Source organism: Neofelis nebulosa, chromosome 7 (genome assembly GCF_028018385.1).
Source record: "Neofelis nebulosa isolate mNeoNeb1 chromosome 7, mNeoNeb1.pri, whole genome shotgun sequence".
Taxonomy (NCBI): Eukaryota; Metazoa; Chordata; class Mammalia; order Carnivora; family Felidae; genus Neofelis; species Neofelis nebulosa.
In genome coordinates, this window is record NC_080788.1 from 24,365,390 (window position 1) to 24,506,022 (window position 140,633).

A 140,633-nucleotide genomic window follows, 5' to 3' on the forward strand; every position below is an offset into this window, starting at 1 on the left:
GTCTTTTATGTACAGCAGTCTATTTTAAGCTAATAACTTTAAATGTATACCAATGTGCCCCTAACACAACATATTACATTTTTGATGTCACAGCTGGCATCTTTTTTACATTGTCTATCCATCAACAAATTATTGTTATTATAGTTGTTTAATTGTTTCTTTTAATCTTTATTGTAGTTATAAGTGATTTACTCATTACTATTACAACCTTAGACTATTCTCAATTTATATTTTTATGTTTACTAGTAATTTTTATACTTTAATATGGTTTCTTATGATTAATTAATATCCTTTTTGTTTCAGCCTGAAGAACACCCTTGAACTTTTATTATAGGGCTGTTCTGGTGGTGATAAACTCTTTGATCTTTTGTTTGCCTGGAAGTTTCTTAATCTCTTTTAATTCTGAGGTCTGAGGAACTACTTTGCTGGGCAGAGTATTCTTGCTTTGGTTTTTTTTTGTTTGTTTGTTTTGTTTTGTTTTTTGTTTTTTTTTTTAAGCAGTTTGAATATATCCTTATTCTCTCTCTTGTCAGTAAGGTTTCTGTTGAAAGATTTATTGATAGTCTTATGGAGGTTGCCTTGTATGTAACAAGTTCCTTTCTCTTGCTGCTTTTAAGATTTTATTCCTAGTCTTTGAAAATGTAATTAGAATGTGTTTTTTTTATGAATCTTTTTGGGTTTCTTTTATGTAGTATTTTCTGGGATTTGTGGATCTGGATATCTGTTTCTTTCCCCATTTTAGGGAAGTTTTCAAGCATTATTTCTTTGAAAAAGCCTTCTGATCCTTGTTTCTATCTCTTCTTTTTCTGAGACATCTATAATGTGTATTATTGGTCGCATTGCTGGTGTTTCCTAAGTCCCTTAACTATCTTCACTTTTTCAATAATTTTCTACTCTGACCGGATAACTTACCGTTTCCTCAATTTTGCTAATTTTTCTTTCACTTGTTTTAGTCTACTTTTAGACCCTTCTATATGTAGTTTTTTAGTTTAGTTATTGTATTCTTTAGCTTTGTGAATTTAGTTTGCTACTTTTTTTGTTTACAGTTTTTGAGGTATACCTACATACAATGTTACATTAGTTTTAGATGTACAACAGAGTGATTTGACAATGCTGTACATTATGTAGTGCTTACTACAGGAAGTGTAGTTAACCATCTGTCACCATACAAAATTATTGCAAGATTATTGACTATATATTTCCTATGCTGTACTTTTACTAGTGACTTATTTTATAACTGAAGATTTGTACATCTTAATCTCTTTAACCTGTTTAGCTCATCCCCCCCAACCCTCTCCTCTGGCAATCATCAGTTCTCTGTATTTATGAGACTATTTTTGTCTATGTGTGTGGGGTGTGCGTATATGTGTGTTCATTTCTTTTGCTTTTTGGATCACACATATAAGTGAAATCATATGGTATTTTTCTTCCTTTGATTTATTTCACTTATCATAATAACCTCTAGGTACATCTATGTTGTTGTGAATGGCTAGATTTCATTCTTTTTTACAACTGAGTAACATTCTATTGTATATGCATGCCACATCATCGTTATCCATTAATCTGCTTGATACATTAAAGAAAAAAAAATTAGGGGCCTCTGGCTGGCTCAGTCAGTAGAGAGTGAGACTACCGATCTTAGGTTGTAGGTGCAAACCACACATTGGGTGTAGAGATTACTTAAGAATAAAATCTTGTAAAAATTTTTACTATCTCTGTTGAAATTTTCACTTTGTTTATGCATTGCTCTCCTGACCTTGGCGAATATGTCTGTGATCATTATTTTGAACTCTCTTATCAGATAAATAACTTACCTTTTAATTAGATTTGTTAACATTAATTAGATTTATTAGACAGAATAGTCTCTTCTAGATGAACCTCATTGATCAATTCAGCCTAAGTTCCTAGTTATCTTTCAAAGCTTTGTGATGTCTAAGCCTTCTTTGTGGCTCTCATTTGTTGTGGATGTAGCAAGACTCATTAGTGTCTGTACCAAAGGGGAGGATCACAATCAGCACCTAATTACAGGCTGATTAGAACCTTGCATCTTAGGCAGCAGGTGGGAAACTATATAATTAAACTCCTTCCAGAGGTTAACCTGTGATATGGACTTTTTTGTCTGTTCCCTTGGATGTGGGCCTGGATATATAGCCATTGGAGTGTGCTCCTAAACCATTAAAAACTACTTTGCTAAAGTCCGGTGGAACTTGTGAATGCAAGCCCTCTTGGCTGTTAGAGCCAGGTGATCTTGCGGCCTGTCCCTCAGGTGACTGCTACAAAAACTGGGGCACCAGATATCTGTAGAAAGTTCTTCCAGGGATATAATGGTAATTTGGTTTTATTATTGGAGTGGGATAAAGGGAGAAGGTGTGAGACATGTCCACCCACATCCTTGTCCTCTGTGAAAGATTTCAGCCAGATCCTAGATATTTGCCAGATTAGAAGCCTGGCCCTCAGGCAGCAACTTTTATAGTATTCAGATAAACCTCTTATGGGAAAGCTAGGGAAATGGGCAATTTTATTTTCTCCTTATGAACTGATCTCTGATGGGATAGCCTCTTAGAAATTGCTTATTTGTTTGCTACAGGCCTGTGGGACTTGTGAATTGAAGCCCTTTTAGCTATGGAGTCAGACTGACCCTTCCTCAGTTCACAGCTATGAAAGCTCACTAGACTAGTGAGAGGAGGCAGTGGTGTCTACTTCCCAGTCTGTGGGAAAGATGATGGCCAACCCCTAGAGCATACTAAATTAGATGACTGGCCTTTAGGCGGCAGCTTTCAAATAATGCAGGGAAGTCTTTTTTCAGAGAAAGACTGTGAGATGTGCAATTTTGCCTGTTCTCTCCTGGGCTGATTCCTGGATTGATAGCCCTGATGAATGCTTGCATGCCTGGTAAGAATTACTTCTTTGTTTGCTATACTCTTGTGAGGTTTTTGGATGCAAGCTTCCTTGGCTTTTAGAGCTAGGGGTTTTGTAAACCCAACCCTCTCTCTGGTGGGAGTCTTAAAAGTTGGGGTGCTAGATACAAGGTTCAAGCCCTTTGCTATTCAGGAAGAAGCTAGAAGTTGGGGGTTGCTTAATGATTGATTGTGTAGTGTTATCCTTGGGGTTTGTTTATGGTGACAGTGTGTCTCTGCCTGTACTACCTGTTTCCGTGTGGCGATTTTCTCATTTGTCCAATGTGTAGGAGTAGCTAGCTAGTTTCTAGATCTCTTTCAGAGGAAATTGCCCAATATATAGCTATACATTCAGTCTGTCCGAGAAAGGAGATAAGCTCAGGAGTCTCCCGAGTCACAATCTTGAGTGGTTCTCAATAGTTTGAATTGTGGTTCTCAGTCAACATTTTTGCCTTTGCTCTAACATTTTTTTCCAAATTCAAAGTAGTTTCTTCAATAGTATTTTTAATAACGCAAGTTTATTTGACCTTGGTAAAATGCCTTACTTTAATGACAGTGTAAAAATATTTACTTCTGCCAGATCTTTTCCTCAGGTGTGAAATCATTATTCAGGAGTTGTATTTTAGTTCTTTGTGGACTTAGTCTTTCATATAAGGATTGCTTAACTTTAAAACAGAACTAAATTAAGAACATATAATTGTGGAATATCAGAGAAAATGTCATTAGCTACACAAATACATATGTCCTTCACTGTTTTTTTTTCTTTAAAGATATTTTAGTTTATTGATTTCCAATTTTTATTATGGTTATTAAACATATTCTCTATTAGTTGAATGATTTTTGAGACTTGGTTTTTGGCCTAATATGTGGTTGATCTTGGTAAATATACCATAGAAAATTTGAACAAAAGTACAGTTGTTCTAAAATCCTTGGCTATAGTGTTTTATAAATGTCCATTAGGAGAGGGTTGGTGGTGTTCACATCTTCCATGACTGATATTTTATCTTGTACTATAAATTAATGAAAGAGTTGAAGTTAAATTCATCAGTTATGATTGTGAATTTATGTTCTACTTCATTTCTTTTGGTTTCATTTCACATAATTTTAAACTTTTATTAGTCACAAACATTCATGATTATTAATGTATTCCTTATAATTTGACCCTCTTATATTATAAAATGTCTCTATCTCTGGTAACATAGTCTTGAAATTTATCTGAAATCAATACAGCCACTCTAGCCTTCTTATGCTTCCTGTTTGTATGGAAATCTTATCTTTTTTTTTTTTTTAGCCTATATGTTTATATGTAAAGTTTTGTCATTTTAGATGGCATATAGTTGGTATATGTTTTAAGTTTTAGAAGTTGGATTAGTTATTAAATTTACATTTAATTTTTGAAACAATAGATTAATGTCTACCATTTTTATCATTTATTTTTAAGTCTGAACTCTCCTGCATTGTCTCTCTCCTGTTTGTTTTTGTTGTTGTTGTTGTTGTTGTTGTTGTTGTTCTGTTTCCTCTTTCCTGCGTTCTTTGGTTGTTTGAATTTCTTTTTCAGAATTCCATCTTCTTTTACCTTTTTAACTCTACCTCTTTATATATTTTAGGGGGTATTCTAATGATTAAGATATAGATATTTAATTGTTTGCAATATTTTGAGACTAAATCTTATATCACTTTACAAAACACAAGAATCTTGCAACCATATATGTCAATTTTCCTAGTCTCTGACCCTTTTTATGCCAGTTGTCAGATATCACATGTGCCATTAATCCTACAGCCAATGATAAAATTGTTCCAAGTAGGTATGTTTTTGAAAACATCATTTTCAAACAAAATTCAAAACATTTTCAAAACAAAAATTCTATTTATTTATTAACCAGTTCCAGTGGTCTTCTATCCTGAAGATCCATGTTGCCTGCTGTTATTATTATCTGCCTTCCCAATGAATTTTCTTTAGCACTAGCACTACTGGTGATAATTTTTCTGTTTTCTTCTATCTCATAGGTTTCTTCTATCTGAGAATGTCTTTATTTAGCATTAAAAATTTTTTTTAAGTTTGTTTAGTTTTGAGAGAGAGACAGTGAGCAGGGAGGGGCAGAGAGAGGGGGAAACACAGAATCTGAAGCAGGCTCCAGGCTCTGCGCTCTCAGCACAGAGCCCAATGCAGGGCTTGAACTCAAGAACTGGAAGATCATAACCTGAACCGAAGTCGGATGCTCAATTGACTGAACCACCCAGGTGCCCCTTTATTTAGCATTTTTAAAGCATTCTTTAGTGAGGTATATTGTTACTGAATATATAATTATCGTTTGACTTTTTTATCCCTAGAATTTTAAAGATAATATTAAAGATAATACTGCATATTTTTTAAATTTTTTATTTATTTGTTTTTTAACATTCACTTTTGAGAGAGAGAGACAGAGCATGTGTGGGGGAGGGGCAGAGAGAGAGTCCAGTTGCAGAATTGAAAGCAGGCTCCAGGCTCTGAGCTGTCAGCACAGAGCCCAACATGGGGCTCAAACCCATGAACTGTGAGGTCATGAACTGATCCAAAGTCAGACCCTTAACCAACTGAGCCACGCAGGCACCCCTGTTTTTTTTAATGTTTGTGTATTTTTGAGAGAGAGAAAGAGAGTGAGCATAGGTGGGGGAGGAGCAGACAGAGGAAGACACAGAATATGAAGCGGGGTCCAGGCTCTGAGCTTTCAGTATGGAGCCGGCCGATGGGCTCAAACTCACAAACTGTGAGATCATGACCTGAGCTGAAGTGAGATGCTTAACCAATGAGCCACCTAGGTGCCCGTTGCATTTTTTTTTCATTGAATATAACCACTTTCTTTGGATTGCAGAAACAAAACTTTGGCTAAGAAAGCAGGATTTGATACTTTAACAAAGGGTATTTCTGAAGAGCTCTTAACAGTTTTATTTGTCTTCCTCTCTTTCTCTTTCACAGTTTTGATAAAATGAGCTCCTTTGGCAGGGAATACACAACGTTTTATATAATATAATCATACCATGTTTTTAAATGACTGGTTTAGCTTTCATATTTCCAGTGAAAAAGTAAGAGAGTGTGTGGATGATTATGTTAAGGAGAAAAGCCAAGAGAAAATGATTAGGGTGAATTGATGACAGAAATATCATTTCATTTAACAAATTGGTAACCCTACCATTATGGTCAAAGAATAGAAATGTGGAATATTTTGTGTAGTATACACTGTTATTAACATTTTATGTGACTTCTCTTACTGTAGAATTAATCTTGAAATACCATCTTTTTATTGAAGATAAGTGGGACATAGGCATGTTACAACTTGTGAATTTGGGAAATATAAAATTTGATTTGAATGGCATTTTTTGTCACTTTGGCATGATTCCCACATGTCAACCCCATGACAATCATTCAAGAAAGTAAAGCTGTTGCAGTTTTTGCCATGCATACCATCAAAACATATGATTGTTCTATGATGTTATGAGAAATTTAGAAATAAAATTCCAGTGGACATGTAAGATAAATATTCCATGTTTTTGTGGAAACAAATGCTCAGTCTTGAGAAACACTATGATGTTGTTATGTCTTATGTTAATGATTCTTAAATTCTGCCCAATTCTACTTTTATCTCTCATCCATCTACCTATCGATTTATTTTCCATAATCTGTCTGTAGTATATCTCTTCCTATCAATAATCTATCATCCATCTTACTCCATCTTACTTGTTTACCTATCATCTATCTATGTATCTGCCTGTCTATATATCTTTTTTTTAATGTTTGTTTATTTTGAGAGAGGGACAGAGAGATAGTGTGAGTGGTGGAGGGGCAGAGAGAGAGGGAGACACAGAATCTAGGCTCTAAGTGGTCAGCACAGAGCCTGAACCAGGGATCTAACTCATGAACTGTGAGATGCTAACCTGAGCTGAAGTCAGACACTCAACCCACTGAGCCACCTGGGCACCACTGCCTGTCTATGTATCTAATGGCAGGATGGATATATAGTTATAAGAGGCAGAAGAACATAGAAATGGAGGACCAAGGGAGTTACTTTGCATGTGTGTGGACAGTGGTAACAGTGGTCTCTTTGGTGATGATGTATAGAAAGAGAAAGCAAAAAGAGAGCATGACTACTGAGGGCCATTGAGTCAGAGACCTACCCAGAAAGAATTCTGGCCTTATTACCATACTTGATTTCAGAAAACCAGAACAAAGCTTCCTCATCCTATAAGCTGGAAATGGGAAAATTTAAACTAAATATAATGACTTTGCTTTTCCAGCCTTCCTATACTTCCATATTTTAATAATCAAGTTTTAATTACTTGGAATTATTGCCTCAGTCTGTATTATACTAGACCATGAATTGGCAAATCTTTTCTGTAAAGGAGCAAATGACAGTTTTACTTTTTCAGGCTGTATAATCTCTGTTGCAATTAATCCATCCTGCTGTTGTAGTATGAAAGCAGACAAACACAGTGTGTAATTGAGTAAGTGTTGCTGTATTCCAGTAAAACTTTACAACAGCAGCCTATAGGCTTGAATTACCAATTCCTGAACTATAGCATTGGTTAAACAAGAACCTGAACAATGATCAGATTAACTCAGACACATAGTAAAAATATCTAAGAATTACTTCTCCATTTTATTTTCATTAAAATTATTTTCCCTCCTTTGCCGTATTTTCTTCACAAGAGAGTCCTATGAGTGCTACATTCCACCATAATCTAAACAATGTAAAACCCGCACTGTATAAAGAATTAGAGTGACATGAACTCCTTTCCTGTTATAACCAATAAATTATATTTCAAAATTGAATGTATTTCTCTCATATTCCATCTGTAAGGTTGCCAAGGAATTTGTGACCAAAATCTTGCCTGATTTCTTTTCTCCTTCAGCATAGTTTGAATCAAAATGGTATCTCTGAGCTTCCTTCATTGTATCCAGCCTCCTTATGCAATGACTTTAGTCTATTCTGATTTCATCTGAGCAGTTGTAATTGTTTCAGCATCCCAGAACAGGATTCATATATTCTAAATCTATTATTTAACCTAGTTTATAAAAACTTGAAATAGTCAACAGTACACGTTTTCCAAGTTTACTCTTGTTTTCTCATGTTAATTGCATGGAGGGTTTAGATGAGAAAAAGTCTCTAAAATCTGGTAACTTAAAATTACAGTTGGGCTATTTCTGTTTTTGAAGTCAAATAAAACATATATTTACTTAAAATTTATATGACCAATTTTGTGTTAATATTCTATGAAAGCCTCACTCAGATAAGCATCCCAGTACATAATTGGGATATAGATAGGAATAATTCAGAAAAGAAAAGCATTGTGAATGGCCAGGAGCATATAATATGCTCAACCATACCAATCTTTATAATATATATGAAGTAATTATAAATTATTATAAATATATAATAAAATTAAATGTATTTTTGCACATACACACCCATAATGCAATAAGTCAACAATTGTCTTTTTTCACCTATCAGATTAAAAGGTATATTTGTTAACCAACCATGGAAAATTTGGCAGTCCTGGTGTTTTATAATCTTTCCAGAAGACAGTGGAAAATAGATGGAAATTAGCACATTTTGACTTACAATTTTATTTTTAAAAATTTACCTAAGTGTTCAAAGATGTATGTAAACTCAAGGATAATCATTACAGCCTTAGTTGTACTTGTAAAATTGTTAGTAACCTGTTTATCTAAAGTCATGATTTTAAGTAAATTAATGTTGATACATTTATCCAACTTGTTTATATTCTATTCTATCTGGTAATGTATGTTTAAATTAATTGGTTTGAAAACCCAGGCTTTATATACCCATTATTGAGTACCAAGTATGTTTGAGGCAATAACATTGTATTTCATTCTTGTAAAATGATATACAAATGTGATTGTGCAGATATGGTCAATAAACCAATTTTATAGGAAGAATATTTTAAAATGTTGATAATGAGTTCTGGTCATTATTTTGCTATTTCATTTTTGTGTTTGTGTGTGTGCGTGTGTGTGATTTCAAATACACGTATTTCAATTACAAATAATATTTATTGAGTTGTTAGTGTAGGTACCAAATGCCAAGATAAATGCTTTCATGAACTATCTCAATTAATTCTAATAGTAATTGTACAGATATTTATTACTTTTTAAAAAATAAAATAGAAACAGTCTGTGCTAGAAACTGAGTCTGATTGTGTAAATAGGTTGTGTTTGATTATGTGATTCATACTATTACTTTCAACTTAAAAAAAAAAACCCACAACCCTATGGTATAACAGCCATTGGAAGATAATTAAAAATGCTTGTATTTTGCCTAACCCATTGAGTAAAACAATGTTTTGGGGAAGAATGCATATTTCTGAGGTTATATTCATTCTCCCTGTGTTTTTAAGGTCAGAGCCATAAGAATTTTCCAGTGCAATTCCTCATGCTAAAAAGTATAAGTATTGAGATATTGTAAGAATAGGAGAAAATTATGCCAAGATACTGGTTTGTGGAAAATTCCATGGTGTAAAGCTACAGACAATGATCTCTGGAAATATGGGGAGGCAGTGCTTAGGAGATGGGATACTGTCTTCCTCAGCAGAAACCACTTCATAGATAGAGCTCTGGGATCCCATGGGAGCACAGTTCAAAGTACAAACCAATGGCCAACAGGAGGAGTGTCACTAAATGGAAGAAACCACCTTTGGAAGAGATATACTGATAGGCAATATCCAAACATAAATACTGCAGATAGTAGGGGGAAAGCCAGTGAGGATCTCAGAGTGAAGACACAATCCCCAACTGATAGAAACTTAAATGTTATAATCTCATATTGGAATATTTTGTGTGTGTAATTTATGACCATATAGTCTGGATTCTAAACTATCTCCTTTGACTATATGTTTCATAATCAGTTCACTTTCCCCCAGTTATCTCCATTCATTCTAACCCTTTTCTAAAGTGCACACTTTGTGTTTTGCAAGTATAATTATCAACTCATAGCTAATAGGTAAAATGTTGGCCAAAATAGTAAAGAGAATTGTGACAAATTCTGCCTGACTATGCCACAACAGTGGCTAGATTATGTTTAGAAAAATTGGTTTATAGTTTCTAACTTTGCCTTTTTATCTTCTGGTATTTTGAGGGGAAATGGACTATTTAAGATACTCCCAGTTGGGGCTCTGGAACAGCGTGGAAACCGAAGGAGGAGTAGAAGTACAGAAGGAGAAAGCTTTCATAGATGGGTAAGGCTGCGTCTGTTGAAGAGGACTGCTGGACACAGCAGTGAGCCATCTCTGGTTTTGACTGATAAAATTCAGAGATGTGTGAACATGTAAAATCTCTTTAAGAATGAAAAGAACTGGTTAATAATAGTGATGTTTATAACATTAATCTGTGAATGAACGAGTGAATGAATGGATAAGTAGTGTAGAAACTGAAGTCCCATTAGACATAAAGTTGTAATAAATGTGGTAGAAGTGATATAAAATATTTGGGAATGATCATAATAATTGTTTCAACCAGGAAACATCAAAGGATGCTAAAATTTCTTGGAGAAAGTTTGAGGAGAAACAAGATACTTTTATAGATTGTTATTATCTCCTCCATGATATACTTATTATTTACAAAGAGAAGATAACTTAGTGGTAGAGAACCTGGTAGACACTACCTGAATTAAGTAAGAGATAAAAGATAATACCATCAGTGATGGAATCATCTGGCATCACTATAGGAAGCACCTAGAAGAACGTAGCCTTATTTCTGTAGTATCTCAGACAAAAGTGAATAAATGTGAATCAACTCTGGAGAACATATTAGATTCAGCTGGCATGACATTATACAAAACAAAAAACCCCTCCACAAAAACACTGGGATTTAGTCTTTAAACATAATATCTAGATTAAGTTAGACTAAATAGATATGAAAACTGAATACAATATTGATTCAGGATTTCTATAAAAGACATTAAAGGGAAAACTGGAAAAATTCTAAAAAAGTTCATAAACAGATTATAGTATTATATAAGGCAGATACTAATTACCAACTTTGATAACAATACTGTAGCTATGTAGTAGAAAATCCTTGTTTTGAAGAAATTAAAATGATTTAGGGGATAAAAGCGAATCATAGCTTGCAATGTATTTGGTTCAAATGCAGGTGCATACAGGTATTACTTAGCACAGTTCAGCCATGTTGATCAGGTATCAGATACCCATTCCTTTTTTATGGATGAGCAATATCCCATTGTATGGATATATCGGATTTTGCTTATCTATTTATCATTTAGTGGATATTTGCATTTCCCCTTTTTGTTTATTATGAACAACTTTGCTATGAACATTTGTATAGAGGCTTTTGTATATACGTATTTTTTTAAATTATTTTTTAGGGGTGAGAATATGGTAAATCTATGTTACTATTTTGAGGAACTGCCTGACCAGGACTTTTAATATCATATTTTTTGCATCTGTGCACAGTTAATATTCTGTTGAATATTGGTGGAAATTCTTATTGTAGACATAATTAAATTGAATAAGTGTGATATACACAGTTGAAGTCTATTTCCTCACACTTTGTTGATTCAATGGGTGTATATGTTTTTCATCGTTGCACATTTTTGCTTTTGTATTCTCAGGTTTAAATGTTATGGAATCAATGTAGGTTTGAATAAAAAGCATTTCCTTGCCTTATAACATTAAGATATAGAACAGGTATCTAGAAAAAAATGAATTAAATAATACTCAAAGATAGTAGGGATTGTTCAGAGGAGTAGTATTTTGCCACAGAAATTATACTGGTTTTCTTCATAATATTCATGTAGAACTGCAATGAAAAACTTCCTCTTGTGGGCTTCATCGTTGATGTGGTGCATCAACCAAGTGGTTCAGTATGTTTTAGGGTTATTTTATGTTACATTATGTATGTTTTTTAGTGTGATTTCATGAATGACTTCAGGGTCTATCCTTTCTCACAAGCATCAAGTGAAAAGTGTCCTTTTGAATGATAATGCTTGGATTGTACATTCATACATTGTGAAAAATCTGAAGAAAATGAAAAACAAAGTCACTGTTGGTGAAGGGTACACTGTTTCTTTTTTAAACAAACGAGGGTGGTCTTCTACTTACTATTTTAGAGCTAGCCTGCAATTTTGATGAGTTTGAATTATACCACTCTTGTATGTATTAAACATTTAATCTATGAATATCTTGTTCATTGGTTAAATGGTGTTCCTGTGCATATGTGCCTGCTAATAAATATACAGGTTTAATACACAGGAGTGTGCAGTGGGTATTATGAACACTAGTCCCAGTGTTCTGTCCCAGACTGTTTTCAAGTTTATATTTGTACTTGTTATGTAATTTATTTTTATTTTACCTACATTAAATTTCATTTTTTGTCATGTGCAGTTATATGGGTTGTGACAAATTAATAGTATATAAAACACCATAATTTTGATATGGAGGGGTTCCATTGCCCCTAAAATCCTCTTTGTCGACACTCTGTAGTCAACCCTCATTTGACTCCATAATCTCTTACAACACTGTTTTTATAGTTTTGCCTTTAACAAAATGTCACTCAAGTAGAATCAAACAGGGACACCTCGGTGGCCTAGTTGGTTAAGCATCTGACTTCAGTTCAGGTCATGATCTTGGGATCTGTGAGTTCAAGCCCTGCATCAGGCTCTGTGCTAACAGCTCAGAGCCTGGAGCCTGCTTCGGATTCTGTGTATCCCTCTCTGACCCTACCCTGCTCTTGCCTCTGTCTATGTCTTTCCCTCAAAAGTAAATAAACATTAAAAAATGTTTTTAAGTAAATGGAATGAAATGTTGTATAGCCTCTGAAGTCCAGCTCCTGTTCCTAACACTTGAGTTCCCCAGTTCACTTGAATTTATCCTTCAAAGACCTCTGCTAGCCTCTCCATGAATTCCCAGGATTGCATTCTCTGTTAATAAGGATCAGCCATGCTTATTCCATATTAGTCCTCTTATGTCTTGCCTTTATGATGTTCTTTTCCATTTGTTTTTTATAATTTCCATTATCTTATGAAATTTTCCATCTGTTATTTTTATTCTTACCATTGTTTCATCAGTTTTTGTGTTGTTTGTAATAGATTTTCAAAGTTCTTATCTATTACTTCCCAAATATAAGGCTCACAACACCCTTGTCATGTGCTCTTCATTTTACCCACCAAAGAGCATTTTCATCAAGTCTTTATTTGGTAGAATATAATTTTAGAATTTCTCAAAGAGAAAATTGCTGTGGCACTAATTTCCATAGTAGACAGGATTGTTGACTATTTACAGAGTGAATAATTCAAAGAGGAAATAAGTGAAGAAATGAGATGGCAAAGATGGCAAAGGACCAAGCAGCTGTGATTTATGTGGCAAGTGTTAGAAGTGTGGGGATGCATTATGGTGATCACTACAGAATCGATGAATTTCATGTATTTTATGATCTTATCTATATTATTTGTGGTGTTTTGCTGCAGGTCAAAGACTGGAACAACTTACCATACTTCATGGAAAAGAGATGAACAGCTATTCTGATGCTTTTGAAATCACACAGGATTTGTGGCCAGTGATGTCAGAAATTTGGGATTCTAGGCTCATTATTTCAGAGGCCCAAGGTAGAATATTTTTATAATAGGCTTCTCCCCCACAAGTGCCTAGTTTCTTAAATATTCATTATTATTAATTTCCCTCATTAAGCAAAAAAAATCTCTTTGAAGTAACCTGAATAATCTCAGGGAATCATTGATATATATGCAAATTATCTTGTAGAGATAATTAAATGTGCCAAAATATTTATTTATCTTTTTATTATTGGAAAATCAAGAGTATTTTCCAAATGTTTCTACTCATATTCTACTATAATCACACCTTTTTTGCTACCACATTTGTAAATACTTCCCCATTACTCCTTGAAATTTCAGTTGACAATTTTATTTTCCCAATAGATTTTATGTAATTTTATTAGAAAAGTCATATGCTTTTTTTGCCCTGTGTACATTAGAGTTCAATTATTTAGATACTAAATAAACTATCCATTACACATTTACTTTATAATTCAGTAGATAAGACTGAAGAAAATAAGCCTGGCTATGGAAATGCTTATTTGTTTGGGAGGATGTTTGTCTGGATCAATGATGAGCACAATTGTCTGAGGATGCTGAGGGACTCATTCCAGATGTCAATCTGAGGTCCAGATGAGTGGCCCTCTAATAGGACAAATAAGACTCTCAGAGCCTGGCTGTATTTGATGATCCTAAGTGACAACACAATACCACTGTGAGCATGCCTTTTATTTCTTTTGGTGCAGGGCATTAGCCTTCTATCTCATGAAGCAGTATGAAACTTTAGATATACTGTATGACCCAAAACTTGCTTCATTTTGTTCACTTTGAATGGAGAGTTGTACGTAGGTATTAGTATATAGGAAATATGTTCTTAAGTAATAAATGAGGAAACAAAAGAAAGGTTGAATTAAGAGGTCAAGCAACTGTGACGAGTACTGAAAGTTTCACTAGTGTTGGCTGAACAAAGGGAACACTGCATACCTATATTAAATATTGACAATGGAATCAATTTTAGTGTTTGTTATTTTTCACTGTAGAAATTTTTCAGAGACTGTGTCTTTGCTTTTCTTTCTGTCATGTTTTTCTGAGTTAGACGGGGTGGAATGAAGTCCTCCACTTCTAAGAAGAGCAGTGAGTAACTATACCAGCTTTCTTTAAATTCATATGTCATGTGATCTGTGCCATACCCTAAGGTCTCTGTGTTCATCTTTTCAATGACTTTCTGGAGAATATTTTCATTATGTGTCCTTTTATTTGGTGAGTGTATCCACCCTCATTTCCAAATTGTAAATTTTACTTTATCAGATTTTTGTGTGGATTAACAAAATGAAGAACTTTGGAAAATTGTTTAGTTGTTTTGTTTTGTATTGCAGTGAAATACTATTTTATGAATTAAGGTATGCTTGGAAGTTCCCTTAAAAATTACGATGGTTTTGTAATGTTGATCCCATGATTAAGATTATCATAGTCAGATCATTTTGGTCAGATTTATAAGATCATTATGGATCATTATTGCTACTTTTTTCATCATTGAGATTTTACATTAATTAGATATTTTTGATGTGGACAATTATATGCTAGATTTTATGAGCTCTTTCTAAGGCCTTCATTTAATTGATAAATACCCAAACACAATAAAGTTTTTCTAAAACACAAAACAGTTCAATTTTCCATATAATATTTGTCTCATAAAAGATATTAGGTTGAATTAATCAGGTGGATAGATAATGAAATTTCATATATTAAATTATTAATCATTATTTTCTGTTAAATTTGAAACATCCGTCAATAAGGGAAATAGTCTGTATCTTCCTTGGCATGATTACATAGAAGGTTTTATGTTACCTTGAGGTTGGTGTTCATACTTTGGGAATAGGTAAATGGTTTTTTTCTTGATAAAGTTCTTGTCATACATTGTTTCAATGATAAATTGTTTTTGTGTTCTCTTTATGCTTATATATGTGTTTATGTATGTATGTATTTTAATGTGTGTATTTATTTCTCCAGAATCTAGCAAGACAATTCAAATGAACTCAATGAATAAAATAGCCATGAACACTAATAATTGTAACATCAGAAAATAAAAAAGCCCTACCAGATACTGAAATGGACTCTAAAACTTCCATTATTAAAAAAAAAAATTGAGAAAAAAATTGAGAATGAATGTAAATGAAAGGAATACTAGCACATAATTTGGTCTAATAAATATGATCCTACAAATACTCACTTTTATATTTTACTATCTGTATATTTATATAATACTTACATTAATGTATGTTTGCAGTGCATAGCTGCTATCTCCAAGTACCGAAGTATATCAACATATAATATTTATGCTGTTAAGGGTAGGTATTAAAAGTGTACTACCCAATGTGTTTTTTTCTAAGTACTTTCTTCCAAGACTGGGAACAAGACAACAATGTCCTCTCCCATCACTTCTATTTATATTGTTCTGTACAGTAATGACCATGCAACAGGGCAAGAAATGTAAATAAAGGCATAAAGATCACAAAGTAAGAAACAAAGATTTCTTTGCAGACAACTCAATTACTTATGTTAGAAAATCCCAAAGAGCCTACAATAACACTCCCAGAACTGAAAACTTAGTTTAGCAAGTTTGCAAGATACAAGGCCAATATACAAAAGTCAATTATATTACTATATAATAGCAACAAACAATTGAACTTTGAGATAAATCCCATTTATAATAGCACAAAAAATGAGGGACTTCTGTAATGCAATAAAATATGTACAGTATCTTTGCAAAACACTGATCAAGTTATCAAAGAAGACCTAAATAAAAGTAGAGATATATTCTGTTTATGGGTCAGAAGTTTCAAAATAGTGAAACTGTCAGTTACCCCAATTGCATTTGTAGATTCAGTATAATCCAAATAAAAAATATTGCAATTTCTTTGTAGATATCAACAAGGTCATTCTAAAATTAATGTCAAAGGTAAAACAACTATAATAGCAAAAGATATTCTGAAAAACTTATAAAGTCAGAGACTTTACACTATGTTATTTTAAGGCTTACTATAAAACTATAGTAAAAATTAACACATAGGGCAAAGAAGATAATATCTGTTAAAGATAGTCATGGAGAAAGATACCTGGGTGGTTTCTGGAATGCTGGTAGTGTTTGTTTCTGGATATGTTTATTGATTACCTGCTGTTTTTGGAAGATGCAAATTTATTGATTTCTATAGTTCAATGCATGCACTTTGCTGTATCTATATTATACTTCAATTGAAAGTTTGAAATATTAAATAAAACTAGTCTAAATATTGGTTAATACACTTCTAGGAATATTGTCCTATAGACTGATGATTGATTTTCTTAGGGTGTGTCAAGAGTCTCTTTGGGGCACCTGGCTGGCTCGGTCACTAGAGTTTACTACTCTTGATTTTTGGGGTTGTGAGTTCAAGCCCCACATTGGGCATAGAGCTAACTTTTAAAAAAAGAGTGTTATCTCTTTAACACAGGCATTTCAGCAAATAATATCAGGTAGTATTTTTTATTCACATTTTTTATATAATTGAGTATTTTTTCATGTGTTTATTTACATATCCATTTTTCTCTTATGATAATGTGCTTAGGTATTCAGAAGTCTTAATATTGAAGGTATTTTATTCTTGTTACTTTTGACATCAAAATCTTTTTAAGTTATTATAAATTGTTTTTTTTTTATTTTGGTGTATATTTCTTTGAATTTTAACATGTGTGGATTTTTGTATTGATGACCAAAATCAGTATACAGAACTGTTGTGTATTTTGTCCTTTAACTCCCCAAATTTCCTTAACCCTTTACAGTTATATCCTACTCCTGGTATACACTAATTAATTTTCTCTATTCCTATGGTTTTGTCTTTTGGGAATGTTAGATAAATGAAATCATACCTAATGTAACTTTTAGGATATTTCACTAAGCATCATTCCCCTGAGATACATTGAAGCTATAGTTTGAATCAATAGTCTCTTTTTTATTGTAGAACAATATTCCATTCTGTGGATGTACACCATTTATTTATCCATTCGTCCATTGAATGGCATTCGTGTTGTTTCCAGTTTGGGTCTATTATGAGTAAAACTGCTATGAAAATTCATCTATAGGTTTCTCTGCAAACCTAAGTTGTTTTCAGTAGCAGGGATCAGCAAACTTTTTCTTGAAGTGTCAGATAATACACTGTCTAGATTTCAGGTCCATACAGTCCCTGTCGCAGAGTACACATCTCAGTTACTGCAGCTTAAATTAATGAGTGTGGCTGTGTTCCCATGAAACTTTACTTACAAAAGTGGCAGTTGGCCATTGGGACATATTTTGCCAACCCTTGCTATACAGTAAATATTCATTATTGAGTTTTGCTATATTGTGTGGTGAGTATGTTTAATTTAATAGAAACTGCCTAAATATTTTCCTAAGTTTTGGGATCATTTTATATTCCTGACAGAAATGCATAGGACATCCTGTTGCTCTGCATCTTTATGAGCACTTGGTACAGTCAATATGTTTTACTTTAGCCATTTAAAAATTTTTTAATATTTACTTATTTTTGAAAGAGAGAGTGCAAGTGAGGGGAGGGGCAGAGGCAGAGGGAGAGGGAGAGACAGAATCTGAAGCAGGATGTGCTGATGGCTCAGAGCCTGATGTGGGGCCCAAACCCATGAACTGTGAGATCATGACCTGAGTGGAATTCAGATGCTTACCTGACTGAACCACCCAGGCACCCCTTACTTTAGCCATTTTAAAATGTGTGTGCATAATCTAACCAGAAAATTAACAAGAAACCAGTGACTTTGAATGACACACTGGACAAGATGTACTTAACAGATACAAGAAAATGCAAGAAAAGCATTTGACAACATACAGCATCCATTCTTGATAATCACCCTCAACAAAGTAGGGATAGAGTGAAGGTACCTCAACATCATAAAGGCCATATATGAGAGACCCACAGCTAATATCATCCTCGGGAAAAAATAAGAGCTTTTCCCCTACAGTCAACTTATCCTAAGAAACAGATTCTTACACATTCTTTTCCAGTGCACATGGAACATTCTCCACAATAGATCACACACTGGGTCACAAATCAGCCCTCAACCAGTACAAAGAGATCAAGATCATTCTGTGCATATTTTCAGACCACAACACTATGACACTGGAAGTCAGCCACAAGAAAAAAAATTGGAAAGACCACAAATACATGGAGGCTAGGGGCTAAAATGGCTCAGTCATTTAAGTGCCTGACTCTTGATTTTGCTCCAGTCATGAACTAGTGATTTTTGGGACCAAGCCCTATGTTGGGCTCTGTGCCGACAGTGTGGAGACTGCTTGGGATTGTCTGTCTCTTCCCTATGCAACCCCCCCACCTCTCAAAATAAATAAATAAATAACATAACATAACATAAAATAACATAAAAAATAGCATCCTACTAAAGAATGAATGGGTCAATCAGGAAATTAAAGAAGCAATTAAAAAAAGTACATGGAAGCAAATAAAAATGAAAACATGGCTGTCCAGAATCTTTGGAATGCAGCAAAGGCAGTCCTAAAAGGAAAGTATATTGCAATACAGGCCTACCTCAAGAAGGAAGAAAAGTATCAAATACACAATCTAACTTTATACCTAAAAGATCTAGAAAGGAACAGCAAATATAGCTTAAAGGCAGCCAAAGAAGTGAAATAATAAAGATTAGAGCAGAAATAAAAGATACAGAAACAAACAAACAAAAAACAGTAGAACAGATCAATGAAACTAAAAGCTGGTTCTATGAAGAATTAATAAAATTGATAAACCCCTTGCCAGAATTTTCAAAAAGGAAAGAGAAAGGACCCGAATACATAACATCACAAATGAAAGGGGAGATATTATAACAAATACCACAGAAATACAAATGATCATAAGGGAATATTATAAAAAATTATATAAAATAAACTTTGGAAGGGCAATTTGGAAGAAATGGGAAAATTTCTAGAAAAATACAAACTACCAAAATTTAAACAGGAGAAATAGAAAATTGTAACAGACCCATAAACAGCAAATAAATTGAATCAGTAATCAAAAATCCCCCAATAGGGGCCCTTGGGTGGCTCGGTTGAGTATCGACTTTGGCTCAAGTCATGATCTCAGAGTTGTGAGTTTGAGCCCCACATCAGGCTTGCTGCTGTCAGTGCAGAGCCTGCTTCAGATCTTCTGTCTCCCTCTCTCTCGGCCCCTCCCCTGTTTGTATTCTTCTCTCTCAAAAATAAAATGTTAAAAAAAATCTCCTCATAAACAAAAGGCCAGGGCCCAATGAATTCCCAAGGCGGTTTTACCAGACATTCAAAGAAGTTGTAATACCTGGGACAAAACATAAGAGACTCTGAAATATGGAGAACAAACTGAGGGTCATTGGAGGGGTTGTGGGAGGGGGGATAGACTAAATGGGTAAGGGGCATTAAGGAATCTACTCCTTAAATCATTGTTGCACTATATGCTAATTAACTTGGATGTAAATTTAAAAAAATAAATTAATATAAAATAATGAATAGGTAATACCTTTCTTATATTGTTCCAAAAAATATAAATGGAAGAAAAACATCCAAAAGTCTTCTATGAAGTTAGCATTACCTTGATCCCAAAACCAAAGACCCCACTAAAAAGGAGAATTACAGGCCAATATCCCTGATGAAAATGGATGCAAAAATTCTCAACAAGATACTAGAAAATCAAATACAACAGTACATTAGAGGAATTATTCGCCACAGTGGGGTTTATTCCTGGGCTTTCAGGCCTGGTTCAATATTCACAAATCAATCAGTGTAATACACCACATTGATAAAATAATGGATAAGAACCCTATGGTCAGGAAAAAGGCAGGAATGTCCAGTCTCACCAGTACTATTTAACATAGTCCTGGAAGTCTTAGCCTCAGTACTCAAAAAGAAATAAAAGAGATGCACATTGGCAAGGAGGAAGTCAAACTTTCACTATTTGCAGATGATGTGATGCTCCATGTAGAAAACCCAAAAGGCTCCACCAAAAAAATTGATGGAACTAACACTTGAATTCAGCAAAGTCACAGGATATAGAATCAACATACAGAAATATGTTGAATTTTAGGGGCGCCTGGGTGGCTCAGTCGGTTAAGTGGCTGACTTCGGCTCAGGTCATGATCTTGTGGTCCGTGAGTTCGAGCCCCGCGTTGGGCTCTGTGCTGATAGCTCAGAGCCTGGAACCTGCTTCTGTTTCTGTGTCTCCCTCTCTCTCTGCCCCTTCCCCATTCACGCTCTGTCTCTCTCTGCCTTTCAAAAATGAATAAGTGTTAAAGAAAAAAAAAGAAATATGTTGAATTTTATACACAAATAATGAAGCAGCAGAAAAAGAAAAGAATCAATCCCAGTTACAATGACATCAAAACCCATAAGATACCTAAGAATAAACCTAACCAAAGAGGTAGAAGATCTGGACTTTGTATTTTTTAATTAATTAAATAATTAATTAATAGTGAGAGAAAGGAAGAGGCAGAGAGCGGGGGTTGGTGTGGGAAAGAATCCCAAGCAGACTCCACACTATCAGTGCAGAGTCTGATGTAGGGCCTGAACTCACGAACTGAGATTATGACCAGAGCCAAAGTCAAGAGTTGGATGCTCTACTGACTGAGCTACCCACACTCTCTGAAGATCAAGAAATGGAAAACATTCTGTGTTCATGGGTTGGAAGAACAATCATTTTTAAAATATCTATACTACCAAAAGCAATCTACACGTTTAATGCAATCCCTATTAAAATACCACCAACATTTTTTCACAGATCTAGAACAGATAATCCTAAAATTTGTATGGAATCACAAACACACACACACACACACACACACACACACACACAGCACAAATATCCCAAGCAATCCTGAAAAGGTAAAGAAAAGCTGGAGGCATCATGATTCCGGACTTCAAGCTATATTACAAAGCTGTAGTCATCAAGACAGTATGGTACTAGCACAAAAATAGACACATATACATCAATGGAACAGAATAGAAAACCCAGAAATGGACCCACAGCTATATTTTCAAGTAACCTTCAACAAAGCAGGAAAGAATATCCAATGGGAAAAAAGACAGTCTCTTCAAATGGTTTTGGGAAAACTGGACAGCAACAAGCAGAAGAATGAAACTGGACTGTTTTCTTATACCATACACAAAAATAAATTCGAGATGGGTGAAAGCTAAATGTGAGACCATAAAGCATGAAAATCAAGAGGAGAACATAGACACCAACGTCTTTGACCTCAGACATAGCAACTTCTTCCTAGACACATCACTAGATGCAACGGAGACAAAAGCAAAAATAAACTGTTGGGGCTTCATCAAGATTAAAAGTTTCTACACAGTGAAGGAAAAAAATCAACAAAAATAAAAGGCAGCCTACAGAATGGGACAGGACATTTGTAAATGACCTATCTGATAAAGGCTAGTATGCAAAATCTATAATGTGCTTATCAAACTCAGAACCTAAAAAACAAATAATCCAGTTAAGAAATGGGCAGAAGACATGAATAGACATTTTTCCAAAGAAGACATCCAGATGACTAACAGACAAATGAAAAGATGCTCATCAGGGAAATACAAATCAAAACCATAATGCAATACCACCTCACACATGTCAGAACGGCCACAATTAACCACACAAGAAACCACAGATGTTGGTGAGGATGAGGAGAAAGGGGAACCCTATCGCACTGTTGGTGGGAATGCAAACTGGTGCAGCCACTTTCAAACAGGGAGGTTCCTCAAAAAAAATAGAACCACCCTACAACATAGTAATTGCATTACTATTTACCCAAAGTATACAAAAGTACAGATTTAAAAGTGTACATACACTCTGATGTTTATAGCAGCATTTTCAACAATAGTCAAACTATGGTAAGAGCCCAAAGATGAATGAGTGTGTGTGTGTGTGTGTGTGTAAAATGGAATATTACTCTGCCATCAAAAAGAAAGAAATCTTGCCATTTGCAAAAATGTGGATGGAACTAGTATATTATGCAAGTTAAATAAGTCAGAGAAAGACAGGTATCACAGGATTTCACTTGTGATATTTAAGAAACAAAGCAGATAAACATTTGGGAGGTGAGGTGAAGAAAAAAGAGGGGTTAAGAAACTGCAAGAGACTCTTAGCAAACTGAGTGTTAATGGAGAGAAGTTGAGGAGGATGGGCCAGATGGGTGATGGGTATTAAGGAGGGCACTTATTATGCTGTTGTATGTAAGTGAGGAATTACTGAAATCTACTCCTGAAACCAGTACTTCAGTGCATGTTAACTAGAATTTAGATAATAATTTGAGAATAAAATAAAAATTAAAACTGTGTGCACCATTCTAATGAATAATGATATTGAACATTCATTTTGTGCTTCTCACCCATGTATCTTCTTTAAGTTTCAGTTTATATTTTTGCTCTTTTTCTAACAGGATTGTTATTTTCTTATGCTGAGATTAGAGAGTTTGCCATATACCATGAAAGTCTTTTGTGTTAGATACGTGATTTCTAAGTATTTTTTCATAGTCTGTGGCTTATTGTTTTCATCCTCTAACAGTGTATTTCTCACAGGAAAGGTTTATAATTTTGGTTGCATGTTTAATAGCTAACTCCAGGTCATAAGGATTTTCTCTTAGGATATCTCCTATAGTTTAGTGTTTCATAAAGATGTATAATTTAGACCTATATTCATTTTGAGTTGATTTTTCAGTGTTTATTTATTTGTGTGTGTGAGAGAGAGACAGAGTGCAAGTGGAGGAGGGACAGAGAGAGAGGGAGACACAGAATCTGAATCAGGCTCTAGGTTCTGAGCTGTCAGTATAGACCCTGATGTGGTGCTCAATCCCATGAACCTTGAAATCATGATTTGAGCCAAAGTTGGATGCTTAGCTTACCAAGCTACTCAGGTATGCCTATCTTGAGTTAATTTTTGTATATGGTGTGAGGATTAGTTTGAGGCTTTGTTTTGATTTTTTGTTTTTGTTTTGTCCTTGGTGTTGTATGATAATTATTCTAACACCATTTGCTGATAATCAAATTGAGTTCTTCTTGTATCTTTGTGAAAAAACAAATGGACATTTTATATGGATCCGTTTCTGAAATCTGTCCTATACATCTCTGTGCCTACTCCTTGATTAATGTATATTTATAATATTTTTTAACTATAGTTTGATTTCTCTAACATAATTCTTCCTTATCAAAAACTGCTTTGGTTATATATATATATATATATATATAGGCAAAGGTATAATAGGTATATATATATATATAAAGGTATAAAAAGTATATATATATATTATATATATATATATATATATATATTAAATCAGCCTATATCTACAAAAAAATCTGCTCTAATCTTAATAGCTATTGCATAAGATCTTTAGAAAACTGTGGGTATAATGAACAATTTTCCTATGTTGAATCTACCAGTCTATAAATATGATATCTCTTTTACATTTATTTAGGGCGTCTTTCATTTTTTTAAACTTGATTTCTTTATTTTGTGAAAGTAACAGAGCATGCACATGAGAAGGGAAAGAGGAAAGGGAGAGAGAGAATCCCAAGGATTTTTCTCCACGTGTAGAGTTGGCTCCTAGAGGGGCTTGATAGTCCTACTGGCTCAGTGGTGCGGCTCTGCCTGGCTCATGTCTCTGGAAGACTCTGAGGCCATAGTCTTATCTCTCAGAGCTTCCCAGCCTGCCTGGTTCAGTTAGCCAGGCAGCCCCAAATGTGCTCAGATTGATGATGCCTCCGTCAACACCATTCCGTGGAAAGCTGAACAAAAAGAGTGAGAACTCACTATAGTCATTCTCATCGAAATTGAGGTCCAGAATGTTATCTGCCCCAGGGAACATAAGCGTGAGGGACAGCAGCTTCCCCTGGGTCACACGCCTTCAACTACCAGCACCGAGGACCTCAGCATGGGAGAGCTTTCCTGAGGCCTCACGGTCCAGGAACTGTTTCCCCAGCTTACTGGGACATCCAGGGCTCGCAGGTCCTGAGGGGGATGGCCAGTGTCTTGGGTCGCATGGGGCAAATGGTCCCCGAGGCCTACTAGGATTTCAATGGCATGACTGATGCCAGCCCTGGGAGCCGAGGGCAGGGACCTGTGTGGGCCAGGATGGCACCTCGGGCATAGCTCATGGCCGAGAGTGTTGAGTTGCCAAGCATGGGAGCTTGCCTAGCCTTGTGGGGAACCCCAGCTCGAGCCAGATGAGATTCCTGGATGAGCGCCTTCCTTCGCTGGTGTATGTGGAGTGGCCCATGGCTCGGGGTGGTGGACCAAGGCATAAGTCTGGTTTGCAGCACGTGCCACCTTGGGAATAAACCCCGGTCCACACACAAGTCGGCAAGCAATGCCTGTGCTTTGGGCCCAGGGTGGAAGTCAAGATGCTGTGCTGACCATTGGACTGGACGGTAAAGGCACGGTCTGCAGAGGACTGCACCCTGGGTGATTCCATAGGCCTGCTCAGATCTAGTGTCTCATGGCATTCCCAGGTCAGTTGTGGGTTCCTGGGAAGGCTCAGGCCTCTTCTCAGGGGGTGAAGCATGTCTACCAGGGCTGGCCTCGGTGCACAGATTAGCCACTGCAGTCCCACTCCTGTGTGCACTCCTGGCCCTGGGGCTCCCAAGGAAGGGCACCCAGCGGCGGTGTTCATGCCTTTCAATGGGCCCTGGACGAAGAACTTATTGCCAGCCAGTCCTGCCATGGAGACCTTGTCTCTGTGGTCACAGAGCTGGGGAGGTGAAAGAGTTACTCTACGAGGTTCTGTCTATTGGACTTGACACAGTTGTTCCATGTCTGTTCTGGTGGGTTGGAGACTCCTCTGTGGTGGCCTCGCAGCCGGGCGGGGGCCTGAGAGCTACAAGGCCAGGCACAGTGCCATGGCAGCACATGGAGTTGGGAAGGGGTTGGCCTCCCTTTGTGACAGAGACGTCTTCTCTCACTGTGCCCTTGGCCTGTGGGGCTGCAGCCCTTGTGCTCACTGTGAGGGCCACACTGGTGTTCCTGGACCATGGGAAGGGGACATGTTGCCTGCAGCGGGCCGCATCCTTGCAAAGGCCAAAGCCTGTCTGCGGATGCCCATGCTGCAGCATTCTGTGGCCAACAGGGGAGTCCGTTGGGCAGAGGGTGCCAGAGGGTAATTCCATGTGGGCAGGAACACGCTCCCATGGACCGGGCAGCCCAGGGGATGCTCATTCCCTTGGAGGCCAGGGCCCTGGCACCCATTGGCTCTGGCCTTACCGACACGCTGGGCTAGAACACGGCTGTGGTTCAGTCGGGATTGTCACTGGTGTTTGGTGGGGGCAAGGCCCATGCCGCTCAGGTCATTCTGGCAAAGTGGAGAGGAGTGGGCACCTGTTGTCGTGTGGCCACCTCGGAGGGCTCTGCGTTGGCCTCTGCCCCATAGCCTGGAGGCCAGGGCGGCCAGCCTCCCTGCGGGCAGTTTTTGGGTTTTCCTTTGACCCCTGAGTTTCCATCCAGTGCTGGCGTCTAAGTTGCCAGGGTGGCCAGCTGTGGGAGTGGATGGGTGTCTGGGCCGGTGGGCGCTTCTTGGCCAGAGTGGCTTTGGGAGAGGGAAACCCTGCCCAACGTTAGTGGCCCAGAATTGTCCAAGGAGGCTCCGTGGTGTGCAAGGCCACCGGTCCTGTGCTGTTGCGTGGCGGGACTCCAGGGCCAGGATCTGCGCACCAGGTATGTCCATGGAGGGCCCCAGGCCTGCACGGCGGAGCAGCCACACACACCCCTAGCCCAACCTCCCAGCACACACTGACCCTCCACACACAAGAAGAGGCACACACTCCTGCTCCTACAGTCCCCTGTGCCCGCAGCTTCTTGCCTATTCGCAGGCAGCCCCAAGGGGCCGTGGGACAGGACAGGCAGAGAGGCACAAGGCTTGGTCATGGATTCCTTCTGCACTGTGTGGCGAGTGGAGGCCCTGGGTACCTTGCTCACTCCCACGGATGATTGTTCCCCTTTTCTCAGGTGCAGTGGACATGTCAGGCTTGCCATCGGCCAAGAGAAGAAGGCCTTCCTGGCCCCCGAGTGCCTGTGGTTGGCGGGACCACCAGAAGAAGTGTGCCCCACTATGGGCACCTTGCCGACAGGAGTGACCAGACGGTAAGCCTTCCCCAGTGTAAGCTTGTACCGTGGGCTTTAGGCTTTCACGGGCCTGCCCAAGAGGCCACCAGTGAAGGTTGCCAGGAGGGCGTGTGGGGTTTTGATGCCAGAGGGGCCTGCCCGTTCCTCTGGCTTAGTGGCATGGCTCTGCATGACCTGGACTGCTGGTGGACTCTGAGTCCCTCGGCTTGTCCCACTGAGCTACTCGGCCCACATGGGTCGGCTGTGCAGGTGGCCCCAAATGTGCTCGGATCGATGATGACTCCCTCAACAGCATTCCTTGGAAAGCTGAACAAAATGAGTGAGAACTCCCTACCGTCTTTTTCATCGAAACTGAGGTCCAGCACGTTGTCTGCCCCAGGGAAGGTAAGCGTCAGGAACAGCAGGCTTCCCCTTGGTCACACTCCTTCAAGCACCAGCACCCATGGCCTCTGCCTAGGAGAGCCTCGTGGGGGACTCATGGTCAGGGAGGCATTTACCACCTGAGCAAGGTTTCCAAGGCACAGAGGTCCTGAGGGCAATGACTGGTGTCTGGGGTCAGTGGGGCCTCTGCTCCCCAAGGCCTCGGACTCAAAGGCATGTCTGTGGCACCAGAACGGGGAGTCAAGGGCTGGAGACTGGGCCAGAACAGACCCTGGGGCATAAGCTCATGGAAGTGTGGGTTGAGAGGCCAAGCATGTCAAGCTTACCTGGTCCAACGGTGGGGGCGTGGAGCCCCAGCCTGAGGCAACGGTGATCCCTGGATGAGTCCTTTCTCTCACTGACATATATGGAGTGGGCTCCTGGCTTGGGCTGGTGGGCTAAGGCAGGAAGCCAGGCTGTGGCACCTGCCAGCTTGACATCCTTGGCCCTACCTGGCGACAAACAAGGCAGCAAGCAGTGCCAGCACTCCGTGCCCAGGGCGGAATACAAATTGCTGTGCTGGCCATTTGCCTGGATGGTAATGGTACAGTCCAGAGAGGGCTGCACCCTGGGAGACCGCACAGGCCTGCCCAGCTCAGGTGTCTTGTTGAGTTCCCAGGTCATTCATGGTTTCCGCGGAGGCGTCAGTCCTCCTATTGCAGAGGGCAACACGTGGCTCCCAGGGCCAGATTCAAAGTGCACAGGTGTGGCATGGCGTTCCCCTTCCTGCGGGCAATCCTGGCCCCTGGGTTCCCAAGGAAGGGCACCCATTGGTGGTGTTCCTTGGGCCTTTCAGTGGGGTCCTGGCCAAAGAAGCTACCCCGGCTGGGTGTGCCACGGAGACCTTGTCTGCTCGGCACAGAGCTGGTGAGGTGAAAGTGATACTCTGGGATATTCTGTCCCTTATTTGGCACAGTGTGTCTCACATCCTCTCGGGTGGGCCGCAGACCCCTCTGTGGTGGCCTGGCAGCCAGGCACTGGCCTGCTAGCTCTGAAGCCAGGCACTTTGCCTCAGCCCCATGGGCCACTTGGCAGTCGTCCGCCTCCCTTTGGGAAAGAGATGTGTTGCAGCCTAGGGCTCTTTGTGAGGGCCACGCAGGTGTTTCTGGGCTGTGGGAAGGGGCCACATCGCCTGCAGAGGGCCACATCCTTCCAAAGGCCAAATCCCATGGGAGGCTGCCCTTCCTGGAGTATCCTTCTGCTGATGGGGGCGTCCATTGGATGGAGGGCGCTGGAGGGACTTTCCATGCAGGTGGGGACACACTCCCGCGGACCAGGAAGCCCCGGGAATGCTCGTTCCCATGTGGGCCGGAGCCTGGGTGCCCACTGGCCCTGGCCTCACCAATACCTTGGGCAAGAAAGTGCCTGTGGTTCGGTCGGGTTTGGCACCTGATTTGGTGGGGGCTAGGCCCGTGTAGCCTAGACGCTGAGGGCATTCTGGCAGAGTGGAGAGGAGCGGGAAGCTCTTGTCGTGTGGCCACCTCAAGGGGCTCTGTGTTGGCTTCGGCCCTGTAGCCTGTGGGCCAGGGCAGCCAGCTTCCCTGTGGGCGGTTTTTCCATCCCGTGCTGGCGTCCATGGTCCACATTGACAGGGTGGCTAATGGCGGAAGAGGATGCGTGTCTGGACTGGTGGGTGCTGCTTGGCCAGAGTGGCTTTGGGAGAGGGAAACCCTGCCCAATATTAGTGGCCCAGAGGTGTCCAACATGGCTCCCTGGAGTGCAAGGCCACCGGTCCTGTGCCGTTGCCTGGCGGGGCACTGGGACTAGGATCTGTGCACCACAGGTGCTCTTGCAAGGCCCCAGGCCCTCACAGTAGAGCGGCCACACATGCCCCCTAGCCGAAACCCCCAGCACACACTGACACTCCATGCACAGGAACAGGCACACACTCCTGCTCTTACAGTCCCCTGTGCCTGTGGCTTCTTGCCCATCCGTGGGCAGCCCCAAAGGACCAAAGGACAGGACAGGCAGAGAGGCACAATGCTTGGTCATGGATTCATTCCATCCTGTGTGGTGAGGGGAGCCCCTGGGTACTTTGCTCACTCCCACGGGCGATTGTTCCTCTTTTCTCAGGTGCATTGGACAGGCCACGCTCGCTGTTGGTCGAGAGAAGGCCTCCCTGGCCCCCAAGTGCCTGTGATTGGCGGGACCACTGGAAAAGGTGTGCCCTGCTATGAGCATCTTACTGACAGGAGCGCCCAGACGGTAAGCTATCTCCAGTGTCAGCTGTGCTGCTGGCTTTAGACTTTGGGAACTTGTCGAAGAGACCGTTAATGAAGGTTGCCCCCAGGGCGTGTGGGGTTTTGATCCCAGAGAGGCCTGATCATTCCTCTGGCTCAGTGTCAAGGCTCTGCATGACCCGGGCGGTGGGCAGACCCTGAGTTCTTCGGCACACCAGGGTCAGCTGTGCAGGTGGCCCCGAATGTGCTCGGATCGATGATGACTCCCTCAACAGCATTCCTTGGAAAGCTGAACAAAATGAGTGAGAACTCCCTACCGTCTTTCTCATCAAAACTGAGGTCCAGCACGTTGTCTACCCCAGGGAAGGTAAGTGTCAGGGACAGCAGGCTTCCCCTTGGTCACACTCCTTCAAGCACCAGCACCCATGGCCTCCACCTGGGAGAGCCTTGCTGGGGGCTCATGGTCAGGGAGGCATGTACCACCTAAGCAGGGTTTCCAAGGCATGCAGGTCCTGAGGGCAATGGCTGGCGACTGGGGTCACGGGGACAGCTGGTCCCCAAGGCGTTGGACTTGAAAGGCGTGTCTGTGGCACCGGCCCAGGGTGTCGAGGGCTGGGTCCTGTGTGGGCCAGGATGGCCCCACGGCATAGCTCATGGCAGTGTGTGTTGAGAGGCCAAGCATGGCAAGTTTGGCAGGCCGTGGGGAGCGCGGGAGCCCCAGCCCGAGGCAGCAGCAATCCCTGGAGGAGTCCTTCTCTCACTGACGTACGTGGAGCGGCCCCTGGCTTGGGCTTCTGGGCCAAGGCAAGAGGCCAGGCTGTGGCACCTACCAGGTTGGGAACATCGGCCCTGCCAGGCGCCACACAAGGCAGCAAGCAGTGCCAGTGCTTCAGGCCCAGGGTGGAAATCAGGATGCCGTGCCGGCCAAAGGCCTGGACGGTAATGGCACGGTCCAAAGGGGACCACGCCCTGGGGGAGTGCCCGGGCCTGCTCAGCCCTGGTGTCTTGTTGCGTTCCCAGGTCAGTCATGGGTTACGTGGAGGCCTGCAGCCTCCTCTTGTGGATGGCAAAGCGTAGCTCCCAGGGCCAGCTTCAGGGTGCACTGGTGTGACACGGTGGTCTCCGTCCTGAGGGCCCTCCTGGCCGCTGGGCTCCGGAGGAAGGGCGCCCAGTGGTGATGTTCCTCAAGGATTTCAGCGGGGCCCTGGCCAAAGAAGCTACTCTGGCTGGGCCTGCCACGGAGACCTTGTCTCCTTGGCACCTTGCTGGTAAGGCAAAAGTGATACTCTTTGATGGTCTCTCCCTTGGAGTCGGGCAGAGTGTGTCTCAAGTCCTCTTGGGTGGGCCGCGGATTCCTCTGTGGTGGCCTGGCAGCCGGGCAGGCATGAGAGTTCTGAGGCCAGGTGTAGTACCTTGGCCCCATGGGCCGCTTGGAAAAGGTCAGCCTCCCCTTGGGAACGAGATGTGTTCTCCTCTCAGTGTGCCCCTGGGCTGTGGGGCTGCAGCCTAGCGCTCTTTGTGAGGGCCATGATGGTGTTCCTGGGCCGTGGGAAGGGGCCACGTCACCTGCAGAGGGCCACAGCCTTGCAAAGGCCAAAGCCTATGGGCAGCTGCCCTCCCTAGAGCATCCTGCCACTGACAGGAGCCTGTGTTGGGTGGAGGGCACCAGAGGGACTTTCTGTGCAATCACGAAACACTCCCCTGGACCGGGCAGCCCATGGGATGCTATTTCCCTTGTGCCTGGGACCCTGGTGCACACTGGACCTGGCCTCGCCGACACCCCAGGCGAGAAAGTGCCTGTGGTTTGGTCAGGATTGGCACCGGATTCAGTGGGGACAAGACCGGTGTAGCCTAGCCAATCAGGGCACACTGGCAGAGTGAAGAGAAGCGGGCAGCTGTTGTGTGGCCGTCTTGGAGGGCTCTGAGTTGGCTTCTGCCCCGTAGCCTGAGGACCAGGGCGGCCAGACTCTCTGCGGGTTGTTGTTGGGTTTTCCTTTGACTCCTGAGTTTCCTTCCCGTCCTGGCGTCCACGGTCCATGTTGACAGGGTGGCTAGTGGTGGGAGAGGATGCATGTCTGGGCCAGAGGGCTCTGCTTAGCCAGAGTGGCTTTGGGAGAGGGAAAACCTGCCCAATGTTAGTGGCCCAGAGGCGTCCAACATGGCTCCCTGGTGTGCAAGGCCACTGGGCCTGTGCCATTGCTTGGCAGGACGCCGGGGCCAGGATCTGCACACCAGGCATGCATGCCCTTGCAGGGACTCGGGCCTCCCAGTTCAGCAGCCCCATACACCCCCTAGCCCAGCCTCCCAGCACACATGACCCTCCATGCACACGAAGAGGCACATGCTCCTGCTCCCACAGTGCCCTGTGCCCGTGGCTTGTTGCCCGTCCGCAGGCAGCCCCAAGGGGCCGAGGGACAGGACAGGCAGACAGACTCAAGGCATAGTCACAGATTACTTCTGACCTGTGTGGTGAGCGGAGCCCCTGGATACCTTGCTCACACGCACAGGCGATTGCTCTCCTTTTCTCAGGTGCAGTGGACACACCAGGCTCACCATCGGCCGAGAGAAGAAGGCCTCCCTGATCCCCGAGTGCCTGTGGTTGGCAGGACTGCCAGAAGAGGTGTTGCCCGCAACGGGCACCTTGCTGACTGGAGCGAGAAGACGGTAAGCCATCTCCGTGTCAGTTGTGCTGCTGGCTTTAGGCTTTCGCAAGCCTGTCCAAAAGGCCACTAAGGAAGGTTGCTGGCAGGACGTGTGGGGTTTTGAACCCAGAAGGGCCTGTCCTTTAATGGCTCTGCACGTCCTGGGCCACGGGCAGACCCTGAGTCCTTCGGCTTGTCCCGCTGAGCCATCCGGCCCACCAGGGTCGGCTGTGCAGGTGGCCCCAAATGTGCTCGGATCGATGATGACTCCCTCAACAGCATTCCTTGGAAAGCTGAACAAAATGAGTGAGAACTCTCTACCGTCTTTCTCGTCGAAACTGAGGTCCAGCACGTTGTCTCCCCTAGGGAAGGTAAGCGTCAGGGACAGCAGGCTTCCCCTTGGTCACACTCCTTCAAGCACCAGCACCCACGGCCTCTGCCTAGGAGAGCCTCATGGGGGACTCATGGTCAGGGAAGCATTTACAACCTAAGCAGGATTTCCAAGGCATGCAGGTCCTGAGGGGAATGGCCGGCGACTGGGGTCACTGGAGCAGCTGGTCCCCAAGGCGTTGGACTTGAAAGGCGTGTCTGTGGCACCAGCCTGGGGTGTCGAGGGCTGGGACCTGTGTGGGCCAGGACGGCCCCACGGGCATAAGCTCGTGGCAGTGTGTGTTGAGAGGCCAAGCATGGCAAGCTTGCCTGGCCCATGGGTGGGTGTGCAGAGGCCCAGCCCGAGGCAGCAGTGATCCCTGGACGAGCCCTTTCTTTCCCTGACATTTGTGGAGCAGGCACCTACTCGGGCTGGTGGGCTAAAGCAGGAAGCCAGGCTGCGGTACCTGCCAGCATGGCATCCTCGCCCCTACCAGGTGACAAACAAGGTGGCAAACAGTGCCAGCACTTCGTGCCCAGGGCGGAATACAAGTTTCTGTGCTGGCCATTTGCCTGGATGGTAATGGCACAGTCCAGAGAGGGCTGTGCCCTGGGAGACCTCAATAGCCTGCTCAGCTCAAGTGTGTCATAGCGTTCCCAGGTCTTCCATGGGTTCTGCAGAGGCCTCAGGCCTCCTCTTGACGACGGCAAAGTGTGGCTCCCAGGGCTGGCTTCAGGGTGCACGGGTGTGGCACGGCGGTCCCCCTCTTGAGGGCCCTCCTGGCTTCTTGACTCCTGAGGAAGGTTATCCAGTGGTTGTGTTCCTCAGGGCTTTCAGCAGGGCTCTGGCCAAAGAAGCTACCCCGGCAGAGACCTTGTCTCCTTGGCACGGTACTGGTGAGGTGAAAGTGATATTCTCAGTTTCACTTGGACTCAGGCACAGTGTGTCTCACGTCCTCTCTGGTGGGCTGCAGACTACTCTGCGATGGCCTTGTGGTCAGGCACGAGCCTGCGAGGTCTGAGGGCAAGCCCAGTACCTCGGCCCCATGGGCTACTTGGAAGATATCTGCTTCCCTGTGGGAAGGAGTTGTATTCTCCTCTCATTGTGACCCTTTCCTGTGGGGCTACAGCCTAGCGCTCTGTGTGAGGGCCACGCTGGTGTTCCTGGCCTGTCGGAATGGGCCACGTCGCCTACAGAGGGCCACATCCTTGCAAAGGCCAAAGCCTGGGGGCAGCTGCCCTCCCTGGAGCATCCTGACACTGATGGGGGTGTCCGTTGGGAGAAGGGCGACGAAGGGACTTTCTGTGAAAACAGGAACACACTCTTGAGGACGGGCAGCCCAGGGGATGCTCGTTCCATTGCGGCCCAGGGCCCTGGTGCCCTCCGGCCCTGGACTTACTGACACCATGGGCAAGAAAGCACCCATGGTTCAGTCGGGTTTGGCACCATATTTGGTGCAGGTTAGGACCATGTAGCCTAGCCATTCAGGGCATTCTGGTAGAGTGGAGAAGAAATACACCTGTTGTCGTGTGGTTGCCTCGGAGGGCTCAGCTTTGGCTTCAGTGCCGAAGCTGCAGGCCAGGGTGGCCAGCCTAACTGTGGGTGGTTGTTAGGTTTTCCTTGGACCCCTGAGTTTCCCTTCTGTGCTGGGGTCCAAAGTCCACGTTGACAGGGTGGCCAGTGGTGGAAGAGGATGCATGTCCGGGCCAAGGGCACTGCTTGGCCAGAGTGGCTTTGGGAGAGGGAAACCCTAACCAACATTAGTGGCCCAGAGGCATCCAACGTGGCTCCCTGGTGTGCAGACCACCAGTCCTATGCCATTGTGTGGTGGGATGCCAGGGCCATGATCTGCGCACCAGATCGGCTCTTGGGGGGCCACAGGCCCAAACGGTGGAGCAACAACACATGCCTCCTAAACCAACCTCCCAGTGCACTCAGACACTCCATGCACATGAAGAGATACAAGCTCGTGCTCCTCCAGTCCCCTGAACCCAAAGCTTCTTGCCTATCTGCAGGCTGCCCCTAGGGACTGAGGGAAATAACAGGCAGAGAGGCGCAAGTCTTGGTAATGGATTCCTTCTGCCCTGTGTGTAGACTGGAAACCCTGGGTAACTTGCCCATGCCCACGGGCGATTGCTGCACTTTTCTCAGGTGCAGTCGACATGCCAAGCTCGCCACCGACTGAGAGAAGAAAGCGAACCTGGCCCCCAACTGCCCGTGGATAGCGTACTACCGGAAGAAGTGTGCCCCACTATATACAATTTCACAAAACGAGCACCGAGACGGTAAGACGTCTAAAGTGTCAGCTGTGCTACTGGCATTAGGCTTTCCAAAACACGCCTGAGAGGCAGCTAATGAAGGTGGCCGCAAGGGAAAGTAGGATTTGCAACTCAGGGGGGCCTGTCCGTTCCTCTGGCTCAGTGGCGTGGCTCTGCACAGCCCGGGCACCGGGAGGACCCTGAGTCCCTCGGCTTGCCCCGCTGAGCCACCCGGCCCGCCTGGGTCAGCCGGCCAGGCCGCCCAGAATGTGCTCGGATCGATGATGACTCCCTCAACAGCATTCCTTGGAAAAGCTGAACAAAATGAGTGAGAACTCCCTCCCGTCGTTCTCATCGAAACTGAGGTCCAGCACGTTGTCCGCCCCAGGGAAGGTAAGCGTCAGGGACAGCAGGCTTCCCATTGGTCACACTCCTGCAAGCAGCAGCACCCACGGCCTGCGCCTGGGAGAGGCTCACGGGGTGTCTCCGGGTCAGGGAGCCGTTTCCCCACCTTCGCAGGCTTTCCACGGCTCGCAGGCAATGAGCCTGAGGGCAATGAGCGGCATCTGAGGTCGAGTGGGGCAGCTGGTGCCCAAGGCCTAGGACTTCAAAGGCGTGTCTGTGGCACGGGCCCTGGGAGCCGGGGGCAGGGCCCTGGCTGGCAGGGCCTGCGGGCAGTGGCTGGCGACTGGGGTCGAGTGGGGCAGCTGGTCCCCCCCCGCCAAGGCCTAGGACTTCAACGGCGGGTCTTGTGGCACCGGCCCTTGGGAGTCGAGGGCTGGGGCCTGCGAGGGCCCGGAGGGCTGTGCGGGCCTAAGCGCGCGGCGCTGTGTGTTGAGGGGCCGGGCGAGGCAAGCCTGGCGGGCCGTGGGGGGCGCGGGAGCCCCAGCCCGAGGCGGCGGCCATCCCTGGACACGAGCCCTTTCTCTCACGGACATACGTGGAGCGGCCCCTGGCTCGGGCTTCTGGGCCAGGGCAAGAGGCCGGGCTGCGGCACCGGCCAGGTTGGAACCATCGGCCCTGCCCGGCGGCCACGCAAGGCGGCAAGTGGCGCCGGCGCTTCGGGCCCAGGGTGAAGTCGGGATGCCGTGCCGGCCGAAGGCCTGAACGGGAATGGCACGGTCCAGAGGGGACCGCGCCCTGGGGGAGTGCCCGGGCCTGCTCAGCCCTGGTGTCTCGTGGCGTCCCCGCGTCCGTCGTGGGTTACGCGGAGTCCTGCGGCCTCCTCCCGTGGATGGCAAAGTCAGTGGCTCCCAGGGCCGGCTTCAGGGCGCAGCGGTGTGGCACGGCGGTCCCCCTCCTCAGGGCCCTCCTGGCCGCTGGTCTCCGGAGGAAGGGCGCCCAGGGGTGGTGGCCTTTCAACAGGGGCTCTCAACAGGGCCCCGGCCAAAGAAGCTGCCCCCCAGCCCCCGCCCGGGCCTGCCACGGAGGCGTTGTCTCCTCGGGCACGGAGCTGGTGAGGCCAAAGTGACACCCCGGGAGGGACTGCCCCTTGCAGTCGGGCACGGTGTGCCTCCCGTCCCCTCGGGTGGGCCGCAGGTTCCTCTGCGGTGACCTGGCAGGCAGGCGCGGGCCTGCGAGCCCTGAGGCCAGGCGCGGTGCCTCGGCCCCGCGGGCCGCTTGGCAGAGGTCCGTCTCCCGTGGCGAGGGCGACGTGATCTCCTCTCGCTGTGGCCCTGGCCTGCGGGGCTGCAGCCCTTGTGTTCCCTGTGAGGGCCACGCGGGTGTTCCTGGGCCGTGGGCAGGGGCCACGTCGCCTGCCGCGGGCCGCATCCTTGCAAAGGTCAAAGCCTGTCTGCGGCTGCCCTCCCTGGAGCTTCCGGCCGTCGGCGGCCCGGTCCATTTGGCAGAGCTGGCGGGAGGGAATTTCCATGCAGGTGGGAACACACTCCCACGGAGCGGGCAGCCCAGGGAATGCTCGTTCCCTTGCGGGCCGGGGCCCTGGCGCCCCGTGGCCGTGGCCTCGCCGACTCCCTGGTAGGGAACGCGCACGCGGCCCGGTGGGCTTTGGCGCCGGCGTTAGTTGGGGGCCGGGCCCGTGCAGCCTAGCCGCCCCGGCCATTCTGGCGGAGTGGAGGGGTGGGGGCACCGTTTGTCCCGTGGCCGCCTGGGAGGGCGCTGCCTCGTCCTCTGCCCCGTAGCCTGCGGGCCAGGGCGGCCAGACCCCCTGGGGGCAGGTTTTGGGTTTTCCTGGGACCCCTGAGGTTCCATCCAGTGCTGGCTTCCGCGGTGCACGTGGAAAGGGTGTGCAGCGGCGGGAACGGATGCGTGTGGAGGTCGGTGGGCACCGCGTGGCCAGAGAGTGTTTTTGGAGGGGCAGAGCCTGGCCCGCGTTAGTGGGCCAGAGGCGTCCAGCGCGGCTCCCTGGTGTGCAAGGCCACCGGGCCTGTGCCAGTCGCCTGACGCGACGCCGGGGCCAGGACCTGCGCCCCAGGCACGCGTGCTCTTGCAGGGACCCAGGCCGCCCGGCTCAGCAGCCCCCTACAGCCCCTAGCCCAGCCTCCCAACACACATGACCCTCCGTGCGCACGAAGAGGCACGCGCTCCCGCTCCCACAGTGCCCTGCGCCCGTGGCTTGTTGCCCGTCCGCAGGCAGCCCCAGGGGGCCGAGGGACAGGACAGGCAGACGGACGCAAGGCGTGGTCGCGGATTCGTTCTGCCCGGCGTGGCGAGCGGAGCCCCTGGGTACCTTGGTGACGCCCGCGGGCGATTGCTCCCCCTTTCTCAGGTGCAGTGGCCACGCCAGGCTCGCGGTCGGCCGCGACACGAAGGCCTCCCTGGCCCCCGAGTGCCTGTGGTTTGCGGTACGGCCGGAAGAAGCGTGGCCCGGAACGGGCACCTTGCTGACGGGAGCGTCCAGACGGTAAGCCTTCCCTGGGTGTCAGCTCGTGCCCCTGGCTTTAGGCTTTCCCGGGGCTGCCCGAGAGGCCGCCAGTGCAGGTGGCCCGCTGGGCACGTGGGGTTTTGCTCCCAGAGGGGCCTGTCCGTTCCTCTGGCTCAGTGGCGTGGCTCTGCACGGCCCGGGCACCGGGAGGACCCTGAGTCCCTCGGCTTGCCCCGCTGAGCCACCCGGCCCGCCTGGGTCAGCCGGCCAGGCCGCCCAGAATGTGCTCGGATCGATGATGACTCCCTCAACAGCATTCCTTGGAAAAGCTGAACAAAATGAGTGAGAACTCCCTCCCGTCGTTCTCATCGAAACTGAGGTCCAGCACGTTGTCCGCCCCAGGGAAGGTAAGCGTCAGGGACAGCAGGCTTCCCATTGGTCACACTCCTGCAAGCAGCAGCACCCACGGCCTGCGCCTGGGAGAGGCTCGCGGGGTGTCTCCGGGTCAGGGAGCCGTTTCCCCACCTTCGCAGGCTTTCCACGGCTCGCAGGCAATGAGCCTGAGGGCAATGAGCGGCATCTGAGGGCGAGTGGGGCAGCTGGTGCCCAAGGCCTAGGACTTCAAAGGCGTGTCTGTGGCACGGGCCCTGGGAGCCGGGGGCAGGGCCCTGGCTGGCAGGGCCTGCGGGCAGTGGCTGGCGACTGGGGTCGAGTGGGGCAGCTGGTCCCCCCCCCCCCAAGGCCTAGGACTTCAACGGCGGGTCTTGTGGCACCGGCCCTTGGGAGTCGAGGGCTGGGGCCTGCGAGGGCCCGGAGGGCTGTGCGGGCCTAAGCGCGCGGCGCTGTGTGTTGAGGGGCCGGGCGAGGCAAGCCTGGCGGGCCGTGGGGGGCGCGGGAGCCCCAGCCCGAGGCGGCGGCCATCCCTGGACACGAGCCCTTTCTCTCACGGACGTACGTGGAGCGGCCCCTGGCTCGGGCTTCTGGGCCAGGGCAAGAGGCCGGGCTGCGGCACCGGCCAGGTTGGAACCATCGGCCCTGCCCGGCGGCCACGCAAGGCGGCAAGTGGCGCCGGCGCTTCGGGCCCAGGGTGAAGTCGGGATGCCGTGCCGGCCGAAGGCCTGAACGGGAATGGCACGGTCCAGAGGGGACCGCGCCCTGGGGGAGTGCCCGGGCCTGCTCAGCCCTGGTGTCTCGTGGCGTCCCCGCGTCCGTCGTGGGTTACGCGGAGTCCTGCGGCCTCCTCCCGTGGATGGCAAAGTCAGTGGCTCCCAGGGCCGGCTTCAGGGCGCAGCGGTGTGGCACGGCGGTCCCCCTCCTCAGGGCCCTCCTGGCCGCTGGTCTCCGGAGGAAGGGCGCCCAGGGGTGGTGGCCTTTCAACAGGGGCTCTCAACAGGGCCCCGGCCAAAGAAGCTGCCCCCCAGCCCCCGCCCGGGCCTGCCACGGAGGCGTTGTCTCCTCGGGCACGGAGCTGGTGAGGCCAAAGTGACACCCCGGGAGGGACTGCCCCTTGCAGTCGGGCACGGTGTGCCTCCCGTCCCCTCGGGTGGGCCGCAGGTTCCTCTGCGGTGACCTGGCAGGCAGGCGCGGGCCTGCGAGCCCTGAGGCCAGGCGCGGTGCCTCGGCCCCGCGGGCCGCTTGGCAGAGGTCCGTCTCCCGTGGCGAGGGCGACGTGATCTCCTCTCGCTGTGGCCCTGGCCTGCGGGGCTGCAGCCCTTGTGTTCCCTGTGAGGGCCACGCGGGTGTTCCTGGGCCGTGGGCAGGGGCCACGTCGCCTGCCGCGGGCCGCATCCTTGCAAAGGTCAAAGCCTGTCTGCGGCTGCCCTCCCTGGAGCTTCCGGCCGTCGGCGGCCCGGTCCATTTGGCAGAGCTGGCGGGAGGGAATTTCCATGCAGGTGGGAACACACTCCCACGGAGCGGGCAGCCCAGGGAATGCTCGTTCCCTTGCGGGCCGGGGCCCTGGCGCCCCGTGGCCGTGGCCTCGCCGACTCCCTGGTAGGGAACGCGCACGCGGCCCGGTGGGCTTTGGCGCCGGCGTTAGTTGGGGGCCGGGCCCGTGCAGCCTAGCCGCCCCGGCCATTCTGGCGGAGTGGAGGGGTGGGGGCACCGTTTGTCCCGTGGCCGCCTGGGAGGGCGCTGCCTCGTCCTCTGCCCCGTAGCCTGCGGGCCAGGGCGGCCAGACCCCCTGGGGGCAGGTTTTGGGTTTTCCTGGGACCCCTGAGGTTCCATCCAGTGCTGGCTTCCGCGGTGCACGTGGAAAGGGTGTGCAGCGGCGGGAACGGATGCGTGTGGAGGTCGGTGGGCACCGCGTGGCCAGAGAGTGTTTTTGGAGGGGCAGAGCCTGGCCCGCGTTAGTGGGCCAGAGGCGTCCAGCGCGGCTCCCTGGTGTGCAAGGCCACCGGGCCTGTGCCAGTCGCCTGACGCGACGCCGGGGCCAGGACCTGCGCCCCAGGCACGCGTGCTCTTGCAGGGACCCAGGCCGCCCGGCTCAGCAGCCCCCTACAGCCCCTAGCCCAGCCTCCCAACACACATGACCCTCCGTGCGCACGAAGAGGCACGCGCTCCCGCTCCCACAGTGCCCTGCGCCCGTGGCTTGTTGCCCGTCCGCAGGCAGCCCCAGGGGGCCGAGGGACAGGACAGGCAGACGGACGCAAGGCGTGGTCGCGGATTCGTTCTGCCCGGCGTGGCGAGCGGAGCCCCTGGGTACCTTGGTGACGCCCGCGGGCGATTGCTCCCCCTTTCTCAGGTGCAGTGGCCACGCCAGGCTCGCGGTCGGCCGCGACACGAAGGCCTCCCTGGCCCCCGAGTGCCTGTGGTTTGCGGTACGGCCGGAAGAAGCGTGGCCCGGAACGGGCACCTTGCTGACGGGAGCGTCCAGACGGTAAGCCTTCCCTGGGTGTCAGCTCGTGCCCCTGGCTTTAGGCTTTCCCGGGGCTGCCCGAGAGGCCGCCAGTGCAGGTGGCCCGCTGGGCACGTGGGGTTTTGCTCCCAGAGGGGCCTGTCCGTTCCTCTGGCTCAGTGGCGTGGCTCTGCACGGCCCGGGCACCGGGAGGACCCTGAGTCCCTCGGCTTGCCCCGCTGAGCCACCCGGCCCGCCTGGGTCAGCCGGCCAGGCCGCCCAGAATGTGCTCGGATCGATGATGACTCCCTCAACAGCATTCCTTGGAAAAGCTGAACAAAATGAGTGAGAACTCCCTCCCGTCGTTCTCATCGAAACTGAGGTCCAGCACGTTGTCCGCCCCAGGGAAGGTAAGCGTCAGGGACAGCAGGCTTCCCATTGGTCACACTCCTGCAAGCAGCAGCACCCACGGCCTGCGCCTGGGAGAGGCTCGCGGGGTGTCTCCGGGTCAGGGAGCCGTTTCCCCACCTTCGCAGGCTTTCCACGGCTCGCAGGCAATGAGCCTGAGGGCAATGAGCGGCATCTGAGGGCGAGTGGGGCAGCTGGTGCCCAAGGCCTAGGACTTCAAAGGCGTGTCTGTGGCACGGGCCCTGGGAGCCGGGGGCAGGGCCCTGGCTGGCAGGGCCTGCGGGCAGTGGCTGGCGACTGGGGTCGAGTGGGGCAGCTGGTCCCCCCCCCCCCAAGGCCTAGGACTTCAACGGCGGGTCTTGTGGCACCGGCCCTTGGGAGTCGAGGGCTGGGGCCTGCGAGGGCCCGGAGGGCTGTGCGGGCCTAAGCGCGCGGCGCTGTGTGTTGAGGGGCCGGGCGAGGCAAGCCTGGCGGGCCGTGGGGGGCGCGGGAGCCCCAGCCCGAGGCGGCGGCCATCCCTGGACACGAGCCCTTTCTCTCACGGACGTACGTGGAGCGGCCCCTGGCTCGGGCTTCTGGGCCAGGGCAAGAGGCCGGGCTGCGGCACCGGCCAGGTTGGAACCATCGGCCCTGCCCGGCGGCCACGCAAGGCGGCAAGTGGCGCCGGCGCTTCGGGCCCAGGGTGAAGTCGGGATGCCGTGCCGGCCGAAGGCCTGAACGGGAATGGCACGGTCCAGAGGGGACCGCGCCCTGGGGGAGTGCCCGGGCCTGCTCAGCCCTGGTGTCTCGTGGCGTCCCCGCGTCCGTCGTGGGTTACGCGGAGTCCTGCGGCCTCCTCCCGTGGATGGCAAAGTCAGTGGCTCCCAGGGCCGGCTTCAGGGCGCAGCGGTGTGGCACGGCGGTCCCCCTCCTCAGGGCCCTCCTGGCCGCTGGTCTCCGGAGGAAGGGCGCCCAGGGGTGGTGGCCTTTCAACAGGGGCTCTCAACAGGGCCCCGGCCAAAGAAGCTGCCCCCCAGCCCCCGCCCGGGCCTGCCACGGAGGCGTTGTCTCCTCGGGCACGGAGCTGGTGAGGCCAAAGTGACACCCCGGGAGGGACTGCCCCTTGCAGTCGGGCACGGTGTGCCTCCCGTCCCCTCGGGTGGGCCGCAGGTTCCTCTGCGGTGACCTGGCAGGCAGGCGCGGGCCTGCGAGCCCTGAGGCCAGGCGCGGTGCCTCGGCCCCGCGGGCCGCTTGGCAGAGGTCCGTCTCCCGTGGCGAGGGCGACGTGATCTCCTCTCGCTGTGGCCCTGGCCTGCGGGGCTGCAGCCCTTGTGTTCCCTGTGAGGGCCACGCGGGTGTTCCTGGGCCGTGGGCAGGGGCCACGTCGCCTGCCGCGGGCCGCATCCTTGCAAAGGTCAAAGCCTGTCTGCGGCTGCCCTCCCTGGAGCTTCCGGCCGTCGGCGGCCCGGTCCATTTGGCAGAGCTGGCGGGAGGGAATTTCCATGCAGGTGGGAACACACTCCCACGGAGCGGGCAGCCCAGGGAATGCTCGTTCCCTTGCGGGCCGGGGCCCTGGCGCCCCGTGGCCGTGGCCTCGCCGACTCCCTGGTAGGGAACGCGCACGCGGCCCGGTGGGCTTTGGCGCCGGCGTTAGTTGGGGGCCGGGCCCGTGCAGCCTAGCCGCCCCGGCCATTCTGGCGGAGTGGAGGGGTGGGGGCACCGTTTGTCCCGTGGCCGCCTGGGAGGGCGCTGCCTCGTCCTCTGCCCCGTAGCCTGCGGGCCAGGGCGGCCAGACCCCCTGGGGGCAGGTTTTGGGTTTTCCTGGGACCCCTGAGGTTCCATCCAGTGCTGGCTTCCGCGGTGCACGTGGAAAGGGTGTGCAGCGGCGGGAACGGATGCGTGTGGAGGTCGGTGGGCACCGCGTGGCCAGAGAGTGTTTTTGGAGGGGCAGAGCCTGGCCCGCGTTAGTGGGCCAGAGGCGTCCAGCGCGGCTCCCTGGTGTGCAAGGCCACCGGGCCTGTGCCAGTCGCCTGACGCGACGCCGGGGCCAGGACCTGCGCCCCAGGCACGCGTGCTCTTGCAGGGACCCAGGCCGCCCGGCTCAGCAGCCCCCTACAGCCCCTAGCCCAGCCTCCCAACACACATGACCCTCCGTGCGCACGAAGAGGCACGCGCTCCCGCTCCCACAGTGCCCTGCGCCCGTGGCTTGTTGCCCGTCCGCAGGCAGCCCCAGGGGGCCGAGGGACAGGACAGGCAGACGGACGCAAGGCGTGGTCGCGGATTCGTTCTGCCCGGCGTGGCGAGCGGAGCCCCTGGGTACCTTGGTGACGCCCGCGGGCGATTGCTCCCCCTTTCTCAGGTGCAGTGGCCACGCCAGGCTCGCGGTCGGCCGCGACACGAAGGCCTCCCTGGCCCCCGAGTGCCTGTGGTTTGCGGTACGGCCGGAAGAAGCGTGGCCCGGAACGGGCACCTTGCTGACGGGAGCGTCCAGACGGTAAGCCTTCCCTGGGTGTCAGCTCGTGCCCCTGGCTTTAGGCTTTCCCGGGGCTGCCCGAGAGGCCGCCAGTGCAGGTGGCCCGCTGGGCACGTGGGGTTTTGCTCCCAGAGGGGCCTGTCCGTTCCTCTGGCTCAGTGGCGTGGCTCTGCACGGCCCGGGCACCGGGAGGACCCTGAGTCCCTCGGCTTGCCCCGCTGAGCCACCCGGCCCGCCTGGGTCAGCCGGCCAGGCCGCCCAGAATGTGCTCGGATCGATGATGACTCCCTCAACAGCATTCCTTGGAAAAGCTGAACAAAATGAGTGAGAACTCCCTCCCGTCGTTCTCATCGAAACTGAGGTCCAGCACGTTGTCCGCCCCAGGGAAGGTAAGCGTCAGGGACAGCAGGCTTCCCATTGGTCACACTCCTGCAAGCAGCAGCACCCACGGCCTGCGCCTGGGAGAGGCTCGCGGGGTGTCTCCGGGTCAGGGAGCCGTTTCCCCACCTTCGCAGGCTTTCCACGGCTCGCAGGCAATGAGCCTGAGGGCAATGAGCGGCATCTGAGGGCGAGTGGGGCAGCTGGTGCCCAAGGCCTAGGACTTCAAAGGCGTGTCTGTGGCACGGGCCCTGGGAGCCGGGGGCAGGGCCCTGGCTGGCAGGGCCTGCGGGCAGTGGCTGGCGACTGGGGTCGAGTGGGGCAGCTGGTCCCCCCCCCCCCAAGGCCTAGGACTTCAACGGCGGGTCTTGTGGCACCGGCCCTTGGGAGTCGAGGGCTGGGGCCTGCGAGGGCCCGGAGGGCTGTGCGGGCCTAAGCGCGCGGCGCTGTGTGTTGAGGGGCCGGGCGAGGCAAGCCTGGCGGGCCGTGGGGGGCGCGGGAGCCCCAGCCCGAGGCGGCGGCCATCCCTGGACACGAGCCCTTTCTCTCACGGACGTACGTGGAGCGGCCCCTGGCTCGGGCTTCTGGGCCAGGGCAAGAGGCCGGGCTGCGGCACCGGCCAGGTTGGAACCATCGGCCCTGCCCGGCGGCCACGCAAGGCGGCAAGTGGCGCCGGCGCTTCGGGCCCAGGGTGAAGTCGGGATGCCGTGCCGGCCGAAGGCCTGAACGGGAATGGCACGGTCCAGAGGGGACCGCGCCCTGGGGGAGTGCCCGGGCCTGCTCAGCCCTGGTGTCTCGTGGCGTCCCCGCGTCCGTCGTGGGTTACGCGGAGTCCTGCGGCCTCCTCCCGTGGATGGCAAAGTCAGTGGCTCCCAGGGCCGGCTTCAGGGCGCAGCGGTGTGGCACGGCGGTCCCCCTCCTCAGGGCCCTCCTGGCCGCTGGTCTCCGGAGGAAGGGCGCCCAGGGGTGGTGGCCTTTCAACAGGGGCTCTCAACAGGGCCCCGGCCAAAGAAGCTGCCCCCCAGCCCCCGCCCGGGCCTGCCACGGAGGCGTTGTCTCCTCGGGCACGGAGCTGGTGAGGCCAAAGTGACACCCCGGGAGGGACTGCCCCTTGCAGTCGGGCACGGTGTGCCTCCCGTCCCCTCGGGTGGGCCGCAGGTTCCTCTGCGGTGACCTGGCAGGCAGGCGCGGGCCTGCGAGCCCTGAGGCCAGGCGCGGTGCCTCGGCCCCGCGGGCCGCTTGGCAGAGGTCCGTCTCCCGTGGCGAGGGCGACGTGATCTCCTCTCGCTGTGGCCCTGGCCTGCGGGGCTGCAGCCCTTGTGTTCCCTGTGAGGGCCACGCGGGTGTTCCTGGGCCGTGGGCAGGGGCCACGTCGCCTGCCGCGGGCCGCATCCTTGCAAAGGTCAAAGCCTGTCTGCGGCTGCCCTCCCTGGAGCTTCCGGCCGTCGGCGGCCCGGTCCATTTGGCAGAGCTGGCGGGAGGGAATTTCCATGCAGGTGGGAACACACTCCCACGGAGCGGGCAGCCCAGGGAATGCTCGTTCCCTTGCGGGCCGGGGCCCTGGCGCCCCGTGGCCGTGGCCTCGCCGACTCCCTGGTAGGGAACGCGCACGCGGCCCGGTGGGCTTTGGCGCCGGCGTTAGTTGGGGGCCGGGCCCGTGCAGCCTAGCCGCCCCGGCCATTCTGGCGGAGTGGAGGGGTGGGGGCACCGTTTGTCCCGTGGCCGCCTGGGAGGGCGCTGCCTCGTCCTCTGCCCCGTAGCCTGCGGGCCAGGGCGGCCAGACCCCCTGGGGGCAGGTTTTGGGTTTTCCTGGGACCCCTGAGGTTCCATCCAGTGCTGGCTTCCGCGGTGCACGTGGAAAGGGTGTGCAGCGGCGGGAACGGATGCGTGTGGAGGTCGGTGGGCACCGCGTGGCCAGAGAGTGTTTTTGGAGGGGCAGAGCCTGGCCCGCGTTAGTGGGCCAGAGGCGTCCAGCGCGGCTCCCTGGTGTGCAAGGCCACCGGGCCTGTGCCAGTCGCCTGACGCGACGCCGGGGCCAGGACCTGCGCCCCAGGCACGCGTGCTCTTGCAGGGACCCAGGCCGCCCGGCTCAGCAGCCCCCTACAGCCCCTAGCCCAGCCTCCCAACACACATGACCCTCCGTGCGCACGAAGAGGCACGCGCTCCCGCTCCCACAGTGCCCTGCGCCCGTGGCTTGTTGCCCGTCCGCAGGCAGCCCCAGGGGGCCGAGGGACAGGACAGGCAGACGGACGCAAGGCGTGGTCGCGGATTCGTTCTGCCCGGCGTGGCGAGCGGAGCCCCTGGGTACCTTGGTGACGCCCGCGGGCGATTGCTCCCCCTTTCTCAGGTGCAGTGGCCACGCCAGGCTCGCGGTCGGCCGCGACACGAAGGCCTCCCTGGCCCCCGAGTGCCTGTGGTTTGCGGTACGGCCGGAAGAAGCGTGGCCCGGAACGGGCACCTTGCTGACGGGAGCGTCCAGACGGTAAGCCTTCCCTGGGTGTCAGCTCGTGCCCCTGGCTTTAGGCTTTCCCGGGGCTGCCCGAGAGGCCGCCAGTGCAGGTGGCCCGCTGGGCACGTGGGGTTTTGCTCCCAGAGGGGCCTGTCCGTTCCTCTGGCTCAGTGGCGTGGCTCTGCACGGCCCGGGCACCGGGAGGACCCTGAGTCCCTCGGCTTGCCCCGCTGAGCCACCCGGCCCGCCTGGGTCAGCCGGCCAGGCCGCCCAGAATGTGCTCGGATCGATGATGACTCCCTCAACAGCATTCCTTGGAAAAGCTGAACAAAATGAGTGAGAACTCCCTCCCGTCGTTCTCATCGAAACTGAGGTCCAGCACGTTGTCCGCCCCAGGGAAGGTAAGCGTCAGGGACAGCAGGCTTCCCATTGGTCACACTCCTGCAAGCAGCAGCACCCACGGCCTGCGCCTGGGAGAGGCTCGCGGGGTGTCTCCGGGTCAGGGAGCCGTTTCCCCACCTTCGCAGGCTTTCCACGGCTCGCAGGCAATGAGCCTGAGGGCAATGAGCGGCATCTGAGGGCGAGTGGGGCAGCTGGTGCCCAAGGCCTAGGACTTCAAAGGCGTGTCTGTGGCACGGGCCCTGGGAGCCGGGGGCAGGGCCCTGGCTGGCAGGGCCTGCGGGCAGTGGCTGGCGACTGGGGTCGAGTGGGGCAGCTGGTCCCCCCCCCCCCAAGGCCTAGGACTTCAACGGCGGGTCTTGTGGCACCGGCCCTTGGGAGTCGAGGGCTGGGGCCTGCGAGGGCCCGGAGGGCTGTGCGGGCCTAAGCGCACGGCGCTGTGTGTTGAGGGGCCGGGCGAGGCAAGCCTGGCGGGCCGTGGGGGGCGCGGGAGCCCCAGCCCGAGGCGGCGGCCATCCCTGGACACGAGCCCTTTCTCTCACGGACGTACGTGGAGCGGCCCCTGGCTCGGGCTTCTGGGCCAGGGCAAGAGGCCGGGCTGCGGCACCGGCCAGGTTGGAACCATCGGCCCTGCCCGGCGGCCACGCAAGGCGGCAAGTGGCGCCGGCGCTTCGGGCCCAGGGTGAAGTCGGGATGCCGTGCCGGCCGAAGGCCTGAACGGGAATGGCACGGTCCAGAGGGGACCGCGCCCTGGGGGAGTGCCCGGGCCTGCTCAGCCCTGGTGTCTCGTGGCGTCCCCGCGTCCGTCGTGGGTTACGCGGAGTCCTGCGGCCTCCTCCCGTGGATGGCAAAGTCAGTGGCTCCCAGGGCCGGCTTCAGGGCGCAGCGGTGTGGCACGGCGGTCCCCCTCCTCAGGGCCCTCCTGGCCGCTGGTCTCCGGAGGAAGGGCGCCCAGGGGTGGTGGCCTTTCAACAGGGGCTCTCAACAGGGCCCCGGCCAAAGAAGCTGCCCCCCAGCCCCCGCCCGGGCCTGCCACGGAGGCGTTGTCTCCTCGGGCACGGAGCTGGTGAGGCCAAAGTGACACCCCGGGAGGGACTGCCCCTTGCAGTCGGGCACGGTGTGCCTCCCGTCCCCTCGGGTGGGCCGCAGGTTCCTCTGCGGTGACCTGGCAGGCAGGCGCGGGCCTGCGAGCCCTGAGGCCAGGCGCGGTGCCTCGGCCCCGCGGGCCGCTTGGCAGAGGTCCGTCTCCCGTGGCGAGGGCGACGTGATCTCCTCTCGCTGTGGCCCTGGCCTGCGGGGCTGCAGCCCTTGTGTTCCCTGTGAGGGCCACGCGGGTGTTCCTGGGCCGTGGGCAGGGGCCACGTCGCCTGCCGCGGGCCGCATCCTTGCAAAGGTCAAAGCCTGTCTGCGGCTGCCCTCCCTGGAGCTTCCGGCCGTCGGCGGCCCGGTCCATTTGGCAGAGCTGGCGGGAGGGAATTTCCATGCAGGTGGGAACACACTCCCACGGAGCGGGCAGCCCAGGGAATGCTCGTTCCCTTGCGGGCCGGGGCCCTGGCGCCCCGTGGCCGTGGCCTCGCCGACTCCCTGGTAGGGAACGCGCACGCGGCCCGGTGGGCTTTGGCGCCGGCGTTAGTTGGGGGCCGGGCCCGTGCAGCCTAGCCGCCCCGGCCATTCTGGCGGAGTGGAGGGGTGGGGGCACCGTTTGTCCCGTGGCCGCCTGGGAGGGCGCTGCCTCGTCCTCTGCCCCGTAGCCTGCGGGCCAGGGCGGCCAGACCCCCTGGGGGCAGGTTTTGGGTTTTCCTGGGACCCCTGAGGTTCCATCCAGTGCTGGCTTCCGCGGTGCACGTGGAAAGGGTGTGCAGCGGCGGGAACGGATGCGTGTGGAGGTCGGTGGGCACCGCGTGGCCAGAGAGTGTTTTTGGAGGGGCAGAGCCTGGCCCGCGTTAGTGGGCCAGAGGCGTCCAGCGCGGCTCCCTGGTGTGCAAGGCCACCGGGCCTGTGCCAGTCGCCTGACGCGACGCCGGGGCCAGGACCTGCGCCCCAGGCACGCGTGCTCTTGCAGGGACCCAGGCCGCCCGGCTCAGCAGCCCCCTACAGCCCCTAGCCCAGCCTCCCAACACACATGACCCTCCGTGCGCACGAAGAGGCACGCGCTCCCGCTCCCACAGTGCCCTGCGCCCGTGGCTTGTTGCCCGTCCGCAGGCAGCCCCAGGGGGCCGAGGGACAGGACAGGCAGACGGACGCAAGGCGTGGTCGCGGATTCGTTCTGCCCGGCGTGGCGAGCGGAGCCCCTGGGTACCTTGGTGACGCCCGCGGGCGATTGCTCCCCCTTTCTCAGGTGCAGTGGCCACGCCAGGCTCGCGGTCGGCCGCGACACGAAGGCCTCCCTGGCCCCCGAGTGCCTGTGGTTTGCGGTACGGCCGGAAGAAGCGTGGCCCGGAACGGGCACCTTGCTGACGGGAGCGTCCAGACGGTAAGCCTTCCCTGGGTGTCAGCTCGTGCCCCTGGCTTTAGGCTTTCCCGGGGCTGCCCGAGAGGCCGCCAGTGCAGGTGGCCCGCTGGGCACGTGGGGTTTTGCTCCCAGAGGGGCCTGTCCGTTCCTCTGGCTCAGTGGCGTGGCTCTGCACGGCCCGGGCACCGGGAGGACCCTGAGTCCCTCGGCTTGCCCCGCTGAGCCACCCGGCCCGCCTGGGTCAGCCGGCCAGGCCGCCCAGAATGTGCTCGGATCGATGATGACTCCCTCAACAGCATTCCTTGGAAAAGCTGAACAAAATGAGTGAGAACTCCCTCCCGTCGTTCTCATCGAAACTGAGGTCCAGCACGTTGTCCGCCCCAGGGAAGGTAAGCGTCAGGGACAGCAGGCTTCCCATTGGTCACACTCCTGCAAGCAGCAGCACCCACGGCCTGCGCCTGGGAGAGGCTCGCGGGGTGTCTCCGGGTCAGGGAGCCGTTTCCCCACCTTCGCAGGCTTTCCACGGCTCGCAGGCAATGAGCCTGAGGGCAATGAGCGGCATCTGAGGGCGAGTGGGGCAGCTGGTGCCCAAGGCCTAGGACTTCAAAGGCGTGTCTGTGGCACGGGCCCTGGGAGCCGGGGGCAGGGCCCTGGCTGGCAGGGCCTGCGGGCAGTGGCTGGCGACTGGGGTCGAGTGGGGCAGCTGGTCCCCCCCCCCCCAAGGCCTAGGACTTCAACGGCGGGTCTTGTGGCACCGGCCCTTGGGAGTCGAGGGCTGGGGCCTGCGAGGGCCCGGAGGGCTGTGCGGGCCTAAGCGCGCGGCGCTGTGTGTTGAGGGGCCGGGCGAGGCAAGCCTGGCGGGCCGTGGGGGGCGCGGGAGCCCCAGCCCGAGGCGGCGGCCATCCCTGGACACGAGCCCTTTCTCTCACGGACGTACGTGGAGCGGCCCCTGGCTCGGGCTTCTGGGCCAGGGCAAGAGGCCGGGCTGCGGCACCGGCCAGGTTGGAACCATCGGCCCTGCCCGGCGGCCACGCAAGGCGGCAAGTGGCGCCGGCGCTTCGGGCCCAGGGTGAAGTCGGGATGCCGTGCCGGCCGAAGGCCTGAACGGGAATGGCACGGTCCAGAGGGGACCGCGCCCTGGGGGAGTGCCCGGGCCTGCTCAGCCCTGGTGTCTCGTGGCGTCCCCGCGTCCGTCGTGGGTTACGCGGAGTCCTGCGGCCTCCTCCCGTGGATGGCAAAGTCAGTGGCTCCCAGGGCCGGCTTCAGGGCGCAGCGGTGTGGCACGGCGGTCCCCCTCCTCAGGGCCCTCCTGGCCGCTGGTCTCCGGAGGAAGGGCGCCCAGGGGTGGTGGCCTTTCAACAGGGGCTCTCAACAGGGCCCCGGCCAAAGAAGCTGCCCCCCAGCCCCCGCCCGGGCCTGCCACGGAGGCGTTGTCTCCTCGGGCACGGAGCTGGTGAGGCCAAAGTGACACCCCGGGAGGGACTGCCCCTTGCAGTCGGGCACGGTGTGCCTCCCGTCCCCTCGGGTGGGCCGCAGGTTCCTCTGCGGTGACCTGGCAGGCAGGCGCGGGCCTGCGAGCCCTGAGGCCAGGCGCGGTGCCTCGGCCCCGCGGGCCGCTTGGCAGAGGTCCGTCTCCCGTGGCGAGGGCGACGTGATCTCCTCTCGCTGTGGCCCTGGCCTGCGGGGCTGCAGCCCTTGTGTTCCCTGTGAGGGCCACGCGGGTGTTCCTGGGCCGTGGGCAGGGGCCACGTCGCCTGCCGCGGGCCGCATCCTTGCAAAGGTCAAAGCCTGTCTGCGGCTGCCCTCCCTGGAGCTTCCGGCCGTCGGCGGCCCGGTCCATTTGGCAGAGCTGGCGGGAGGGAATTTCCATGCAGGTGGGAACACACTCCCACGGAGCGGGCAGCCCAGGGAATGCTCGTTCCCTTGCGGGCCGGGGCCCTGGCGCCCCGTGGCCGTGGCCTCGCCGACTCCCTGGTAGGGAACGCGCACGCGGCCCGGTGGGCTTTGGCGCCGGCGTTAGTTGGGGGCCGGGCCCGTGCAGCCTAGCCGCCCCGGCCATTCTGGCGGAGTGGAGGGGTGGGGGCACCGTTTGTCCCGTGGCCGCCTGGGAGGGCGCTGCCTCGTCCTCTGCCCCGTAGCCTGCGGGCCAGGGCGGCCAGACCCCCTGGGGGCAGGTTTTGGGTTTTCCTGGGACCCCTGAGGTTCCATCCAGTGCTGGCTTCCGCGGTGCACGTGGAAAGGGTGTGCAGCGGCGGGAACGGATGCGTGTGGAGGTCGGTGGGCACCGCGTGGCCAGAGAGTGTTTTTGGAGGGGCAGAGCCTGGCCCGCGTTAGTGGGCCAGAGGCGTCCAGCGCGGCTCCCTGGTGTGCAAGGCCACCGGGCCTGTGCCAGTCGCCTGACGCGACGCCGGGGCCAGGACCTGCGCCCCAGGCACGCGTGCTCTTGCAGGGACCCAGGCCGCCCGGCTCAGCAGCCCCCTACAGCCCCTAGCCCAGCCTCCCAACACACATGACCCTCCGTGCGCACGAAGAGGCACGCGCTCCCGCTCCCACAGTGCCCTGCGCCCGTGGCTTGTTGCCCGTCCGCAGGCAGCCCCAGGGGGCCGAGGGACAGGACAGGCAGACGGACGCAAGGCGTGGTCGCGGATTCGTTCTGCCCGGCGTGGCGAGCGGAGCCCCTGGGTACCTTGGTGACGCCCGCGGGCGATTGCTCCCCCTTTCTCAGGTGCAGTGGCCACGCCAGGCTCGCGGTCGGCCGCGACACGAAGGCCTCCCTGGCCCCCGAGTGCCTGTGGTTTGCGGTACGGCCGGAAGAAGCGTGGCCCGGAACGGGCACCTTGCTGACGGGAGCGTCCAGACGGTAAGCCTTCCCTGGGTGTCAGCTCGTGCCCCTGGCTTTAGGCTTTCCCGGGGCTGCCCGAGAGGCCGCCAGTGCAGGTGGCCCGCTGGGCACGTGGGGTTTTGCTCCCAGAGGGGCCTGTCCGTTCCTCTGGCTCAGTGGCGTGGCTCTGCACGGCCCGGGCACCGGGAGGACCCTGAGTCCCTCGGCTTGCCCCGCTGAGCCACCCGGCCCGCCTGGGTCAGCCGGCCAGGCCGCCCAGAATGTGCTCGGATCGATGATGACTCCCTCAACAGCATTCCTTGGAAAAGCTGAACAAAATGAGTGAGAACTCCCTCCCGTCGTTCTCATCGAAACTGAGGTCCAGCACGTTGTCCGCCCCAGGGAAGGTAAGCGTCAGGGACAGCAGGCTTCCCATTGGTCACACTCCTGCAAGCAGCAGCACCCACGGCCTGCGCCTGGGAGAGGCTCGCGGGGTGTCTCCGGGTCAGGGAGCCGTTTCCCCACCTTCGCAGGCTTTCCACGGCTCGCAGGCAATGAGCCTGAGGGCAATGAGCGGCATCTGAGGGCGAGTGGGGCAGCTGGTGCCCAAGGCCTAGGACTTCAAAGGCGTGTCTGTGGCACGGGCCCTGGGAGCCGGGGGCAGGGCCCTGGCTGGCAGGGCCTGCGGGCAGTGGCTGGCGACTGGGGTCGAGTGGGGCAGCTGGTCCCCCCCCCCCCAAGGCCTAGGACTTCAACGGCGGGTCTTGTGGCACCGGCCCTTGGGAGTCGAGGGCTGGGGCCTGCGAGGGCCCGGAGGGCTGTGCGGGCCTAAGCGCGCGGCGCTGTGTGTTGAGGGGCCGGGCGAGGCAAGCCTGGCGGGCCGTGGGGGGCGCGGGAGCCCCAGCCCGAGGCGGCGGCCATCCCTGGACACGAGCCCTTTCTCTCACGGACGTACGTGGAGCGGCCCCTGGCTCGGGCTTCTGGGCCAGGGCAAGAGGCCGGGCTGCGGCACCGGCCAGGTTGGAACCATCGGCCCTGCCCGGCGGCCACGCAAGGCGGCAAGTGGCGCCGGCGCTTCGGGCCCAGGGTGAAGTCGGGATGCCGTGCCGGCCGAAGGCCTGAACGGGAATGGCACGGTCCAGAGGGGACCGCGCCCTGGGGGAGTGCCCGGGCCTGCTCAGCCCTGGTGTCTCGTGGCGTCCCCGCGTCCGTCGTGGGTTACGCGGAGTCCTGCGGCCTCCTCCCGTGGATGGCAAAGTCAGTGGCTCCCAGGGCCGGCTTCAGGGCGCAGCGGTGTGGCACGGCGGTCCCCCTCCTCAGGGCCCTCCTGGCCGCTGGTCTCCGGAGGAAGGGCGCCCAGGGGTGGTGGCCTTTCAACAGGGGCTCTCAACAGGGCCCCGGCCAAAGAAGCTGCCCCCCAGCCCCCGCCCGGGCCTGCCACGGAGGCGTTGTCTCCTCGGGCACGGAGCTGGTGAGGCCAAAGTGACACCCCGGGAGGGACTGCCCCTTGCAGTCGGGCACGGTGTGCCTCCCGTCCCCTCGGGTGGGCCGCAGGTTCCTCTGCGGTGACCTGGCAGGCAGGCGCGGGCCTGCGAGCCCTGAGGCCAGGCGCGGTGCCTCGGCCCCGCGGGCCGCTTGGCAGAGGTCCGTCTCCCGTGGCGAGGGCGACGTGATCTCCTCTCGCTGTGGCCCTGGCCTGCGGGGCTGCAGCCCTTGTGTTCCCTGTGAGGGCCACGCGGGTGTTCCTGGGCCGTGGGCAGGGGCCACGTCGCCTGCCGCGGGCCGCATCCTTGCAAAGGTCAAAGCCTGTCTGCGGCTGCCCTCCCTGGAGCTTCCGGCCGTCGGCGGCCCGGTCCATTTGGCAGAGCTGGCGGGAGGGAATTTCCATGCAGGTGGGAACACACTCCCACGGAGCGGGCAGCCCAGGGAATGCTCGTTCCCTTGCGGGCCGGGGCCCTGGCGCCCCGTGGCCGTGGCCTCGCCGACTCCCTGGTAGGGAACGCGCACGCGGCCCGGTGGGCTTTGGCGCCGGCGTTAGTTGGGGGCCGGGCCCGTGCAGCCTAGCCGCCCCGGCCATTCTGGCGGAGTGGAGGGGTGGGGGCACCGTTTGTCCCGTGGCCGCCTGGGAGGGCGCTGCCTCGTCCTCTGCCCCGTAGCCTGCGGGCCAGGGCGGCCAGACCCCCTGGGGGCAGGTTTTGGGTTTTCCTGGGACCCCTGAGGTTCCATCCAGTGCTGGCTTCCGCGGTGCACGTGGAAAGGGTGTGCAGCGGCGGGAACGGATGCGTGTGGAGGTCGGTGGGCACCGCGTGGCCAGAGAGTGTTTTTGGAGGGGCAGAGCCTGGCCCGCGTTAGTGGGCCAGAGGCGTCCAGCGCGGCTCCCTGGTGTGCAAGGCCACCGGGCCTGTGCCAGTCGCCTGACGCGACGCCGGGGCCAGGACCTGCGCCCCAGGCACGCGTGCTCTTGCAGGGACCCAGGCCGCCCGGCTCAGCAGCCCCCTACAGCCCCTAGCCCAGCCTCCCAACACACATGACCCTCCGTGCGCACGAAGAGGCACGCGCTCCCGCTCCCACAGTGCCCTGCGCCCGTGGCTTGTTGCCCGTCCGCAGGCAGCCCCAGGGGGCCGAGGGACAGGACAGGCAGACGGACGCAAGGCGTGGTCGCGGATTCGTTCTGCCCGGCGTGGCGAGCGGAGCCCCTGGGTACCTTGGTGACGCCCGCGGGCGATTGCTCCCCCTTTCTCAGGTGCAGTGGCCACGCCAGGCTCGCGGTCGGCCGCGACACGAAGGCCTCCCTGGCCCCCGAGTGCCTGTGGTTTGCGGTACGGCCGGAAGAAGCGTGGCCCGGAACGGGCACCTTGCTGACGGGAGCGTCCAGACGGTAAGCCTTCCCTGGGTGTCAGCTCGTGCCCCTGGCTTTAGGCTTTCCCGGGGCTGCCCGAGAGGCCGCCAGTGCAGGTGGCCCGCTGGGCACGTGGGGTTTTGCTCCCAGAGGGGCCTGTCCGTTCCTCTGGCTCAGTGGCGTGGCTCTGCACGGCCCGGGCACCGGGAGGACCCTGAGTCCCTCGGCTTGCCCCGCTGAGCCACCCGGCCCGCCTGGGTCAGCCGGCCAGGCCGCCCAGAATGTGCTCGGATCGATGATGACTCCCTCAACAGCATTCCTTGGAAAAGCTGAACAAAATGAGTGAGAACTCCCTCCCGTCGTTCTCATCGAAACTGAGGTCCAGCACGTTGTCCGCCCCAGGGAAGGTAAGCGTCAGGGACAGCAGGCTTCCCATTGGTCACACTCCTGCAAGCAGCAGCACCCACGGCCTGCGCCTGGGAGAGGCTCGCGGGGTGTCTCCGGGTCAGGGAGCCGTTTCCCCACCTTCGCAGGCTTTCCACGGCTCGCAGGCAATGAGCCTGAGGGCAATGAGCGGCATCTGAGGGCGAGTGGGGCAGCTGGTGCCCAAGGCCTAGGACTTCAAAGGCGTGTCTGTGGCACGGGCCCTGGGAGCCGGGGGCAGGGCCCTGGCTGGCAGGGCCTGCGGGCAGTGGCTGGCGACTGGGGTCGAGTGGGGCAGCTGGTCCCCCCCCCCCCAAGGCCTAGGACTTCAACGGCGGGTCTTGTGGCACCGGCCCTTGGGAGTCGAGGGCTGGGGCCTGCGAGGGCCCGGAGGGCTGTGCGGGCCTAAGCGCGCGGCGCTGTGTGTTGAGGGGCCGGGCGAGGCAAGCCTGGCGGGCCGTGGGGGGCGCGGGAGCCCCAGCCCGAGGCGGCGGCCATCCCTGGACACGAGCCCTTTCTCTCACGGACGTACGTGGAGCGGCCCCTGGCTCGGGCTTCTGGGCCAGGGCAAGAGGCCGGGCTGCGGCACCGGCCAGGTTGGAACCATCGGCCCTGCCCGGCGGCCACGCAAGGCGGCAAGTGGCGCCGGCGCTTCGGGCCCAGGGTGAAGTCGGGATGCCGTGCCGGCCGAAGGCCTGAACGGGAATGGCACGGTCCAGAGGGGACCGCGCCCTGGGGGAGTGCCCGGGCCTGCTCAGCCCTGGTGTCTCGTGGCGTCCCCGCGTCCGTCGTGGGTTACGCGGAGTCCTGCGGCCTCCTCCCGTGGATGGCAAAGTCAGTGGCTCCCAGGGCCGGCTTCAGGGCGCAGCGGTGTGGCACGGCGGTCCCCCTCCTCAGGGCCCTCCTGGCCGCTGGTCTCCGGAGGAAGGGCGCCCAGGGGTGGTGGCCTTTCAACAGGGGCTCTCAACAGGGCCCCGGCCAAAGAAGCTGCCCCCCAGCCCCCGCCCGGGCCTGCCACGGAGGCGTTGTCTCCTCGGGCACGGAGCTGGTGAGGCCAAAGTGACACCCCGGGAGGGACTGCCCCTTGCAGTCGGGCACGGTGTGCCTCCCGTCCCCTCGGGTGGGCCGCAGGTTCCTCTGCGGTGACCTGGCAGGCAGGCGCGGGCCTGCGAGCCCTGAGGCCAGGCGCGGTGCCTCGGCCCCGCGGGCCGCTTGGCAGAGGTCCGTCTCCCGTGGCGAGGGCGACGTGATCTCCTCTCGCTGTGGCCCTGGCCTGCGGGGCTGCAGCCCTTGTGTTCCCTGTGAGGGCCACGCGGGTGTTCCTGGGCCGTGGGCAGGGGCCACGTCGCCTGCCGCGGGCCGCATCCTTGCAAAGGTCAAAGCCTGTCTGCGGCTGCCCTCCCTGGAGCTTCCGGCCGTCGGCGGCCCGGTCCATTTGGCAGAGCTGGCGGGAGGGAATTTCCATGCAGGTGGGAACACACTCCCACGGAGCGGGCAGCCCAGGGAATGCTCGTTCCCTTGCGGGCCGGGGCCCTGGCGCCCCGTGGCCGTGGCCTCGCCGACTCCCTGGTAGGGAACGCGCACGCGGCCCGGTGGGCTTTGGCGCCGGCGTTAGTTGGGGGCCGGGCCCGTGCAGCCTAGCCGCCCCGGCCATTCTGGCGGAGTGGAGGGGTGGGGGCACCGTTTGTCCCGTGGCCGCCTGGGAGGGCGCTGCCTCGTCCTCTGCCCCGTAGCCTGCGGGCCAGGGCGGCCAGACCCCCTGGGGGCAGGTTTTGGGTTTTCCTGGGACCCCTGAGGTTCCATCCAGTGCTGGCTTCCGCGGTGCACGTGGAAAGGGTGTGCAGCGGCGGGAACGGATGCGTGTGGAGGTCGGTGGGCACCGCGTGGCCAGAGAGTGTTTTTGGAGGGGCAGAGCCTGGCCCGCGTTAGTGGGCCAGAGGCGTCCAGCGCGGCTCCCTGGTGTGCAAGGCCACCGGGCCTGTGCCAGTCGCCTGACGCGACGCCGGGGCCAGGACCTGCGCCCCAGGCACGCGTGCTCTTGCAGGGACCCAGGCCGCCCGGCTCAGCAGCCCCCTACAGCCCCTAGCCCAGCCTCCCAACACACATGACCCTCCGTGCGCACGAAGAGGCACGCGCTCCCGCTCCCACAGTGCCCTGCGCCCGTGGCTTGTTGCCCGTCCGCAGGCAGCCCCAGGGGGCCGAGGGACAGGACAGGCAGACGGACGCAAGGCGTGGTCGCGGATTCGTTCTGCCCGGCGTGGCGAGCGGAGCCCCTGGGTACCTTGGTGACGCCCGCGGGCGATTGCTCCCCCTTTCTCAGGTGCAGTGGCCACGCCAGGCTCGCGGTCGGCCGCGACACGAAGGCCTCCCTGGCCCCCGAGTGCCTGTGGTTTGCGGTACGGCCGGAAGAAGCGTGGCCCGGAACGGGCACCTTGCTGACGGGAGCGTCCAGACGGTAAGCCTTCCCTGGGTGTCAGCTCGTGCCCCTGGCTTTAGGCTTTCCCGGGGCTGCCCGAGAGGCCGCCAGTGCAGGTGGCCCGCTGGGCACGTGGGGTTTTGCTCCCAGAGGGGCCTGTCCGTTCCTCTGGCTCAGTGGCGTGGCTCTGCACGGCCCGGGCACCGGGAGGACCCTGAGTCCCTCGGCTTGCCCCGCTGAGCCACCCGGCCCGCCTGGGTCAGCCGGCCAGGCCGCCCAGAATGTGCTCGGATCGATGATGACTCCCTCAACAGCATTCCTTGGAAAAGCTGAACAAAATGAGTGAGAACTCCCTCCCGTCGTTCTCATCGAAACTGAGGTCCAGCACGTTGTCCGCCCCAGGGAAGGTAAGCGTCAGGGACAGCAGGCTTCCCATTGGTCACACTCCTGCAAGCAGCAGCACCCACGGCCTGCGCCTGGGAGAGGCTCGCGGGGTGTCTCCGGGTCAGGGAGCCGTTTCCCCACCTTCGCAGGCTTTCCACGGCTCGCAGGCAATGAGCCTGAGGGCAATGAGCGGCATCTGAGGGCGAGTGGGGCAGCTGGTGCCCAAGGCCTAGGACTTCAAAGGCGTGTCTGTGGCACGGGCCCTGGGAGCCGGGGGCAGGGCCCTGGCTGGCAGGGCCTGCGGGCAGTGGCTGGCGACTGGGGTCGAGTGGGGCAGCTGGTCCCCCCCCCCCCAAGGCCTAGGACTTCAACGGCGGGTCTTGTGGCACCGGCCCTTGGGAGTCGAGGGCTGGGGCCTGCGAGGGCCCGGAGGGCTGTGCGGGCCTAAGCGCGCGGCGCTGTGTGTTGAGGGGCCGGGCGAGGCAAGCCTGGCGGGCCGTGGGGGGCGCGGGAGCCCCAGCCCGAGGCGGCGGCCATCCCTGGACACGAGCCCTTTCTCTCACGGACGTACGTGGAGCGGCCCCTGGCTCGGGCTTCTGGGCCAGGGCAAGAGGCCGGGCTGCGGCACCGGCCAGGTTGGAACCATCGGCCCTGCCCGGCGGCCACGCAAGGCGGCAAGTGGCGCCGGCGCTTCGGGCCCAGGGTGAAGTCGGGATGCCGTGCCGGCCGAAGGCCTGAACGGGAATGGCACGGTCCAGAGGGGACCGCGCCCTGGGGGAGTGCCCGGGCCTGCTCAGCCCTGGTGTCTCGTGGCGTCCCCGCGTCCGTCGTGGGTTACGCGGAGTCCTGCGGCCTCCTCCCGTGGATGGCAAAGTCAGTGGCTCCCAGGGCCGGCTTCAGGGCGCAGCGGTGTGGCACGGCGGTCCCCCTCCTCAGGGCCCTCCTGGCCGCTGGTCTCCGGAGGAAGGGCGCCCAGGGGTGGTGGCCTTTCAACAGGGGCTCTCAACAGGGCCCCGGCCAAAGAAGCTGCCCCCCAGCCCCCGCCCGGGCCTGCCACGGAGGCGTTGTCTCCTCGGGCACGGAGCTGGTGAGGCCAAAGTGACACCCCGGGAGGGACTGCCCCTTGCAGTCGGGCACGGTGTGCCTCCCGTCCCCTCGGGTGGGCCGCAGGTTCCTCTGCGGTGACCTGGCAGGCAGGCGCGGGCCTGCGAGCCCTGAGGCCAGGCGCGGTGCCTCGGCCCCGCGGGCCGCTTGGCAGAGGTCCGTCTCCCGTGGCGAGGGCGACGTGATCTCCTCTCGCTGTGGCCCTGGCCTGCGGGGCTGCAGCCCTTGTGTTCCCTGTGAGGGCCACGCGGGTGTTCCTGGGCCGTGGGCAGGGGCCACGTCGCCTGCCGCGGGCCGCATCCTTGCAAAGGTCAAAGCCTGTCTGCGGCTGCCCTCCCTGGAGCTTCCGGCCGTCGGCGGCCCGGTCCATTTGGCAGAGCTGGCGGGAGGGAATTTCCATGCAGGTGGGAACACACTCCCACGGAGCGGGCAGCCCAGGGAATGCTCGTTCCCTTGCGGGCCGGGGCCCTGGCGCCCCGTGGCCGTGGCCTCGCCGACTCCCTGGTAGGGAACGCGCACGCGGCCCGGTGGGCTTTGGCGCCGGCGTTAGTTGGGGGCCGGGCCCGTGCAGCCTAGCCGCCCCGGCCATTCTGGCGGAGTGGAGGGGTGGGGGCACCGTTTGTCCCGTGGCCGCCTGGGAGGGCGCTGCCTCGTCCTCTGCCCCGTAGCCTGCGGGCCAGGGCGGCCAGACCCCCTGGGGGCAGGTTTTGGGTTTTCCTGGGACCCCTGAGGTTCCATCCAGTGCTGGCTTCCGCGGTGCACGTGGAAAGGGTGTGCAGCGGCGGGAACGGATGCGTGTGGAGGTCGGTGGGCACCGCGTGGCCAGAGAGTGTTTTTGGAGGGGCAGAGCCTGGCCCGCGTTAGTGGGCCAGAGGCGTCCAGCGCGGCTCCCTGGTGTGCAAGGCCACCGGGCCTGTGCCAGTCGCCTGACGCGACGCCGGGGCCAGGACCTGCGCCCCAGGCACGCGTGCTCTTGCAGGGACCCAGGCCGCCCGGCTCAGCAGCCCCCTACAGCCCCTAGCCCAGCCTCCCAACACACATGACCCTCCGTGCGCACGAAGAGGCACGCGCTCCCGCTCCCACAGTGCCCTGCGCCCGTGGCTTGTTGCCCGTCCGCAGGCAGCCCCAGGGGGCCGAGGGACAGGACAGGCAGACGGACGCAAGGCGTGGTCGCGGATTCGTTCTGCCCGGCGTGGCGAGCGGAGCCCCTGGGTACCTTGGTGACGCCCGCGGGCGATTGCTCCCCCTTTCTCAGGTGCAGTGGCCACGCCAGGCTCGCGGTCGGCCGCGACACGAAGGCCTCCCTGGCCCCCGAGTGCCTGTGGTTTGCGGTACGGCCGGAAGAAGCGTGGCCCGGAACGGGCACCTTGCTGACGGGAGCGTCCAGACGGTAAGCCTTCCCTGGGTGTCAGCTCGTGCCCCTGGCTTTAGGCTTTCCCGGGGCTGCCCGAGAGGCCGCCAGTGCAGGTGGCCCGCTGGGCACGTGGGGTTTTGCTCCCAGAGGGGCCTGTCCGTTCCTCTGGCTCAGTGGCGTGGCTCTGCACGGCCCGGGCACCGGGAGGACCCTGAGTCCCTCGGCTTGCCCCGCTGAGCCACCCGGCCCGCCTGGGTCAGCCGGCCAGGCCGCCCAGAATGTGCTCGGATCGATGATGACTCCCTCAACAGCATTCCTTGGAAAAGCTGAACAAAATGAGTGAGAACTCCCTCCCGTCGTTCTCATCGAAACTGAGGTCCAGCACGTTGTCCGCCCCAGGGAAGGTAAGCGTCAGGGACAGCAGGCTTCCCATTGGTCACACTCCTGCAAGCAGCAGCACCCACGGCCTGCGCCTGGGAGAGGCTCGCGGGGTGTCTCCGGGTCAGGGAGCCGTTTCCCCACCTTCGCAGGCTTTCCACGGCTCGCAGGCAATGAGCCTGAGGGCAATGAGCGGCATCTGAGGGCGAGTGGGGCAGCTGGTGCCCAAGGCCTAGGACTTCAAAGGCGTGTCTGTGGCACGGGCCCTGGGAGCCGGGGGCAGGGCCCTGGCTGGCAGGGCCTGCGGGCAGTGGCTGGCGACTGGGGTCGAGTGGGGCAGCTGGTCCCCCCCCCCCCAAGGCCTAGGACTTCAACGGCGGGTCTTGTGGCACCGGCCCTTGGGAGTCGAGGGCTGGGGCCTGCGAGGGCCCGGAGGGCTGTGCGGGCCTAAGCGCGCGGCGCTGTGTGTTGAGGGGCCGGGCGAGGCAAGCCTGGCGGGCCGTGGGGGGCGCGGGAGCCCCAGCCCGAGGCGGCGGCCATCCCTGGACACGAGCCCTTTCTCTCACGGACGTACGTGGAGCGGCCCCTGGCTCGGGCTTCTGGGCCAGGGCAAGAGGCCGGGCTGCGGCACCGGCCAGGTTGGAACCATCGGCCCTGCCCGGCGGCCACGCAAGGCGGCAAGTGGCGCCGGCGCTTCGGGCCCAGGGTGAAGTCGGGATGCCGTGCCGGCCGAAGGCCTGAACGGGAATGGCACGGTCCAGAGGGGACCGCGCCCTGGGGGAGTGCCCGGGCCTGCTCAGCCCTGGTGTCTCGTGGCGTCCCCGCGTCCGTCGTGGGTTACGCGGAGTCCTGCGGCCTCCTCCCGTGGATGGCAAAGTCAGTGGCTCCCAGGGCCGGCTTCAGGGCGCAGCGGTGTGGCACGGCGGTCCCCCTCCTCAGGGCCCTCCTGGCCGCTGGTCTCCGGAGGAAGGGCGCCCAGGGGTGGTGGCCTTTCAACAGGGGCTCTCAACAGGGCCCCGGCCAAAGAAGCTGCCCCCCAGCCCCCGCCCGGGCCTGCCACGGAGGCGTTGTCTCCTCGGGCACGGAGCTGGTGAGGCCAAAGTGACACCCCGGGAGGGACTGCCCCTTGCAGTCGGGCACGGTGTGCCTCCCGTCCCCTCGGGTGGGCCGCAGGTTCCTCTGCGGTGACCTGGCAGGCAGGCGCGGGCCTGCGAGCCCTGAGGCCAGGCGCGGTGCCTCGGCCCCGCGGGCCGCTTGGCAGAGGTCCGTCTCCCGTGGCGAGGGCGACGTGATCTCCTCTCGCTGTGGCCCTGGCCTGCGGGGCTGCAGCCCTTGTGTTCCCTGTGAGGGCCACGCGGGTGTTCCTGGGCCATGGGCAGGGGCCACGTCGCCTGCCGCGGGCCGCATCCTTGCAAAGGTCAAAGCCTGTCTGCGGCTGCCCTCCCTGGAGCTTCCGGCCGTCGGCGGCCCGGTCCATTTGGCAGAGCTGGCGGGAGGGAATTTCCATGCAGGTGGGAACACACTCCCACGGAGCGGGCAGCCCAGGGAATGCTCGTTCCCTTGCGGGCCGGGGCCCTGGCGCCCCGTGGCCGTGGCCTCGCCGACTCCCTGGTAGGGAACGCGCACGCGGCCCGGTGGGCTTTGGCGCCGGCGTTAGTTGGGGGCCGGGCCCGTGCAGCCTAGCCGCCCCGGCCATTCTGGCGGAGTGGAGGGGTGGGGGCACCGTTTGTCCCGTGGCCGCCTGGGAGGGCGCTGCCTCGTCCTCTGCCCCGTAGCCTGCGGGCCAGGGCGGCCAGACCCCCTGGGGGCAGGTTTTGGGTTTTCCTGGGACCCCTGAGGTTCCATCCAGTGCTGGCTTCCGCGGTGCACGTGGAAAGGGTGTGCAGCGGCGGGAACGGATGCGTGTGGAGGTCGGTGGGCACCGCGTGGCCAGAGAGTGTTTTTGGAGGGGCAGAGCCTGGCCCGCGTTAGTGGGCCAGAGGCGTCCAGCGCGGCTCCCTGGTGTGCAAGGCCACCGGGCCTGTGCCAGTCGCCTGACGCGACGCCGGGGCCAGGACCTGCGCCCCAGGCACGCGTGCTCTTGCAGGGACCCAGGCCGCCCGGCTCAGCAGCCCCCTACAGCCCCTAGCCCAGCCTCCCAACACACATGACCCTCCGTGCGCACGAAGAGGCACGCGCTCCCGCTCCCACAGTGCCCTGCGCCCGTGGCTTGTTGCCCGTCCGCAGGCAGCCCCAGGGGGCCGAGGGACAGGACAGGCAGACGGACGCAAGGCGTGGTCGCGGATTCGTTCTGCCCGGCGTGGCGAGCGGAGCCCCTGGGTACCTTGGTGACGCCCGCGGGCGATTGCTCCCCCTTTCTCAGGTGCAGTGGCCACGCCAGGCTCGCGGTCGGCCGCGACACGAAGGCCTCCCTGGCCCCCGAGTGCCTGTGGTTTGCGGTACGGCCGGAAGAAGCGTGGCCCGGAACGGGCACCTTGCTGACGGGAGCGTCCAGACGGTAAGCCTTCCCTGGGTGTCAGCTCGTGCCCCTGGCTTTAGGCTTTCCCGGGGCTGCCCGAGAGGCCGCCAGTGCAGGTGGCCCGCTGGGCACGTGGGGTTTTGCTCCCAGAGGGGCCTGTCCGTTCCTCTGGCTCAGTGGCGTGGCTCTGCACGGCCCGGGCACCGGGAGGACCCTGAGTCCCTCGGCTTGCCCCGCTGAGCCACCCGGCCCGCCTGGGTCAGCCGGCCAGGCCGCCCAGAATGTGCTCGGATCGATGATGACTCCCTCAACAGCATTCCTTGGAAAAGCTGAACAAAATGAGTGAGAACTCCCTCCCGTCGTTCTCATCGAAACTGAGGTCCAGCACGTTGTCCGCCCCAGGGAAGGTAAGCGTCAGGGACAGCAGGCTTCCCATTGGTCACACTCCTGCAAGCAGCAGCACCCACGGCCTGCGCCTGGGAGAGGCTCGCGGGGTGTCTCCGGGTCAGGGAGCCGTTTCCCCACCTTCGCAGGCTTTCCACGGCTCGCAGGCAATGAGCCTGAGGGCAATGAGCGGCATCTGAGGGCGAGTGGGGCAGCTGGTGCCCAAGGCCTAGGACTTCAAAGGCGTGTCTGTGGCACGGGCCCTGGGAGCCGGGGGCAGGGCCCTGGCTGGCAGGGCCTGCGGGCAGTGGCTGGCGACTGGGGTCGAGTGGGGCAGCTGGTCCCCCCCCCCCCAAGGCCTAGGACTTCAACGGCGGGTCTTGTGGCACCGGCCCTTGGGAGTCGAGGGCTGGGGCCTGCGAGGGCCCGGAGGGCTGTGCGGGCCTAAGCGCGCGGCGCTGTGTGTTGAGGGGCCGGGCGAGGCAAGCCTGGCGGGCCGTGGGGGGCGCGGGAGCCCCAGCCCGAGGCGGCGGCCATCCCTGGACACGAGCCCTTTCTCTCACGGACGTACGTGGAGCGGCCCCTGGCTCGGGCTTCTGGGCCAGGGCAAGAGGCCGGGCTGCGGCACCGGCCAGGTTGGAACCATCGGCCCTGCCCGGCGGCCACGCAAGGCGGCAAGTGGCGCCGGCGCTTCGGGCCCAGGGTGAAGTCGGGATGCCGTGCCGGCCGAAGGCCTGAACGGGAATGGCACGGTCCAGAGGGGACCGCGCCCTGGGGGAGTGCCCGGGCCTGCTCAGCCCTGGTGTCTCGTGGCGTCCCCGCGTCCGTCGTGGGTTACGCGGAGTCCTGCGGCCTCCTCCCGTGGATGGCAAAGTCAGTGGCTCCCAGGGCCGGCTTCAGGGCGCAGCGGTGTGGCACGGCGGTCCCCCTCCTCAGGGCCCTCCTGGCCGCTGGTCTCCGGAGGAAGGGCGCCCAGGGGTGGTGGCCTTTCAACAGGGGCTCTCAACAGGGCCCCGGCCAAAGAAGCTGCCCCCCAGCCCCCGCCCGGGCCTGCCACGGAGGCGTTGTCTCCTCGGGCACGGAGCTGGTGAGGCCAAAGTGACACCCCGGGAGGGACTGCCCCTTGCAGTCGGGCACGGTGTGCCTCCCGTCCCCTCGGGTGGGCCGCAGGTTCCTCTGCGGTGACCTGGCAGGCAGGCGCGGGCCTGCGAGCCCTGAGGCCAGGCGCGGTGCCTCGGCCCCGCGGGCCGCTTGGCAGAGGTCCGTCTCCCGTGGCGAGGGCGACGTGATCTCCTCTCGCTGTGGCCCTGGCCTGCGGGGCTGCAGCCCTTGTGTTCCCTGTGAGGGCCACGCGGGTGTTCCTGGGCCGTGGGCAGGGGCCACGTCGCCTGCCGCGGGCCGCATCCTTGCAAAGGTCAAAGCCTGTCTGCGGCTGCCCTCCCTGGAGCTTCCGGCCGTCGGCGGCCCGGTCCATTTGGCAGAGCTGGCGGGAGGGAATTTCCATGCAGGTGGGAACACACTCCCACGGAGCGGGCAGCCCAGGGAATGCTCGTTCCCTTGCGGGCCGGGGCCCTGGCGCCCCGTGGCCGTGGCCTCGCCGACTCCCTGGTAGGGAACGCGCACGCGGCCCGGTGGGCTTTGGCGCCGGCGTTAGTTGGGGGCCGGGCCCGTGCAGCCTAGCCGCCCCGGCCATTCTGGCGGAGTGGAGGGGTGGGGGCACCGTTTGTCCCGTGGCCGCCTGGGAGGGCGCTGCCTCGTCCTCTGCCCCGTAGCCTGCGGGCCAGGGCGGCCAGACCCCCTGGGGGCAGGTTTTGGGTTTTCCTGGGACCCCTGAGGTTCCATCCAGTGCTGGCTTCCGCGGTGCACGTGGAAAGGGTGTGCAGCGGCGGGAACGGATGCGTGTGGAGGTCGGTGGGCACCGCGTGGCCAGAGAGTGTTTTTGGAGGGGCAGAGCCTGGCCCGCGTTAGTGGGCCAGAGGCGTCCAGCGCGGCTCCCTGGTGTGCAAGGCCACCGGGCCTGTGCCAGTCGCCTGACGCGACGCCGGGGCCAGGACCTGCGCCCCAGGCACGCGTGCTCTTGCAGGGACCCAGGCCGCCCGGCTCAGCAGCCCCCTACAGCCCCTAGCCCAGCCTCCCAACACACATGACCCTCCGTGCGCACGAAGAGGCACGCGCTCCCGCTCCCACAGTGCCCTGCGCCCGTGGCTTGTTGCCCGTCCGCAGGCAGCCCCAGGGGGCCGAGGGACAGGACAGGCAGACGGACGCAAGGCGTGGTCGCGGATTCGTTCTGCCCGGCGTGGCGAGCGGAGCCCCTGGGTACCTTGGTGACGCCCGCGGGCGATTGCTCCCCCTTTCTCAGGTGCAGTGGCCACGCCAGGCTCGCGGTCGGCCGCGACACGAAGGCCTCCCTGGCCCCCGAGTGCCTGTGGTTTGCGGTACGGCCGGAAGAAGCGTGGCCCGGAACGGGCACCTTGCTGACGGGAGCGTCCAGACGGTAAGCCTTCCCTGGGTGTCAGCTCGTGCCCCTGGCTTTAGGCTTTCCCGGGGCTGCCCGAGAGGCCGCCAGTGCAGGTGGCCCGCTGGGCACGTGGGGTTTTGCTCCCAGAGGGGCCTGTCCGTTCCTCTGGCTCAGTGGCGTGGCTCTGCACGGCCCGGGCACCGGGAGGACCCTGAGTCCCTCGGCTTGCCCCGCTGAGCCACCCGGCCCGCCTGGGTCAGCCGGCCAGGCCGCCCAGAATGTGCTCGGATCGATGATGACTCCCTCAACAGCATTCCTTGGAAAAGCTGAACAAAATGAGTGAGAACTCCCTCCCGTCGTTCTCATCGAAACTGAGGTCCAGCACGTTGTCCGCCCCAGGGAAGGTAAGCGTCAGGGACAGCAGGCTTCCCATTGGTCACACTCCTGCAAGCAGCAGCACCCACGGCCTGCGCCTGGGAGAGGCTCGCGGGGTGTCTCCGGGTCAGGGAGCCGTTTCCCCACCTTCGCAGGCTTTCCACGGCTCGCAGGCAATGAGCCTGAGGGCAATGAGCGGCATCTGAGGGCGAGTGGGGCAGCTGGTGCCCAAGGCCTAGGACTTCAAAGGCGTGTCTGTGGCACGGGCCCTGGGAGCCGGGGGCAGGGCCCTGGCTGGCAGGGCCTGCGGGCAGTGGCTGGCGACTGGGGTCGAGTGGGGCAGCTGGTCCCCCCCCCCCCAAGGCCTAGGACTTCAACGGCGGGTCTTGTGGCACCGGCCCTTGGGAGTCGAGGGCTGGGGCCTGCGAGGGCCCGGAGGGCTGTGCGGGCCTAAGCGCGCGGCGCTGTGTGTTGAGGGGCCGGGCGAGGCAAGCCTGGCGGGCCGTGGGGGGCGCGGGAGCCCCAGCCCGAGGCGGCGGCCATCCCTGGACACGAGCCCTTTCTCTCACGGACGTACGTGGAGCGGCCCCTGGCTCGGGCTTCTGGGCCAGGGCAAGAGGCCGGGCTGCGGCACCGGCCAGGTTGGAACCATCGGCCCTGCCCGGCGGCCACGCAAGGCGGCAAGTGGCGCCGGCGCTTCGGGCCCAGGGTGAAGTCGGGATGCCGTGCCGGCCGAAGGCCTGAACGGGAATGGCACGGTCCAGAGGGGACCGCGCCCTGGGGGAGTGCCCGGGCCTGCTCAGCCCTGGTGTCTCGTGGCGTCCCCGCGTCCGTCGTGGGTTACGCGGAGTCCTGCGGCCTCCTCCCGTGGATGGCAAAGTCAGTGGCTCCCAGGGCCGGCTTCAGGGCGCAGCGGTGTGGCACGGCGGTCCCCCTCCTCAGGGCCCTCCTGGCCGCTGGTCTCCGGAGGAAGGGCGCCCAGGGGTGGTGGCCTTTCAACAGGGGCTCTCAACAGGGCCCCGGCCAAAGAAGCTGCCCCCCAGCCCCCGCCCGGGCCTGCCACGGAGGCGTTGTCTCCTCGGGCACGGAGCTGGTGAGGCCAAAGTGACACCCCGGGAGGGACTGCCCCTTGCAGTCGGGCACGGTGTGCCTCCCGTCCCCTCGGGTGGGCCGCAGGTTCCTCTGCGGTGACCTGGCAGGCAGGCGCGGGCCTGCGAGCCCTGAGGCCAGGCGCGGTGCCTCGGCCCCGCGGGCCGCTTGGCAGAGGTCCGTCTCCCGTGGCGAGGGCGACGTGATCTCCTCTCGCTGTGGCCCTGGCCTGCGGGGCTGCAGCCCTTGTGTTCCCTGTGAGGGCCACGCGGGTGTTCCTGGGCCGTGGGCAGGGGCCACGTCGCCTGCCGCGGGCCGCATCCTTGCAAAGGTCAAAGCCTGTCTGCGGCTGCCCTCCCTGGAGCTTCCGGCCGTCGGCGGCCCGGTCCATTTGGCAGAGCTGGCGGGAGGGAATTTCCATGCAGGTGGGAACACACTCCCACGGAGCGGGCAGCCCAGGGAATGCTCGTTCCCTTGCGGGCCGGGGCCCTGGCGCCCCGTGGCCGTGGCCTCGCCGACTCCCTGGTAGGGAACGCGCACGCGGCCCGGTGGGCTTTGGCGCCGGCGTTAGTTGGGGGCCGGGCCCGTGCAGCCTAGCCGCCCCGGCCATTCTGGCGGAGTGGAGGGGTGGGGGCACCGTTTGTCCCGTGGCCGCCTGGGAGGGCGCTGCCTCGTCCTCTGCCCCGTAGCCTGCGGGCCAGGGCGGCCAGACCCCCTGGGGGCAGGTTTTGGGTTTTCCTGGGACCCCTGAGGTTCCATCCAGTGCTGGCTTCCGCGGTGCACGTGGAAAGGGTGTGCAGCGGCGGGAACGGATGCGTGTGGAGGTCGGTGGGCACCGCGTGGCCAGAGAGTGTTTTTGGAGGGGCAGAGCCTGGCCCGCGTTAGTGGGCCAGAGGCGTCCAGCGCGGCTCCCTGGTGTGCAAGGCCACCGGGCCTGTGCCAGTCGCCTGACGCGACGCCGGGGCCAGGACCTGCGCCCCAGGCACGCGTGCTCTTGCAGGGACCCAGGCCGCCCGGCTCAGCAGCCCCCTACAGCCCCTAGCCCAGCCTCCCAACACACATGACCCTCCGTGCGCACGAAGAGGCACGCGCTCCCGCTCCCACAGTGCCCTGCGCCCGTGGCTTGTTGCCCGTCCGCAGGCAGCCCCAGGGGGCCGAGGGACAGGACAGGCAGACGGACGCAAGGCGTGGTCGCGGATTCGTTCTGCCCGGCGTGGCGAGCGGAGCCCCTGGGTACCTTGGTGACGCCCGCGGGCGATTGCTCCCCCTTTCTCAGGTGCAGTGGCCACGCCAGGCTCGCGGTCGGCCGCGACACGAAGGCCTCCCTGGCCCCCGAGTGCCTGTGGTTTGCGGTACGGCCGGAAGAAGCGTGGCCCGGAACGGGCACCTTGCTGACGGGAGCGTCCAGACGGTAAGCCTTCCCTGGGTGTCAGCTCGTGCCCCTGGCTTTAGGCTTTCCCGGGGCTGCCCGAGAGGCCGCCAGTGCAGGTGGCCCGCTGGGCACGTGGGGTTTTGCTCCCAGAGGGGCCTGTCCGTTCCTCTGGCTCAGTGGCGTGGCTCTGCACGGCCCGGGCACCGGGAGGACCCTGAGTCCCTCGGCTTGCCCCGCTGAGCCACCCGGCCCGCCTGGGTCAGCCGGCCAGGCCGCCCAGAATGTGCTCGGATCGATGATGACTCCCTCAACAGCATTCCTTGGAAAAGCTGAACAAAATGAGTGAGAACTCCCTCCCGTCGTTCTCATCGAAACTGAGGTCCAGCACGTTGTCCGCCCCAGGGAAGGTAAGCGTCAGGGACAGCAGGCTTCCCATTGGTCACACTCCTGCAAGCAGCAGCACCCACGGCCTGCGCCTGGGAGAGGCTCGCGGGGTGTCTCCGGGTCAGGGAGCCGTTTCCCCACCTTCGCAGGCTTTCCACGGCTCGCAGGCAATGAGCCTGAGGGCAATGAGCGGCATCTGAGGGCGAGTGGGGCAGCTGGTGCCCAAGGCCTAGGACTTCAAAGGCGTGTCTGTGGCACGGGCCCTGGGAGCCGGGGGCAGGGCCCTGGCTGGCAGGGCCTGCGGGCAGTGGCTGGCGACTGGGGTCGAGTGGGGCAGCTGGTCCCCCCCCCCCCAAGGCCTAGGACTTCAACGGCGGGTCTTGTGGCACCGGCCCTTGGGAGTCGAGGGCTGGGGCCTGCGAGGGCCCGGAGGGCTGTGCGGGCCTAAGCGCGCGGCGCTGTGTGTTGAGGGGCCGGGCGAGGCAAGCCTGGCGGGCCGTGGGGGGCGCGGGAGCCCCAGCCCGAGGCGGCGGCCATCCCTGGACACGAGCCCTTTCTCTCACGGACGTACGTGGAGCGGCCCCTGGCTCGGGCTTCTGGGCCAGGGCAAGAGGCCGGGCTGCGGCACCGGCCAGGTTGGAACCATCGGCCCTGCCCGGCGGCCACGCAAGGCGGCAAGTGGCGCCGGCGCTTCGGGCCCAGGGTGAAGTCGGGATGCCGTGCCGGCCGAAGGCCTGAACGGGAATGGCACGGTCCAGAGGGGACCGCGCCCTGGGGGAGTGCCCGGGCCTGCTCAGCCCTGGTGTCTCGTGGCGTCCCCGCGTCCGTCGTGGGTTACGCGGAGTCCTGCGGCCTCCTCCCGTGGATGGCAAAGTCAGTGGCTCCCAGGGCCGGCTTCAGGGCGCAGCGGTGTGGCACGGCGGTCCCCCTCCTCAGGGCCCTCCTGGCCGCTGGTCTCCGGAGGAAGGGCGCCCAGGGGTGGTGGCCTTTCAACAGGGGCTCTCAACAGGGCCCCGGCCAAAGAAGCTGCCCCCCAGCCCCCGCCCGGGCCTGCCACGGAGGCGTTGTCTCCTCGGGCACGGAGCTGGTGAGGCCAAAGTGACACCCCGGGAGGGACTGCCCCTTGCAGTCGGGCACGGTGTGCCTCCCGTCCCCTCGGGTGGGCCGCAGGTTCCTCTGCGGTGACCTGGCAGGCAGGCGCGGGCCTGCGAGCCCTGAGGCCAGGCGCGGTGCCTCGGCCCCGCGGGCCGCTTGGCAGAGGTCCGTCTCCCGTGGCGAGGGCGACGTGATCTCCTCTCGCTGTGGCCCTGGCCTGCGGGGCTGCAGCCCTTGTGTTCCCTGTGAGGGCCACGCGGGTGTTCCTGGGCCGTGGGCAGGGGCCACGTCGCCTGCCGCGGGCCGCATCCTTGCAAAGGTCAAAGCCTGTCTGCGGCTGCCCTCCCTGGAGCTTCCGGCCGTCGGCGGCCCGGTCCATTTGGCAGAGCTGGCGGGAGGGAATTTCCATGCAGGTGGGAACACACTCCCACGGAGCGGGCAGCCCAGGGAATGCTCGTTCCCTTGCGGGCCGGGGCCCTGGCGCCCCGTGGCCGTGGCCTCGCCGACTCCCTGGTAGGGAACGCGCACGCGGCCCGGTGGGCTTTGGCGCCGGCGTTAGTTGGGGGCCGGGCCCGTGCAGCCTAGCCGCCCCGGCCATTCTGGCGGAGTGGAGGGGTGGGGGCACCGTTTGTCCCGTGGCCGCCTGGGAGGGCGCTGCCTCGTCCTCTGCCCCGTAGCCTGCGGGCCAGGGCGGCCAGACCCCCTGGGGGCAGGTTTTGGGTTTTCCTGGGACCCCTGAGGTTCCATCCAGTGCTGGCTTCCGCGGTGCACGTGGAAAGGGTGTGCAGCGGCGGGAACGGATGCGTGTGGAGGTCGGTGGGCACCGCGTGGCCAGAGAGTGTTTTTGGAGGGGCAGAGCCTGGCCCGCGTTAGTGGGCCAGAGGCGTCCAGCGCGGCTCCCTGGTGTGCAAGGCCACCGGGCCTGTGCCAGTCGCCTGACGCGACGCCGGGGCCAGGACCTGCGCCCCAGGCACGCGTGCTCTTGCAGGGACCCAGGCCGCCCGGCTCAGCAGCCCCCTACAGCCCCTAGCCCAGCCTCCCAACACACATGACCCTCCGTGCGCACGAAGAGGCACGCGCTCCCGCTCCCACAGTGCCCTGCGCCCGTGGCTTGTTGCCCGTCCGCAGGCAGCCCCAGGGGGCCGAGGGACAGGACAGGCAGACGGACGCAAGGCGTGGTCGCGGATTCGTTCTGCCCGGCGTGGCGAGCGGAGCCCCTGGGTACCTTGGTGACGCCCGCGGGCGATTGCTCCCCCTTTCTCAGGTGCAGTGGCCACGCCAGGCTCGCGGTCGGCCGCGACACGAAGGCCTCCCTGGCCCCCGAGTGCCTGTGGTTTGCGGTACGGCCGGAAGAAGCGTGGCCCGGAACGGGCACCTTGCTGACGGGAGCGTCCAGACGGTAAGCCTTCCCTGGGTGTCAGCTCGTGCCCCTGGCTTTAGGCTTTCCCGGGGCTGCCCGAGAGGCCGCCAGTGCAGGTGGCCCGCTGGGCACGTGGGGTTTTGCTCCCAGAGGGGCCTGTCCGTTCCTCTGGCTCAGTGGCGTGGCTCTGCACGGCCCGGGCACCGGGAGGACCCTGAGTCCCTCGGCTTGCCCCGCTGAGCCACCCGGCCCGCCTGGGTCAGCCGGCCAGGCCGCCCAGAATGTGCTCGGATCGATGATGACTCCCTCAACAGCATTCCTTGGAAAAGCTGAACAAAATGAGTGAGAACTCCCTCCCGTCGTTCTCATCGAAACTGAGGTCCAGCACGTTGTCCGCCCCAGGGAAGGTAAGCGTCAGGGACAGCAGGCTTCCCATTGGTCACACTCCTGCAAGCAGCAGCACCCACGGCCTGCGCCTGGGAGAGGCTCGCGGGGTGTCTCCGGGTCAGGGAGCCGTTTCCCCACCTTCGCAGGCTTTCCACGGCTCGCAGGCAATGAGCCTGAGGGCAATGAGCGGCATCTGAGGGCGAGTGGGGCAGCTGGTGCCCAAGGCCTAGGACTTCAAAGGCGTGTCTGTGGCACGGGCCCTGGGAGCCGGGGGCAGGGCCCTGGCTGGCAGGGCCTGCGGGCAGTGGCTGGCGACTGGGGTCGAGTGGGGCAGCTGGTCCCCCCCCCCCCAAGGCCTAGGACTTCAACGGCGGGTCTTGTGGCACCGGCCCTTGGGAGTCGAGGGCTGGGGCCTGCGAGGGCCCGGAGGGCTGTGCGGGCCTAAGCGCGCGGCGCTGTGTGTTGAGGGGCCGGGCGAGGCAAGCCTGGCGGGCCGTGGGGGGCGCGGGAGCCCCAGCCCGAGGCGGCGGCCATCCCTGGACACGAGCCCTTTCTCTCACGGACGTACGTGGAGCGGCCCCTGGCTCGGGCTTCTGGGCCAGGGCAAGAGGCCGGGCTGCGGCACCGGCCAGGTTGGAACCATCGGCCCTGCCCGGCGGCCACGCAAGGCGGCAAGTGGCGCCGGCGCTTCGGGCCCAGGGTGAAGTCGGGATGCCGTGCCGGCCGAAGGCCTGAACGGGAATGGCACGGTCCAGAGGGGACCGCGCCCTGGGGGAGTGCCCGGGCCTGCTCAGCCCTGGTGTCTCGTGGCGTCCCCGCGTCCGTCGTGGGTTACGCGGAGTCCTGCGGCCTCCTCCCGTGGATGGCAAAGTCAGTGGCTCCCAGGGCCGGCTTCAGGGCGCAGCGGTGTGGCACGGCGGTCCCCCTCCTCAGGGCCCTCCTGGCCGCTGGTCTCCGGAGGAAGGGCGCCCAGGGGTGGTGGCCTTTCAACAGGGGCTCTCAACAGGGCCCCGGCCAAAGAAGCTGCCCCCCAGCCCCCGCCCGGGCCTGCCACGGAGGCGTTGTCTCCTCGGGCACGGAGCTGGTGAGGCCAAAGTGACACCCCGGGAGGGACTGCCCCTTGCAGTCGGGCACGGTGTGCCTCCCGTCCCCTCGGGTGGGCCGCAGGTTCCTCTGCGGTGACCTGGCAGGCAGGCGCGGGCCTGCGAGCCCTGAGGCCAGGCGCGGTGCCTCGGCCCCGCGGGCCGCTTGGCAGAGGTCCGTCTCCCGTGGCGAGGGCGACGTGATCTCCTCTCGCTGTGGCCCTGGCCTGCGGGGCTGCAGCCCTTGTGTTCCCTGTGAGGGCCACGCGGGTGTTCCTGGGCCGTGGGCAGGGGCCACGTCGCCTGCCGCGGGCCGCATCCTTGCAAAGGTCAAAGCCTGTCTGCGGCTGCCCTCCCTGGAGCTTCCGGCCGTCGGCGGCCCGGTCCATTTGGCAGAGCTGGCGGGAGGGAATTTCCATGCAGGTGGGAACACACTCCCACGGAGCGGGCAGCCCAGGGAATGCTCGTTCCCTTGCGGGCCGGGGCCCTGGCGCCCCGTGGCCGTGGCCTCGCCGACTCCCTGGTAGGGAACGCGCACGCGGCCCGGTGGGCTTTGGCGCCGGCGTTAGTTGGGGGCCGGGCCCGTGCAGCCTAGCCGCCCCGGCCATTCTGGCGGAGTGGAGGGGTGGGGGCACCGTTTGTCCCGTGGCCGCCTGGGAGGGCGCTGCCTCGTCCTCTGCCCCGTAGCCTGCGGGCCAGGGCGGCCAGACCCCCTGGGGGCAGGTTTTGGGTTTTCCTGGGACCCCTGAGGTTCCATCCAGTGCTGGCTTCCGCGGTGCACGTGGAAAGGGTGTGCAGCGGCGGGAACGGATGCGTGTGGAGGTCGGTGGGCACCGCGTGGCCAGAGAGTGTTTTTGGAGGGGCAGAGCCTGGCCCGCGTTAGTGGGCCAGAGGCGTCCAGCGCGGCTCCCTGGTGTGCAAGGCCACCGGGCCTGTGCCAGTCGCCTGACGCGACGCCGGGGCCAGGACCTGCGCCCCAGGCACGCGTGCTCTTGCAGGGACCCAGGCCGCCCGGCTCAGCAGCCCCCTACAGCCCCTAGCCCAGCCTCCCAACACACATGACCCTCCGTGCGCACGAAGAGGCACGCGCTCCCGCTCCCACAGTGCCCTGCGCCCGTGGCTTGTTGCCCGTCCGCAGGCAGCCCCAGGGGGCCGAGGGACAGGACAGGCAGACGGACGCAAGGCGTGGTCGCGGATTCGTTCTGCCCGGCGTGGCGAGCGGAGCCCCTGGGTACCTTGGTGACGCCCGCGGGCGATTGCTCCCCTTTCTCAGGTGCAGTGGCCACGCCAGGCTCGCGGTCGGCCGCGACACGAAGGCCTCCCTGGCCCCCGAGTGCCTGTGGTTTGCGGTACGGCCGGAAGAAGCGTGGCCCGAACGGGCACCTTGCTGACGGGAGCGTCCAGACGGTAAGCCTTCCCTGGGTGTCAGCTCGTGCCCCTGGCTTTAGGCTTTCCGGGGCTGCCCGAGAGGGCCGCCAGTGCAGGTGGCCCGCTGGGCACGTGGGTTTTGCTCCCAGAGGGGCCTGTCCGTTCCTCTGGCTCAGTGGCGTGGCTCTGCACGGCCCGGGCACCGGGAGGACCCTGAGTCCTCGGCTTGCCCCGCTGAGCCACCCGGCCCGCCTGGGTCAGCCGGCCAGGCCGCCCAGAATGTGCTCGGATCGATGATGACTCCCTCAACAGCATTCCTTGGAAAAGCTGAACAAAATGAGTGAGAACTCCTCCCGTCGTTCTCATCTCATCGAAACTGAGGTCCAGCACGTTGTCCGCCCCAGGGAAGGTAAGCGTCAGGGACAGCAGGCTTCCCATTGGTCACACTCCTGCAAGCAGCAGCACCCACGGCCTGCGCCTGGGAGAGGCTCGCGGGGTGTCTCCAGGTCAGGGAGCCGTTTCCCCACCTTCGCAGGCTTTCCACGGCTCGCAGGCAATGAGCCTGAGGGCAATGAGCGGCATCTGAGGGCGAGTGGGGCAGCTGGTGCCCAAGGCCTAGGACTTCAAAGGCGTGTCTGTGGCACGGGCCCTGGGAGCCGGGGGCAGGGCCCTGGCTGGCAGGGCCTGCGGGCAGTGGCTGGCGACTGGGGTCGAGTGGGGCAGCTGGTGCCCAAGGCCTAGGACTTCAAAGGCGTGTCTGTGGCACGGGCCCTGGGAGCCGGGGGCAGGGCCCTGGCTGGCAGGGCCTGCGGGCAGTGGCTGGCAACTGGGGTCGAGTGGGGCAGCTGGTCCCCCCCCGCCAAGGCCTAGGACTTCAACGGCGGGTCTTGTGTCACCGGCCCTTGGGAGTCGAGGGCTGGGGCCTGCGAGGGCCCGGAGGGCTGTGCGGGCGTAAGCGCGCGGCGGTGTGTGTTGAGGGGCCGGGCGAGGCAAGCCTGGCGGGCCGTGGGGGGCGCGGGAGCCCCAGCCCGAGGCGGCGGCCATCCCTGGACACGAGCCCTTTCTCTTACTCAAGTACGTGGAACAGCTTATGTGTTGGTTGTGGGACACGTCTTTAGACCCTTTTGTTGTTGCGATCTTCTTGTGAATCTCTTTCAGTTTTCTCACCCAATGTGTCTGTGACTACTCTTCTTAATGCCTCAGTGTCAAGTTTTTGTTCTGCCCTTTTCCTGGATAGTAATGTTAGGGAAAGCAGGGTACCACATTCTTGGTAATTCTGTCTGTTTTCTCTTCCCTAGTTTCACATTTTGTTCCCAGTTCCTTCCTGGTTTCCTGACTGATATCTGGCTTTTGATGTGGATGGCAAACCGTGGCTCAAAGTCTAGGCTTCATGTGCATGTGTGCATGATTTTTGTACTGTAGTCCTTCTGCTGTGTGCTCTCCTGTCCCTTTGTGCCTTAAAGATGTGCCTTCATTGGTGGTGTTCTTCATGAGTGTAAGCATGGCATTGGATGAAGTCCTATCTCTGGTCAGTCCTGCCTTTGTGACAATGTCTCCTTTGTCATGGTGCTGCTGACATGACAGTGTTACTCTCGGAGTTTCTGTTGAACTTGGGCACAGGTGTCTCCCATACTTTTAGGTGGAGTTGGGACTTTTCTGCAGAAACCTACCAGCACACTGGGGGCTTATGTTTTGCGATGCTAGGCGCAATGCCCCTGCTGGATGGGAATCTTCAGAGAGGTCCCCCCACCTGTGAACAAGGCATGTTGTCTTCCAACAAGTGCAGTGTACCTCTCACCTGCGGGGCTGCAGCACTTGAGCTTTGTGAGGGCCATTCCACTGTTCCTGGTCCTAGGCAGAGGGCGCACGTCTTATGCCATAGCCTGGTTCCTTTCAAAGACCAATGCATTGGTGGCTTTCCTCACTGAAGAATTGTGCCCCCAATGTGTGAGTCTGTTTTTTTGGAAGTGCTGAAGAGACTACCCATGCAGGCTTGATCAGGCTGCTGTGGACCAAGCAGCCAATAGATTGCTCATTTCTTCACAGCTCTGGGCCCTGAAGTCCACTGGCCTTAGCCATGCCGGTTCTCTGGCTGGGATTGCACCCTGATTTCATTGGGGTTGTATACTGACATTTGGTGGGGAAGGCATGTGCTTCGTTGCTGCAGAGGGTGTTTTGTCAAAATGGATAAGTATGGGCACCTGGCCTATAATCCTTTGGCCACCTCACATGGCTATGCCTAGGCTTCTGCCTAGTTGCCCGCACTGGAGGTTTGCCAGCCTTTCTTTGGGATGTTTTGGTTTTCCACTGACTGCTGAGGTTCATTCAAGTGTGCTTCCAGTGTAATGGCTTGCTGGCCTCCACAGTCCATGTTGTCATGGTTACCAGCGGCAGGAGAGGAGGGGTGTACACCAGATACCGGTATGCTATGCTTGGCAACAGTGCTTTAAGAGAGGGAATCGCTGGCCAGTTTCAGCCACCCCTAGAGATCAAAGGTGAACTCTGATTTGCAAGGAAATATGTCTTGTGCTGTTTTGTGGCAGGACATCAAGTTATGAATTTGCACACCAAGTAAGCTCTTGCAGGCGTGGAGACCTCCCTAGATGAGCAAAAACACCCTCTCTCAACCACACCACTGAACAGACTCATACACAACCTGTACACTCACACCCACAAACACACACACACCCAAACTCACAGACAGGCACATGCACCTGCTCACATAGTCCCCTGTATACATGGCATCTTGCCCATCTGAAGGCAGCCCAAAGGGACAGAGGGACAGGACAGGCAGACGCAAGGTGTAGTCACAAATTCATTCTTCCCGGTGTGGCAAGCTGAGCACCTGGGTATGTTTCTCACACGTGAATGCGATTTCTCCACCCTTTTCAGGTGCCTTCTCATGTCTTCAGGTTGCATATGTATGGAGCAGAGGTCCCTGACTTGTGTGTACTCCTGGCATCTGTGTTCCCATGGAATGGTGGTCAGTGGTGGTGTTCTTCATGCCTGAAACTGGGGCTGGCTGAAAACATATATCTGGCTGGTTTTGCTCCAGGTGTCTCAGTCAAATATTGCTTTGGAGATCTTTTCTCCTCACGCAGGGATCTGGCGAGGTGCAAGTGTTACTCTGGGACAGTCCGTTGGACTCAGACACAGGTGTGTCACATCTTGTTGGGTGGGGTGGAGACGTCTCTCTTGGGAGCCTACCAGCAGGACGGGTACCTGAGTGATCTCCCGAGAGGTTCAGTGCCCCAGCCGTACCAGGAGCTTGGAGAAGGTCCACATTTCCTTGTGAAGGAGATGTGTTCTTCTATCATTGTGCCTCGCCTGTGGGGCTGCAGCCCTTGAGCTCTGTGTGGGCCATGCTGATGTTACGTATTGGCAGGACAGAGCCCACATCGCATGCCACAGGCTGGATCCCTGCAAAGGCCAAAGTGTTGGTGGCTGTCTTAGCTGAAGGATCCTGCCCCCAATGTAGGAGTCAATTTTGAGGAGAGTGTTAGCGGGACCTGTGGTATAGGCATGAGCAGGCTCCTGTGGACCAAGAAGCTAAGGTTTTGCATGTTTCCTTCCAGGTCGGGGCTCCCAAACCTGCTTTCTGTGGCCATGTCAGTTCCCTGTGTGGAATGAGCCCTGGGTTCAGTCGAGTTTTACACTGGCTTTTGGTTGGGCAAGTGTAGTGTTTTGTTTTGTTTTGTTTTGTTTTGTTTTTCTCACAGAGGGTATTTTGGAAACCTGCACATTTTCTGAAAGAGGTTCCTGAAGGAGTTAGCCATCTTGATGGTTACAGGGATAAGGGATTTATATTACAGGGCTATTGTTGGTGGTGATTCAATTAGACTTTGGCATATATGGAGACTGCTAGACATATCTGGGTAAGATATACCTATATTCCTCCTGTATTAGGAATGTTGTGTGATTTGCCTCTGTCCCAGGCATTCCATGGCTGGATGCCTGTAATAGACATGGATCTCTAGTGTGTGTTCAGTGAAAATAATGCAGGCTGCCTGTTATCTTGGGGTGTACAGTGTTTCACAGTGGGTATACGCACCAGGACGTGATCATCTTCATGGTTCCCAGTTGTGGTTTGAGTAGTGTGTTGATTCTGTGGACAAATGTCTTTTCCTCCACTCTTCCCCTCTCCCCCCACATGCCTCCCATTGGCATGGACTTGAAAGTGTTTTGAGGAGACAATTGTTTAGTTTGTGTTGCCCGTCCCTATCCAGTTCCCTTAAAGTAGGGGTTTTCCACTGGAAGGCAGTGGGGAAGTGGAAATTAGGGAGTTCAGTGCCATGAGAAAGGCTCTTAAAATGGTGGCATGAGAAATTTCAGATTGGGGGAAAGAGCTGACTGGTTTTATGCCCCGAAGCTATTTAAATGCTTCTTGTTTGGTTATGCAAGTTGCTAGGTACTTCCTTGGAGGGGAGTTGCTTTTGGGTGGAGGGGTTCTGGTCTGGGGAACATACCATGGGAGGGCAAGGTAGACGTGGTCCACATTGGGCCTTGGGTATTGGGTTCGGGAGCTGATATGTGGTGTGTGAGGATAAGAATAGATTCTATGCACAGCACTTTTGCCCGGGATTGGTGCATCAGCCCAAACCCATGCCTGGATGCATCCATGTTTGGACACGTGCCCCACATGCATGGAAGGAGCCCACGAATCATAGGGAGAGATAGAGAAAGTGGTCCCAGTGGGTGTCACTCCCCTGGATGCCTGTGGACCTGTGTGACTTTCTGAAGCTTGTGTTGTCTCTTCTCATCACTTCCCAGGTGGAATAAGCAGGATGCAGATATCAGGGATAGTAAGCTAGGCCTATACTGTGTAAAATGTGATGCCAGCCAGCCATGACTCCCCAGTAGGCACAGGGCATGTTTTGTGTGGTCATGTGGGCACAGTCATCGTGGTGTTAAGCAGTGCTTCTCTGCCAAATCCTACTGGTTTTCTTTCCAGGGCACACCAAGCTGCCTACCCAGTCCTGGGCCTGACTCCTCTTGTTCCCCGGGGACTTGGCCCTGGGGTTCCCCCAAGGGTCAACATGTTTGAACTCCTCAGCTGTCCTTGGGTGGAGTCCAGCAATGTTAAATGTTCAATGCCCTTAAATGTGCTTGGATTGATTATGATATGCATTCCTTGGACATTTGAACAAAATAAGTGAGGAATCCTTACCATCACCCTCATTGAAACTGATGTCTAGCATGTGAGTCTGACAGTGAACACACAGGAGGGACACATGCCGTTCATTAGCTTTGGTGGCAGCTGCGAGTGTGTATAATGTATGCAAGTGGCCCCCTTCAGGCAGGAAAGGCTCACTGGCAGGGGGAGACCCTGCTCCCATCTGTAAGGGGTTATCTGGGGGAACCAGGGCCATCAGAGTGCACACATCTGGCACCCCTTAGAGGAGCTGGTGAGGGTACATATGACAGTTCAGCTTATCTACTAGCCCGCATTTGGGCTGCCTTTAAGCCATTGAGGGCCTACCCCCACCGCTTTATTTCCTTGTCCTTTTAAGGGCTCGGAAGGTTTATATAGATAAGAGAAGGGTACGAGGCCAAGCCCAGACAATTCCCCCTTCACAGCTTCTTCCTGAGATTAGGACAGGTAGCTTCTTGTGTCAGTTGGGCAGACTCAGGGAGCTTTGGGTCTTGGGAGGTTGACACCAACTAAGCTGACTGAACCTTTTGGGAGAGAGGGTCCTATAGGAGGTGGCCATGATCATGGTTACAGGGACATGGGAGTGACATCATGGGGCTATGGCCAGGGGTGATGTTATCAGTCTGAGGCAGAGATGGAGATGGCTAGACACTTCTCAGGAAGGTTTCTGTATGGCTCCTCAGGGAAGGATGGGTGGGTGATTCTTCCACTGTCCCAGATTTTCCCTGATGGGAGGCCCATAATAGATAAGGATCCCTGGTGTAGGTTCAATGATGATCACGCAGGATGCTTATTATCTTGGGGTGTGAATTGTTTCATTGTGGGTGTAGATGACACCAGCAGGTGGTTGCTTTCATGGTGCCTGGCTGTGATCCAACAGGCCGGTTGATTCTGTGAACAAATGTCCTTTCCCTCCCCACCACCTGCCTCCCATTGGTGTGGAGCTGAAGGTGTTTTTGGGAGAGTTGGGTTTCGTTTGTGTAGCCATCCCAATCCACTTCCCTAAGGGAAGGGATTTTCTGCTGGAAGGCAGTGGGCACCACCTCATGGAAAGCAGGGAAACCATTGCCATGAGAATGGCTCTTGGAATAGGGGCATGAGAGACCTAATCCTATTTGATCATGGTGAATAATTCCACTTGATCATGGTGAATAATTCTTTTAATGTACTGTTGAATTTTTTTTGCTAGTATCTTGTTGAGAATTTTTGCATCCATGTTCATCAGGCATATTAGCCCATAATTCTCCTTTTATGTGGAGTCGTTTTCTGGTTTTGGAATCGAGTTAATGTCAACTTCATAGAATGAGTTTGGAAGCTTTACCCCCATTTTTTTTTTTGGAACAGTTTGAGAAGAGTACATATTAACTCTTTAAATGGTTGGTAGAATTCCTCCAGGAAGCCATCTGGCCCTGGACTTCTGTTTGTTGGGAGATTTTTGATAACTGATTCCATTAATTTGCTGGTTATGGGACTGTTCAAATTTTATATTTCTTCCTGTTTGAGTTTTGGTAGTGTGTGAGTGTCTAGGAATTTTTCCCTTTCTTCCAGATTGTCCAGTTGATTGGCATATAATTTTTTCATGGTATTCTCTTATAACTGTATTTCTGTGTGTTGGTTGTGATCTCTCTTTCCTTCGTGATTTTATCTGTTTGGGTCCTCTCTCTTTTCTTTATTATAATTCTGGCTAAGGGCTTATAAATTTTATTTATTCTTTCAAAAAACCAGCTTTTACTTTCATTGATCGATTCTACGTTTTTTCTTTCTATATCATTTATTTCTGATCTAATCTTTATTATTTCCTTCTGCTGGCTTTGGACTTTATTTGCTGCTCCTTTCCTCGCTCCTTTAGGTATAATGTTAAGTTGTATATTTGGGATCTTTCTTGCTTCTTGAGATAGGCCTGATTGCAATGTACTTTCTTCTTAAGACTGACTTTGATACATCACAAAGGGTTTGGACTGTCGTGTTTTCATTTTCATTTGCTTTCCATGTATTTTTTAATTTATTCTTTAATTTCCTAGTTAATCCATTCATTTTTAGTATGATGTTCTTTAACCTCCATATATTTGAGGGATTTCCAAATTTTTTCTTGTGAATGATTTCAACTTTCATAGTGTTGTGATCTGAAAACATGTATGATGTGATCTTGATCTTTTCGTACCTGTTGAGGGCTGATTTGTGACCCAGTATGTGATCTATTCTTGAGAATGTTCCATGTGTACTCCAGAAGAATATGTATTCAAGGGATGCCTGGGTGGCTCAGTCAGTTGGGTATCTGACTTCGGCTCAGGTCATGGTCTCACAGTTTGTGAGTTCGATCCCTGTATCAGGCTCTGTTCTGACGGTCAGAACCTAGAGCCTGCTTCAGTTTCTGTGTTTCCCCCTCTCTCTGCCCCTCCCATACTCATGCTCTGTCTCTCTGTCTCTCAATAATAAATAAACGTTAATTTTTTTAAAAAAAAGAAGAATGTGTATTCTGCTTTAGGATGAAATTTCTGAATGTATCTGTTAAGACCATATTGTCCAGTATGTCATTCAAAGCCATTGTTTCCTTCTTTATTTTCTACTTAGATGATCTGTTCATTGCTATAAGTGAGATATTAATGTATTCTACTATTATGGTATTATTATTATAAATGGGTTTCTTTATGTTTATTATTAATCAATTTATATATCTGGGTATTTCAAGTTGGGGGCATAAATATTTACAACTGTGAGATATTGATGGATAGACCCCTTAATTATGGTATAATGCCCTTGTTCATCTCTTATTACAGTCTTTGTTTTAAAGTCTAGTTTGTCTGATATAAGTATGGCTACTATGATTTCTTTTGACATCCATTAGTATGATAGATGGTTCTCCATCCCCTTACTTTCAATCTGCAGATGTCTTCAGGTCTAAAATGCGTCTCTTTCAGGTACAATATAGATGGATCTTGGTTTTTTATCCATTCTGAAACTATGTCTTTTGACTAGAGCATTTAGTCCATCTACATTCAGAATGGTTATTGAAGGATGAAGCTGGTGCCATTGTGTTGCCCATAAAGTTGGTGTTTCTGGTGTTTTTCTCTTGTTCTTTATTGTCTCTGTTGCCTTGGTCTTTTTTTTTTTCTCCACTGAGAATCTTCCTTAAAATTTCTTGCAGGGCTGCTTCAGTGATCACAAACTCCTTTAGTTTTCATTTGTCTGGGAAAGTCTTTACCACTCCTATTCTGAATGACAGCCTTGCTAGGTAAAGAATACTTGGCTGCATAATTTTTCTATTCAGTACATTGAATATTTTCTGCCACTCCCTTCTGACCTGCGAAGTTTCAATAGATAGGTCTGCTGGTAACCTTAGGTGTTTACCTTTATAGATTAAGGAACTTTTTGTCCCTAGCTGTTCTCAGAATTCTCTTTATCTTTGTATTTTGCAAGTTTCTCTATGATATATCATAGTGTTGACCTGTTTCTGTTAATTTTGATGGGAATTCTCTGTGACTCTTGGACTTGAATGCCTGTATCTTTCCTCAGATTAGGGAACTTCTCAGCAATAATTTGTTCAAATAAAACTTCTGCCCCTTTTTCCCACTCTTCTTCTTGTGGGACTCCTATGATATGGATATCATTTCATTTCATGGAATCACCTAATTCTCTAATTCTCCCCTTGTGACCTAATAATTTCCATTCCCTCTTTTTTCAGCTTCATTATTTTCCATAATTGTATCTTCCATATCACCTGTTCTGTCTTTTGCTTCTTCAATCCTCATCGTCACTTTATTCAGTTTGTTTTGCATCTCAGTTTTAGCAATTTTTATTTCTTCCTGACTAGATGTTAGGTCTTTGATATCTGCAACAAGTGACTGTCTGGTGCCCTCTATGTTTTTTTCAAGCCAAGCTAGCAGTCTTATGACTGTTGTTCTAAATTACCGTTCAGATTTGGGGCACCTTGGTGGCTCAGTCGGTTAAGTGTCCAACTTCAGCTCATGTCATGATCTTGTAGTTCATGGGTTCAAGCCCCACGTCAGGCTCTGTGCTGACAGCTCAGAGCCTGGAGCCTGCTTTGAATTCTATGTCTTCCTCTCTCTCTGTGCCTCCCACACTAACACTCTTTCTCTTTCTCTCTCAAAAATAAACATTAATTGTTTAATAAATAAAATAAATAAATTATTATTCAGATTTATCACTTACATCTGTTTTGAGCAAGTCCCTGGATGTGTTTTTTTCTTGACCTTTCTTTTGGGGGAGAATTTCTCTGTCTTGTCATTTTTTATAAATTTCTGTGTCTGCATGTTTTTAATGCTTGTTATGTTTCCTGCACCTAAGAGCACTGTTATATTAAAAATGGCTTATACACTGTCCAGTGCCTGTCAGTTCAGGAAGTGTTTCTGGTGCATGATGTGTGTGCTCTGCTGATGTGTTTTAGCTGCTCTTCCCGACTGGTCAGTCCTCTGCAGATATCCTCATTGCTTGCAGTGGTAGGGTTCAACACCCCAATCTGGGACCCAGCAAGGCATGGGACCCAGAAAGACATGGACCCACTCTACCCTCCAGAGGAGATCCCTACAGCACTGTGCTTGGCACTGTTCTGTCTCAGAAAATCCATTGCATGGCCACACAGGTACTTGGAGCTTATGGTGAAACACAGTAAAAAGCTGCAGCCACTTTATCTGCCCTCTGCACACACCTGTGTACCCTGTGGTTGAATGGTCACTTAAAGGCACCAGCAAAGTCTTTTGTCCTTGGAGAGGCATTATACCCTCTTTCAAATGCTCTCCAAGAAGGGTAACTTTCTCCCCCAGTTCAACCAAAGGGATCCCCACACCACACTGTCTGATATCCACTCCTGGGCTTATTCTCCTCAGGAAAACCACAACCAGCCTGGATACACTCCAGCAAATGGTGCAGACTTTGAAGAACTCAGAAATTGAGTTCCACTGTTTATAAAAGCTTGTAATAGTCAGTTTTTCACTATTCCCCCATCAATGGTTTTGAGGGAGTGCTCTTCTTGTGAAAACTCAATGCATTGCTCTCTCTCACTGTTTCCTTCTCCTCTCTGCAAAAATGGCTCCTACCCTTCTGCAGCACCACACCTTTTCTCTTCCCCAATTCCCTTCTCTGCACCATATACCTGCCACATTGTCTCCCTAAAATTGTGCAGAATGTTCTCTTAATCCTCAAATCAATTTTTTAGGTCCAATGTGATTTGATATTGATCTAGCTCTGTTCAAGTGATGAGACTAGATTTCAGTCCCCCTACTACACCACCATCTTCTGCACTGTGATTTTGTAAGGTTTTTTTTTTAATTTTTTAAAACGTTTATTTACTTTTGAGACAGAGAGAGACAGAGAGAGAGAGAATGAGAGAGAGAATGAGTGGGTGACAGGCAGAGAGAGAGGGAGACACAGAATATGAAGCAGGCTCCAGTCTCTGAGCTGACAGGACACAGCCTGACATGGGGCTTGAACCCACAAACTGTGAGATCATGACCTGAGCCAAAGTCGGATACTTAACCAACAGAACCACCCAGGTACCCCAAGTGTTTTTAGATTATTTTTTTTTTCAAGATTGATTAAAATCTATTGATTCATACTAAGTTCACTTAATATATTCCTCTTATGTCAAGACTAATAATGAGACTATCCTATGAGATTTTTATATCATTTTCATTTATAAAGTTTCTCTCTCTCTTTTTTAAGATTCTTATTACTTATGTGACATTGGCTTAATTTTATTTTGTTCCACATGTTTTTTAGTTATAATATGAACATGTTTATCATCACTAATTTTAAATACTTGTTAGACAACTAAATACTTGTTTTAATCTTTTATTGGTATATGTTTATTTTATGTTCTCATTCTATTTATACTGTGAAGCATTAATAATCTGGTGAGCCATTCATGCTGTCTTTTTTTATTTCCAGAATTTTTTTCTCTTTTCTTCTTAATATAGTATTTAAAACTATCCAAGCAAATTAATTAATAAAGTTAAATTTAAATTTAGGTAAACAGTGAATCTTACCATCTTTTGCTTGGTTGAAAAATAGTCATTATTCTCATATATATACATAGATATATATATATACATACATATATATATGTATGTATATATATGTATGTATATATATATGTATGTATATATATGTATATATATACACTTTATTACTATATAGTTCAAGGTGGACAGAGATGGGTTTCATATAAAATATGACATGAAGAAGCACTTCAGGCATAGTTAGGCCAAAACATCCTCAAGGGCCAGTGGGAATTCTCACATCGGTAAGCATTTTGTCTTGAAGATACTGGAATACCTCTCAGGGTATTGTAACACTTCAGTGACAATGAGCCTCTGGTTATTCTACTCAGAAATGTGGTCACCAGTGATTCTGGTCTCCATGATTAATTTAGTGTTGATCAATGTCTCTTAGTATAACAGAATCCTGAATTCTCAGTGTATGCCATGTATCTCATTATAGTGGTCCCTTTTATAAGTGTGCCTGGATAAATGATGACTCCACAAATGGATTTTGTTGGAATATGAACAAAGTGAGTAACAAAAATTAATTTTATGAGCTGAGGTCTAGTCCATGAATCATGCTGAATAAAAATGTGGAAAGGAATTCAGTTTGGTCAGCAAATGTTATTTTAAAAAATGCTATGGTATTGTAAAACAAACATGCTGGCATATTCTAGAGGAAATGAGTTGTAAAAAGATGTATATAACCAACTGTGGGATGATATAACTACTCTTTGTGTACTTGACTGCCAGTGTTTACACATGTGTCATAAGTAGACCCTGGGGAACCACCACATAAATAATGAGTCCCATGAGAAATGTTTGTGACTACGCTTGAGTTATTCACATGTTTGAGCTGCTGGAAACTTCTGAGTGATGATGGGTGTCTTTAGTAAGCTTAGATTGTCAAAATACAAAGATATTATGAAATTTTACTTATCATTTTCTATTAAGTAAAACAATGTGTGTTTCAAGAGTAGGCACTCTATGTTAAATCCTCACAGTATATTTTAATTTCCTTGTCAACCCACATACTAGGATTGGAACAGTTGATTACATATTGTTTTCTTTGTTTTTTCTATGATCTAAGCAAGAAATTTCATATACTTTTGAGTGATGGCTTCAACTACATGGTAGATTAAACATTTTTATATGTGAGACAGTTATATTTTAAATTCTTGTATTCTTACATGAATTACATTAGCCTCTTTCATTTATCATATATGGGTTTCTAATGTGTGTAGAGAAACACCATAGTTATAATAAATCATTTCTCAGTGAATTTACTGGGGAAATTTTTAGACAAATATCTTAGAAAAAATTATTTCTGTACTGTTGAGATCAAAATTGTGAGCATAACAATTATCATCAGATGGCCCAATGAATATCCATGAAGAATTCTTATAATTTTTTATAACTAAATATTCCATTAGGAAAATTTTGTTTTGCAACTTCTCTAACTTCCTATATACTTTGTAGATACAGTGTAGTATCAGAATTCCATGGAATCTCATCACTGTACCAATGAAGTGCTGATTTTGAAGTGATCCCTTATCTGGGAAGGGAAAAAAACAATATACTCCTAATTTTAATACCAAACTTGTAGCAAATTTATGTATCTCTGTTGTCTTATTATTTTTTAAGTAATCCAAATTTAATTCAATTCGTGTATAGTTGGTTAATACAAACTATTATTAGCATTAATAATTGTGGGAATATGTGAAGTTTCAGTCTCCTTTATTTTTCAGATTTTACTCTTTCTTCTACTTTGAATAACCAGAAATATCCTATAGTAATAATAAATTAGTGTATTTTTACAGAAAGGTACATAGTGAGTACTCCTGCCTAGTGCAACTTTGACAAATGGTCATATATGCCATTCATCTTTCCACATTTATACTTTTAACCAAAGGTAGGTGTGGGCCAAAAACTAGGTTTCATATATATGAATTTAATCCTTCTCCTTGATGTATGACATGAGAGAAACTGTTGGGAATAATTCTGCCTCCCATCCTCAAGGGCCAGTGGGAATTCTAACATCAGTAATCATTTTGTCCTGAAAGTGCTGACATTTCTCTTAGGGAATCATAATACTTCAGTAACACTCCAGTAATACTGGCTACTCTGGTCAGCCATGGGGCTGGGTAAGCATTTCTCAAGGTGATAGAATCCTGAGTTCTTGAGTGTCTGTCACATATCCATTCTAAAGATCTACTTTATAAATATGCCCACATCAATAAAGACTTCAAAAAAAGTGGATCTTGTATAAATCTGAAGAAAATGAATAACAAGTCACTTCTATGAGCTGAGCTCCAGAATAGGGACCATGCAAGGCTAAAACTGTGTAAAGAATTCAGTTGGTCAGGTAGTAGTACCAACAGGGTACTTGAAAACTAACCTGACTACATATTAAGCAAACTTAATTGCAGTTAATTATAGTTGTCTATAAATATCTAATTGTTGGGTAAAATGATAAAATTCTATTTGTTTCACAGGTAGCATCCATATACTCATACTAAACAGACCATGTAAAACAAGCACATGAGTAATTATCTCAGTGGAAAATGGTTGTGCCTATGTAGGACATTCATGCTATTTACTTAGATGCTACAATATGCTTAATAAAGAGTGGTCTATTGATGTCAATTAGATAGCTTATTTGAAGAACTTATGACTCTTATTTGGCATATATCTCTTAAATAAAATAAACAATTGGTAATTTTAAAGTTGGTTTTATTACTGTGAATGTTTTAGAGTGTTTTAATTTGATTGATGTTGCAGTCACAGGAAGTGGAATAGTTGTTTTTTGCTATCAGCCAGGAGGCAGTTTTCTAGACATTAGAATAAAGGATTCAGGTAGATGCTACATAAAACATTTTAAAATCATGAAATAATTAATTTCCAGTTCTTGGTATTCAAGGTAGATTTAATTTGCTAATATTTCCCCAGCCAATTTTATATGTATTTAAAGGTGGATTATAGATCCACAGCTAATATCATCCTCAAAGGGAAAAAACTGAGAGCTTTTCCCCTAAGGTCAAGAACACAATAGGGATGTCCACTCTCACCACTGTGGTTCAAGATAGTACTGGAAGTCCTAGTCTCATCAATCAGACAACAAAAAGAAATAAAAGGCTTCCAAATTGGCAAAGAAGAAGTCAAACTTTCACTCTTCGTAGTTGACATGACATTCTATGTGGAAGACCCAAAAGACTCCAAAAAACTGCTAGAACTGATACACAAATTCAATTAAGTCACAGGATATAAATCCACATACAGAAATCCATTGCATTTCTACACACCAATAATGAAGCCGCATAAAGAGCAATCAAGAAATTGATCCCATTTACAATTGCACCAAAAGCCATAAAATATCTAGGAATAAACCAAACAAAGAGGTAAAGGATATATATGCTGAAAACTATAGAAAGCTTATGAAAGGATTGAAGAAGTCACAAAGAAATGGAAACACATTCTTTGCTCAGGAATGGGAAGAACAAATATTGTTAAAATATCTATACTACCCAAAGCAATCTACACATTTAATGCAATACCTGTTAAAATAACATCAGCATTCTTCACAGCTGGAACAAAACAATTCTAAAATTTGTGTGGAACCATAAAGGACCCCAAAGAGCCAAAGTAATGTTGAAAAAGAAAACCAAAGCTGGAGGCATCACAATTCTGGAGGCAAACCATAAGCTGTAATCATCAGGACAGTATGGTACTGGAACAAAAACAGACATATAGATCAAAGGAACAGAATAGAGAACCTACAAATGGACTCACAAATGTATGGCCAACTTCAACAAAGCAGGAAAGAATATCCAGTGGAAAAAAGTCTCTTCAACAAATGGTTCTGGGAAAACTGGGCAGATACATGCAGAAGAAACTGGACCACTTTCTTACACATACACAAAAATGAGCTCAAAATGGATGAAAGACCTAAATGTAAGATAGGAAACCATCAAAATCCTAGAGGAGAAAACTGGCAGAAACCTCTTTGACCTCAGCCACAGCAACATCTTACTAGCCATATCTTCAGAGGCAAGGAAAACAAAACCAACAATGGGACCTCATAAAGATAAAAGCTTCTGCACAACAAAGCAGTAAACAAAACTAAAAGCCAAGTGATGGAATGGGAGAAGATATTTGCAAATGACCTATCAGATAAATGGTTAGTATCCAAAATCTGTAAAGAGCTTATCACACTCATCAGCCTCCCCAGTGGAGAAATGGGCAGAAGACATGAATAGACACTTTTCCAAAGAAGACATCCAGATGGCTAACAGACACGTGGAAAGGTGCTCAACATCACTTATCATCAAGGAAATACAAATCAAAACCAAAACGAGATAGCACCTCACACCTGTCAGAATGGCTAAAACAAACAACTTGGGAAATAGCAGATGATAGCGAGGAGTCAGAGAAAAGGGAAAACTTTCGCACTGTTGGTGAGAATGCAAACTGGCCCAGCCACTCTGGAAAATAGTCTGGAGGTTCTTTAAAAAATTAAAAATAGAACTACCCCAGAGCACCTGGGTGGCTCAGGAGTCTTGGTTTCGGCTCAGGTCATCATCCCACAGTTCATAATATCAAGCCCTGTATCAGGATCTATACAGACAACATGGAGCCTGCTTGGAATTCTCTATTTCCCTCTCTCTCTGCTCCTCCCCCCTCTCAAAATAAATTTTAAAACCTTCAAAAAATAGAACTACCCTACAAACTAGCAATTGCACTACTACATATTTATGCCAAGGATACAAAAATGCTGATTTGAAGGGACCCATACACCCCAATGTTTATAGCAACTCTGTCCACAATAGCCGAATTATGGAAAGAGCTCAAATATCCATAGACTTATGAACATATAAAGGTGTGTGTGTGTGTGTGTGTGTGTGTGTGTGTGTGTGTGATAGAATATTGCTCAGTGATCAAAAAGAATGAAATCTTGCCATATGAAACATCATGGATGGAACTAGGGTGTATTATGCTAAGTGAAATAAGTCAGTCAGAGGTAAATATATGATTTCACTCATATGTGGAAATTAAGAAACACAACAGATGAAAATGGGGAAAAGAAGAAAAAATAAGATAAAAACAGAGAGGGAGACAAACCATAAGAAACCCTTGAATACAGAGAACAAATGTAGGGTTGCTGGAGGGGGTTGGGTGGTGGAATGGGCTAAATGGATGATGGGCGTTAAGAAAGGCACTTGGGATAAGCACTGGGTATTATATGCAAGTGATGAATCACTGAATTCTACTCCTGAAACCAATACTACATTATATGTTAACTAACCTGAATTTAAATTTAAAAAATAAAGATGGATTATAGTTATAATGAATGATCCTAAGGGGAATAATTGGGGAAACATTGACCTCAGTATCTTCTAAATAAAAGATGACTTCTGCTTCAGAGTGACTATAATTTTCTTGCCATGTAGGTTGTCACGTGCATATCTATGGTTAATTCCTTGTAACCTGTTAATAGTAAACTTTCAATTAGAAAGTTTTTATTTTCAACTTCCATAATTTACTCCAAGCATAATAGGTTGGAAATTACATTGGAATTGCTTGAAATTGTTCCTGCCACACCATTTGAATTGCTGATGTTGTTACTTGTACAAATTTCCTCTTCTGGAAATGTTCAGAACACTGATTTCCAGGCTTAACATTGCAATTTTTAATAAATTTATTTTTCATGAATCATTTTTATTTTTAACTTTTGATTTAAATCTAGGTTAGCTAACATATGGTGTAATATTAGTTTCAGGTGTACAATATAGTGATTCAACACTTCTACACAACACCCCGTGCTCATTGCAGCAAGTGCACTCCTTTAAAAACACTTTTTAACTAATCAATAATGTAATTGGTTTTGCAAAAACTCTATGAATCCAACAAATGTGAGGTTTAATAATTTGCTGAGTCATCTGAGGCTTCTGTCTCATTTCTAATAATATCAGAAAAATCCTAGTAGAGTAATCAATTAGTATATTTTATGTGCAGGTACATGATGAACCATCCAGTCTTTTCCACGGTTGACAAATGGACATGTATACTTCTAATATTTCTGTATTTTTACTCTATTTCCACAGGTTAATGTGAACCAAAACCTTGGTTTCATATGAATAAAAAGTATCTCCTTCCTCTTGAGATGTGACAAGGAACAAAGTATTGGGAATAATTCTGCCATCTCATCCTCAAGAACCAGTAGGAATTCTACCACCAGTAAGCATTTTGTCCTGAAGATATTGACACTTCTCTCAATACACTGTAGCACTCCTATTACGTTATGACTCTGCCTGTGCTTGTCAGCCATGAAGCCAGATCATTAACTGTGATGACTGGTCTCCATGATTAAATACTATGGTTTAGTGTGTTTCGGGGTGAAATAATCTGGGGTACTCAACGTCTGTCATATATGTCAGGATCAAGATTTTTTTTAAGTATGCCTGGAACAATGATTCTCATTGGAATCTGAACAAAATGAGTGAGAAAGTCACTTCTGTGAACTGAAGTCCAGCACAAGACACCATACTAGGCCAAAATGTGGAGGGGGTTCAGTTTGGTCAGCTGGTGTTACTAATAGGCCTATAGTAATTGAATTCTATCCTGATTGCATATATTAAGGATAATGAACTATACAGAGATCTATCAATTTCTGATTTAGGAATAACATGACAACTCTTTGAGTGCTTGGCTGGCAGTATCCATATATTCATAGTAACCAGACCCTGGAAAACCAGCATGTGAGGAGAGAGACCAGTGGTTATGCCTACCCTTGAGCCATTCACACATTTTTCTTACATGCCAAAATCTTCAGAGTGAGGAGCAGTTGACTGACATCAACTAGGTAATTAATGTAAAGGATATGAGTGTTTACTGATTTATGTTTTAAGTAGAAGAAATGTGTAAATTGAAGAGTAGTTTATATTTGTCAAAACTTCTTAAAGCATGTTTTAATCTCCTTGCTGATGAAATCACAAGAATTGCAACACATTTTTCCCTCTGTCACCCTAATAGACATTTGGGCTGTGGACTTAAGTAGATGCTGCACTAAACATTTTTAATTATAAAATGATTACATTTTTAATTCTTGGTGTTTTAGGTACATTTTACTGCCTAATATTCATATTTTGTTAGTAAGCTTCATAGTTAGCATTGAAGGGAACATCGTTTTATTATTTATTTATTTTGGGGTTTTTTTGGGGTTTTTGGTCTCTTTTTTTATTATTATATGAAATTTATTGTCAAATTAGTTTCCATGCAACACCCAGTGCTCATCCCAAAAGATGCCCTCTTCAATACCCATCACCTACACTACCCTCCCTCCCACCCACCCCCCCCCATCAACCCTCAGTTCTCAGTTTTTAAGAGTCTCTTATGCTTTGGCTCTCTCTCCCACTCTAACCTCTTTTTTCTTTTTTTCCTTCCCCTCCCCCATGGTTTTCTGTTAAGTTTCTCAGGATCCACATAATAGTGAAAACATATGGTATCTGTCTTTCTCTGTATGGCTTATTTCACTTAGCATCACACTCTCCAGTTCCATCCAGGTTGCTACAAAGGGCCATATTTCATTCTTTCTCATTGCCACGTAGTATTCCATTGTGTATATAAACCACAATTTCTTTATCCATTCATCAGTTGATGGACATTTAGGCTCTTTCCACAATTTGGCTATTGTTGAGAGTGCTGCTATAAACATTGGGGTACAAGTGCCCCTATGCATCAGTACTCCTGTATCCCTTGGGTAAATTCCTAGCAGTGCTATTGCTGGGTCCTAGAGTAGGTCTATTTTTAATTTTTTGAGGAACCTCCACACTGTTTTCCAGAGTGGCTGCACCAGTTTGCATTCCTACTAACAGTGCAAGATGGGGGGACATCCTAGTTTTAATGCCTGATGCTGATGGAGGCCATTTGGGGAAACTTTGAGACCAAGGTCTTATGACCTTCAATGCTTCCCTGTTTCAAGGACTGAGCATAAATTTTGTTGTTACATAGATAGTCACATGACTATAGTTTATTTTTTATAATTTGTTATTAATAAATTTCCAATTATGGTGGTTTTGTTTGTCAAAGTTTCTAATTTCCCTGTATATTTTTTATAGATTTAGAGGTGATACTGGAATTGGATGGAATTCCTATTACTGCTCCAATGAACTACTGATTTTGTTACTTGTTACCAGCTCACTTCTATGGGAATAATCAGAACAGTGCACTCCAGAGGTAACATTGCATGTTTAATAAAATTTATTATTTATTATTATTTACATTCTATGATTTATCTTTAGCAAACAAAATTACAAATGATTTTGAGAATCTGTTAATACAAACAATGTGAGGCCTTTATAACCTTAGTCATCTGAGGATTCTGTGTACTTCCCCCCACCCCCAAAATTTGTATGCTTCTTGTATTAAATAATATCAGAAGATCTTACTTGAAAGATAGTATTACTATATACTTATGTATAGTAAACCTCTTGTGTTGTACATGATACAGATGGATATGTATGCTTCTCATTTTTCCCTAATTTTATTCTATGCTAGCAGATCAACATGGACTAAGAACTCAGTTTCATATAAAATCTTTTATTTCTTCCCCTTGAGACATGAAATGAAAGAAAGTGTTAGGAAAATTTCTTCCTCCCATCCTCAAGCGTCAGTGGGAATTTTCTTGCTGGTAAGCATTTTTCCCCAATGATACTGGCATTCCTCCCAGTGAATTATAACACTCTAATGATAAGAATTTGGCTAAGTTAGTTAGTCATGAGGCTGGGTCCTTGACAGTAGTGGCTAGTCTCCATAATTGAATAGTATGATTCAGTGTGTCCTAGTGAGACAATCCTAATTTCTTAATGTCTGCCTTTTTATATCAGGATCAAAATTCCTTTTGCAAATGTGCTTGGATCAGTGATGACTTCAAAAATGGGTCTTGTTGACATCGGAAGAAAATGAATGACAAAATCACTTCTGTGAGCTGGGGTCCAGCACAGGGACCATAATGCTAGACAAAAAAAAAAAATGTGGAGGAGAATTCAATTTGGTCAGGACATAGTACCAAATAAAAAAGACTATAGCATTGGAAAACTAGCATGCTGATGAATGCTAGAGGAAATGAATTGTACAGAGGCAATAAATAACCATTATGGAATGACATGGCAACTCTGAGTGCTTGACTGGTAGCCTTCATAAGCCCACAGTAAACAGACTGTGGAGAACCAGCACATGAGTAGTGAACACTGTGAGAAATAGTTGTGCCTACACATGAGCTATTTACACCATTTCTTTAGTCATAGTCATTTGTGAGAATCAACATGTTTAGGTCTTATTAGATAGTCAATTAGAAATTATTCATTTTTTCTACTCATTTATCTCTTAAATAGAATAATTATGGGAAAATTGAAGAATAGATTATATTTATTGGATGATCTTATATGTTTTAATTTGCCTGCTAGCCCAGTTGCAGGGATTAGAACTTTTTTTTTCTTTTTCTTGTCACTCAGGAAGAAATTTTCTAGATATTTCATGATGGATTAAACTAGGTATTTCATTAAACGTTTTAACATTAAATTATTAAATTTCTAATTATCGAAGTTTTATGTTGATATAATTGGCTAATGTTTATATTCCATCAATGGGTTTATATGCATAAAGATAAGTTATAATTGTAGTGAGTAATGCTGGGGGTGCTCTGGGTCTAATACCTTGAGACCGATGTATTAGAAATTTGACTTTCTCTACCACCTTTTTCTGAGTAAAAGCATAATTTTTCTAGTTATGTAGTCAAGGGAATATATGGTTAATTCCTTAACTACCTCTCATCAGTAACCATTCAACTGGAAAGGTTATTTCACAACTTTTTAAATTTCCTCTGTGCTTTTGTAGAATGGAATAATTTTATGAATGTCATAGAATACTCACTATTGTAGCAAAGAAGTGCTGATTTTGTCATTTTTATGTGTTCCTTTTCTCTGGAATGGAACAAACCAATGCACTCCAAGGGTTATAATCAATTTTAAATAAATACTTTTATGGCTTTTTAAGTAAAATACTTATCTGTAATTAAGTAGATAATTGGTTTTGTGAAGTAGCTGTTGATCCAATGTGACTTCTTAATTATCAGTGAGCCATCCAATATTTTGTCTCTTTTATTTCCAAGATTTTTATGACTTCTCTTTTTGAATAACAACAGAAACATCCTAGTTAAATAACATGAGTTCTTTTGATATGAAGGTGTATTATAATCCTTTCTGTGTTATGAATGTTTGACAAAAGGATGTGTATACACATCTTTCCATATTTTTACTCTGTTTTCACAGGTTGACAAGAACACTAGCTGGGTCTCATATGAGTTTATTCCCTTTTCTTGAAAGAATTCCAACAGGAATTCTAACATTAGTATTTTGTCCTGAAAATACTGGAATTCCTCTTAGGACATTCTAACATTCATATGACAGTAAAACTCTGTACTAATCAGTTGTGAGATTGAGTCATTGACTGTGATGACCAGTCTCCATGATTAAATGGTATAGTTGTGTCCCAGGGAGACGGAATCTGGAGTACTCAGTGTCTACCACATATCTTAGGATCAACGTCCCTTTTATAAATGTGGAATCTGAACAAAATGAGTGACAAAATCACTTCTGTGAGTTGAAGTCTGCTGAAGGATCCTGTAAGGCAAATACATATATTTGTCAGGTAGTAGTACAAGCCAGGTCTGTGGTATTTGAAACCTAAGCTGATTGAATTGTACAGAGATCTATAAATATCTAATTTAGGAATGACATGGTACTCTGTGAATGCTTGGCTGGCAGCAACCATAGACTCATGATAATCAGACACTGGGGGACCAGCACATGAGTACTGAGACCAATGAGTTATGTTTTTGTCTACCCTGAAGCCATTCACCTGATTTCTTTATATGCTGCAATCTTGTAAGGCATAGTCCATTGAGGTAAATTAGATAGTCAATTCAAAAGATATTAAGTCATTAGTTAACAATTATTTTTTTAGATAAAGGAAACATAATGGAAGCTGAACAATAGTTTCTATGTATGAGAATGTCTCAGAGAGTATCTTAATTTGCTTGTTAATCCAGTCACAAGAATTCATAGTGTTTGATTTCTTGTCACCCAAAGAGAATTTTTCTAGACATTTCAGTGATGGAGTCAAGTACATACTGCATTAAATATTTTTAAATTTTTTTAATGTTTATTTATTTTTGAAAGAGTGAGAGAAAGACAGAGTGGAAGCAGGGAATGGGGCAGAAAGAGAGGGAGACACAGAATCTGAAGCAGGATCCAGGCTCCTAGCTGTTAGCATAGAGCCTGACACGGGGCTTAAACTCATGAACCGTGAGATTATGACCTGAGCTGAAGTTGGATGCTTAACCAACTGAGCCACCCAGGTGCCCCTGCATTAAATATTTTTAATGGTGAAATTATTGCATTTCAAGTTCTTAGAATTTTAATTGTTAATATTAATATTACTTTGGTCTGTTCATTTCTGTTTAAAGGGAGATCCTAGTTTTGATGAATGATGCTTAGAATTCTTTGGAGAAACTTTGACTAGGTCTTAGAACAAATAACTTTGTATACTATTCTATTCCATGGAACAAGTATACTTTTTTCTTGTCATGGTCAATGAATGTATGTAATTACATATAACCTCTTATCAATAAACACTGAATATAAAAGTTTTTTTTTCTTTTTCAGCTCCTCTGATTGTCCTTGTGGTTTGTAGGTTGGAAGTTAAGATAGTAATTTCATGGAATTCTTGCCATCTCACCAAAGAACAGTTGATTTTGTCACTTTTACCAGCTCTCTTATCTGAGAAGAAATGCAATGATGCACTCTCATGGTAGTTCTGAAAATTTGAGAAATTGTTGTGCCTACACATGAGCCATTTACACATTGGTCTGAGCTGCATAATTTTCTCAGTGATTATTGATTCCTTGAGGGCTGTTAGATGGTCAAAATTAAAAGAGATTATGGATTTTTGCCTTTCTTTTCTATGTTATGTGATAACAAATATATGAAAATTAAGCAGTAGGTATGCATTTTGTCCCAAGAATACTGATATTCTTTTAAGGAACTATAATAATCCAAATGACAGTGAGATTCTGTCTATGCTAGCCAGCTATTGATTGTGTTTGCTGGTCTCTCTGACTTCAAAACATGATCACAGTGTCCAGTGATGTCAGAATCCTTAGTGTTTAGTTTCTGTCACCTATTTCATGCTCATAGTCATGGTTATAAACATGCCTAGATAAATGATAGCATCAATAATTTATCTGTTGGAATATATGGAAAACATGAGTGACAGAAGCACTTTTCTGAAACTGAGTTCAAGACATATAAAGGCTATATAACGAAGTTAGTGTTAACCTGAAATTATGATAATTTAAAATATACTTTATAAAGAGTAGGATGAGTCCTCAATAATAACTCAAAAATATTAAAAGAAGTACAAAGAATTTAAACAGTGTAATAGGAAAAAACTTACTTAAAACGAAAGCAGCTAAGAATGAACATAGGAACCAAAAAGATGTAAGACATATCAAAAAAAGAAAAATGGCAAACATAAATCCCACCCTATGACTATTATATTAAATTTAAAAGACAGAAACTGAAAGATTCCATCAAAAATTAAATAGCTATATATTATTTATGAAAGATACAATTTAGAATGAAACACAAAAACAGTTTGAAACTAAAATGATGGATAAAACTGTATTACTCAAGGAATATCCAAAAAGGAACTGGAATGGCTATTCTGACATCAGAGAAAACAGACTTTAATGTAAACTATTATTAGAAATGAAAAAGAATATTATATAGTATTAGAAATGAAAAAGAATATTATATAGTGATAGATGGTTTAATTAATCAGATAGATGATAGATTGGTAGATGATAGGTAGATAGATAGATAGATGATAGATATAAAACATAATCAGCTAACCACAGTGCCTCAAATAACAAAGGAAAAACAGACATGGTTGAAGGGATAAGTAGATAGTTCAGTAATAATAACTGGACACTTTAGTACCTTCTTCTTAATAATTGACAGACCAATTAGAGAATCAGTGTGGTTATAGCATACTTGAGCAATCTTACCAATAAATTTGATCTGATACACACACACACACACACACACACTCAGCAACAGCAGAAAAACTATTTTCAAAAACATCTGGAGTATTCTCCAGCATAGACCATATGCTACATCATACAACTAGACTCAATAAATTTAAAAATATTAAAATCATGTAAAGTATGGTCTATAGCCATAGGGGAATTAAATTAGAAATCAAAACAAATAAATCAGGGAAATTACCAAATATTTGAAAATTAACATACTTCAAAGAACCAATTGGTCAAAGATAAAATCATGAAAAAAAAAACTAGAAAACATTTAGAATTGAATGGGATACATAAAAAGAGATGCTTAGAAGAAAATTATAGTTTTAAAAAAAATTTTAAGGGGTGCCTGGGTGGTTCAGTCAGTTGGGTTTCGGACTTTGGCTCAGATCATGATCTCATGGTTCATGAGTTCGAGCCCCACGTTGGGCTCTGTGCTGACATCTCAGAGCCTGGAGCCTGTTTTGGATTATGTGTCTCCCTGTCTCTCTGTCAAAAATAACCCTCCCCTGCTCACACTCTGTGCCTCTCTCTCTGTCAAAAATAAACATTAAAAAATTGTTTTAAGTTTATTTATTTTGAGAGAGACAGCACGAGCAAGTGAGGGGAAGAGAGAGGAAGAGAAAGATAATCTGAAGCAAGCTTTGTGCCATCAGTGCAGAGCCTGGTGCAGAGACTGATTCAGGGCTCAAATTCACAAAATGTGAGATCATGACCTGAGCCAAAATCAAGTTGGTGGCTTAACCAAATGAGCCACCCAGGTGCCCTAGAAAATTTATAGTTTTAAATGACTATCAGAAAAGAGTAAATATAAATACATCAAATAAATAACCCAAACTTCCGCTTTAAAAATAAGAAAAAGACTAAACTAGAAAATCAAGTGAAAGGAAGTAAATAATAAATATTTGAGCAAAAATCAATGAAATAAAAACAAAACCCAGAATTACTAGGAAGAAAACCCATGAGACCAAAAATTGGATTTCTGCAAAGATTAATGAAACTGACAAGCTTTAGTTAAACTGAACAAGAAACAAAGTGAGAAGACATAAATAACTAGAGTTAGGAATGAAGGAGGGGCATCACTACTGACTGTGGACTCCATTAGAAATGTTATTTGTCTCGTGTTTTCTTGAGGGGAGATGGATATGGAAGAATCCAAGGTTTTAGTTGCACTTAAGACTCAGCAACTAAACACTGATACTTAGATTTCCATCGTCAACAATAGTTATCTCTGCAAATCTTCCAGAAGTTCCCCTTGACAATATAATATCACTCATTCATATTTATCTATGTTTTTAGCCAATATTTAACTAGTCAATAATTTAATCTATTTTATGAGAACTTTTGTAATCACATCACATGTATACATTAATAATATGGTGAGTCCTCCATGATTTTCATTCCTGTGTATTCTAGAATTTTTGACATTTATGTGCTTAGCCCAAAGCATAAAGGCATAGTTCCTTTTTTGGGCATAAAGATTATATTGGACCAAAGTGAGATATGTGATTGAGAGAACATCTCTGAGCCCTCAGTAGTGTGTCCTGTTGAGTATGAGCATCAGAAGAGAATGGGAAACTACCCCAAACACATTTCATGATAAGCTGGAAGACTCTATATGCTCCCTACCTGTTTAGTTATTTTTCTCCAATTATTATACACCATGATTCTCAACATAGTTGATGTCATACTTCTGAGGTGAAAAGTAATTCTTGGGAGCAAAAGAAATCTTAAATATTATAGTGGTTTATGGCCCTCCAAAGAGTCACCATTCACATACACACATAAGCAGATATACAGAATATTTGTGGTATTAAAATTGGTGGGGGGGGGAGGATTGAAAACTAGGGGAAAATGTCTAAAAAGGATATCCAATCACGTGATAATAAAAAAAGGTTGAGACACACTGTCATACAAGTCTAAAGAAATTAATATATTTCTGTCATCTAACTGTGTAACAATCAAGTGTAATAGAAGCCAGAGCAGTCGCTATACTTTGCCAAGATTTCCTCAGTAGTAACAGGCTTTGCAGAGACAGTAATTTTAGAAGATTGTGTTTCTTTTCCCATTTAGACTCACCTAATATCTTTCTCTTCCATGATACATTATCCTAACTTAGATCTTAATACTTTTTGAAGAACTGTGTCTCTATGGTTCCTTTGAAGGGAAAGTCTACTTGTCTTCCATTAGGACTTTAAGAAAAGTCTAATGTCCATATTCATGTATTTTCCAACAGCAATTTTCAGGACCAAATTTACTGTTAAACGAGAGAATTATGTATGCACAGTGATATACTATTACTCTGGCCCCAGGATTTATAAACCTTAGTTCAGCAGGAGCCAAAGTTCTATTGGAAACAAATTATCTAGAGCTACTAACATGTATGCCAATGTATGATGAAATATGTAGATCTTATAAAAATAGCATCTTTAAAATATCTGTAATTGAAAATTTAGGTAAGATTATTTTGGGGAAAATATGTTTGAAAATAGAAATATAAGCTGCTACATTATGATAAATGTTTCTAAACTTGTCAGGAAACAGGAAATGAAATAAGACGATATTACATCAGCATGTTTATATTCTGAAGACAAAAGCATGTTTTAACAATTGTTTTTTGCCTACTTTTTTCTTTAATGTAAATTTTAAAATTTTATACCTTTACATAAAGCTAGTATTTCAAGATATTTTAATGGTTGACATGATGAAAAAGAAACCTAAAACATTTGATTAAAGTTGAGATATGGTGTTCTGCAGATGACTTCAGAAAGACATTGTTAGGACATTGCTTTAGGATACACACAATTCTTTATTTTTTACTGAGTAATTAGCAAATTTGAGATCAGAAAATCAAATGTAAGCCATTGTTCTGTGCATTTTTGAGGATACTCTGAATATATTAATGAAGTGTGCTCTTCATTTTATAACACCTATACTTTATTGTTTTATTGAAGTTGTTTAAAACTGATGATTTACAGTATGAGCTTTCTTCACAATCATAGATAAAAATATTGTATTTATGAATTCTTTTAGATGAAGAGTGGTTAGAACATTTATGATTCTTGCACAGGAATGTATCCTTTCACGAGATTATTGCTTTGGAGTAAATATTAGACTGTTATTATAAAAGAGATATTTAGTTTAATCCAATCCTTCCAAATATTTACATGTTATTGACATACATATTTTCTTCTAAAGATGGTCTTGTGAAAATTGATAAGCTAGAAACAATTTTCTTTTGCCAATGGAACTGTGGGAGCTTCTCTTGGACTTCATGAGATGGTAATAGAAAAACCATGTTTTTATTGAGATATATATATAAATGTTTGATAACATTTAGCCTTAATAGAAAAAGAATATTTTACCTTGATAAAATAATTACTAGCCAGCCATTTTTTGGGTCTATTCAATGTCAGGTGGAAGGGAGAGCAATGCATGTTTGAAGGTTGTGCATGTGACACACAAGAACTTAGCAATATCCACTCTTTCCAGTCTGTATAGCACTATACCCACAATTTGTGCATGTTTTATTGTTAAATTAGATTACATGTACATGTGTTTGTGTAATATTTAAAAATATGTAGTTTATATGTACATATAGGTAAAATTTATACTATGTATGTATATTTTGTCTTAAAATGTTATTTTTCCTCTTGTTTTCCCCTGCCAGGTAATGATGGGGCCTAAAAGGGAAGAGAAATTATCTATGCCTTTTCCTTTCTTGAATTCTATCTCCAGAGAGTAAGATGATAACTTAATTTTAAGTCAGTGATTCGCCATTCCTACCTGTGGTCTTTTGGACACCCTTGCAGGTATGACTGTATTATCAGGGAACATCATGTTTACTGGAAAAAAGCCCAAGATGGATAGGATCTGATAGATCTTCCTCTTCTTAAGCTTGATAACATTTGGTTGTAGCTAAGTATTATTAAAAGCCCATCTAATATCCAGTTAATAGTGGGCATTACAGTAACTAGGAGTTATAGCTGTGGGTAATAACAGGTATCCCTAAATGGAGGACTTTCTCAACAACCCTAAACCCTCAACAGTCCTAAAACTGTATCTACCTCTATGAGACCATTTACTAAGTTACTTCTCAGGTCTTTATTTCTGTGCTTGATTCATCAAATGGGCTTTTAATTTCTTATGGCCTGACATTTTTAGTTTACTTTTGTGGTACAAGTAATTATAGATTTCCAGGCATGGAATATGTTCTCAATAAACTTTTACTGAGAATAGATACATAAATAGATTATACTGAGTGATTTTGTAAGTAGCCTGGCCAAATAAGCAGAAAATAATAAATGATAGGGGGAAAAGAGACATAATGTTCAGTGGGATTCAGGCAATCCAGTCAATTTTGGAAATGCACAAGATATAAGGGTCTGATATATTATCCTTATACTGAAATGTATAGAGCTATGGTGCAGCTAGCTATAGTTTCTGAGTTGTGTGAGAGTAAGAAGCAGCTTCCAAATAAAATCAATAAAGAGTACCAAAGAATAACTTCCCAGCCTCCAGCTGAATTACCTTTTTCATTGGAAGTGTAATTTTTCATTTTTTTCCCCTCAGAAGATCACTTCTTGGGAACTCATTTGGAGTGAATGATACCAGTAAATCCTTGAAACAAGACTCTTCAGACAAAGGGGCTGTTGTCCAAATGCTACCCTCTGAAGGTAAGGTTTTTTTTTCAGAATATTCCTTGCTTTCTAGGAGCAACCATGTCTGGGCAGAAAATTAGATGTTAATTTTCTGAAGATTAATGACTTCTGGTTATATTCTAGTTGACTTCAAGGGCCAGAATGCATAGTGAGTAAGAGATACAGCTTTTCTTATATACATTCATAGATTTTCTACATTTCAGTTAGTATAGTTATGGTTAATAAGAAAGATTTTCTTAACTTTTCTTATCCAATAAACTAAGCTCCTAATTGGCTGGATCCAATGTATAACAGAGTCAGTTTCATGAGTTTCAGTGGTTCTCAAAAACCATTAGACTGGAGGGAAGACAACTATTTTCTTCTGAAATAATTGGTCAAATGAATGAGTGACCTAGAACTTTAAGAAGCCAATACAGAGGGAAAGAGATAAAAATCTGAGATAGTTGGAGGTGCCTATCACTTTTTAGCCCAGCAAGGAAGAAAAAGTAGCACTGATGTTTGATTTAGGGAGATTTAAAGTAATTTTTCCGGCCAATGTGGACCCAGCAGCTGAAAATGTGGCTTTCTGTGTGTCCCCTGGGTAGATTCATTCCAGGATATGTACAGGTAGAGTATATAAGAATTTCATAGCCCCCAATAAGCTCCTTAGAAAAGTCCCACAACTTTGCCAATTTTCCCTCCTGTATCCTTGCAGGTGATGACCACAAATGTGAGGTGGATTTATTATTGAGGGTGCCATTACTTCTACTACAAGCTTCACCAAAACAATGATACAGTCTTCTTTATGCTTGGAGACTCGTCTCTTTCCTGTGTTGCAGTGGACACCTCCTGCAGATAAGAAATGCTTAACTGAGAAATGCTCATGTTGGGATATCATCGATGAGACTTTAATTTGGGCATGGTGACTGTTTCCCTTGCTGCCACTTGACTCAATCCCAGGAGCCTCAGTAGAGGAAATATTATTGCACAAGAATCTCAAAATGATGGAATTGCTCAGTGCTCCCATAAATATACATTTATAATTTCCATTTGCCATATGGTAAAATTTAAATATTGGATATATTGAAAAGAAACTTTACACAATTCTTTTTCAAAACTTCAAAGTGTATCTAAATATCTAATATATAAATTAAGTTCCCTCCTCCCTCCCAATTCTACCCCCCCAAAGTTTTCTTCTATTAAGGGAGTTGTGTGCATTCTTTAAGTGGATAGATGCACACATACAGTCACACAGACACATACACACAAACTATTTTGAGGGGTTCTGGAAGTAGGGCCATATTGTACACATTCTTCTGCAAATTGTTTTTAATTTAACAGTTTTAATACCCTTTTCTATTTCAGTAATACACATCTGTGTCATTTGTTGAATGACTGCACGACTGTTTTGTAGGTGAAATATAATTAAATGTTATAAGCATTTCTCATTCATAGATATTTATGTTAGCACCAAATTTCTGTGCAATGAAACTCCCTATCAATAATTCTGCACTTGTCTATTATATCATAATAAATTACTTAGCAGTTCAAATACTGGGATTAAGGATATGCACATTTCAAATTATTACAAGATTTCCTTAAAATGTGGTGACAACTTTATCCTCAAATGGCAATGAATGAGATTGCCAGCTTTCCCCACAACTTCACAGATAATGGATTTTATAAATATTTAAATTTTTTGCCAATGTGATAGCCCAAACTATTGTCTTAAATTGTATTTCTTTTGTTTTTGAGTTTGATCATTTTTTCATGTTTATTAGCCATCTGTATTCTTTAATTTCCTCTTTATGTCCAATTTTGGGGGTGGGGGTTTAGATTTCTGGTTTTGAAGAGCTCATTTATTACTGGGAGAATAAGCTTTGGATTGTGAAGCATTATAGATATTTTTATGCACTTTTATACTTCATTTTTGTTGTAAGAATGTGTATGATTGTTATATGTCCAAGTATAACCATGTTTGCTTTTATGGCTTCTGAGTTTCATGTCATTTTGGAAAAAATATTTATACTGATTTCATAAAACCGTTCACCTATGTTAACTTCTTATTCTTTTGTGTTTCTTTTATTCAAATTCTTAAATCATGAGAAATTTTTTTGATTTGAAATCTTAAAGTTGCCAAGTTATTTGCCATTACTTGCGATTATTTGCCAATAATTGCCCATTTATCTGTAATGCCATCTTGCACATATGCTGTATTTCATCTGTGACTGGCACCATTTTTTTTCTGTGGATATGTGTGTCTCTTCTTCTGCCTCCTGTCTCATGTGTCTTCTCGTTGGAAGAAATTACAGTTTAGACTGCAATTTCATCAACTTAAGTAAATTAATTTAGGGGGAATTGATTTTTAGTAATATAAGTCTTCCTATCCAAGGACAAGGTATGTCTTTCTTTTTATTCAGCAATTTTAATTACTGTTAACATTTTCAATTTGTGATTTTTTTTCAGTTTATTTTCTTAGTTGATATTTTTTCTAAATCTGAAAATTTTGTTTTGGGGGGGAAGGTGGTCACCTTATTCTTCTCATGACTTTTCAGATTTTGTCAAAGTACATACCAAATCATTTGCAAATACTGATCATTTTGATTCTCTCCTTCCAAGTGATCTTGATTTAATTATGTTGATAATGTTCACTGACTGGTACTTTCAGAGCACTTAAACAAATGTGGAACTTTTACCCACCATTGATTTAATCAAACCTTGGGTTTGACCAGTATATTGTTGCTGGTCTGTTAACCAAAAAGACTCCAAGAAAGAACGATGATCAAGAAAAGCTGAGTGACTAAGTAAACTTACTGCAGCAAGGGAAAACACCACTTTGACAACGCTTAGTAGTGTTTCAAAAGTAGGCTTTGGGGTCTGGGTTGATGTGGTTTGAGGTGGGTTTTTCAAAAAATGGAAATAGTTAAGAATGGACAAAATTTGGCATACAATAGTTTAAGATTGGTAAAAGAGTAACATGAGGTCCTTGATGGGAGTGTAGATAATCAAAATTTTTGTCTGATATAAATAAGCTGTTTGCCTACATGAGTAAGATATCTTCAATAATAGAAGAGCTATAGCTTAGATGGGAAAACTGTCAATGTATTTATTGGTTTGTAGTTCTATCTTGTGTATAGGACTCTGCTAGGGGTGGTATCAGGTCCTAAACTTAATAGGTAAGTTATTTTTATTTAGGTGGTCTCAATCATTAATGCAATATTTGAATTTTAAATTTGAGATATTTTTGTGTATCATATTAGGTAAGTTTCCCACCTTTTATATTTTTAAGAAATTTCATCAAAACCAGGTGGTAATGTAATAAATATTTTTCCTTAAAAAAATGTATTATTCTTCAATTAAACTTCTATTATTGTGAAATAATTATATTATTGAAACTTTATTTTATTCATTGAATTAATAATTTGGTAAAAATGTTTTGGTAAAAAATGTTTTGCTCTAAATTTACTAAATTATGAATATCTTAATTTGATTTGGACTTTTTGCAAGTATACTATTAAATGAAGTTGATCCATAATTTTCTGTCCTATTTTTGTCATGGTTTTATATCAGATTTTCTGGTTGTGTTAAATTAATTTTGAGGATATTCTATGCTATAGAATGGGTTGAAAACCTTTAGCATTAATATGAATGGCTAAGTGAACACATCAATTAATCTGAACTGTCCTTTCTTCTGGTGGTTTGAAGTAGAACTGAGGCTATCTATAAAATTTTCTCACTTTTTTCTATAGTGACTGTTTGTTTTATGTCTGGCATCTTATATTTAACTTGGTTTATCCTAGAACATCACAATCCAAGCAGATTTTCCAACAAAGTAACGTGAAGTTATACAAAGGGTTCTTTCATCACTCTCTTAATTTCTCATTTCAACTGATACCCATTTTCATTCCAGTTTTTGTTTTGCTATGCCTTTTTTTTTAATGAAGTAAATCTGACTCGTGGATTTTTAGCATCATTAGTTGATTCTTTTCTTCTCCCCCAATCAGCTTGTTGGTACAACTTATCAGTGTGTTTTTTTAACTGTTTTAATTTATTTATATATTTTTCTGTAGTTCTTTGCGTTTTCTAAATAAATTCTTAAACATGTATAATCCACTTATTCACTTGTTTTCTTTCGTAATGAAGATATGTTCTATTGTGAATTTTATAAAACTACTCACTGTGAACACAGGGTAAACATGCAGAGTATAAGGAGAAAAGAATGATAAACTTGCACCAGGAGCCCAGGTCCCACCATTATCAATAGTTTGCCAAAGTGTCTTCATGTTAATTGTATACCCATGTAATTAGTACCTTATTCAGGAGGTAGAATATTTTTATTACTTGAGAACCTCCCCTATTGTCTCCTTCTAGCCACATTTAATTCTCATAGGAAACAATGTTTTTATTTTTAGTGTTATACATTAGTTTTATCTGTTCTTGAGATTAATATAAATGGAAACACACAGTATGTGTCTAGCTCCATCCACTCATCATAATCATATTGGAATTCATCCATGTTATTCCCAGTATCAGTAGATTTTTAGATTTTTCTTTCTAATTGCAGAAAAACATTCCATTGAATGGGCATATTTCAATTTGCATACCCATTCTCCTGTTGATGGTCATTTGTGGGTTTTTTTCAGTTTTTAGCTACTTTGAATATATTAGCAGATCTCTTCCGTAATCGCCTAAAAATGGAATGTGATTGATTATAGGATAGATTTTGTTTAACTTCATAAGGAACTGCCAAAATGTATATTAAATATTTGGAAGTATTTTAGACTTTCAGACAGTCTGTGATATTTTCAGCTAATATCCATCACTATTAAAATTAAATATTCTTATTCTTTTATGTTTTACCTATTTCAGTGGGTGTGAGGTGGTATCTTATTGTGCCTTCAATTTTCAACTTGGTCACTTAAAAAGATAAACAATTTTTCATGAGGTTAGCTGCCAGTTATAAATCTTCTTGGTAAAATTTCTTTTTATTTTTCCAAATTTAACTTTTTATTTATATTTTGGTTAGTTAATATACAGTACAATATTGGTTTCAGAAGTAGAATTCAGTGATTCATCACTTACATACAAAACCCAGTGCTCATCATAACAAGCACCATCCTCAATACCCATCACCCATATAACCCATCTCCCACCCACATCCCTCCATCAACCCTCAGTTTTTTGTCTATCTTTAAACATCACTTGTGGTTTGTTTACCTTTCTTCTCTTTTATTCCCTCCTTCCCATATGTTCATCTGTTTTGTTTCTTAAATTCCTCAGATGAGTGAAATCATATGGTATTTTTCTTCCTCTGGTTGACTTACTTCACTTAGCATAATATAGTTCAGCTTCATCCATGTCATAGCAAATGGCAATATTTCATTCTTTTTGATGGTTGAGTAATATTCCATTGATATATATACCACATCCTCCTTATCCATTATCAGTCGATGGACATTTGAGCTCTCTCTGTAGTTAGGTTATTGTTGATAATTCGTCTATAAGCATTGTGGTGTATGTACACCTTCAAATCTGTATTTTTGCATCCTTTGGGTAAATACCTACTTGTGCAATTGCTGGATCATAGGGTAGTTCTATATTTAGTTTTTTGAGGAAACTTCATAGTAATCTTCAGAGTGGCTGCAACTGTTTGCTTCCCACCAAAAGTGCAAGAGGGTTCCCCTTTCTCTGCATTCTTGACAGCACCCATTGTTTCTGTGTTGTTAATTTTAGCTATACTGACAGGTATGCAGTGATTTCTCATTGTGGTTTTGATTTGTATTTCATTGATGATGAGTGACGTTGAGTCTATTTTCATGGGTCTGTTAGTCATATGGATGGCTTCTATGGAAAGATGTCTATTCATGTCTTCTGACCATTTCCTAACTGGATTATTTTGTTTTTTTGGTTGTTGACTTTGATAAGCTCTTTTTTAAAAAGTTGTAATGTTTATTTTTGAGAGAGAGACAGAAAGCAAGGGAAGGGCAGAGAGAGAGGGAGGTGCAAAATCTGAAGCAGGCTCCAGGATCTGAGCTGTCAACACAGAACCTGAAGTGGAGCTCAAAATCACAAACTGTGAGATCATGACCTGACTTGAAGTTGGATACAAAAGACTGAGCCACCCAGGTGTCCCAATAAGCTCTATAGATTTTGGATACTAACCCTTTATCAGATATATTGCAAATATCTTCTCCCATTCTGTAGGGTGCCTTTTGGTTTTGTTGATTGTTTCTTTTGCTGTGTGGAAGCTTTTTCTCTTGAAGTCCCAATAGTTCATATTTGCTTTTGTTTCCCTTGGCTCTGAAGACAAGACTAGTAAGACATTGCTGTGACTCTCTAGAATTTTGATGGCTTCCTGTCACATTTAGGTCTTTCATTCATTTTCATTTTATTTTTGTATATGGTGTAAGAAAGTGGTCCAGTTTCATTCTTCTGCATGTTGCTGTCCAGTTTTCTCAACACCATTTGTTGAAGAGACTGTCTTTTTTCCATTGGATGTTCTTTACAACTCTGTCAAAATGAGTTGACCATATAGTTGTGGGTCCATTTCTGTTTTCTGTACTGTCCCATTGATCTATGTGTCTGTTTTTGTTCCAGTAGCATACTGTCTTGATGACTACAGCTTTGTAATATAGCTTGAAATCTGGAATTGAGATGCCTCTAGGTTTGTTTTCTTTTTCAGGATTGCTTTGGCTATTCAGGGAATTTTGTGGTTCTATACAAATTTTAGGATTTTTTGTTCTAACTGTGAAAATTCTGGTGTTATTTTGATAGGGATTGAATTAAATGTGTAGATTGCTTTAGGTAGTATAAACATTTTAATAATACTTGTTCTTCCAATCCATAAGCATTGAATCTTTTCCATTTCTTTATGTCCTCTTCAATTTCTTCCGTAAGTGTTCTTTAGTTTTCAGCATACAGATTTCTTACCTCTTTAGGTAGGTTTATTCCTAGGTATCTTATTGTTCTTGGTGAAATTGTAAATAGGATTGATTCCTTGATTTCTTTTTCTATTGCTTCGTTATTGGTGTATGGAAATTCAACAAATTTATGCACTTTGATTTTATATCCTGTGACTTTGCTAAATTCATTTCTTAGTAGTAGCAATTTTTTGGAGTGGTCTTTTGGTTTTTCTACATAGAATATCATGTTATTTGGAAATAGAAAGTTTTACTTCTTCCTTGCCTTTTTGCATTCCCTTTATTTATTTATTTTTTTGTTTTCTGACTGATGAGGCTAAGACTTCCAGTACTATGTTAAATAGTAATGGTGAGAGTGGACATCCTTGTCTTGTTCCTGACCACAGGAGAAAGGGTCTCAGTTTTTCCTCATTGGGGATGATATTAGCTATGGGTCTTCCATATATGGCCTATATGATGTTGAGATATGTTCCTTCTATCCCTACTTTCTTGAGGGTTTTAATGCTTTTTCTGCATTTTTGACAGGAGAGGATCATATGGTTATTATCCTTTATTTTATTAATGTAGTGTATCATGTTGATTGATTTGCACTATTGGACAAGCTCTGCAGCCCAGGAGTAAATCTCACATGATCATAGTGAATAATTAATATACTGTTGAATTCAATTTGTTAGTATCTTGTTGAGAATTTTTTCATCCATTTTCATCAGGAAAAGTGGCCTGTAATACTCATTTTGCGTGGGGTCTTTGTCTGGTTTTGGAATCAAGGTAATGCTGGCTTCATAGAATGAGTTTGGAAGTTTTTCTTCCATTTCTAGTTTTTGGAACACTTTGAGAAGAATTGGTATTAACTCTTCCTTAAATGTTTGTTAGAAATCCCCTGGGATGCCATCTGGCCCAGGACTCTTGTTTGTTGGGAGAATTTTTATAATTAATTCAATTTCTTGCTTGTATGGGTCTGTTCAAATTGTCTATTTCTTCCTGTTTCAGTTTTGGTCATTTGTGAGTTTCTAGGAATTTGTCCATTTCATCCAGATACACAGTCAGTTTGTTGGCATATAATTTTTTATAGTATTCTCTTATCATTGTTTGTATTTCTGTGGTGTTGGTTGTGATCTTTCCTTTTTCATTCATGATTATATCTATTTGGGTCCTTTCTCTTTTCTTTTTGACTAGAAGTTAATAGATTTTGTTTATTCTTTCAAAGAACAAGCTCTTACTTTCTACTGTTTTTTTGTTTATATATCATTTATTTCTGCTCTAATTTTATTATTTCCCTTCTTCTGATGGTTTTAGGTTTTATTTTCTGGCATTTTCTACCTCGTTTAGGTGTAAGGTTAGGTTGTGTATTTGGGAACTTTGTTACTTCTTGAGATAGGCCTGTATTTCAATATACTTTCCTCTTAAAACTGCCTTTGCTGCATCCCCAAGTGTTTGGATTTTTGTGTTTTTATTTTCATTTGCTTCCATGATTTTTCAATTTCTTTCATTTCCTGGTTAACCCATTCATTTTTGTAGGATGTTCTTTAATCTCCATGTATTTTAGGGCTTTCCAAATTTTTTTCTTGTGGTTTATTTCAAGTTTCATAATGTTGTGACTTGAAAATATGCATGGTATGATCTTGATCTTTTTGTACCTGTTGAGGGCTGATTTATGACCCAGTATGGGATCTCTTCTGGAGAATATTCCATGTGTACTTGAGAAGAATGTGTAATCTGCTACTTTAGGATGAAATGCTCTGAATGTATGTCTTAAATTATTCTGATCCAGTGTTTCATTCAAAGAGATTGTTTCCTTGTTTATTTTCTGTTTAGATGATCTGCCCTTGCTGTAAGTGGGGTGTTAAAGTCACCTACTATTGTTGTGTTATTATCAATGAATTTCTTCATGTTATTTTTAAAATTTATTTATACATTTGGCTTTTCCAATTGGGGGCATAAGTATTTACAATTGTTAGATATTGACCCCTTAATTATGATATAATGCCCTTGTTCATCTCTTGTTACAATCTTTGTTTTAAAGTCTACTTTGTCTGATGTAAGTATAGTTACTACAGCTTTCTTTTGACATCCATTAGTGTGATATATGTTTGCTCATCTCCCCACTTTTCAATCTGCAGATCCCTGAGGTCAAAAATGAGTCTCTTGTAGGCCACATATAGATGTATCTTGCTTTTTTTTATCAATTTAGAAGCCCTATGTGTTTTGATAGGAGCGTTTAGTCCATTTATATTCAGAGCGAATATTGAAATATATAAATTTAGTGCCATTGTCTTGCCTGTAGAGTTGGTGTTTCTGGTAATGTTAATATTTTCTGGTCTTGTCTCTCTTGCTTTTGGTATTTTTTGTTTGTTTGTTTTATTTTTTTCTTCACTCAAGGAGTTCCCCTTAAAATTTCTTGCAAAGCTAGTTTAGTGGAAACTCTTTACTGCTCCATTTATTCTAAATTATAGCCTTGCTGGATAAAGAATCCTTAGCTGTATATTTCCCATTCAGAACGTTGAATATATGCTGTGACTCCCTTCTGGCCTGCCAAGTTTCTGTGGACAGATCTGCTGCAAAGCTGACCTGTCTTCCTTTGGAAGTTAAATACTTTTTTCCCCTTATTGCATTCACAATTCTTTCCTTGTCTGTGTATTTTGTAAATTTGACCATGATATAGGCCTTGGTGATGGTCAGCTGCTGTTGAATTTAATGGGAGGTCTCTGTGCTTCTTTGATTTTATTATCTGTGTGCTTTCCAAGATTAGGGAAGTTTTTTAGCTCTACTTTGCTCACATAAACCTTCTGCCACTTTTTCTCTCTCTTTATCTTCTGAGACTCCTATGATACAAATGTTATTCTTTAATAAGTTACTGAGTTCTCTAGGCCTTGTACTGTGACCTTTGTGCCTTTGTTTCCCTTTTCAGCTTCATTATTTTCCATAAGTTTATTTTCTATATCACTGATTTGCTGCTCTACTTCATCCATCCTTGCTGTTATGGCATCCATTTGAGATTGCATCTCATTTATAGCATTTTTAATTTCAACCTGACTAGATCTTAGTTCTTAATCTCTGTACGAAGAGATTCTCTGGTGTCTTCTATGCTTTTTTCCAACCCCAGCTAGTATTCTTATAATTGTGCTTTTAAATTCTAGTTCAGAAATCTTATTTATATTTGGGTTCATTAGATCCCTGGCCATGAGTTCTTCTGTCTGTTCTTTCTTTTGGAATGAGTTTTTCCATCTGATCATTTTTTCAGGAAAAGAAAAGAGCAAAGAAAGAAAAGGAAAATGAAACAAATGAAAAGCAAAGAAACAAACAAAACAAAGAAAAACTAAATCCTGGGTGTGTTTTGGTCTGCTTATTAAAAGATTCTAGATCCAAAAATAAATAAAATAAAGTAAAATTAAATTAAATTAAAATTAAAACAATATTAATGAAATAATAAATACAAGCAATATTAACAATAATAAATAATAAAATATAAGTACAATTAATAAAATAATGAATAAAAAATAATAATAGTAGAAAGTAAAAAAAAAGGAATATAAAAAAACTAAGAAAATAAGTGAAAAATTAATAGTAAAAAAAAAAATAAAGAATAAAAGTAAAACAGAAGTTAGATCCTATTTCCCCTAAAGCTGAAGTCTATTAGTAGACTTGGTGAATGCAAATTATTTCTGCTGCTCTTCTGCAGGAGGGATGTATTTCTGTGGGATGCTGATTTTCAGGCTGTCTTGTATCAGTGGAAATGTGCCTCCTGGGTGCAGGCGGGGCAGGGCTTGGCTTAAGTGGCTCTTGCCTACACTAGGTGGTGCCATTTTGCTCCCTGAAGGCTTTCAGTTCTGAAGGGCAGAATGACTTTGGCTGTGCCCTGCTCTATATCTCTGGAGCTGAAAGTTAGCACCATCCACAGTCAGGAAGTCCTCACAGAAGAGTAATTAATTACCCCTCTTGTGTCCCCAGTTTTCATCAGAACCCCACATTCACCTTTACTGTGTCCAAGCTTTTTTTAATCTCAGGAGCATGTCTGAGTTTCAAAACTCCAAATTTTAGGGATTCCCACAGTGTATGCCCACACTGTTCCTCTTGGGAAGAGTCTTGTCATACTTTTGCCTGACCAAGTGAAAACAGTGGTGGGCCTGTGTGGCTGTTCAGAGTTTATGTCAAAACAAAGAAGAAGGCCGACACACTTGCTTACTGCTGTCAGCCAGAATGAGTCCCCTCTCTTATCCCTGGAAACAGCACAGCATGTTGGCATATCCCATCTTTCTTGTGACCCAAGGGATTCTCAGACCATGCTGTCACTCCTGGTATTCTACACCTCTTTACCACTTGAACACTTTTATGCCTGGCACTTCCCACTAATAGAGAAATGCAGAAGAAAAGTAGAAGTACTCAGATGCTTTTACTACTTTGCCTCTGTAAGCAGGCTCCCTCCCAGTAGCTGCACCCAGAGCAATATATTCCCTTGTAAACTCTGTACACTTTCTACCTTCCAAATGGTGGTCTCTTTCCTATACGTAGTCTCAAAGTTTTTGTTCATTTAGACATCTAATTGATTTATTAGGTGTTCAGAATGATTTGATAACTATTTAGCTGTGTTCAAGGGATGAGACATTCTTAGGGTCTCCCTACTCCTCCACCTTCTTAACCCCCTAATGTACTTTTTTCTTCCACATTTGTTTGTATTTATTCATTTATTTTCAAGTTTGTATTTAAATTCTAGTTAGTTAACATATTGTGTAGTATAGGTTTCAAGAGTAGATTTTAGTGATTCATCACTTACATGTAACACCCAGTGCTCATCATAACTGCCCTCCTTATTACCCATCAACCATTTAGCCCATCTCCCTCTCACATCCCTTCATCAGCCCTAAGTTTGTTCTCTATAGTTAAGTCTTATTATTTGCCTCCCTCTTTCTCCTCCCCCTCTCCCTATATTCATCTGTTTTGTTTGTTATATTCCACATATGAGTGAAATCATATGGTGTTTGTCTTTCTCTGACTTATTTCACTTAGCATAATATACTTTAGCTCCATCAATGTTATTGTAAATGGCAAGATGTTATTACTTCTGATGGCTGAGTAATATTCCATCACACACACACACACACACACACACACACACACACACAATACATCTTTACCCATTCATCCATTGATGGACATTTGGGTTCTTTCCATAGTTTGGTTATTGCTGATAATGCTGCTATAAACATCAGAGTGTCCTGTTGAATCTGTGTTTTTGTATCCTTTGGGTAAATGCCTAGTAGTGCAATGCTGGGTCGTAAGGTAGTTCAAGGAATCTCCATGCTTTTTTCTACAGTGGGTACAGTGGCTCTACCGGGTTGTATTCTCACCAAAAGTGTGGGTGTTCCCCTTTCTTCACATCCTTCCCAAAACCTTTTGTTTCTTGTGTTGTTAATTTTAGCCATTCTGACAGGTGTGAGGTGATTTTTCATTGTAATTTTGATTTTTATTTCCCTAATGGTAAGTGATGATGACCATCTTTTCATATGTCTGTTGGCCATCTGTATGTCTTCTTTGAAAAAATGTCTATCTCTTCTGTTAATTTTTAATCAGATTATTAATTTTTGTGGTATTGAGTTTGATACATTCTTTATGTATTTTGGATGCTAACCCTTTATCTGATATGTCATTTGTAAATATCTTCTCCCATTCCATAGGTTGCCTTTTAGTTTTGTTGAATTTTTTCTTTTGCTGTGCAGACACTTTTTATTTTGATGAAGCCCCAATAGTTTATTTTTGTTCTAATTCCCTTGCCACAGGGGACGTTTTATAGTAAGAAGTCTCATTAGCTTCTTATGTATCTGAAGACGTTTTATTTATTACACTTTTATGACTATCATGACTTCTTAATGTATTTTTTCCTGTTATTATGTTTCCCTTTATTTTAGATATATTCATTGTCTTGAAGTTTGCTTTGTCTTAGAATAGTAATACCAACTTTCCTATGATTATCACTTGTTTGATATGTCTTTCCACCTATTTACTTTTAATCTGTGTCTTTATATTTATAGTGTAACTGTTGTAGAGTGCATATGGCTGGGTCTTAATTTTTATCTAGTTTAACCATCAATGCCTTTTAAACCTTTTGAAATCTTTTGGTCTATTTACATTAAATATACCTGTTGATATATTTGGATTTATTCCTATTATTTACCTACTTTTCTCCCCTATTTGTCCCTTTTAGTTTACACCTTTCTCCCTGCTTTGCTTCTTTCTTTTTGCAAATAATTAAATAATTACAAAATTATTGAACTAATTGAATGTATATTAGTATTCTATATCAACTTCTCTATTTACCTGTTACTTCTCTTTTTTTAAAATTTATTTATTTGAATTCAAGTTAGTTAACATACAATGTAGTACTGGTTTCAGGAGTAGAACCCAGTGATTCATCACTTACATATGACACCCAGTGTCATGCCCTCCTTAATGCCCATCATTTATTTAGCCCATCTTCCCACCCACCTCCTCTCTGGCAACCTTCAGTTTGTTCTCTGTATTTAAGAGTCTCTTATGGTTTGTCTCCCTCTCCCTTCCCTTCCCTTATGCTCACCTGTTGTGTTTCTTACATTCATTACATGTGAGTGAAGTCATATGATATTTGACTTTCTCTGATTGCCTTAATTTGCTTAGCATAATACTCTCTAGTTCCATCCACATTGTTGCAAATGGAATGATTTCATTCTTTTTGATAGCCAAGTAATATTCCATTATATATATATATGTGTGTGTGTGTGTGTGTGTGTGTGTGTATATCTCCATTCATCAGTTGATGGACATTTGGGCTCTTTCCATACTTTGGTTACTGTTGATAGCGATGCTATACACATTGGGGTGCATGTGCCCCTTCAAATCAGCACTTTTGTATACTTTGGATAAATACTTAGTAATGCAATAGCTGGATCATAGGCTAGTTCTATTTTTAATGTTTTGAGGCACTTTCATACTGTTTTCCAGAGTGGCCTCACCAGTTTGCATTCCCATCAACAGTGCAAAAGTTTTCCCCTTTCTCCAACTCCTTGCCATCATCTGTTGTTTCCTGAGTTGTTAATTTTAGACATTCTGACATTCTGACAGGTATGAGATTGTACCTCATTGTGGTTTTGATTTGTATTTCTCTGATGATGAATGATGTTGAGCATCTTTTCACGTGTCTGTTAGCTATCTGGGTGTCTTCTTTGGAAAAGTGTCTATTCTTGTCTTCTGCCCATTTCTTCACTGGATTATTTGGAGGAATTTTGCATGTTGAGTTTGGTAAAGTCTTTGTAGATTTTGGATACTAACCCTTTATCTGATAGGTCATTTGCAAATATCTTCTCCTATTCCATCGATTGGCTTTTAGTTTTGTTGATTGTTTCCTTTGTTGTGCAGAAGCTTTTATCTTTATGAAGTCTCATTTTTGATTTTTGCTGTTGGTTCCATTACCTCTGGAGACATGTCAAGTAAGAAGTTGCTGCAGCTGAGGTCAAGGAGGTTGCTGACTATTTTCTTCTCCAGGATTTTGATAGTTTCCTTTCCCACACTGAGGTCTTTCATCCATTGTGAATGTATTTTTGTGTATGGTGTATGAAAGCCATCCACTTTTATTCTTCTGCAAGTCATTGTCCACTTTTCTCAGCACCATTTGCTGAAGATACTTTTTTCCATTAGATATTCTTTCCTGCTTTGTCAAAGATTAGTTGGTTGTACAGTTGTGGATCCATTTCTGGGTTTTCTATTCTGTTCCATTGATCTATGTGTCTGTTTTTGTGCCAGTACCATACTATCTTGATGATTAAAGCTTTGTAATACAACTTGAAATCTGGAATCGGGATGCCTTCAGTTTTGTTTTTCTTTTTCAATATTGCTTTGACTATTCAGGGTATTTTGTGTTTCCATACAAATTTTAGTATTGTTTGTTCTAGCTGTGAATAATGCTGGTGTTATTTTGATAGGATTGCATTGAATGTATAGATTGCTTTGGGTAGTATAGACATATTAACAATGTTTATTCTTCCAGTCCATGAGCATGGAATGCTTTTCCATTTCTTTGTGTCTTCTTCAATTTCTTTCATAAACTCTCTATAGTTTTCAGCATATAGATCTTTTACCTCCTTGGTTAGGTTTATTCCCAGGTATCTTATGGTTTTAGTTCTATTGTAAATGGGATTGATTCCTTAATTTCTCTTTCTGCTGCTTCATTATTGATGTATAGAAATGTAACCAATTTCTGTACATTGATTTTATATCCTGTGAACTTGCTGAATTCATATTATTAGTTCTAGCAGGGCAGGAACATAACAGAGAAGTCCACTCTCACCACTGTTGTTCAATATATTACTGGAAGTCCTAGACTCAGCAATCAGACAACAAAAAGAAATATAAGGCATACAAATTGGTAAATAAGTCAAACTTTCACTCTTCATAGATGACATGATACTCTTATATTTTAGCTCTACTTTTATGTATTTTTGTTTAGGGGTTCCCATATGGATTATAATATGTAGCTTAATTTATGTTAGTCTTAGAGTTAATATTGTATAATATTTAAAGCGTATAATTTAAAGTGTAAAAAACTTTCAGCAAAGTAGTTATACTTAGTATTCCTTTATCCTTTGTTCTCATCATATTTTATGTCTACATATGCTATCAAATTTATATATTAAAATTTTCCTTTCTGCAATCAGTATTTTAAGTAAATTGAGAATATATTTGTAATTACTTATATGATTGTCATTTCTACTTTTTCTTTTTTTTCTGTTTCCATCTTCTGCTCTTTTTCTTCAGCCTGAAGAACTTCTTTTAGTATTCTTGCAGTGGTAGTGTATTAACAACAAATTTTCTCACCTTCCATTTGTTTGAAAAAATATTTTAATATCATTTTTATTGAATATACAATTATAGTTGGACATTTTTTTCTTCTTTTAGCACCTTAAGCATGGCATTTTATTGCTTTCTGGCCTCCGATGTTTTGAGAATTCATCATCCTTGAATCATTATTTATGTTTATTTATTGTATCTGTGTTCCTGTGTATCTGTTTAAGGTTTTTCTTTATCTTTGTATTTAAGTGCGGTTTTCTTTGTATTTATCTTGTTTGGTGTTCACCAAACTTTTTGATTGTAGACTGATGTTCCTCATGAAATTTGAGATACGTTCAGCCATTGTTTTTTCCAGTATTTTTCCCCCTTACCAGGCCCTCTTCTCATAGTGGACTACAAGTATGTCTATGTTAGAATACTACTTTATTTTTGCACACATTAGTGATGTGTTCATTTTTTTAAATATTTTTTTGAAATTTCCAACTCAGTTATTTCTCTATTGATCTGGCCTCTGGTTCACTATTCTCTGCTTCACTTGAAATAAAAGTCTATTTATTATCCATTATCCATTTTCCAATTTTACTTTAAATATTTTACTTCTGTATTTTTCTTTTTTAGTTCTAGAATATTAATTTTGTTCATTTTTGTAATTTCCGTTTCTCTGCTTATATTCCTATATATTCATCCATTATGAGAATCTTTTCCTTCAAATATTTAAATACATTTTAATGAGTTGTTTAAAGTCCTTATCTGTTAATACCACATCTGAGTCATCTTAGATATTTTTCTATTGACATAAATGTCATTGGAATCTTGGGGAAAGAGAAAAGGAAGCAGAAAAATAATTTAAGATATATGTTGGTTAATAAAATACATGTTTTATCTTTTCTTTCAATATTTGAAAACTATGTTATTATTATCATTAAAACCTAAGATTATAATAATGGTTTGTGGGCGTTGTAACATATATAAATACAATCTGCATCACAATAGTACATAAGATAGAGCAAGGATGATGTAACTATAGTAATGCATGTTTCTCATATTTTACATAAAGCTGTACTACATAAACTCTATGCGGACCCTGATAACCTGAATATGCATACTATACCCATAAACAAATACAAAAAATTGTACAGAACTATAGCTAAAAAGCCAATAGCAGGATTAAAATATAAGGATAAAAATAATTTATTAACTAAAACTAAATCAGAAAATAATAAAGGGAGGAACAAAATATACAAGGATCTATAGAAAACAAATAGCAACATGGTGGCCCTAAAGCAAACTATAGTGATAATTACTTTAACTATACTCTTGTTTGTAATTTCCTTGATTGGTCAAAAACTGAGTAGTGTTTTAAATTTTCTCTGTTGTTTTACTTAAATCCCATGGATTTTCTGCAATTTTTGCTCTATAAAATTTGATGGTATAATATTTATCTTTAATGGGGTCAGGAATTGTGTGTGTGTGTGTGTGTGTGTGTGTGTATTATACCTTTTTGTCCATCCTCATTTTATAATTATACTCATTAGATAAACCACAGTAGCCTGAGGACTTCTGGAGAGAAGTTTTAAAATATGAGAATTTTATACCACCTTTGTTACATTATACTCCCATTCAAAATCTTTAATTAGGTGCACCTGGATGACTCAGTCAGTTAAGTGACTGACTCTTGGTTTCAGCTCAGGTCATGAACTCATGGTCCATGGGATGGAATCCCACAGCATGTTCTGTGCTGACAGTGAATAACTTGTTTGGGATTCTCCTTCTCTCTGTGTCCATCCCCTGCTTGCACTCTCTCTGTCTCTCTCAAATAAATAAAAATAAGTTATAAAATCTTTAATCAAATGTCACCGAAGTTTACTAGATATATTGCATGCTGTGATTAGCTTTCTATAAACAACTTTGCATTCTCTGCACAAATCAGTGTCAATGAAATTTTAAAAAATAAAACTATATGCTAGGCAAAAAACTTTATTAACCTTGATTCAAGCTTTATTCCTAGGCTTCTTCAGCTTAATTACCTACGAAGAATGAAATGTGTATAAGCAAAAACTGCCACGAGCTGCAGTGTCCAAGGGGTGTGGGCTTAAAAATATTCAAGATCTAGATTTTATCAGATTCATTAATAAAATTTTAAAAATCAATCATAATATAAAATAGCAGCTCCCAGTAATTTCTTCAACTTTTATCTCCTTCAGAAGGTGACTTAATTAAGTTTGTTTCATTCTTAGAAGGTTTATCTAAATTCTCCACAAGATCTAGAACTTCATCATCAACATCTTTTCTGGCAGCAAGTGTTGCTTTTCCATCCATGGATTTTTTTTTGAGTAGAGTTTCATCCAGTCTTCTTAAACTAGACAGAATGTGTGGATCAAGTTGGCTTAAGATACCGGGTAGTTTTTCTGTCAGCTGCTTTGTCTCAGCATGGCATGTATTGGTGAAAGTGTTTGCTGTCAGGAATGCCTGAACTTTAGGGTTGTTAAAGTGGATCCTTAGGTTGTGAACATAATGATTTACCTTAACAAAGGTAAGAAGAACTGCAGTTTTTTATCATCTGCTGTAGCTGTTCTACAAACCACCTTCTTCTTTGGGGGAGCAGTTCCCTTCCCACCAATGCACACTTGTGCTTGCAGTTTGGGGAGTTTCTCCTGGTTCATGATAGTTTCTTTCATCTTGGAGTGGAAATGGAACTGAGGAAGGGGCTAGGATTGATGCTCAGTGTGTCTCCGGCAGACTAGCTGAGATTAGGTGCACACCTACAGGGACACAAGATGTCAACTCTTGATTATACCTTTTATCAAGAGTATCTTATTCTTCTGTTTAAATATCCTGTTAGTCTCAGACTTGTCTTTTTTTAATAAAACATTTTTTGTGTTTTTTTATTATGATTTTTAATATGATTTTTAAATGTCATTATTCTTATGTAACAGGGGATATTATTTTTATTTGCATTTGCCATTTTATAATTATTTTTAAGTGGTTTGTGATATTTCATTTCACTTTGATTATTTTTATATAACTTACGTTTCCTCCATTCTATTCATTTAAAAAATAGGTTCCTTGGGGCACCTGGGTGGCTCAGTCAGTTAAGCATCCGACTTCAGATCAGGTCATGATCTCAGGGTTTGTGGGCTTAGGCCCCACATTGGTCTTTGTGCTGATAGCTCAGAGCCTAGAGTCTGCTTCAGATTCTGTGTCTAACCTCTCTCCCTGCTCCTCCCTTGCTCACGTTCTGTCTGTCTCTCAGAAATGAATAAACGTTGAAAAATAAAAAAGCCTGTGTGTTTTGATTAGGCTGCTTACATGCCTTTAAATTATGTGGTGAAACAATGTTTCTTTGCTCCTTTTTTATTATTTTATTATTTAATTTACTTAAAATACAGTGCAATATTGGTTTCATATGTAGAATTCAGTGACTCATCACTTATATACAATACCCAGTGCTCATCACAGCAAATGCCCTCCTTAATAACCATCACCCACCTAACCCATTCCCCACCCACAACCTTCCATCAACATTCAGTTTGTTCTCTATTGTTAATCATCACATGTGATTTGTTTCCCTCTGTTCTCTTTTGTGTCCCCCTTTCACATATATTCATCTGTTTTGTTTCTTAAATTCCATACACGAGTGAAGTCATATTGTATTTGTCTTTCTCTAATTGACTTATTTTGCTTAGCATTATACATTCTACCTCCATCCACATCATTGCAAATGGCAAGGTTTCATTCTTTGTGAGGGTTAATATTCCATTGTGTATATATACAACCTCTTTATCCATTCATCAGTCCATGGATATTTGGGCTCTCTCTATAGTTTGGCTATCATTGATAATTCTGCTATAAACATTGTGGTTCATGTATCCCTTTGACTCTGTATTTTTGTATCTTTGGGGTAAATACCTAACTGTGCAATTTCTGGATCATAGGGTAGTTCTAGTTTTAGGTTTTTTTTTGAGAAACCTCCATAATGTTTTTCACAGTAAATGTACTTGTTTGCTTCCCACCAACAGGGCAATAGGACTCCTCTTTCTCTCTATCCTCTCCAACACCAGTTTTTTTTTTCCTGTGTTGTTAATTTTAGTCATTCTGAATCATGTGAGGTCGTATCTCATTGTGGTTTTTATTTGTGTTTCCCTGATAATGAGTGACATTGAGCATCTTTTTATGTCTGTTAGCCATCTGGATGGCTTCTATGGAAAATATCTATTCATGTCTTCAGTCTGTTTCTTAACTGGGTTGTATGGTTTTGGGGTGTTGAGTTTGATAAGTTCTTTATAGATTTTGAATACTAACCCTTTATCAGGTATGCCATTTGCAAATATTTTCTCCCATTCCATAGGCTACATTTTAGTTTGTTCATTGTTTCCTTCACTGTACAAATTTTTTAGTTGATCAACTTCATAGAGGCTTCCTTGTTTGAAAGAAGGAAATAGCACATGTCTACAAATTCCTTATTTATGTAATAATATGATAAATGTTTTTGTGGCACACTTAAAACTGGTAGATTCTGTGCTTTTAAATGTTTATAAAACTTGCATTTTAAAAGTGGGTGATGGGGATTGAGGAGAACACCTGTTGGGATGAGCACTGGGTGTTGTATGGAAACCAATTTGACAATAAATTTCATTTAAAAAAAAGTGAATGCACAAAGATGTTTCTAAATTAAATATTTGCATGAGGATGCTACAGAAAGTTTTGAGTACATTTGTACATTTCAAGCGCTAGAGAACAAAGGACATTAAATATAATTTTAAAAACATAATTATCTTTTGTGACTCATAACTAGGCAGAAGTTGAATAAGTAAAAATAACTAAAAAGCTAAACCAACATATCGACATTATCACTATTTATAATTGAATATTGGTGTATGTAATATAATAATTATAAAATCAATAAGTGAAAATAAATACAAGTTAAAAAAACTAAAAAAAGGATTTCAATTATCCCAGAAGATATATATTACAATACTATACATTTGATACCATATACATGTTTTTATACATGGCTAAATGACATTCATACCACCATTTGCTCTTTTAAATAGTAAATTATGTAAATAAAGCAGCTTAGAAAGTTTGGGACATAATGCTGCTGCGAACAGATGCTGGGGATGGCAGCAATAATGATAGTTCTTATAGTAACTGGTTGAGGCAATATTTTTATCTATATACATCTTAACTGAAGAACTATTGACCTAATCATTATACCTTGATGCTGTCCACACTCTAGTTTCTCTTTGTTGGCATAAACAGAAAGTTTAATCCCATGGTCACATATTATATTTGTACAAGTTTATTCATTTATTTGTACAACTACATTAAATTACACAAAGTTAAATTATTAAAATATTTTATCTGATTCTGTTTCACAGCACTAGATACCATATGATCAACAATTAATTACATATCAAAGAGAATTTGATTGTCTCCTCTTGCTCTATGGTACCACCTTCATATCACTATTTTATCTCTTTCTCGCTCTCTCTCTATTACCAGTATGATGTTCTAAGTAAAAATTGTTCAAGGAGAACTCTGGAAATAACATCATTCCTAAGCTTTAATATTATTACCACTTTGCTTTTTCTCATAATTGTTTTATCATTCATATCTCTCAGTTATTAATGAAAGATATACAACCCAATATCTTAAAGAAGGACAATGGAGTTCATAAGTTTTTCTAACCATACTGAGTCTATCTTCAGTCTCAGAGGAATACAAGAGTTTGATCTAAAGAATAATCTGGCCTTGTGCTTTCTTTCCATTTCTTAGTTCTATGTTTCTTGGCTTTGCTTAATCCTACAGTATTTTTTTAATTATCTTATTGGAAAAGCAAGTTGAAGCTCTAGGTTTAGTTATCTTCTTTGTAAGCATAGTAAAATGTGAACTTTTCTCTTCCCTTGACTATATAGAAGTCCAAGAATGGAGGAATGGACCTAGATTGATTCAGAAAGATATTTACTGACTCTGCGTAGTTTAGTCATAACCCCAGTAGAGGTATGGCACCCCATGATTATCACCTCTCTAGCAGTATTTCATAGTCTGGAAAAGAATGTTCCCTAACAGAAAAGGAAAGGAAGTGAGTTGTAAACATGATCGGGCAACTATAGTGTATAAGTGCCACCACCAACCATTAGAGTGCCAAGTGCTCAATACAAGTCTTTGTGACCATATACATTACATTAATAATTACTACCAGCTTACATGATCAAACAAATCCACACACCACCAAATATTCATTATAGCCTGATGGACAACAGCAATGAATTTCAACTGAAATGAATTAATTGGTCAATTAATCTAGATGTCCCTGTTTTGCCTTGGGGGAAGAACTTAGTTTTCTAGTGGGCTTAGAAGATGTATAATGACAGTGGTAGAGAGTTCCTTCTTTGTGTACTATAATCACTTAGAAATTCATTTTATCAATGAATCAAGGAATTGTTATTCTTTTGTGGTTAGGCTTTAGGTTTCTAATTTGTATATACAATTCCCTTAGAGCTCCAGGCTAATGGGTGGTTTGATTGAGGGAACACCTTGGGATAGGAAACATCATTAGGCACCACTACCAATGATGGTGCCTAAATTATGACTCCATCTTTAGAGAGAAAGTGGTTCTTTCTGCCTTGGCCTCAGGGTGCAGAAATGGGTAATAAAGGATAGTATTTAAACATCACTTTATTTCTGGGGCAATAACCTACTAAGTGGACTGTTCTAAGGGCTAGTGTTGTATACCTTCCATTAAAGAAAGGATCATGTATAGGGAGATATTGATAAATATTTCTAATCTCACTTTTGGGGAAGAATATGTCTATTGAAAGTTTTCTATCTCCATGACTATTTGGTTCTCAGGCTTCTTACATTTTGTAGAAAGAAAAGGCTTCTCCAGAAATGTGTATGCTATTGTCTGAATTTAGAAAGGCAACTTGGAATGACACTTATTTTTTCATGTCAGCACCCTCATGAATAGTTAACATACCCTTAAAAACATTATATATTTTGATAAAGACTCTAAGGCCCCAATCCATGAATATCCAAAAAGCTATATTAATGCACTGCTTGGCATTATTTCAAAATAATTACCAGTTTTCCACTGGAAAGGCTATTCAGTTAGACATAGGATATTAGAATATGGTAGAACTTCCTCAATTGAATGAGACGAGTGAAGAAAATAATGTGTATGAGACACATAAATTATTATTCTGTCCTTTGATTATTTTGCTTTTAATTATGTGAGCCCCGATATCTCCCCATTTTCCACTTCAGTGATACTCTTCAGGCAGTTGTAGAATTGTGTGTGTAAAATTAAATTACCATTTCATATTCTAACACTTAAAATGAAAGAATTTGAGAAGGAAACCACATATCTGATATAGGTTATTAGTAGGGTGCTTGGGTGGCTCAGTCCGTTGGGCATTCGACTTCAGCCTAGGTCATGATCTTTCCATTCCTGGGTTCAAGCCCCACGTCAGGCTCTGTGCTGACAGCTCAGAGCCTGGAGCCTGTTTCAGATTCTGTGTCTCCCTCTCTCTACCCCTCCCCCACTCAATGTTCTGTCTTTCTCTCTCAAAGAGAAATAAATATTTAAAAAAAATTTTTAAATAAATAGGCTATTAGCCTGTAATACAAATGGAAGGGTTTCATACATATAAATGAAAACAGTACCAATTAAAGAAAAATATTGGGGCCTCATACATTTCTCTAATTGTAGTTAGAGTATAGGTTTTAAAATTTTAGTGGCAGGCATATAAATGCAATATTAGCAAGTTTCAACTTGAAGGAGTTACTTGTGTCCTGGGTTGGCCACATGGGAAATGGCATTAATTGCATATTTTATTTATACAATTAAAAGTGGTATTGCTGATTTTTTTTTGTCTCTGGTTCCTCTCCTGAAAATTCTGTAAAAGACATCAATATCTGTTGTCAGACCATGGGAAACTCACTTCACCATGTTCCACACTCTTCTGGGAAGGACTAACCTTCCTCTACTCTGGTTTGGAGAAAAATTACATTCATTATTAACAAAATTAAAGATATAAATTTAAAAAAATATTTGGGAACCTGGGTGACTTGGTTAAGTGGCTCTTAATTTCAGCTCAGGTCACGGTCTCGTGTTTCATGAGTTTGAGCCCTATGTTGGGCTTCCGGCTGACATTTTGGATCCTGCTTGGAATTCTCTCTCTCCCTCTGTCTCTGCCACTCCCTTGCTTATGCTCCCTCTCTCAAAATAAGCAAATAAAACTTTTTAAAAAAATTAGAAATATATCCTCTAAATAAAACTTCAGGAAAAATTCAAATCATTATTTTTAGAGCTGTTTGTAATTTCACCCAGTTGTCATTTTTTTATTTAAATTACTGTCAACATTTTTATCATCTTAGGTAATCTATAAGCTTCCTTTATATTCTTTTTTCATTCTAAGTGCTTCCCACATTTTGTGATCATATGTTCTTAATAAATGCAACTTCAGTACTTTGGATGATTTATTATTGAATAATTGAAGGAATGGGCAATTGCATACACATAATTATATATACATAATTATTTATAATATAATAATATTCAGTAATATATATATATATTATACATACAAACAAATAAAAAGCTGTATAGAAATTCATAAATGTGCAATTGCTATATTTATATATATATATGTATATATATATATATATATATATATTCCATTCTTTAGTGTTTTAGTGAGTATGCATAAAAGTGTAAGTTCAAAAGATAGAATAAAAAAACTTACCTGGAGTGAGTATTAGAGATGCAAGTGATATATAGAGTAAAAGGGCATCAACAGCTTCATATTGGCTATCAACACTATTCTAAACTCCATGGAAGCAATCAGAGAAAGAGTTGTATTCTTCCTGTGTCTGGTACAATACCAGACATAGAAGAGATGCTACAGCAATGTTTGTCTGTTCAATTAATCACCAAAAATACATAAATGATTGAATAAATGGGCAAAATAATTTTTTGCTTACCTTCTGTCTGAAGTTTCTCATAGTTATTATCTTTATGAAAGAAAGAGTTGTATCAGGAGAGAGACCATAGCTAAAATCATGATGAGACTTAATTTTTAAGCCAAAAATGGATCTTTTTTTAACCAATTATAAGTGAAGAAAGTTTAAAACATAATACTATGTGTGCTTAAACTGATGCAATTATTTTATTTTTACTCTTGTTTAATTATTATTAATTTGATTATTGTTTGATTTATATTCTATATTGAATAAGCGAATAGATGCAGAGGTAAATGTGATAATACTAACTATCCTATTATTACCATTTGTTGAGGTCCTGTACCAGCCACATACTTTATCCCCATGTCATCTTTCTAATATGCATCTATCATCTACTATTTATCTATCATCTATCTACACACACACACACACACACACACACAGGGTTTAAATTAATCTAATTAAGGAAAAACCCCAGTATTTAGAGATCACAAAAGTTGATCTGGAACATACTTTGACCTAGTGGCAGATAAGCTTACCTCCAACATTTGAGAAGAATTCCCATTAGAATAATATGACTTTACTCCCTCATAAACTCTACCTACTTTTCCTTTTCCCTTTTAATTTCTACTTCTGGGTAAGATGTATTAAACACTTAGTGTATCTATAAGCTCCAGAAACTCAGAGAACAACTTTCAACATTAAAAAAAAAAAAAAGAAACAAAACTAAAACCATAATACAGATTTTTTTATGTTACTAAATAACCAGGAACAAGCTGAAGAAAGTTAGGGAATATACCACTTAACAAATCATACAGGAAAGAAAAGAACTGAGGTGAAAGTGATATAAGAATAATATCATCATCATCATCATTATCATCAATGACACACTTTATGGTAACAAGTCTATTCTAGTACTTGTGGTTGCTGATTTGTGTAATTCTGCCATATAACCTTTAGCATGAACCTAAATGTCTCCTTCATTACAAATATAAGAAAAACAAGATAATTACTAAGTAGCATACGTATTAGTCTAATTTTGTCTACTGGATTCAAATCTGTGTTCTCAGATATCACTAAGTGTACCAACATGGAATATGTTTTAAATCTATTCACCCTAAAGTATTTGTGGATACTGTAGTATGAGACAGAATTTTTTTTGCAAGTGGAGAAAAAAGCATGGGCAAAAGGGTAAGACTCTCTGTAATCATGAAAATAAAATGTATTAATAGATACAAATGCATACTTTTAAGGAAATGGATACTAGAATGCATTATCTAGATTCAAAGTCCCATTTACCATCTCTTCCTTGTTGTCTCTGTGGTGAGAGGTGAGATTTGTTAACAATTACCAAAATTAAATGAGGTCTGTTGGTGAAAGATTTATTTTAGAACAGTATCTGGTGCATTATGTGTTCAATAAATATTACTTGTGACTCTTTGTGGAAACATACATTTAAAAATAATTATTTATGTTATGTATTTCAAATGCTGGCTCCTGAAAAATATCATCAAAAGTACAATGCTGTCTTTTGTTTTTTTTTTTTTGTTTTTTTTTTAAATTTATTTATTTATTTTTTAATATATGAAATTTACTGTCAAATTGGTTTCCATACAACACCCAGTGCTCATCCCAAAAGGTGCCCTCCTCAATACCCATCACCCACCCTGCCCTCCCTCCCACCCCCCATCAACCCTCAGTTTGTTCTCAGTTTTTAACAGTCTCTTATGCTTTGGCTCTCTCCCACTCTAACCTCTTTTTTTTTTTTTTTTCCCTTCCCCTCCCCCATGGGTTTCTGTTACGTTTCTCAGGATCCACATAAGAGTGAAACCATATGGTATCTGTCTTTCTCTGTATGGCTTATTTCACTTAGCATCACACTCTCCAGTTCCATCCATGTTGCTACAAGAGGCCATATTTCATTCTTTCTCATTGCCACGTAGTATTCCATTGTGTATATAAACCACAATTTCTTTATCCATTCATCAGTTGATGGACATTTAGGCTCTTTCCATAATTTGGCGATTGTTGAGAGTGCTGCTATAAACATTGGGGTACAAGTGCCCCTATGCATCAGTACTCCTGTATCCCTTGGATAAATTCCTAGCAGTGCTATTGCTGGGTCATAGGGTAGGTCTATTTTTAATTTTCTGAGGAACCTCCACACTGCTTTCCAGAGCGGCTGCACCAATTTGCATTCCCACCAACAGTGCAAGAGGGTTCCCGTTTCTCCACATCCTCTCCAGCATCTATAGTCTCCTGATTTGTTCATTTTGGCCACTCTGACTGGCGTGAGGTGGTATCTGAGTGTGGTTTTGATTTGTATTTCCCTGATGAGGAGCGACGTTGAACATCTTTTCATGTGCCTGTTGGCCATCCGGATGTCTTCTTTAGAGAAGTGTCTATTCATGTTTTCTGCCCATTTCTTCACTGGGTTATTTGTTTTTCGGGTGTGGAGTTTGATGAGCTCTTTATAGATTTTGGATACTAGCCCTTTGTCCGATGTGTCATTTGCAAATATCTTTTCCCATTCCGTTGGTTGCCTTTTAGTTTTGTTGGTTGTTTCCTTTGCTGTGCAGAAGCTTTTTATCTTCATAAGGTCCCAGTAATTCACTTTTGCTTTTAATTCCCTTGCCTTTGGGGATGTGCCGAGTAAGAGATTGCTACGGCTGAGGTCAGAGAGGTCTTTTCCTGCTTTCTCCTCTAAGGTTTTGATGGTTTCCTGTCTCACATTCAGGTCCTTTATCCATTTTGAGTTTATTTTTGTGAATGGTGTGAGAAAGTGGTCTAGTTTCAACCTTCTGCATGTTGCTGTCCAGTTCTCCCAGCACCATTTGTTAAAGAGACTGTCTTTTTTCCATTGGATGTTCTTTCCTGCTTTGTCAAAAATGAGTTGGCCATACGTTTGTGGGTCTAATTCTGGGGTTTCTATTCGATTCCATTGGTCTATGTGTCTGTTTTTATGCCAATACCATGCTGTCTTGATGATGACAGCTTTGTAGTAGAGGCTAAAGTCTGGGATTGTGATGCCTCCTGCTTTGGTCTTCTTCTTCAAAATTACTTTGGCTATTCGGGGCCTTTTGTGGTTCCATATGAATTTTAGGATTGCTTGTTCTAGTTTCGAGAAGAATGCTGGTGCAATTTTGATTGGGATTGCATTGAATGTGTAGATAGCTTTGGGTAGTATTGACATTTTGACAATATTTATTCTTCCAATCCATGAGCAGGGAATGTCTTTCCATTTCTTTATATCTTCTTCAATTACCTGCATAAGCTTTCTATAGTTTTCAGCATACAGATCTTTTACATCTTTGGTTAGATTTATTCCTAGGTATTTTATGCTTCTTGGTGCAATTGTGAATGGGATCAGTTTCTTTATTTGTCTTTCTGTTGCTTCATTGTTAGTGTATAAGAATGCAACTGATTTCTGTACATTGATTTTGTATCCGGCAACTTTGCTGAATTCATGTATCAGTTCTAGCAGACTTTTGGTGGAGTCTATCGGATTTTCCATGTATAATATCATGTCATCTGCAAAAAGCGAAAGCTTGACTTCATCTTTGCCAATTTGGATGCCTTTGATTTCCTTTTGTTGTCTGATTGCTGATGCTAGAACTTCCAGCACTATATTAAACAACAGCGGTGAGAGTGGGCATCCCTGTCGTGTTCCTGATCTCAGGGAAAAAGCTCTCAGTTTTTCCCCATTGAGGATGATGTTAGCTGTGGGCTTTTCATAAATGGCTTTTATGATCTTTAAGTATGTTCCTTCTATCCCGACTTTCTCAAGGGTTTTTATTAAGAAAGGGTGCTGGATTTTGTCAAAGGCCTTTTCTGCATCGATTGACAGGATCATATGGTTCTTCTCTTTTTTTTTGTTAATGTGATGTATCACGTTGATCGATTTGCGAATGTTGAACCAGCCCTGCATCCCAGGAATGAATCCCACTTGATCATGGTGAATAATTCTTTTTATATGCTGTTGAATTCGATTTGCTAGTATCTTATTGAGAATTTTTGCATCCATATTCATCAGGGATATTGGCCTGTAGTTCTCTTTTTTTACTGGGTCTCTGTCTGGTTTAGGAATCAAAGTAATACTGGCTTCATAGAATGAGTCTGGAAGTTTTCCTTCCCTTTCTATTTCTTGGAATAGCTTGAGAAGGATAGGTATTATCTCTGCTTTAAACGTCTGGTAGAACTCCCCTGGGAAGCCATCTGGTCCTGGACTCTTATTTGTTGGGAGATTTTTGATAACCGATTCAATTTCTTCGCTGGTTATGGGTCTGTTCAAGCTTTCTATTTCCTCCTGATTGAGTTTTGGAAGAGTGTGGGTGTTTAGGAATTTGTCCATTTCTTCAAGGTTGTCCAATTTGTTGGCATATAATTTTTCATAGTATTCCCTGATAATTGTTTGTATCTCTGAGGGATTGGTTGTAATCATTCCATTTTCATTCATGATTTTATCTATTTGGGTCATCTCCCTTTTCTTTTTGAGAAGCCTGGCTAGAGGTTTGTCAATTTTGTTTATTTTTTCAAAAAACCAACTCTTGGTTTCGTTGATCTGCTCTACAGTTTTTTTAGATTCTATATTGTTTATTTCTGCTCTGATCTTTATGATTTCTCTTCTTCTGCTGGGTTTAGGCTGCCTTTGCTGTTCTGCTTCTATTTCCTTTAGGTGTGCTGTTAGATTTTGTATTTGGGATTTTTCTTGTTTCTTGAGATAGGCCTGGATTGCAATGTATTTCCCTCTCAGGACTGCCTTCGCTGCGTCCCAAAGCGTTTGGATTGTTGTATTTTCATTTTCGTTTGTTTCCATATATTTTTAAATTTCTTCTCTAATTGCCTGGTTGACCCACTCATTCGTTAGTAGGGTGTTCTTTAACCTCCATGCTTTTGGAGGTTTTCCAGACTTTTTCCTGTGGTTGATTTCAAGCTTCATAGCATTGTGGTCTGAAAGTATGCATGGTATAATTTCAATTCTTGTGAACTTATGAAGGGCTGTTTTGTGACCCAGTATATGATCTATCTTGGAGAATGTTCCATGTGCACTCGAGAAGAAAGTATATTCTGTTGCTTTGGGATGCAGAGTTCTAAATATATCTGTCAAGTCCATCTGATCCAATGTATCATTCAGGGCCCTTGTTTCTTTATTGACTGTGTGTCTAGATGATCTATCCATTTCTGTAAGTGGTGTGTTAAAGTCCCCTGCAATGACCACATTCTTATCAATAAGGTTGCTTATGTTTATGAGTAACTGTTTTATATATCTGGGGGCTCCGGTATTTGGCGCATAGACATTTATAATTGTTAGCTCTTCCTGATGGATAGACCCTGTAATTATTATATAATGCCCTTCTTCATCTCTTGTTACAGCCTTTAATTTAAAGTCTAGTTTGTCTGATATAAGTATGGCTACTCCAGCTTTCTTTTGGCTTCCAGTAGCATGATAAATAGTTCTCCATCCCCTCACTCTCAATCTAAAGGTGTCCTCAGATCTAAAATGAGTCTCTTGTAGACAGCAAATAGATGGGTCTTGTTTTTTTATCCATTCTGATACCCTATGTCTTTTGGTTGGCGCATTTAATCCATTTACATTCAATGTTATTATAGAAAGATACGGGTTTAGAGTCATTGTGATGTCTGTATGTTTTATGCTTGTAGTGATGTCTCTGGTACTTTGTCTCACAGGATCCCCCTTAGGATCTCTTGTAGGGCTGGTTTCGTGGTGACAAATTCCTTCAGTTTTTGTTTGTTTGGGAAGACCTTTATCTCTCCTTCTATTCTAAATGACAGACTTGCTGGATAAAGGATTCTCGGCTGCATATTTTTTCTGTTTAGCACACTGAAGATATCGTGCCAAGCCTTTCTGGCCTGCCAAGTTTCAAAGGAGAGATCAGTCACGAGTCTTATAGGTCTCCCTTTATATGTGAGGGCACGTTTATCCCTTGCTGCTTTCAGAATTTTCTCTTTATCCTTGTATTTTGCCAGTTTCACTATGATATGTCGTGCAGAAGATCGATTCAAGTTACGTCTGAAGGGAGTTCTCTGTGCCTCTTGGATTTCAATGCCTTTTTCCTTCCCCAGTTCAGGGAAGTTCTCAGCTATAATTTCTTCAAGTACCCCTTCAGCACCTTTCCCTCTCTCTTCCTCCTCTGGGATACCAATTATGCGTATATTATTTCTTTTTAGTGTATCACTTAGTTCTCTAATTTTGCCCTCATACTCCTGGATTTTTTTATCTCTCTTTCTCTCAGCTTCCTCTTTCTCCATAACTTTATCTTCTAGTTCACCTATTCTCTCCTCTGCCTCTTCAATCCGAGCCGTGGTGGTTTCCATTTTGTTTTGCATTTCGTTTAAAGCGTTTTTCAGCTCCTCGTGACTGTTCCTTAGTCCCTTGATCTCTGTAGCAAGAGATTCTCTGCTGTCCTGTATACTGTTTTCAAGCCCAGCGATTAATTTTATGACTATTATTCTAAATTCACTTTCTGTTATATTATTTAAATCCTTTTTGATCAGTTCATTAGCTGTTGTTATTTCCTGGAGATTCTTCTGAGGGGAATTCTTCCGTTTGGTCATTTTGGACAGTCCCTGGAGTGGTGAGGACCCGCAGGGCACTTCCCCCGTGCTGTGGTGTATAACTGGAGTTGGTGGGCGGGGCCGCAGTCCGACCTGATGTCTGCCCCCAGCCCACCGCTGGGGCCACAGTCAGACTGGTGAGTGCCTTCTCTTCCCCTCTCCTAGGGGCGGGATTCACTGTGGGGTGGTGTGGCCCGTCTGGTCTACTTGCACACTGCCAGGCTTGTGGTGCTGGGGAGCTGGCGTATTAGCTGGGGTGGGTAGGCAAGGTGCACAGGGGCGGGAGGGGCAGGCTTAGCTCGCTTCTCTTTAGGTGATCCACTTCAGGAGGGGCCCTGTGGCAGCGGGAGGGAGTCAGATCCGCTGCCGGAGGTTTGGCTCCGCAGAAGCACAGAGTTGGGTGTTTGCGCGGAGCGAGCAAGTTCCCTGGCAGGAACTGGTTCTCTTTGGGATTTTGGCTGGGGGATGGGCGGGGGAGATGGCGCTGGCGAGCGCCTTTGTTCCCCGCCAAGCTGAGCTCTGCCGTCCGGGGGCTCAGCAGCTCTCCCTCCCTTTGTCCTCCAGCCTTCCCGCTTTCTGAGCAGAGCTGTTAACTTCTGACCTCCCAGACGCTAAGTCGCGCTTGCTGTCAGAACACAGTCCGTCCGGCCCCTCCGCTTACAATGCTGTCTTTTGATAGCAAGAGAAAGTCCACCTTGGCAGAGTCCCAACAGTATATCAAAAAAGAATAGACATTTTGAAGTTTCACTGAAGGTGGGTCTTTCATTTGGGGTTCAGGGATGGAGGGGCTTGAAGAGAAAAGAAAAAAATATAGAATTCCCCTTGGTGGTAGGTCTTCAGATCTCACATTAAGGACTAATTTTTCTTTCTCTAGAATTAAGTTATATAAGGCTCTCTTCTCCTTAAAAGAGAAATTAATTGTCCAAAATAGAAATTTGGTGATGTCAGAGACTATAATGAAGGCAGACTTCTCAAAAACTTTTTATTTATTTATTTATTTATTTATTTATTTATTGAAAAGGAGAGGGAAAGAGAAGGCAAGTGGGAGAAAGGCAGAGAGAGAGAGAGAATCCCAGGCAGGCTCCTTGCTGTCAGCGCAGAGCCTAATGCAGGACTTGATCTCACAACTGTGAAATCATGACCTAAGTCAAAATCCAGTGTCAGACATTTAACCAACAGAGCCACCCAAGCACCCTTGAAGGCAGACTTTAATTTACCAAGGTAACAAGCTCCAGTGCAGAGTACAGGACATATGTGCTCACTTAAGCAGCACATATGCTAGAGGGCATAGCCCAGAAGACTTTTGTTTCACTAATCCAGTATAAGTCTTTCAGTTACCCAATGATCTGTTTAAAGCCAAAATATTTCTATGGATTGTAAAGCTGTAATGTTTCAGTATTATTTGTCAAGAATAGTTTAGTGCCAGACAATAAATTTTATCTTATCAATACCATTTGTAGATCTAAAACAAAAGAAATTGCAGTGGATCTTATAAGATCTGAGAAATTTAGATACCTCTATATAAATACTATCTGCTCTCAAGTTCTCATGCAAGTTCTAGTTCTGTGAAAGTTTAGTTACAAAAACTGACTTCCGCCAGAGATCATCCAGTACTTTTAGGTAGACACAAGAAACTTATTTTCCAGGTATAGGATAGGCATTTTTAAATTTCTGTCTATCATGTTGCTGTGTTTGCCTTGCCATATATTTGTTAAGTCTCAGTTACTGATTTACTTTCAGGAATTGGAAAAAAGAGAAATTAGGTGTCTCACAAAGGAAAATGTGTACAAACCCAACAGTCAATTTATTGCATGCATTAACCACTTCATACAAAAATCATAAATCATTAGACTTATACTAAAAAGTAACTAAAATGCAAAATAAATAAAATATAAATAACAAATGTTTTATAAGTAACATAGTTAAATGTAACCTGAAAATAAATAAGAAAAGAATGAAAGAATGCAGATTAAAACATGTCAATTTATAATACTGTTCTGTGGGTCTTGAGTGGAAACTGTCTACATTTCATACAATCATCTACTCAATTTCAAGGTCTTAGGTAAAAGTAATTTTCCTCCAAAGACCATCTACTTCCTAAGATTTCTCAGCTTGAAGCCTCCAGCAATGATTTAAGATGGTGTATCCCTCTTTGAATGAGAGACATTGATCTAAGTAACAGCCTGATGAAATTTTACTTCTGAACTAGTTTTAACCATGCCTAATTGGTCCTTTCGGAGTTTGAAGGCTTTTTCTCCTAAGTTTTAAACCAGATCTTTAAAATTTAATGGTTGTTTATGAGAATATTGAAGAAGGGCTATTTGTACCTCATGGTTTTATAGGAGGTCCTAATCTAAAATCAAGCCAGCAGTTTTCACTATTTTAGTTACTGTGGCTATTGCCACTGAGTCAAAACAGATACTTTAGTAAGCTGGTCTCTGAGGATTCTAATAAAGTTGTCATAACACCAAGAGCTTTGTCCACATTGCTCGTTTACAAATTTGTAGAAAGTTTTATAATTACAACTAGATGGTTGACTAAGTTACCTGCGATATATGGCCAAGATTACTTAGAATAGTGCAGAGTCTAGAAGCAGAGGTAGTATTCCTAGACTCATAGGTTGTCCTGTTATTAACTCAAAAGGAAAACTTCAATGAAGTCCAGAAGTTACATTTATTGCCATTTAAGCAAATCTTAGACAATGGGAGTTTGAGAGTCTCTGAGAATTTTGTGAATATGAGCTTAAGACTTCTGTTTATTCTACCTTTCATGAAGATTTGAGTGGTATGGACAATAAGGTTACTATATGACTGGTAGAGCTGTACAGAACTCTCTAGTAATAGTCTCAGTAAAATGGTTGTGCTTGTGCCCACTATTATAGGGATATTTGGGGAACACAAAATCCAATGTAATATATTGCTACTAGCAAATCTAGAAGTCTCCAACAAGGTTTTAATCCACCCCCCAAAGAATCAGACAATTACAGCATATAATCAAAATGCATTGCAGAAGGTGTTTATGAAATATGGAAGTGTTCAAAGAGCCCGGAGTATTTAGCTCTTGCCCATGTCTCACCTCTACAGTTTTATAAATAATGACACATGAGACATACACCACACACACTTTTAGTAATTTTAGTACATTTTATCCACCAATGTTGACCGAGCACAATAGCCAACTTGTCCTTGCTATGGGGAATACGTTTATATTAAATTTTTGCAATTTTCCATTTGAGGTCCTCTGGCACTACTAAGCGCCCATCCTGAGAGCGTCAGAAATTATTCGCATGTAATTTACCTCTGGTAACTCTTTACTGACACTTGAACCAATGTATGGTATTCTGTAATAACCCGATTGAGCCTCTCAAAATATTTAATAATGAGGAATGGGTCTTAGTACCTGGTGGGGCATTTTTTTTTAGCTTTCATGGTATCCCTTTTTATGAATTTTTCCTTTTTATTATAGCCAATTCTTCAGAAACATTCAGAGGATTAAAAGGTTATTTTGCTGACCATTCTTTTTTAAAATTTATTTATTTAAATTAAAGTTAGTTAACATACAGTGCAGTATTGGTTTCAGGAGTAGAACCCAGTGATTCATCACTTACATAAACACCCAGTGGTCAACCCAAGTGCCTTCATTTTTTTTTTTTTCCAACGTTTTTTATGAACGGGGGAGGGGCAGAGAGAGAGGGAGACACAGAATCGGAAACAGGCTCCAGGCTCCGAGCCATCAGCCCGGAGCCTGACGCGGGGCTCGAACTCACGGACCGCGAGATCGTGACCTGGCTGAAGTCAGACGCTTAACCGACTGCGCCCCCCAGGCGCCCCCCAAGTGCCTTCATTAATTCCCATCACCCATTTAGCCCATCTCCTCACTCAGCTCCCCTCTAACAACTCCCAATTTGTTCTCAAGAGTCTATTATGGTTTCCCTCCCTCCCTGTTTTTATTTTTCCTTTGTTTCCCCTATGTTCATCTGTTGTGTTTTTTAAATTCTATATGAGTGAAATCATGATATTTGACTTTCTCTTTCTGAATTATTTTACTTTGTATAATACACTTTAGTTCCATTCACATTGCTGCCAATGTCAAGATTTCTTTTTTTTATCGCTGAGTAGTATTCCACTGTGTGTGTGTGTGTGTGTGTGTGTGTATACCATTCATTTTATCCATTCATCAGTTGATAGACATTTGGGATCTTTCCATAATTTGGCTATTGTAGATTTGCTGACTATTCTTCATTGAATCTTCTCCTGAGAGAAAAACAGTGTTTATTTACAAAGCATTCCAAAACCATGGACTACAGTCAAAGTATACTTAACATAATTGTGTATAATCACATTCTTATCTCTAACTGACCAGATTTGTGGAGTGCAATGACTTCTGCCATCTGGGAAGATTTTCCTTTGAGTACAAATATACTGATTTTCCTGGATTTACAAACAAGTATAGACTATTTTGATCCAAAGAGAAACTAACAAAAAAAGTAGAACACAAATCTACCACTATAGCATGTACAGCCTCAAGGAGTCACTGAAAATAAAATGGTATTTTGGTGTGATGTAGGGAAACAGGAAATGACTATTTTTGCACATGGCTATGAGATCTGGAACAATGTATCCACTTAATGGGTTTTTGAAATTGGAGAGTAAAAGTGTTATAAGAACTGGTACAAGTTTTAGGCTTTTGTTTTTAGTCCCTTTTAGTTCCAGGTTATAGATGATGTTTTGCAAGTTTGGGTAGCAGTTTATATAGATAAATCTAAACCTTACTGTGTTTATTCCAGATAACTCTACTTATATTATTAGAAATTTTTGTGCACAAAAATATTGAGTATTTCCTTGAGATCTTCTTTTTTCATTATTTATTTTTTTATTATTTTGATATTTTTATTTACTTTTGAGACAGAAAGCATGAGCTGGGGAAGGGGCAGAGAGAGAAGGAGACAGGAACTGAAGTAGCCTCTGCGCTGAAGGCAGAGAGTCTGATGCGGGGCTCGAACTCATGAACTGTGAGATCATGACCTGAGCAGAAGTCGTATGCTCAGCCAACTGAGCCACCCAGGCACCCCAGTTCCTGAAGATCTTAATTTTGGGATTGATTTAGATGCAAAAGTAGTAGTAAATCAATTGCCAATTATCTATGGACTTTTTATGAAGAAGGGAGTCTTCAAAGTCTTGAAGCTTATACAATCCAGAGTGTTTAATTTGCAATTCCATTTTCACCGTAAGCACCTACCTATCAAGTAAGTAGTTATGGTATTACAGTATAATAAAATAATGCAATTTAAAATCTGAGGGTAATTTCTGATAGTCTGGGACATGGGGAACAGCTGAGGATTATTGGATAAATCTACCACCTAAATTATTTGTAATTTCTGAGGAAGAAGAGTAACAATGGGTTTTTTAAATTAACATTGTGGCACCCATATCAACTGGAAAAATTGTAAATTTATCCTCTAATATTTAAAGAAAATTTTCTTTTGACTTTAATAATAAAGTTTCTTTTGACTTTTAAAATAAAATGGATAATTAAGTTCTTGATTTAAGCACCTAGATTTTCTATTTCATTTTTTTCTTTTAGATTTTCAACTAATGCAGGACAAATTATTTTTCCAGTGTAGTGTTTACAACTATCTGGAATGGGAGGGTGTAGTTTGATCTCTATGTGATTTTGTTTGTATTATAAAACTCAATATGTTTAGTGAGGTGTAGGAGATCTGATAATGTCACAAGTTTTCATTCTAGTTTTTATTTGCATATTAAATCCTCTATTTATTTCCTAAGTTTATTTATACGTCTTTCCATGACTTTGGACACTAATCATCTAGTATAAAGTATATTTAATATTTTCATCTTATTGGTTACTTGTACTAGAATGGAAGCATGCTGAGAATACAGATTTTGGACTGTTACTTTTCCTGCATGAATCCCAATTTCCTGACTCTGCAAAAGAAATAAAAATTAACTCAACTTTGAAAATCAGGAGCTAAATTAGTTCAACTTATTGATCAGGTAAGGGAGAAACTGCAAGAAAAATTTCAACTTCTTGCTTCTTGAAGAAAGAAGCAATATTATATAGAATCCTGAGAAAGTGTGGAATTTGGTTAAATTTATAATAAGCAGTATTTTGGTTAGGTAAGATAAGGATGGAGCTGATTGGATTGGTTTTATTTCATCAAAGGCAATTGGAGATAATTGAAACAATTATATAGTAGGCCAGTTAAAGTAGTATTTGCT

The 140,633-nt window shown here is 47.7% G+C and overlaps 1 protein-coding gene, 1 long non-coding RNA gene, 19 other non-coding genes and 3 pseudogenes across 47 annotated transcripts; 23 read left to right on the forward strand and 1 right to left on the reverse strand.

Moving 5' to 3' along the window:
• Positions 1-13,516: 13,516 nt before the first annotated feature.
• Positions 13,517-32,617, forward strand: LOC131516183 (uncharacterized). The gene is made up of 4 exons (XR_009263928.1): positions 13,517-14,590; positions 26,467-26,601; positions 29,077-29,208; positions 31,713-32,617. It is a non-coding gene; the product is annotated as an uncharacterized LOC131516183 (long non-coding RNA).
• LOC131518543 (small nucleolar RNA SNORD109A) lies at positions 14,021-14,087 on the forward strand. Its single transcript, XR_009265207.1, has one exon. It is a non-coding gene; the product is annotated as a small nucleolar RNA SNORD109A (small nucleolar RNA).
• Positions 24,216-24,308, forward strand: LOC131518439 (small nucleolar RNA SNORD116). Its single transcript, XR_009265116.1, has one exon. It is a non-coding gene; the product is annotated as a small nucleolar RNA SNORD116 (small nucleolar RNA).
• On the forward strand, positions 26,851-26,943 carry LOC131518420 (small nucleolar RNA SNORD116). Its single transcript, XR_009265099.1, has one exon. It is a non-coding gene; the product is annotated as a small nucleolar RNA SNORD116 (small nucleolar RNA).
• Positions 29,434-29,526, forward strand: LOC131518418 (small nucleolar RNA SNORD116). Its single transcript, XR_009265097.1, has one exon. It is a non-coding gene; the product is annotated as a small nucleolar RNA SNORD116 (small nucleolar RNA).
• On the forward strand, positions 32,080-32,172 carry LOC131518419 (small nucleolar RNA SNORD116). Its single transcript, XR_009265098.1, has one exon. It is a non-coding gene; the product is annotated as a small nucleolar RNA SNORD116 (small nucleolar RNA).
• A 1,999-nt stretch (positions 32,618-34,616) lies between the features above and the next one.
• Positions 34,617-105,176, forward strand: LOC131516184 (uncharacterized). 27 transcript variants are annotated; one of them, XM_058736858.1, is made up of 34 exons: positions 36,705-37,316; positions 37,592-37,684; positions 40,021-40,155; positions 40,431-40,523; positions 42,860-42,994; positions 43,270-43,362; positions 45,699-45,833; positions 46,109-46,201; positions 48,538-48,672; positions 48,948-49,040; positions 51,377-51,511; positions 51,787-51,879; positions 54,216-54,350; positions 54,626-54,718; positions 57,055-57,189; positions 57,465-57,557; positions 59,894-60,028; positions 60,304-60,396; positions 62,733-62,867; positions 63,143-63,235; positions 65,572-65,706; positions 65,982-66,074; positions 68,411-68,545; positions 68,821-68,913; positions 71,250-71,384; positions 71,660-71,752; positions 74,088-74,221; positions 91,432-91,564; positions 92,007-92,189; positions 93,445-93,562; positions 101,676-101,759; positions 102,148-102,289; positions 103,050-103,153; positions 103,833-105,176. In XM_058736858.1, the coding sequence occupies exons 1-28, from the start codon at positions 36,966-36,968 to the stop codon at positions 91,439-91,441; spliced, it is 3,324 nt and encodes a 1,107-aa protein (XP_058592841.1). In that variant the 5' UTR covers positions 36,705-36,965; the 3' UTR covers positions 91,442-91,564; positions 92,007-92,189; positions 93,445-93,562; positions 101,676-101,759; positions 102,148-102,289; positions 103,050-103,153; positions 103,833-105,176. The 27 variants fall into 27 exon arrangements, with proteins under 27 accessions (XP_058592865.1, XP_058592860.1, XP_058592859.1 ...); XM_058736859.1 differs by lacking the exon at positions 92,007-92,189 and adding an exon at positions 93,887-94,016 and having other exon boundaries at positions 94,213-101,759; XM_058736861.1 differs by lacking the exon at positions 92,007-92,189 and adding an exon at positions 93,944-94,016 and having other exon boundaries at positions 94,213-101,759.
• Positions 34,729-34,822, forward strand: LOC131518421 (small nucleolar RNA SNORD116). Its single transcript, XR_009265100.1, has one exon. It is a non-coding gene; the product is annotated as a small nucleolar RNA SNORD116 (small nucleolar RNA).
• Positions 37,567-37,660, forward strand: LOC131518423 (small nucleolar RNA SNORD116). The gene has a single exon (XR_009265102.1). It is a non-coding gene; the product is annotated as a small nucleolar RNA SNORD116 (small nucleolar RNA).
• LOC131518424 (small nucleolar RNA SNORD116) lies at positions 40,406-40,499 on the forward strand. Its single transcript, XR_009265103.1, has one exon. It is a non-coding gene; the product is annotated as a small nucleolar RNA SNORD116 (small nucleolar RNA).
• On the forward strand, positions 43,245-43,338 carry LOC131518425 (small nucleolar RNA SNORD116). The gene has a single exon (XR_009265104.1). It is a non-coding gene; the product is annotated as a small nucleolar RNA SNORD116 (small nucleolar RNA).
• On the forward strand, positions 46,084-46,177 carry LOC131518426 (small nucleolar RNA SNORD116). The gene has a single exon (XR_009265105.1). It is a non-coding gene; the product is annotated as a small nucleolar RNA SNORD116 (small nucleolar RNA).
• On the forward strand, positions 48,923-49,016 carry LOC131518427 (small nucleolar RNA SNORD116). Its single transcript, XR_009265106.1, has one exon. It is a non-coding gene; the product is annotated as a small nucleolar RNA SNORD116 (small nucleolar RNA).
• LOC131518428 (small nucleolar RNA SNORD116) lies at positions 51,762-51,855 on the forward strand. The gene has a single exon (XR_009265107.1). It is a non-coding gene; the product is annotated as a small nucleolar RNA SNORD116 (small nucleolar RNA).
• Positions 54,601-54,694, forward strand: LOC131518429 (small nucleolar RNA SNORD116). The gene has a single exon (XR_009265108.1). It is a non-coding gene; the product is annotated as a small nucleolar RNA SNORD116 (small nucleolar RNA).
• LOC131518430 (small nucleolar RNA SNORD116) lies at positions 57,440-57,533 on the forward strand. The gene has a single exon (XR_009265109.1). It is a non-coding gene; the product is annotated as a small nucleolar RNA SNORD116 (small nucleolar RNA).
• LOC131518431 (small nucleolar RNA SNORD116) lies at positions 60,279-60,372 on the forward strand. Its single transcript, XR_009265110.1, has one exon. It is a non-coding gene; the product is annotated as a small nucleolar RNA SNORD116 (small nucleolar RNA).
• On the forward strand, positions 63,118-63,211 carry LOC131518432 (small nucleolar RNA SNORD116). Its single transcript, XR_009265111.1, has one exon. It is a non-coding gene; the product is annotated as a small nucleolar RNA SNORD116 (small nucleolar RNA).
• Positions 65,957-66,050, forward strand: LOC131518435 (small nucleolar RNA SNORD116). The gene has a single exon (XR_009265113.1). It is a non-coding gene; the product is annotated as a small nucleolar RNA SNORD116 (small nucleolar RNA).
• On the forward strand, positions 68,796-68,889 carry LOC131518436 (small nucleolar RNA SNORD116). Its single transcript, XR_009265114.1, has one exon. It is a non-coding gene; the product is annotated as a small nucleolar RNA SNORD116 (small nucleolar RNA).
• Positions 71,635-71,728, forward strand: LOC131518437 (small nucleolar RNA SNORD116). Its single transcript, XR_009265115.1, has one exon. It is a non-coding gene; the product is annotated as a small nucleolar RNA SNORD116 (small nucleolar RNA).
• On the forward strand, positions 74,470-74,567 carry LOC131518438 (small nucleolar RNA SNORD116; annotated as a pseudogene).
• Positions 79,291-79,375, forward strand: LOC131518440 (small nucleolar RNA SNORD116; annotated as a pseudogene).
• Positions 105,177-121,035: 15,859 nt separating the features above from the next.
• LOC131517898 (transcription factor BTF3-like) lies at positions 121,036-121,529 on the reverse strand (annotated as a pseudogene).
• Between the last annotated feature and the right edge of the window lie 19,104 nt (positions 121,530-140,633).

Excerpts from the sequence above, each read along its gene's own strand:
- LOC131516184 (XM_058736856.1), top strand. The coding sequence starts at position 36,966 with ATGACCCTCCGTGCGCACGAAGAGGCACGCGCTCCCGCTCCCACAGTG. Across the intron at positions 42,995-43,269 it reads CTGACGGGAGCGTCCAGACG|CATTCCTTGGAAAAGCTGAA; the intron begins GTAAGCCTTCCC and ends CTCCCTCAACAG. Across the intron at positions 45,834-46,108 it reads CTGACGGGAGCGTCCAGACG|CATTCCTTGGAAAAGCTGAA; the intron begins GTAAGCCTTCCC and ends CTCCCTCAACAG.